Genomic DNA, 144,179 nt, shown 5'->3' with positions numbered 1-144,179 from the left:
GTTTGTTTGCTCATTTAGGTTTTTGAGCCATACCTGGCAGCGCTCAAGTGTTACTCCTGGCTCTGCTCAGAAATTGCTCCTGGCAGGCTTGGGGAATCATATGGGGTGCCAGGAATTGAATCCAGATCTGTCCTGGGTCAGCCACATGCAAGACAAATGCCCTACCATTGTACTATCACTGTGGCCCTTGGGCCTTAGTTTTTGTTTTCATCTGTTTTGTTCTGGTCTCATACCTGCTAAAACTGGACTTCGGCATGCAAAGAATGTGATCTACCTGTCTGGGTTGCCTCCAGCCCAGGACCTCTGTTCTTTACCAGGACTCAGTCCAAGAGTAGCTGTTCAAGAATGCAGAGAAACAGTGCATTCGCTCTTCCTTGAAAGTGTTCATATGAACAACTGCTTAGGCTGGGGCTAGGCCTGGGAATTCAATTCAACCCCTGGGAATTCAATTCTCAGTCGAGCAATGCCTACCTATGCTTCTCTGCTGAATCCCTGCTGCTATCTTTAAGTGTCTTTTGTTGAGATTTCCAGGCACAATTTCATTGACGTGCAAATATCCCTTCCTACAACTTTGCTTGGAAAATTTACTAATTGGCACAAATTTTTCTAAACCTTTTTAAAGGGCAAGAGAGAGACAGACAGAGAGACAGAAAGACAGAGAGTGTGTGTGTGTGTGTGTGTGTGTGTGTGTGTGTGTGTGAGAGAGAGAGAGAGAGAGAGAGAGAGAGAGAGAGAGAGAGAGAGAGAGAGAGAGAGAGAGAGAGAGAGAGAGAGAGAGAGAATAAAAAGCTTCTGCCTAGCTGCTTAGTAGCACAAGCAAATCCATTAGGGACCTTTGAAAGGGTGGAAAGCAGGGATGAAGAGATAACACAGCGAATAGGGCATTTGCCTTGCACGTAGTCCACCAGGGTTCCATCCCTGGCATCCCATATGGTCCCCTGAGTCTCCCAGAAATGACTCCTGAACTTTGCAGGGACTCCCCAGAAAAGAAAGGGTAGAAAGCAATTGTGGCCAGGGTTTGTTTATGCACTGGGCTCTTTCTTCCTGCAAAGTTCCCGCCGAATCGTTCCAATAAATAAGCTTGGCTGTTCTGTCAAGGTGTTTGACCCAAGCAAAGTGGATGCCACGGGCTGCCGGAAAGCAAAGCAAAGGGGGGTCAGGGAGAAGGAGCGCTGGGCCCAAATCTCCTTCCCAGTGTCTGAGTTCCCAGAATTGTCAACCGGTGGCAAAAGAGGCTCTCGCCTGCCTGCCTGCTTTCCTTCCTTCCTTCCGGGGGTGCGTTCTCCAAACGCCTCTTTCCGCTCGCTCGGCACCACTTCTGGGAACCCGGCCTCCAGCCCCTATCGCCTTATCCGGGCGGAACACGCGGGAGCCTGGAGACCCCCGGGCGCCGCGTGAAGACTGACCCGCGACTGACGCAGTGACCTTGTGCGGAAGGAAAGGCGATGGCTGGGCAGGGCCGCCGCGGCCGGGACTCAGCCTGGCCTTGACTGACTCTCTCTCTCTCTCTCTCTCTCTCTCTCTCTCTCTCTCTCTCTCTCTCTCTCTCTCTCCTCTCTCTCTCTCTCTCTCTCTCTCTCTCTCCTCTCTCTCTCTCTCTCTCTCTCTCTCTCTCTCTCTCTCTCTCTCTCCCCCCCTCTTCCTCTCTCCTTTCTCTTCTTTCTTCTCTCTCTTTCTTTTCTTCTCTCTGTCTGTCTCTCTCCTCCTTTCTCTTCTTTCTTTTCTCTCCTTTCTTTTCTTCTCTCTCTCCCTCCCCCTTCCTCCCTCCCTCTTCTCTCTCTTTCTCTTTCTTCTCTCTCCTCTTTCTTCTCTGTTTCTCTCTGTCTCTATCTCTGTCTCTGTCTCTCTCTGTCTCTGTCTCTCTCTCTCTGTCTCTCTGTCTCTGTCTCTGTCTCTGTCTCTCTCTCTCTCTCCAGTCATGTCCTTTGAGCTTTATTTTGTCTCAGAGTTGGCTATTCTCTCTCTGTCTCTATCTCTCTGTGTCTCTGTCTCTGTCTCTCTCCCTCCTCCCCACTCCACCCCCTCCCCACCCTGGGGGACTATATGGACATAAGAAACCAAAAATGGCTTTTTAGATCACTCCTTTCCTTTATTATTTTTGTTTTAAGGTCACACCCTGCTGTTTACTCAGGGGCTATTCCTGGCTCCATGCTCCTTAATTCAATGAAAATTTTTAGAAAGAGACTGAATTTAATCCCCCACCTCTGGCTTTTGGGCCACACCCGGTGGCGTTCAGGGGTTACTCCTGGTTCTGTGCTCAGATATTAACTCCTAAAAGGCTCGGGGCACCATTTGGGATGCTGGGGGTTGAATTCAGGTCAGCTGCGTGCAAGGCTCTAGCCCTACTCCTGTGCTATCACTTTGGCCCATGGATTTTAATTTTTTTTCCTGAGGTATTTCCCAGCTATTTATTCCATTCCTGTTCCACACTGGGCTAGTTGTTGTTTTGGTTTGGTTTGGTTTGGTTTTTTCTTTATTTTTTTGTGGTTTTTTTGTTTGTTTGTTTGTTTGTTTTGAGTTCCTGCCTTCCAGGCAGAAGAGTCTTCCCCACCCAACTTAACCAGCCTGGCTCTGAGCTCAGCAACCCTCCTTTCCTACACACACACACACACACACACACACACACACACACACACACACACCCTCTGTGGTAGGGCAATTGCCTTGCACATGGCCAATCCAGGACAGACCCGGGTACGATCCCTAGCATCCCATGTTGTCCCCCGACCTTGTCAGGAACAATTTCTGAGCACAGAGCCAGAAGTAACCCTTGAGTGCTGCCAGGTGTGACCCTCTCCAAAAACAAATATAAACAAGTCCTCTTAAGCCATGTTTGCACAGACAAATTGTACAGACAGCCTGTTTCCACCATGGTACAGGTGGGATCAGACTGGGGAGGACAGGACTAATGGTGAGGGGGAAGCACAGTCTCCTGGACTTTAGAAGTCTCTTTGAGATGCCTCTTGCAGCCTGAACTTTGTCTTCTCAAGGGGGGTGGGGTGCGGCACACACAATGATACACTCAGGGGTTACTTCTGGCTCTACATTCAGGGATCACTCCTGGTAGTGTTCAAGAAACTATATAGGGGGACGGAGAGATAGCATGGAGGTAGGGCATTTGCCTTGCATTGAAAAGGACAGTGGTTTGAATCCCAGCATCTTATATGGTCCCCCAAGCCTGCCAGGAGTGATTTTTGAGCAATGAGCCAGGAGTAACCCCTGAGCGCTGCCAGGTGTGACCCAAAAAACCAAAACAAAAACAAAAAATCATATAGAATGCCTTAGATCAAACTCGTGTGAGTCTTATGCTAGGCAAACACTTTACCCGCTGTAATATCACTCCAGCCCTGAACTGCCATCTTAGAAAGGCCTTGCCATGCCAATGTCTGTTTTTAGAGAAAAAGAAGGTTGGGAATTCTCAGGGGCAGCCTGTGACGCTGGACAGAGACAAAATAACTGTCCAAAGTAGGGATAGCTTCTCATTTCCCACTTTCTCACTTCTCAGAACAAGTGAACTGGGGCTATTCCTGGCTCTGTGTTGAAGGTTGCTCCTTGGCAGAGATTGGAGGACCCTGTCATGCTCATGATCTAACCAGTTCTGGCCAGATGCAAGACAAGAGAGTTAATTGTCTCTCCAGGAGTCTGCATAAGTTAGAGATGTACTGGACTGCAAATAGCAGATAAAGGCAATGATAGTGTGTTGAAAATTAGGACACTGTTTCTTTAAGAAGTATGGAGGTCAGAGTCAGGAAATGGTTTAGTGGCTAACACATCTTCATTGCAGTCTAGGAGGCCATGAACAAATAGGAGACCTTGAATCTCATCCCTGTTGTCACCCACACATGCTCAGTGCAGTTCTGTTGTGTGTTTGTGAACTATGCATATAAGCATGAGATGCTTGCAACTGGGGCTGGCGAGATAGTACAACAGATAAGGCATTTGCCCTGTATGCATTGGGCCTGGGTTCAACCCCCAGTATCTCATCTCATATGGTCCCCCAAACACTGTCAGAAGTAATTTCTGAGTGAAGATCTAGGAGTGTATTGCCAGTGAAATCCCAAAACAAACAATAAAGGAAATATGTGGCCTTTGTGCGGAGCATTACAATTCCCCCAAATGGTGGGAGGGTCCAAGATAGTACAGGAGTTACAACCCTGGTTCAAATCCTCAGCATGATATATACTCTCCCAGAACCCCTCCTGAGCACTCCTGAGCACAGAGTCAGGAGTAAACCCCGAGCATTACTAGGCTGCCCCCCCCAAAAAAAAAACTGAAAAAAAAAAAAGAAGTTAAGCTGCTGGAGCAGTAGAACTGGGGGTAAAGCATTTGCCAAACCAGGCTTAATTTTCAGCTTCCTACGTGGTCTCCTAAGTTCTGCCAGCAGTAATTCCTGAGCATCGCTGGGTGTGCCCAAAACAAACAAAAGACAGGAGGTAAGAGGTAAGGCAATCTTGCAAGAAACCACACTGGCACACTTCAGTTTTCCCCCAGCACCACACATGGTCTTCCAGCACTGGCAGGACTCACTTGTGAGCACTGAGCCCAGAATAGCCTCAGAGCATCTGCTCAGTGTGACCTTACTCTCCAACCAAAAATGAAATGATATGTTTCAAAAATGAAACAAGGACTCTACTTCCTGGGAGCCGGGAGTCTAGCAGGAGGGGGTTTGGCAGGCCACCGCCATGCCGGAGGCCTTCCTAACCAGGCCTAGTGGAGGTGCGGGACTTGGGTAACCCCAGCACCCCTCTACCACCTTGCTCCAGATCTCCAGGGCTTCCCCGAGCCACGTGCCTGGGCAAGCGGTGAGTTGGGTCCCTTGGTGGAGCTCGAAGGTACCCTAGGCTTTCCCCCATTATCCATTCAGCTCCTTAGGGAGGGTCTGGGTGGGGCCCTGAACTTCTGGCCTCCCGGCTTCTTGAAGTCACTGGTAATCTCTGTCCAGTCTATATTTTCAAAATCACGCGGGGCAATAGCACAAGAAACATTAATAGTACTCACTATCATTGAATTATGTTTTTATATATGCAGAATGTCCATTTTGTACACTGCCGTTTTGAATACCCCTTCATAAGATCATATTTCTCTTTAACTTCCTTAACTCCTATCATCATTACTCCTCATTTACCCTTTCTAACGTAAGTACTGTAGAGTAAGTACTGTAGAGTCCTAAGTCACAGATCAAAGTGGTGCCCTGGAGTTAACACCCACCCAACTATTTTAAAAGGCATAAAAAGGACACATGTCTCTTCAACATTTTATGGGTGTTTTCTTTGACGGCTATAACTTTTGCTGAATATTTTCTTATACAGTGATGATCCCCCCCCATGTTTTTTATCTTCTCTTTGTGAACTGCTCAATATGAAATTTGGTGTGAAAGAATCCCTCAGTTTAATGCTTATGTTTGAACCAAGTTATGGGTATTGTTGGAAATGTTCTTACGCCCCCATATATCTGATAGCACCACGTGGCTTTATTTCTTGTTTGCTTAGGCACACTAAAATGGGAAAATACTATACATACCAATAAGTTCTTATCTAATAGAGATGGGAACACACAAATCTTGTAGTGCAATGAGACCTTACATCCTGAACATTGACATAAAGACCTGGTACAGGCCTCAGAAGAATGGGCATTCTCCATTCACCCCTGATCTAGAGAAGACATCTACAAAACATCCAAGGTTGTATATAACATCACCTGGAGGCATTCCTCTACCAGGGAAGACCCTATAGCTGCTCTGACATCGATCAACTCAAAAAAGACTTCCCTTAACACTAAGAAGACTTAACAAAAACAATGACCTGCTTACTGGACAGGGCTTGCTGTATTGCCCCTTAATTGTGAGGTTTGTCTATAACATCACCTGGAAGCAATCCTCTACCACGGAAGACCCTACCACTGCTCAGACATCGTCCTGCTGAAAAGAGACTTCCCTTAACAATGAGAAGACTTAACAACGACCTGCTTACAGGACAGGGCTTCCTGCATTGCCCTTTCATGGTGAGGTGAAACGAGAAGACACTCCACATCATGACTTCAATTTAGGATAAGCAGATTCCAGAATCTTTAATACAGAAACATGATACCAACAACAGAGACTATGTGAAAAGTGTGTTGGTACTACAGACAATGTCTTGGATTGGACGATAACTTGCCTGAAGCCTAGAGTTGGTCTTATGCCAGGAAACTTCAGGGGTAGGATCTCTTTGTATTTAGGCCAAGGTTATTCCTTTCCATGCCTCTCATATTTTGGTGGGCCTATGCAAACAACAATTGCCACTCTAACATCGTTTTTACTGTGCTCCTTTGACTCTAATCCTTAAAATGCACCCACTTAAAATTTGAGGTTAAATGCACCCACTTAAAATTTGAGGTTAACTTAAGCTAATATGCATGTACATGGAAATGTAAAAAATACTATGCCTCTAATGTTTAAGGAGTTACATAAGTTTTATGGCTTTAGATTGCCTTGTGTGCTGTTAAGAAATATTATAATGTGCTACAATCTGGGGACTTGAGGGACAAAGTAATTGTACATGGATTCTGTTTTATTTATCTTAAAGTTCTTTGGCTGAAAGTTCAAAGTTAAGATATCAGCAAGGGGACTTCTTCTGAGAATTATGTTATGGCTGATTGTCCTTCCACTGTAACTTTACCTTGTCCTCTTTCTTTGCATCTTTTGTTCTCATAATTCAAAATGAAAAAATTAAAATAAAAAAATTAAAAAATTAAAAAATAAATGAAACAAGGAGTGTGAACTCTACAACCACAACATGCAGGAGCACCAGCACTAAACTCCTGTCCCCAGCATGTGTGCAAGAGCCACAACTGAAGTATGTGTCCAGAGAACCCCTGGCTGAGGGTGCCAGCACTGCAGTCAACATATGAGCCCCAGCAAGATTGCAGGCCAGCCTTGTGGGAGCTTGGATTCCACCATAGCAACAAAGGGAAGAAAAAGGGGAAAACTAATTGTTTTTGGTATTTGGTTTTTGGGCCACACCAGGTGATGCTCAGGGGTTACTCCTGACTATGCGCTCACAAATTGCTCCTGGCTTGGGGGACCCTATGGGACACCAGAGGCTCAAACCATGGTCCGTCCTCGATTAGCACATGCAAGGCAAACACCCTACCGCTTGTGCCACCGCTACGGCCCCATAAAACATAACTTTTGGCTAAAAAAGAAAAAAGGTGTGGGGTAGTGCAGTGGGTAGCAAGTTTACCTTGCATGTGGCCAACCAGAGTTCAACCCCCAGTACCACATATGGTGCCCTGAGCCCCTCCAGAAGTGATCCTTGAGCACAGAGCCAGGAGTAAGATTTGAGCACAGCTGGATGTGATCCCCAAAACCAAAATAAATAAAGATATAGAGTGGGTAGATCACGGGAATTATGTTGATAGTGAGATGAGGTAAACACACAAATTTAACTTTTTTGTTTGTTTGTTTGTTTGGGTCACACCCGGCAGCGCTCAGGGGTTACTTCTGGCTCTACACTCAGAAATAGCTCCTGGTAGGCTTGGGGGACCATATGGGATGCTGGATTCGAACTACCATCCTTTTGCATGCAAGGCAAACACACTACCCCCATGCTATCTCTCCGGCCTTCAAATGTAACTTTAATACATAAAAAAAAATATTCTCATTAGCCTTCATCCAGGAAGAAATAAAGACAATAAAGCATGTCTTCAGAATACTATGGTGGTTAAATAGGCATAGGATTATAGAAGAGAATTTGTTTAAATTTTGCTTTAATTACAAAAAAAAAACTGTTATCCATTTAAAAAAATGGAAGCTGGTGCTGGAGTAATAGCACAGTGGTAGGGCATTTGCCTTGCATGTGGCCTACCCAGGATGGATCTGGGTTTGATCCCCAGAATCCCATGTGGTCCACTGAGCCTGCCACAGGCAATTTCTGAGAGCAGAGCCAGGAGTAACCCCCAAGTGCTGCTGCTGGGTGTTCCCTAAAACCCAAAACCAAAAAAAAAAAAAAAAAAAAAAAAAAAAAAGGAAGCAAAGGTGTAACACCAGAAAGACAGTAGAGAAGAAAGTAGGGTGCTTGCTTTCTGGGTTCATTCCCCACTATGTGGTCTCCTCAGCACTGTCAGAATTAAGACCTGAACATAGTTGGGTGTGGAGGAAGGAAGAAGGAAGGGAGGGAGGGAGGAAGGAAGGAAGGAAGGAAGGAAGGAAGGAAGGAAGGAAGGAAGGAAGGAAGGAAGGAAGGAAGGAAGGAAGGAAGGAAGGAAGGAAGGAAGGAAGGAAGGAAAGGAAAGAGGGAGGGAGGGAAGGAGAGAGAGAGAGGGAAGTGGAAGGAAGGAGTGAGGGAAGATGGGAGGGAGAGAGGGAGGGAGGGTTTTTAATGTGACTATCACAAAAGACCTGAACTCTTCCATCCTTGGCCTCTGAAAGCCAGCAGGTTCCAGCATCTTTCTTAACTGTATTGCCTCAGGGTTCCACACAGGCTGCTTTCATTCCAGGCATCACATCCTCACATCTTTATGTCCTAAAATATGGGAAAAGAACTTATTTTGAGGTGCTTTTGTTTGTTTTTGGTTTTTGGCCCACACCCAGTGGCACTCTGGGGTTACTCCTGGCTCTGTAGTCAGAAATCACTCCTGGCAGACTAGTCTGACCATATGGAATGCCAGGGATCGAACCTAGGTTGACCATGTGTAAGGCAATTAACCTACCCACTGTGCTATTGCTCTAGCCCCCAAGATCTTATTTTTGTTCATAAAGAAAATTTGGTTGTTTTTTGCTTTTGTTTGGCAAAAAAATATCTGGCGATGCTCAGGAATCACTCCTGGCTCTGTACTCAGGAATCACTCCTGGTAGTGCTCAGGGAACCATTTTGAATGCTAGAAATTGAACCTGAATTGGCTGTGTGCAAAGCAAGTGCCCTACCGGCTGTACTACTGCTCCTTCCGAATAAAGAAAAATTGGGCTGGAGAATTAGTTCAAGTTAAGGCACTTGTCTTGTATGTGACTGCCATTGATTGAATCACAAGCACTACAGATAATTCCCCTTAATACTGTCAGGAGTCACCTAGCAGGGGTAAGCCCTAGCACCTCTGGGTTTTGTTCAGGGACTTCCCTGAAGATGTCTTCTTAGATTATCTCAACTGGAATTGTGTCAAATATATGCTGCACCTGCGAGGGTGGTGAGAAAGTGGCGCCCTGAGGCAGAGGAATGGGGGATTCCATGATGAATTGGATCAACTATGACTCACAGATTGGCAGAATAGCAGCCTCTCTGGGATCAAGGAATTTCTTCCCTGTACCTGAAAAACAGCTTGTAGGTAGGGACAAGGCCAAGGAATGTGAGTATAAAAACAGCCAAGCTGGCCTCACCTTCCTGAGCCTTCCTGTTCCATTTAAGCCAATTTAACTGTCTGTGCTACTTATAATTAAGAGGATCCTGACTCAGCACCTATTAAACTAGAGTCCCTTATCCCAATGTTTGGATTTACCTAATCACACTCACCTCTTGTAACATCCGCTGCTCCTTCCAGGAGGTGAGTGTCATACCCAGATGGCATGTTTCTCCACTAAGGGGGGCAGGGCACTTGCTTTGAACACAGCTGACTGGTTTGGTCCCTCAAATCTTCTATGGTTACCCAAATCTGGTCGGGTGTGATTTTCAAGTACAGAGCCAGGAGTAAGCTGTGAGCACAGCGAGGTGTGGCTCCAAAAACAGGAACAACGATAATAAATCTCAGAGATAGAATCTTTCCAGCCAGAGGACAGGAGTACATTTGAAATATATTCCTAGCTATGTCATGGCACCTGGACTCAGTTATCACTTGGTAGCCTGTTTGAAATATGGAACAAGTTCTATTTTCTTCTCCAAGAGTCATTACTGAGGAGCCAGAGTGGTGGCGCAAGTGGTAGGGCGTTTGCCTTGCACGCGGCTAACCTAGGACGAATCGTGGTTCTATCCCCTGGCATCCCATATGGTCCCTCAAGTCAGCAGCGATTTTTGAGTGCATAGCCAGGAGTAACCCCCGAGTGTCACCAGGTGTGGCAAAAGAAAAAAAAAAGGAGTCATCACTGTGGGTCCAGAGCAACAGCACAGTCGAGTGGGGATTTGCCTTGCATGTAGTTGATCCGAGTTAGATTCCCCACATCCCATATGGTTTCCCATGCCTGCTAAGAGTAATCTATCTTGGGGCTGGCGAGGTGGCGCTAGAGGTAAGGTGTCTGCCTTGCAAGCGCTAGGTTCGATCCCCCGTGTCCTATATGGTCTCCCCAAGCCAGGGACAATTTCTGAGCGCTTAGCCAGGAGTAACCCCTGAGCATCAAACGGGTGTGGCCCGAAAAAAAAAGAGTAATCTTTCTTTCTCTCTCTCTCTCTCTTTCTTCCTTCCTTCTTTTTTTTTTTTTTTGGTTTTTGGGCCACACCCAGTAACGCTCAGGGGTTACTCCTGGCTATGTGCTCAGAAGTTGCTCCTGGCTTGGGGGACCATATGGGACACCGGGGGATCGAACCGTGGTCCGTCCAAGGTTAGCGCAGGCAAGGCAGGCACCTTACCTTTAGCGCCACCGCCCGGCCCCCTTTCTTTCTTTCTTTCTTTCTTTCTTTCTTTCTTTCTTTCTTCTTTCTTTCTTTCTTCTTTCTTTCTTTCTTTCTTTCTTTCTTTCTTTCTTTCTTTCTTTCTTTCTTTCTTTCTTTTCTTTCTTTTTTCTTTCTTTTTTCTTTTTTCTTTCTTTCTTTCTTTCTTTCTTTCTTTCTTTCTTTCTTTCTTTCTTTCTTTCTTTCTCTTTCTTTCTTTCTTTCTTTCTTTCTTTCTTTCTTTCTTTCTTTCTTTCTTTCTTTCTTTCTTTCTTTCTTTCTTTCTTTCTCTCTCTTTTTTCTTTCTTTCTTTTTCTTTCTCTCTCTTACTTTCTTTATCTCTCTTTCTCTCTCTTTCTCTCTCTTTCCCTCCCTCCCTCCCTCTGTCACACACTGCAGTGCTCAGGGGTTACTCCTGGTAATGTGCTCAGAAATCGCTCCTGGTAGGCATGAAGGACCATATGGGATGCTGGAATTTGAACCACCGTCTGTCCTGGATCAGCTGCTTTCAAGGCAAACGCCCCATTGCTGTGCTATCTCTCCAGCCCCTGCTATGAGTAATTTCTGAGTGCAGAGCCAGGAGTAACCTCCCCCCCCCAAAAAAAAAAGAGTGATCAATAAGCACAGAGCCAGGAGTACTTCATAGTTATCTGAGCACCACCACGAGTGACCCCCAAGCATAGTGCTGGAAATAGACCCCACTTTTGCTGAGAGTGGCCTTATAACCCAATTCATCAATCAAAATGACATAAATATTCAAAATTGCTATTGCCTATAAATCTTTGTCTAATTAATGTTTTCTTAGGAAAATATTTTTATTTTCCTTATATAATTATTTAATGGCATAGTGTGTGTGTGTGTGTGTGTGTGTGTGTTTATCAGGCCATGATTGGAGATTCACTTCTGATGGTGTTCTGGGGACCATATGTAATGCCAAGGATTCAAGCAGGGTTGTCTGCATGCCTTATCCCTTTATTTTTATTTATTTATTTATTTATTTATTTATTTATTTATTTATTTATTTATTTATTTTGGTTTTTGGGTCACACCCGGTAGTGCTCAGGGGTTACTCCTGGCTGTCTGCTCAGAAATCGCTCCTGGCAGGCACGGGGGACCATATGGGACACCTGGATTCGAACCAACCACCTTTGGTCCTGGATCGGCTGCTTGCAAGGCAAACGCCGCTGTGCTATCTCTCTGGGCCCACCTTATCCCTTTATACGATCTCTCTGCTCCTGAGAAAAGATATTTATTCATTACTTTGAAATGTTGCTTTTATGAAGATAGTAAGATATCAGTGACTTTGATTTTCATTTTTGCTTTATTTGTTTTATTTTATACTTGTAGAGCTCAAGGCTTACTCCTGGTTCTGCACTCAGGAATTACTCCTGGTGAGCTTGGGGGAGCATATGAAATGCTGGGGATTGAATATAGGTTTGCTGTATGCAAGATAAAGGGCCCATCCACTGTATCATCACTCTAGTCCAAATATCAGTCACTTTAATCAGTCAAATAAGCTTAAAATATAGGTAAATTTTAGAGGTAAATGGGTATATTTTATGGGTAAGTTTTTTTGAGAGGGAGGGAAGTCTAAAACCAATATATATTATATATATATATATAATATAATAATATATGATATGGGCCCGGAGAGATAGCACAGCAGTGTTTGCCTTGCAAGCAGCCAATCCAGGACCAAAGGTGGTTGGTTCGAATCCAGGTGTCCCATATGGTCCCCCGTGCCTGCCAGGAGCGATTTCTGAGCAGACAGCCAGGAGTAACCCCTGAGCAATGCCGGGTGTGGCCCAAAAACAAAAATAATAATAATAATAATAATAATATAATATATATTTGATTTTGGGGCCACACCCGATGACAGCTCAGGGGTTACTTCAGGCTATGGACTCAGAAATCGCTCGTGGCTTAGGGGACCATATGGAATGCTGGGAATCAAACCATGGTCCATCCTGGTTCAACCACATGGAACGCAAACTCCCTACCACTGTGTCATCGTTCCGGCCCCCAATATTTCTTTTTTTAAAGAATGGGGTGGGTTTTCTGGGGACTAACCAAGTAGTGCTTGGGGATTATGCCTGGGCATGCTTAAGAGACCATCTGATGTTGCTGGGAATTGCATGTGAAGCCTTCATCCCTGCACTATCTTTCTGAACCCTCAATATTTATTTTTAATTTTTATTTATTTATGTTTAGTCCTTGCCTTCACTTTATTTTCTGGTAATCACCCTCTCTTCCACTTGGGAAGTCTTTGTTCTCTATTCTCAGAGTTTGTGGGTTCAGAGCAGGGTAGAGCTAAGCACAGCTCAATGTTCACAAAGGTATGTGTCCCAGGCTGGGACCAGGGGAACCTCATCCAGACTCTTCTACTAGATCTGGAAAATAGACATTCATCACTAATGTTTAAGAGCTTGTGAAGGGCATGTGGAGAGCTAGGCACCATCTTTACCATCATGTGGTAACAACTTGGAATGAATTGAACTCAGAAAATGGTGAAGCCAGTTATGGAGATAGATTTCTTTTTAGTTTAGTTTTGTTTTTTTGGGTGGCCACACCTGATGATGCTCAGGGGTTACTCCTGGCTATGTGCTCAAAAAATGCTCCTGGCTTGGGGGCCATATAAGATGCTGGGGGATCAAACTGCTGTCTGTCCTAGGTTCATACATGCAAGGCAAATGCCCAATGGGTGGTAGGGAGTTTGCCTTCCACGCGATTGAACCAGGATGGACCATGGTTCGATTCCCAGCCATGAGTGATTTCTGAGTCCATAGCCCGAATAATCTGAATCAGGCTGACAGTCTTCTATTTCGTATGGAGAGCAAGCTTCCTGTCAAAACTGCCATTTTATTGAGTACAGAGACTACCCCTGAATGGGGCAATAAGGGCAGATAGCTCAGGTTATCCTGAGCCTGTCCCACCCAGATTTAAAGTAAGGCAATCTCTAGCCCAGTGTGGAACAGGAATGGAATAAATAGCTGGGAAATCCCTCAGAAAAGAAAATTAAAATCCATGGGCCAAAGTGATAGCACAGGAGTAGGGCTAGAGTATGTGCCTTGCACGCAGCTGACCTGAATTCAACCCCCATAATCCCAAATGGTGGCCCGAGCTTTTTAGGAGTTGGGGCAAATTCAATTTGTAAACAAGCATACAAAGGAACCAGAGATTTTTTTTTTGTTTTAGGTAAAATGAGGTGTATCCTAACACTCAGGGATTACTTCTTGGCTTTGTGTTAGATTATACCTTTTTTTTTTTTTTTTTTTTTTTTTTACCCAAAACAAAGATCACCTTTGGATTCTTTGAATCTGTTTGTTTACAACTTGGTTTGATCCCCCCCAAAAAGATGGTCTTATATGTAAACCTGGGCAGGACAGGCTCAGGAGAGCCTGAGCTATCTGCCTTTACTCTGTCCTTACTCCCCCCCACCTGGGGGTGGTCTATGTACTCAATAAAAATAACAGTTCTGACAGGCAGTTTGCTCTTCATACGAGGCAGAAGACTGTCAGAATACCTGTGTTTTGCCCTCAGCTTGGTCTGGATTATTTCATGCAGTGACTCTGCTTTAGACTCTTTCACCTGGAATTAGAGATCCAATGCGTGGGGTGATTTTACTGCTCTGTTCTTAGGAATCACTCATGGCAGTGCTCAGGAAACCATATAGGATACTGGGGCTCAAAACTGAGTTTGGCAGCATGCAAAGCATCCTACCTGCTGTACTGTCTTTCTGCCTACCCCCAACCCACTCTACCCTGTCTTTTTGGTTATGAGCCAAAACATCCTACTATGCTCAATTCAATGTAAATTTAGTTTCAAAATTCGAAACTCAGACTCATGACCCATATTAATATCAAGTTCATATTCGTTATCTGCTCTGTCCTTTCTTCTTGTTCCTCCTTCCTGGAGCAGGAAGCAAAGGCCACTTCCTGAAGCAGGGTCGTAGGTGGTTGCAACAGTCAGCCAAGTAAGTACCCACAGGAAGTACAAGGTGGCATTGTGGGGTGTGGCAGCCGAGTCAGAACCTCTGAGGTGCTTCTAAGGGGCACAGGTCTCACATGGAAACACAGGGTCTGGTCACCTATTCTTGGACTGCGCCTCTGTTTCAGTCAGAGCTCCTATTGCAAATGCCTGGTTGGACACAGACTATAATCCCTCTGCGTGATAATCAGCAGACACAGTGAAGCAATCAGAAACCTTTTGTACCCTTAAAGTTTTACCTTACATCCAGTTGCTCCTTTCCAGAGAGCCAGAAATTTGGAAAGAATTTTGTTCCTTGTAATTGACTAAGAGTAGGGGCCAGAGAGATAGCACAGTGGTAGGGCGTTTGCCTTGCATATGGCCAACCCAGTGTTTGAGTGTTCGGTTCCCTGAATCGAACCCCAAACCAGGAGTGATTTGAGTGCAGAGCCAGGAGTAACCCCTGAGTGCCACCGGGTGTAGCCCAAAAATAAAAATTAAAAGAAGAGAGTAATAGAAAGGGAGCTAGCCAACCCTATTTTTTGGAGGTGGGGGGTGGGATTTGGGCCACATCCTCTGGACTCAGGAGTCCCTTCTGGTGGTGGGAAGTGTTCAGGGCTTACTCCATGCCTTGCAACCAGTTTGCTTTGCAATCTTGCTCAACCCCTGTTGAGCTGGGTGGACTATATGGGGTGTCAAGCTTGAATTTATGTTGTCTGTATGTAAGACAACTGCCCTATCCACTGTGTAGCAGTTTATCTGAGAAATAAGGAAGTTGGGGGCCGGGCGGTGGCGCTAAAGGTAAGGTGCCTGCCTTGCCTGCGCTAACCTTGGACGGACCGCGGTTCGATCCCCCGGTGTCCCATATGGTCCCCCAAGCCAGGAGCAACTTCTGAGCACATAGCCAGGAGTAACCCCTGAGCGTTACTGGGTGTGGCCCAAAAACCAAAAAAAAAAAAAAAGAAATAAGGAAGTTGCAGATTGCTGAGAGTTAAACTTCAGAAGTGGGGTGGTGTTAGCAGGAAAGTCTATAGTTTTAGAATTTTCTTTCCTTCCTCCCTCCCTCCCTCCCTCCCTTCCTTTCTTTTCTCCCCCCCTCCGTTTTTTGGGGGGGGTCACCCCCGGCAGCACTGAGGGGTTACTCCTGGCTCTATGCTCAAAAATCGCCCCTAGCAGGCATGAGGGACCATATGGGATGCCGGGATTTGAACCACCGCCCTTTTGCATGGAAGGCAAACACCTTACCTCCATGCTATCCCGCTGGCTCCCTCCGTTTGTTTGTTTGTTTGTTTGGGTTACACCCAGCAGTGCTCAGGGTTTACTTCTGGCTCTACACCCAGAAATCTCTCCTGGCAGGCTCAAGGGATCATATAGGTAGGATACTGGGATTTGAACCACCATCCTTCTGCATGCAAGACAAATGCCCTACCTCCATGCTTTCTCTCCAGCCCCCTTTTCTTTTCTTTTCTTTCCCTTTCCTTTCCTTTCCTTTCTTTTCTTTTTCTTTTTTTTTTTTTTTTTTGGTTTTGGGTTTTGGGCCACACCCGGCGGTGCTCAGGGATTACTCCTGGCTGTCTGCTCAGAAATAGCTCCTGGCAGGCTCGGGGGACCATATGGGACACCGGGGTTCGAACCAACCACCTTTGGTCCTGGATCGGCTGCTTGCAAGGCAAAAGCTGCTGTGCTATCTCTCCGGGCCCTCCTTTCTTTTCTTTTTTTCATCTGATGATGCTCTTCTCCTGGCTTAGTGCTTAATATGGGGATGGGCGTGTCATTCCTAGTGGCACTCAGGGAACTTTGTAGTACCAGAATTCAACCCAGGCCTCCTGCATACAGAAGTGTGCTCCAGAAGGCTGAACTATCTATCCCTTTGGCCCCAAGTGTGTCATTTTCTTTTGCAGGTTAGGCTCCCTTGACCCCACTTCTATACTCTCAGATTATGCTGTCTTCACGTAGAATAATTTTCTTTTTCTTTTTTTGGATTTTGGGTCACACCTGGCGGCACTCAGGGGTTACTCCTGGCTCTGTGCTCAGAAGTCACTCCTGGCAGGCTCAGGGGACCATATGGGATGCCAGGATTTGAACCACCATCTGTTCGAATCAGCTGTGTGCAAGGCAAAAGCCTTAGCGCTACGCTATCTCTCTGGCCCCGAAGAATTTTAATTTAGAGTCAGGGAGATAGATCAAAGAGCTAGTTATCTCCCTGGTCCCAAATAGGCTTGAGTTTATTTATATATTTATTTGGACATGTTCAAGGCTGCTCCTGGCTCTGTGCTTGAGGATTCCTTCTGGGCATCTCTGCTGGGTATCTTCTGTGGTATCCAGGATAAAGTTTAGGTTGGCCAGGTACAAAGCAAGTGCCTAGGGCTGGAGTGATAGCACAGCAGATAGGATTTTTTTGCCTTTCAAACTCTGACCTGTGTTTAAGCATCCACATCCCATATGGTCGCCCTGAGCCTGCCTGAAGTAATTTCTGAGCACAAAGTCAGGAGTAACCCCCTTAGCGCCACTGGGTGTATCCCCTCAAAAAACAAAACTAGTCAAGTGCTTACCTGCTGTTCTGTCACATCAGCCCTGAGACTTAATACCCAGTGCTCCTTACTACCCAGAGTAGCCCTGAGTGGTGCTGTGCAGTAGATAACTCTTTGGACTGGGCCAAGTTTTTATTCATTTATTTATCAAATTTTTATTCACTTGCTAGATGACGGGAACTGTGTGAAGTTCTGAAAATCCAGAGATCATTTAGACAGCTTTCTGAACTCAGGGCTTGCTCTCTATTCTCTAATTGGGAATATAAATATATCTGCTCAATCATTCATTATTTAGTAAAAATTAATCTGTTAACTAATGATTGTCTAATTATCAGTGTTTATTAATTTTTGTGTCTGCTCCGATACTAAACATTGTTCATATTTAAATCTTCTCATGTTTTGTGGATGTACATGGAATCTATTATGCTGAGTGAAATAAGTCAGAGGGAGAGAGACACAGAATAATTTCACTCACCTATGGGTTTTAAGAAAAATAAAAGACATTATTGAAAGTATTTCCAGAGATGAGGGCCAGAAGGTCCGACTCATGATATGAAGCTCACCATAAAGAGTGGTGAGTGCAGTTAGAGAAATAACTACACTGAGAACTATCATAACACTGTCAATCAGTGAAGTAGAAAGCCTGTCCCAAATACAGGGGCAGGGAGGAGGAAGATGGGGAGCACTGGTGATGGGAATGTGGCACTGGTGAAGGGGGGTGTTCTGTTTATGTCAAACCCAACTGTCATGTTTGTAATCACGATGTTTAAATGAAGATATTATTTAAAAAATAAAATCCTTTCATGTTTTAAATATTTTATTTTTCATTCGAAGCACCATATTTACAATATTATTTATTTTATTATTTTTGTTTTTTTTTTTAGTTTTTATTTTGGCCATACCCAGTGATGCTCAGGGATTACTTCCTGGCTATGTGCTCAAAAATCACTCCTGGCTTGGGGTCCATATGGGACACCGGAGGATTGAACCATGGTTCATCCTAGGCCTGTGCGGGCAAGGCAGATGCCTTACCCCTTGTGCCACTGCTCCGGCCCCCTTATTTTATTTTATTTTTTGGTTTTCGGGCTACACCCAGCAGCATTCAGGAGTTACTCCCGGATCTTTGTTTACAAGTTGCCCCTGGCAGGCTCAGGGGACCATATAGGATGTCGGGAATTGAACCCAGGTTCTTCCCAGGTCATCCGCATGCAAGACAAATGCCCTACCGCTGTGCTATCACTCCGGCCCCTATTTACAAAACTACTAATGATTGGCTTTAATTTCTTTTCAGTCACTCTCAACAGTACTTGGGGGGCTGCTTCCAGCTCATAGGAAGAGGGTCCTGGCAGTGCCCTGGGACCATGTACTTCCAAGGATGGAACCCGCTCTTCCTGCATGCAAAGTGTGTGATCTGCCCTTTCAGCCTCTGTCTCTTTTCAGTCTCTGTTCTTTTTACACAAAGGAGTTGAATCACTGGAGAAATTAGGGATAGTCCTGGTCACAGGTTTCTAAGTGCCAGCAATGGGTCTCCAATCTTATCGAAGTAGAGAGTTCTTGTTTGTACCCACTGTGTAACCTCCCTCTCATTGTGAATTATCCCGAAGTGATGTGGCATCTAATACAGGTGTGTATAAGTTCCTGGAGAACAGGACTAATTTCGTGGTGAGGTTGGAATGCAATACAGGTTTTCTAGCAGAAGTACATCATTAAGCAATCTTTCTTGTTGTTGCCTTTTTTTTTTGGACCGCACCCAGTGGAGCTCAGGGATTACTCCTGGCTCTGCTCAGAAATCGTTCCTGGCAGGCTTGGGGACCCATATGGGATGTTGGGGATTGAGCCTGGGTCAGTCCTGGGTCAGTCACATGCAAGGCAAATGTCCTACCCACTGTAAGATCACTTAGTTTGAGCAATCTTAAAAAATGAAAATTCTGTCTCTGGCACCTAGTGTAGATCTTTGTATATGAACTCAGTCGAAGAATGAGGTGGTAGGGGTTGGATAGATAGCACAGCGGTAAGCTGTTTGCCTTGCATGTAGCTGACCCAGGAAGGATGGTGGTTCGAGTCCCGGCATCCATATGGTCTCCTGAGCCTGCCAGGAGCAATTTCTGAGTGCAGAGCCAGGATAAACCTGAGCACTGCCGGGTGTGACCCCAAAACAATAGCAAAACAAAAGCCAAAACAAAGAATGAGGTGGTAACGCACAGTATAAAATATTTACCAGTATGCACCTATAAGGAGGCTTTTCCCTCTTTACACTGGGGTGTCTTTCCTGCCATCAGAGGCTTCTCTTCTGTGATTTAGCAATTTAGCAAACCTTGATCCTGCAAGATCAGAATCATCTGTGCATTATAATATCAATGGTGACAAAGGTCTCTGAGGCAAGTAGTATAGGCATTAACTTCTAAAGACAAGTGAGGAAACCTAGGCTGATGTTGCATAACTCAGTCAAACTACACCTGGTGAATAAGCGGCAGAGCAAGACAAGGACACGGTGACCTGCCCATGGAAGGCAGGGACTGGATAACAGGGTTGCTGTCATACAGACGGGCTCCAAAGCAAGGCCTTGTTCTTTCTACTTTCTGTACCTTGTGTACCTCACCCCTCCTTTTCATTTCTAGTTCTTCAAATTCTGCTCATTTCTCAAGATCAAATCTGTTCATTATCTTTCTTCCTTTCTCCCTCTCTCCCTCCCAACCTCCTTCCCTTCCTCCCTCCCAACTTCCTTCCTTCCTTCCTTCCTTCCTTCCTTCCTTCCTTCCTTCCTTCCTTCCTTCCTTCCTTCCTTCCTTCCTTCCTTCCTTCCTTCCTTCCTTCTTCCTTCCTTCCTTCCTTCCTTCCTTCCTTCCTTCCTTCCTTCCTTCCTTCCTTCCTTCCTTCCTTCCTTCCTTCCTTCCTTCCTTCTTTCCTTCCTCCCTCCTTTTTCTTTCTTCAAACTTACATGTTTTCCTAAATGAATCATCTTATTTATGTCACTCAGTTCTTATCAGAACTATTGTTACCTAATCTCTCCTACCTTCATTTTGACTTTTATTGTTGTTTACTAAATGTCTTTCCATCTTTAGAAGGTAGGTTACATGAGGTGTAAACCATACACTTTTTTAGTGTGTGTTTTGTTGTTTTGGGCCACCCAGCAGTTTTTTAAGGCTGACTTTCGGTACCATGTGGGATGTTGGAATTGAACCTAGGTCAACTGTGTGCAAGGCAAGTGCCTTACCCACTGTACTATCTCTCCAGCTAACCCATATGTTATTTTAAAAAAAGCACTAACACATTTATCACAAATGTTTTTTCTTAGTCTTTATTTAACTCAGAATATCCGTGCTGGGGCCAGAGAGATAGCATAAAGGTAGGGCATTTGCCTTGCATGCAGAAGGACAGTGGTTTGAATCCCAGCCTCTCATATGGTCCCCCAAGCCTGCCAGGGGGAGGCTGAGCATGGAACCAGAAGTAACCCCTGAGCACTACCGGGTGTGACCCAAAAACCAAAAACAAAAATAAAGAATATCCTTGCGCTCACCTGCTATTAGATTGAGCAATTTCTAAATAATGCAAAGTAACTACTTTATCAACTTTTTTCCTAAAGTATTCTGAATACCAGGTTGTGTAGGCACAAGCAGTAATTAATAATAAACACTTAATAAGTGACACTAATGGCCAGGTTCTGAAAAAATGTACTACATGTATTAATTCATTAAAACCTGTAGACATCTATTATTATTCCTAATTAACAAATATGTAGAATTTTTAGCTAGTAAATGGCACAGTTGATTGAAACCCAACTGACTTCAGAGATACTCTAAACTATGACACTTAACTTTTCTCCACCTTGGTTTTTGGACCAAATCCTAATATGGTGCATGGGGGATAGAGTGCTGGTAATGCTACATGTGTATTGGGCAGTAGCAGCCATGCCCCTAAATGAAACCTGTGTCCTTTAGTTTTTCTGAGGGGTTTTGGGGCTACACCCAGTGGAGTTCAAGGGTTACTCCTGGCTCTGCACTAAGAAATCAATCCTGGCAGGTTTGGATATCATACGAGATGCTGGGAATTGAACCCTGGTCGGTTGCATCCAAGGCAAAGGCTCCGGTCCCTGCCCTCCAGTTCTTTAAGCTAATCTCCTAGCTCTAAACACGTAATCTTTAATGGCTATGACTCTGTACATTGCTATATGTAGATTCATTTTCCTTATAGTCTTTGTGGAAGCATCATTCAAAAATGGAAAATAATATGTACTCAGCTCCTCTGATTGTGATTGGGATTGTGACAGGCCTCTTCCTCCTGTTTTGCCATGAGATTGTTTTATAAATTTTAGGGTTTTTTTTTTTTTTTCCTTTCACAACCAGTGTTACTTACGGCTTATTCCTGGCTCTCAGATATCACTCTTTGGTTAACTTGGGGACTCTGGGACTCCGGGAACCATATCGAGTGCTGGGAATCAGACCTGGGTCAGCCTTGTGCAAGACAAATGCTCTGGGCTGTCACTGTGGCCTCTGCAGTGAGTCTTGATATAGGAAGCAACAAGTTAATTTTATTGAATTATTTTGAAAAATCTCTTTATTTAAACACTGTGGCTTACAAAGTTGCTTCTAATACAGTTGTTTCTAGCATTCAATGTTTCAACACCAATCCCACCACCAGTGTGACATTCCCTCCACCTTTGTCTCAAGTTCCCACCCTGCCCCAAGACTGCCCCTTGACAGGAATGAATAATTTACTCTTGGGGCCGGAGAGATAGCATGAAGGTAAGGCATTTGCTTTTCATGCAGAAGGTCATTGGTTTGAATCTTGGCATTCCATATGGTCCCCCGAGCCTGCCAGGAGCAATTTCTGAGCCTGGAGCCAGGAGTAACCCCTGAGCGCTGCCGGGTGTGACCCAAAAACCAAATAAAATAAAAAAAAAATTTGCTCTTTATTGCTTGTTCCAACTAAACGATAATGGAATTATCAAAAGAATTCATTAGGCCGGGCGGTGGCGCAAGAGGTAAGGTGCCTGCCTTGCCTGCGCTGGCCTTGGACGGACCGCGGTTCCATCCCCCGGCGTCCCATATGGTCCCCCAAGCCAGGAGCAACTTCTGAGCGCATAGCCAGGAGTAACCCCTGAGCGTTACCGGGTGTGGCCCAAAAACCAAAAAAAAAAAAAAAAAAAAGAATTCATTAAAAGAAAATTTGTGAAAATTGTCATATCTTGTAATGGGGTCATTATGTAATTTTTCGGGTTTACTAAGCTGTTCGTTGCTAATTGAGCATTCTGTTGTTAGTTTTGTTTGTTGAATTTAGGTGACTTCTATTATAATTTCACATCCACTTTGGTGCATTCCTAGTGGGATGTCAGTATTGAAAAATATGGACTCTGGGCTACAGTGATAACACAGAGGGTAAGGTGTTTGCTTTGCACAAGTCAAACCAGGTTCGATCCCCGGCATCTCAGATGGTCCCCTGAGCCCACCAGGAATAGTTCCTGAGTTCAGAGCCAATACTGAGCCCTAATCACTGCTGGGTGTGGTCTCTCCAAAAGAAAAATATGTATGTGGGCACTTCCTGGAATACTGGGAAGCTGAAGGGGTGGTGACAGTCTACCTTGACTCCAAAAAGCCCCAGAAATCTTAGCCCCAAAATGGCATATTTGGAGTTTTCAGAGAGTAGTGGAAAAGCAGTGAAGTTGGGCTATTTGTTATGGGCTCTATGTGCAGTGAAATCTCGAGTCCATTATAAAGATTTAGGCTCCACAACTGAGGAGATGGCAGAAATGACTAAGCATCTGATTTGCATGTAGGGTGGTTTAGTTCAGTCTCCAGAAATCTTTTTTTTTTTTTTTGGTTTGTTTTTGGGCCACACCCAGCGGTGCTCAGGGGTTACTCCTGGCCTGTGCTCAGAAATTGCTCCTGGCAGGCTCAGGGTACCATATGGAATGCCGGGGCTTGAACCCAGGTCCGCCCAGTGTCTGCCATATGCAAGGCAAATGCCCTACCGCTGTGCTATCACTCAGTCCCAATTTCAACAGTCTTAAGCTACGACAAGACAGCGCAGGAAACAACCCCAGTCCTGTGCTGAGACTAGCCTCTGAGCACTGTAGGGTGTGCATCACACACACACACATATGCAATGATACGTTCTTTGGGTATTGGGTTGAAGTTTGGTTATTCCACAGTTCCCAGAAGGGAAAAGAATATTCCATAATACCTCCTATCCAGGAGGACAGGAGAAGCTGGTTTGGTAAAAATTCTCTGCAATAAGTAATCCACACAGATATGGAGGATAGAGCAGGCAAGAAAATTCAAACTGCAAGCTGTTCACCCCAAACCTAGTCACTCCAACACAGGGGACCACAAGCCTAGACGACAGCCCCAGTTAAGCTCTCCTGCCTTCCATTATTGAAATCCAATTCAAACCCCTCCCGTAGGGGAGGGGAAACAAACCAGATGAACGGCAATGGAAAAACAAGACCAACAGACAATAATTAAGATACAAATGAGAAATATTTGATGCAAATGGGAACTATTTCAAAGGCCCCAATTTACCTCACATACGCTCCTGGCAAACTTATCAACCACAAATTAGGTTCCCAAAGTCAATACATAGTAAAGGTTTTGATTCCAGTAGTGTTGGATGAGTCTAGGTTTCCTGACTTTCAAGGAACTGTTCTTTAAGGGTCATTGTATTAAAACACTGAGTTTCAAACATATGCAGTTTTTCTTGGGCTAACCCAGATGTGCTCTGGACTTTCTCCTGGCTCTATGCGTAGGGATCTCCTGATGGGGCTTAGGGGGCTTATATATATATGTATATATATATATATGTATATGTATTTTTTTTTTGGTTTTGGGTCACACCCAGCAGTGCTCAGGGATTACTCCTGGCAGGCTCGATGGACCATATGGATGCCGGGATCTGAACCACTGACCTTCTGCATGCAAAGCAAACGCCTTACCTCCATGCTATCTCTCCGGCCCTATATATATATATATATATATATATATATATATATATATATATATATATATATATAATACATACAGAGCTGGGAATGCAACTGGGATCAGCTGCAAGCTGTAGTACTATTTCCCTGTTCCCACCCTTTAATTTTTGGCAGGAGGCCACACCCACCTGTGCTCAAGGATCACTTGAATTCAAGGACGGCAGGTTCAACACATCATATGGATACTGAGGATTAAACCTGGGTCTGCCAGGTGCAAAGCAAGTGCACCGTATTGCGGACCAGCCCCACGTGCCTTTTTTTGGGTGTATGTGGGGGGCTCATCCGGGGATGCTCAGAGCTTTCTCCTAGCTTTGTTTCTAGCAACGCAGCGACTATAATAGAGATTGGTCTTGTGCAAAGCAAGGACCTAGGACTGGGGGAGTTCCATACTTTAGAACTTTCCGGAGTCAAGGGCAGAGAGAGAGAGACTGGGTGCCGCCACCAGTCTCAAGAAGTGAGGCAAAGGAAAAGAAAAAAAAAGAAAAAAAAAAAAACAAACCAACCCGTTCCGTTTTTTTTCTCTCCCTCTCACCGCGATTGGCCATTCCTTCCTGGAGACTCCGCCTTTTTGTCGACGCACACCAATCAGCGGCCGAGCTCGGGGCGTCCAATCGGTAGCCGGGTCTCAGAGCCCCTCCCCGTCGATCTTTCCTCTTTTGTGATTGGTCAGAAAGAGAGAGAGAGCCTAAACCCGCCTCCTCTCCTCCCCGATTGGCCAGCGCGCTTGAAGCCGGCGTTGGCGGGTCGGAGCGGGCCCCGCCCCCGCGTGACGGCCGGGCCCATTTCCGGTTTCGAGAGGTGGGTGGGGCGGGTGGGGTTGCGCCCGCGGGGCTCGCGAGTCGCCGTCGCCGCCTCGGCCCGCCCTCTGCCCGACACACACGCTCGGAAGCCGGCTGGGCGCCTGCTCGCTCCCTCGCTCCCTCGCTCGCTCTTCGCTAGCTCGCTCCGGGGACACGATGCGCTCGGGGCCCGGAGGCTGCTGCTGCAGCCCTCGCCGCCGCCCGCTGCGGCCGAACGGCTGCCTGGCCAACGGAGAGGTGCGGAACGGCTACGTCAGGAGCGGCGGCGCCGTCGCCTCGGACGCCCCCGGCCAGGTGCGCGGAGGTCGGGTGCGGGGGGGACCGATCGGGCCGGGCGGGACCCGGGGCAGCGAGGCCGGCTGTCAGTCTGGTCTCCGCGGGGCCGGCGCCAGGTGCGCCCGAGGCGCTGTCCGCTCTGCCCGGCCCGGCTGGCCCCGAGGCCCGGAGATTCCTGGGCGGCGCCGCCGGAGGCTCCCCGGGTGCCCCCGCGTCCTGCGCCCCGAAATGCCGCCCGGGATTCTCCCCCGGAGCTTCCTCCTCTGCTTCCTCCGCTGGCTGGGAGCGACCCTCGCTGACCCAGGACTTCCTCCTCCTCCTCCTCCTCCTTCGTGCCCTTCCAGGAGTGGCTGCTGCAGTTTTGGGGATCCCCCCTGAAGCCACTCTTGGGGTTCTTTTTTATGCCCCTCCAGGAATGGCTGCTGCAGTTTTGGGGATCCCAAGGACTCCCCCTCCCATGAAGCCACTCTTGGGGCTCTTTTCTATGCCCCTCAAGGAGCGGCTGCTGCAGTTTTGGGGATTCCAGAGACTCCCCCCGCCCATAAAGCCACTCTTAGGGGCTCTTTATTTATTTATTTATTTATTTATTTATTTATTTATTTATTTATTTTTTTTGGGTCACACTCGACGGTGCTATGGGGTTGGTTACTCCTGGCTCTGCGCTTAGAAATTGCTCCTTTCAGGAGTGGCTGCTGCTGTTTTGGGGATCCCAGGGACTCCCCCCGCCCCCCCAATAAGCCACTCTTGGAGCTCTTTTTTATTTTGGCTTTTGGGGGTCACACCCGACGTTGCTCAACGGTTAACTCCTGGCTCTTCTATGCTCATAAATCGTTCCTGGCAGGCTCATTCTGGGGGGGACCCTATGGGATGCCGGGATTCGAACCCCCGTTTTTCTGCATGCAGGGCAAATCCTCAATCTTCATGTTATCTCTCTGGCCCCAAGCTTCTTGGAGGCTCTTTAGGGGAGGAATAAAGAAAAGAAAGTTGGGGATGGTACCAGGCAGGAGGAAACATTTTTGGCTCTTCTCCTCCCCTCTCACTCCCATCGTTCCCCTCTTTGCACGCTGCCCCTCTCCCCTGTAGCGAACTTGAACCCGGGTTGGTGTCCCCCCCCCCACCCCCCCGTTCTCACCCCCCCCCCCCCCGCCTAGCTTGGTTCTCTTGACTCCAACCTTGGGGATACCCAGTTGCGGGTGTCTGGTCTGGTTTGGGGTGGTTTTTTGGGGCCCCTTTTTGAACCCAGGGCGCTGCTCTCCTCCTCGTCCTCCTCGTCATCTTCTTCATCATCATCACACTCTAGGGGCTTGTTGAACCTGGTTGTGTGTATGTGTGTGTGACTTGCGCATGAGTCTCTGGGAGCAATGAGCCGAAGGCTGAATCATGAATCACCACCCAAGGCCAGGCAGTTTCTGAAGTCACTTGGAAAAGTTTTGATGGGCGTGTTTCGCAGTCATCCCCGACGAAGCAAAAGTGGGAAAAAAAAGAAAAAGAAATGAAAGAAGCGCTAAAAAACCCCAAAAAACCCCAAAGCTGCTTGATCAGCGCTGTTGGACAGGTGTTCTTTGTATTTGACTCTATTAGTACTTTATATCTCTCCTTTAGATATTCAGGAAAAATTTTCCGTTCCAAGTAGGCTTTTTTTATTCCTAGCTCGGCTGTTGTGATTTAACCAACATCAGACATCTTCTAGCAGGAGATAGGATAGGGCTGTCACTGTGGATTGAAATAGAAACCAGTTTACTCTCTGGATTGACGTAGAAAGGCTATGGAGATGGTGCCCTCTGAGGTTGTAAGGTTTGTTAAGCACAGTATAATAAAGGGTTTTGCCTTTATCTGATTCTTTTTTGCTTTCAGCTTTAAAGATATAATTGGGAGAGGATGGGTCACAGTGAACTCATTGAAAGTGGTGGTAGTTGTTTTCCTAGTAATGTTAATGGTTAGTGATGTTAAGTGAAATTGTGGCTTAGGATAGCTAGGTAAGAGTCAAATGGCGTTACAGAGGGATGAATAGGTTAAGACTTTTACATATATATTTAAGAATAAAGTAAGTAGGTTATGATTTTTAAAGGGTTAAAGTGTCAGGAGAAAGGAATTTTGTTTAAATGCTTCTCTCCACCCCTCACATAACAGTAATTATGTTCTGATTTCGCAGTAAATCAAATTCCTCTACCCTGTGATCCCTACAACTTAGCATTTGTAGACATTTTTATTTCTTCATAGACTGCTGACTAATGTCAAGTTGCTAAAGTGAAATTTAAAGATTGTATGACTCTTAATACCTGGTTGAGGTTTTTTTTTCTCTTCAAATATGTTTTGGTGAACCTTACATGCCAGTCCCTATGGCGACATTTGCAAGCATGGACTCTTATAAGAGTACTAGAGACACTATATATCTTGCTAGAAAGCTATTTTCTACAAATTCCTTTAAAACATTTATATCTTTATATCTTGCTAGAAAGCTATTTTCTACAAGTTCCTTTAAAACATTTCTTTCAGCTCTCCCTTTATCATAGGGAGTCTTTTTTTTTTTTTGTTTTTGTTTTTGGGCCACACCTGGCAGTGCTCAGGGGTTACTCCTGGCTGTCTGCTCAGAAATAGCTCCTGGCAGACACGGGGGACCATATGGGACACTGGGATTCGAACCAACCACCTTAGGTCCTGGATCGGCTGCTTGCAAGGCAAACGCCGCTGTGCTATCTCTCTGGGCCGGGAGTCTTTTTCTGTCCTCTCCCTCTCTTTTAGGAAAGCTTTTCTAAAATGCTTTCCCACTTTCACTTTCTCTTCCCTTTTCCCCCTTTCCTCCTTTCTCGTGAGTGTTTGTGGGTGTGGGTGGGGGGCATTTGGTTGTCAGGTTCTTACTATTCGAAGAAAGTACTGAGCCTCAGCCCCTTAAAGTTTTTTTCCCCCTTGTTTCATGCTTTCCTTCCTTCCTTTCTTCCTTCCTTCCTTCCTTCCTTCCTTCCTTCCTTCCTTCCTTCCTTCCTTCCTTCCTTCCTTCCTTCCTTCCTTCCTTCCTTCCTTCCTTCCTTTCCTCCCTCCCTCCCTCCCTCCCTCTCTCTCTCTCTCTCTCTCTCTCTCTCTCTCTTTCTTTCTTTTTTTCTTTCTTTTTTGAGGGGAGGGAGGAAGGAGGTTGAAGGTTACACCTGTCAGTGCTTGAGGCTTACGTCTGGCTCTGTGCTCAGGGATCACTCCTGGTAATGCCACATCTGGTGTAGGGTATTCAAACCAAGACCAACAACATGTTGGGCAAGGACATTATTTCTCTTTGGCCCTTTGGACAAAATACACGTTTATTTTCTCACATTTTGTTTCGTTTTGTTTTGCTTTGGGTCACATCCCGTGGCGCTCAGGGGTCACTCCTGGTTTTTCGCTCAGAAATCACTCCTGAAAGGCTCAGGGACCATAACCGGGTTTTATTTGGAGATTCTGAGGAAGAGGGAGGAAGAGGATAAGAAAGAGGAGGGAGGACACAGGCATCTCCAAAGGCGGAGGAGTGCACCCTGGTACACATCCCAGGGTGAAAGTTAGAAGAACGAAAGCTCACATCTCAAGAGGGCAGATGCGGGTGACGTGTGCTGGGCACCAGGTACCCAGACAACACGTGTGCTTCACATTTGTATTTTGGAGAAGTTAGAAACTTCTGAGATCCCTTTTTCTTTTCTTGGTAAGTTCAGGGCTGGACTCCAGGGTTCTAGCAAGCAGAGCTTGTGCTCTTGCCCTTGAGCCAACACCCTGTCAGAATCTTTACACTTTGAAGAGTCTGAAGAGGTGAATATGTGTGTGCATGCCTCTTTATTGGATTAGGGTTCAGAGTTCAAGGAACTGCCCTTCCTGTAGTAGGAATAGCCTATAAAACAATAAGGTATTACTTTGTCTTTGTTTTCTGTTTTTCCCTCTTGGAAATCAAGGTATAAATGACATCACATTTTTTTTTCCCATTGGTAAGTGTGTGTAGAGCAGTGATATTAAGTATATTCATAAAATTCTGCAGCCAACACCACCATTTATTTCACTAACTTGATTTGGGTGGGGGGAAGCCATATCTGGTGGTTCTGGGGGCTGCTCTCTGCTCAGTGCTCAGGGAATCATGAAGTGCTGGGGATTGAACTTGGGCCACCTGCATGAAAGCATGTGCTCAGCCATTAACTAACTTTTCAGATTTTGAGGGGGGGCACCTGGCGGCCTGCAGAGGTTACATCTGACTTTGCGCTCAGAAATTGCTCCTCGCTGGCTCAAGGTTGCTGGGGGTTGAACCTGAGTTGGCCACATGCTAGGCAAACGGCCTATCCTCTGTGATATTGCTCCAGCCTTAACTTTGCAGTTAAAAACCTGAAACACTGGGGCTGGAGCCATAGCATAGCGGTAGGGCTTTTGCCTTGCATGTGGCTGACCCAGAACAGGCTTGCATTCCTATCTCCAGCAAGCCTGCCAGGAGTGATTTCTGAGCGCAGAACCAAGAGTAACCCCTGAGCACCGCTTCATGTGGCCCCCAAACAAACCTGAAACTCTGTATTGATTAAATAATAACTTCTCGGCACCCTAGAATTACATTTTGTTTCCTGTCTCCATGGATTTTTTTTTTATGCTTCTAAGTAGTTATACAGAATATTTGTGTGTATGATGGATTATTTAACATAATACCTTTGGGGCCTTACTGTAGTAGTGTGTTAGACTTTCCTTCCCTGCTAATAATACCCCATTGTATGTAAGGTCATGACTCGATCAGTTATGTTTTATTGACTATTTATACATCAGTAGTCTCACTAAGCTCTATCATCTAGCCTAGATGTCTATTGGATATGTGTCATGTAGACTTCTATGGTTGTACCGTGACCTCTGTATAATCATGACATTACCTAATATCTCCTTTCTGAGTGTGCCTTTGTGAAGTGACATGAATGACTGAACACACTACGTTTTGCTTAGGCAGTTTGGTCAGTAGCTTCTCAGGTGGCCTCCGTATGTTAACTGTTGTGATTAATGTTGTGAACAAGAATCTCCTAGAAGTGGAATTACTGGATCTTACGGTAACTCTTTTGAAATTTTTTTGTTGTTTTTGGGCCACACTTGTCAGTTCTCAGGGTTACTCCCAGCTCTGTGCTCAGAAATTTTTCCTGGCAGGTTTGGAGGACCATATGGGATGCTGGGGATCAAACCCAAGTGTGCAGTGTGCAAAGCAGGCCCCTGTTTTGAATGTTTTTTTTTTTTTTTTTTTTTTTTTTTTTTTTTGGGCCACACCCGGCGGTGCTCAGGGGTTACTCCTGGCTGTTTGCTCAGAAATAGCTCCTGGCAGGCACGGGGGACCATATGGGACACCGGGATTCGAACCAACCACCTTTGGTCCTGGATGGGCTGCTTGCAAGGCAAACACCGCTGTGCTATCTCTCCGGGCCCTGTTTTGAATGTTTTTGATGATTCTCCTTACTGTTTTCCCAGCAGCTGGCCTGTTTTACATTCCCATCAAATAGTGCTAGAATTGAGTTGAATTATAGGACACCCAAATGGCATGGTAGAATTGCAGGGTGGTGGGGCTAGAAAGATAGGACTGGGGTTAAGGCAATTGCCTTGTGTGCACTGACCCAGATTTGTTCTTTAGCACCACACAGTACCCCAAGCACTGCTAGGACCAACCCCAAGCACATCTGGAAGTAGTCCCTGAGCACTGTTGGGGGTTGTCCACTCCTTATCCCCACAATTGTTGGGTGATGTGGAAATAAACCTCTGTATCTGGTTTCTAAAGTGTTTGAGTGTGGCAGTCGTGACAGAGTCCAGGACCGGCACTGGAGGGAGTGGTGTCCTCATACTATAGACATTCCTGGGATTGTTTCTTGCACCACACCTGTGGTCCTGGGGCCCATTCCTGGCTTAGTGCTCAGTTTTCCTCCCCTACTGGTGAGGAACCTTGTGACCCTGGGATGTAAATTCTTCTCCAGCCATGCACTCGAAAACATGCACTTCAGACCTTTGAGCTATCTTCACAGCCCTGTTTCTTTTCTTTGGGGGATGGGGTGGGGGCTGTGCCACAGGAGCTTTTTCTAGCTCTGTGCTCATGCATCACTCCTAGGGGTACTGGGAGTTGACCACATGTAAGGCCACATGAATTGTCTCACAGTACTCTCTCTCTGGCCCCATTTTCTTTTTCTTTTTAAATTTATTTTAAATGATGAATAGTACACACAGGATTTTCCCAGAGAAAAGTAGCAGTAAAGTAATATCTTTCCTTCCTGCCATTTGAAGGACCTTCAATTTGCAGGAAACAAAGGGTGGCAGTTAGGGTCAGGGAAACTTGGAAATAGAATTGAAAGCAGGCGTGACATTAGAGCTGGTAGGAACCGTTAAGGACTTACGCAATTCACTTTGCTTATCTCTTTGTAGGACTTCATTAAAATAAATCTTGATAGATGTTTTCTATTCCATTTTTAAAAACTTCTAAAGAATCTGGGGACTTTTCTCAGTATGTCCAGTAATCAGTTATTTTAATTACCCAGAATTTCTTACTGTGGATTTAACATTTGATTAAATAAATGTCGTATTTTTATTGCATCTGAAATCTCTTTGTTTCATTTTATTTCTTAGTTTTTGGGTCACTACAAACATGAAGACCATGTAGAGCAGACCCAGGCTTTTTGCACATAACCAAGTACTGCAGCTTGAGTTATTTCCCCTGGTCTCATTAAAAAATTAAAGCTCTTTTTTTTTTTTTTTTTTTTTTGGTTTTTGGGTCACACTTGGCAGCGCTCAGGGGTTACTCCTGGCTCTATGCTCCTGGTAGGCTCGGGGAACCATATGGGATGCCTGGATTCGAACCACCATCCTTCTGCATGCAAGGCAAATGCCTTACCTCCGGGCTATCTTTCCTGCCCAGCTCTCTCTCTCTTTTTTTTTTATATGATCTTTTGGTTTGTTTTGGGCCACATTCAGTGGTGCTCAGGGCTTACTTGTGGTTCTGTGCTCAGGGATTACACCTGGCTCTGTTCTCAGGGATCATTCCTGGTGGGCTAAGGGTGCTGGGATTGAATCAGCCACGTGCAAGGTAAACCTCCTATCTGTTGTACTATTTCTCCAGCCCCTCTTTATAGAATTGAGATCTTTTTTTTTTTTTTTTTTTTGGTTTTGGGGCCACACCCAGCAGTGCTCAGGGGTTACTCCTGGCTGTCTGCTCAGAAATAGCTCCTGGCAGGCACAGGGGACCATATGGGACACTGGGATTCAAATTAACCACCTTTGGTCCTGGATCAGCTGTTTGCAAGGCAAACGCCGCTGTGATATCTCTTTGGCCCCAGAATTGAGATCTTTAGGGCCAGAACAATAGCACAACGGTAGGGCTTTTGCCTTGCATGTGGCCAACCCTGCACTGACCTGGGTCCGATCCCCCGCATCCCATAGGGTCCCCCAAACCTGCCAGTATCAATTTCTGAGCGCAGAGCCAGGAGTAATCCCTGAGCACTGATGGGTGTGGCCCCCCCCCAAAAAAATTTTTGAGATCTATATACCAGTTCTCTTTTATTTGTGTATGTGTGTGTGTGTGGGGGGGGGTCCACATCTGGTAGTGCTCAGGGATTACTCCTGATGGGACTCAAGGGACCATATGGCATGTTAGCTGCAGGTTAAGTGTTTTACCTGCTGTGTTCTCTCTGGTCTTAGAGTTTCTCTTATTTTATTTTATTTATTTTTTGGTTTTTGGGCCACACCCGGCATTGCTCAGGGGTTACTCCTAGATGTCTGCTCAGAAATAGCTCCTGGCAAGCACGGGGGACCATATGGGATACCGGGATTCGAACCAACCACCTTTGGTCCTGAATCGGCTGCTTGCAAGGCAAACGCCGCTATGCTATCTCTCTGGGCCTGAATTTCTCTTAATTAATGAATATGGGAGGTGAACAACTTGCCTTTGAGAAGGTTTAGAGTCTTTCTTCCCTTTAGGAGTTGTCCCATCCCCACTTTTATTTTGGGGCCTATACCCACTAGTATTTAGAGACTACTCTATGTTCTGTGCTCAGGGGTCACTCCTAGTGGTGTTGAGGGAGAGAGGGAAGGGGAGACCCTGGGTGTATAACAAATGGAGCCGAAGTGAACAGAGTTGGCTGAGAACAGGTGTCTTAATACCTGTGTTGTAGTTCTAGCTGCTAGAATAAGAGTCTATCTTTTTTTTTTTTTTTTTGGGCCACACCCGGCGGCACTCAGGGGTTACTCCTGGCTGTCTGCTCAGAAATAGCTCCTGGCAGGCACGGGGGACCATATGGAACACCGGGATTCGAATCAACCACCTTAGGTCCTGGATCGGCTGCTTGCAAGGCAGACACCGTTGTGCTATCTCTCTGGGCCCGTATATTAAGGATGAATTGGGACATAAGTTATGTTCTCATTAAAATAACAAGGTCCTGTTGCTTAGATATGTCTATATAATATGCTTATATATTATACAATATATAACATATATGATATAGTATAAATTATATACATATAGTTTTTGGTTTTAGGGCTACACCTGGTGGTGCTTAGGGGTTACTCCTCGCTCTGCACTCAGAAGTGACTCCTGGCAGGCTCTGGGGACCATATGGCATGCTGAGGGATAGAATCCAGGTTGGCCAAGTAGCGGCAAATGCCCTACTTCCTGTGCTGTTGCTCCAGGCCCTGCTTAGGTTTTGAAGGAGACAAAAGCAGGGCAGTTTATAGAAGCATGGAGAGGAACCTGTAGTCGAGAGCTTCTTTCTGAGCAAACAGGAGAAGGATCGAGAAAAGCCAGTTGACCTGCTCAAGTGTCATGGGCCTGGTGAGATAATTGAAGACATCAAGGCTTTTCAAAAATAATACTTGGCCGTAAGGTGAAGTTATGCACTTCGCTGGATCTGGAGGTTGTCATGCTGGAGTGAAGTTGGTCAAAGGTAGAGGGACTGACACTGATCTCTTTCGTTTGTGGGAATAACAGTTGCCTTCAAGAAGGGGCCAGGATGATAGTACGGCAGGTAGAATGCTTGCCATGCAAGAGACTGACTTGGGTTTAATACTGATATCCTATATAAGCTCCAAACAATGCCCGGAGTGACCCCTGAGCACAAAGCCAGGAGTAATTCCTAAGGACCGCCAGGTGTGGTTCCAAATCAAAACAAAAGCTCAAAAAAAAAAAAAAAAGTCCAAAGACATGGAAATAACACATATGAAAACTGGTCTTCACTAAGAAGCTTGCTACTAGGGGTGGAGAACTAGAGGGAGGTCAGGGTAGGGAATGCAAAGAATGGTGGAGGGAAAAAGTAGCTGCAATAGACGCAGGCTGGGAGCATAACTGGGGACAATGGTGGAGGGAAAAAGTAGCTGCAATAGACGCAGGCTGGTAGCATAACTGGGGACAATGATGGAGGGAAGTGGACACTGGTAGAAGAACTGGTGTTGGAACAATGTATACCTGAAACTTAATCATGAATAAATCTGTAACTCACAGTGGAAAAAACATTTCCCTGAAAAAGCAGAAAAGAAAATAATGTGGTTGATGGTAATTTGTAATTTATGAAACTAGAGTTTTGTTTCAAATGCTATTTATTCCTAGGAATAAATACTAACTGGAGATGGAAGATTTCTGTTGAGTTACTCAGAATTCTCTTTAATAAAAGTTCTTATGACATAAGACCAAAACTTTTTTTTTGTTTTGTTTTGTTTTGTTTTGTTTTTGGGCCACACCCGGCATTGCTCAGGGGTTACTCCTGGCTGTCTGCTCAGAAATAGCTCCTGGCAGGCACGGGGGACCATATGGGACACCGGGATTCGAACCAACCACCTTTGGTCCTGGATCGGCTGCTTGCAAGGCAAATGCCGCTGTGCTATCTCTCCGGGCCCAGACCAAAACTTTTAAGATATAAACCATTGTGTTCTTTTTTTATCCCCCCAACCAAATTTCTCCTCTATTTCCCTTCCCAGATACCAACTTTTCCTCCCTTTTAACACAACTCAAGATTTCTGTCTTAAAAAAAAAAGATTTCTGTCTTCATATAAAAGATATATCATTGTGGGGCCAGAGCAATTGAATAATGTGGAGGGCACTTGCCTTGCACTCAGTTGACCTGGGTTCCATCCCCAGCATCCCATATGGACCCCCGAGCACTGCCAGGAGTGATTTCCAAATGCAGAGCCATGGGTGATCTCTGTGCATCATTGGGTGAGGCCAAAAACCAAAACAAAAGAGATAGATCATTATATTCATTTATTTGGGGTTGGGGCACCACACCTAGCTGTACTCAAGGCTGTACTCCTGGATATTTGCTCAGGATTCACTACTCAGGTACTCAGGGAACCATATGTGATACTGAGGATTGTACCTGAATTGACTGCATGCAAGGCCAAATGCTGTACCTTCTGTACCATTGCTTTAGACTCCATTTTTGTTTTATTCTTATTATTTTATTTTTTTATTTCGTTTTTTTGGCTCACACCTGGCAGCGCTCAGGGGTTACTCCTGGCTCTATGCTCAGAAATCGCTCCTGGCAGGCTCAGGGGACCATAGGGGAAGCCAGGATTCGAACCACCGACCTTCTGCATGAAAGGCAATGCCTTATTTCCATGCTATCTCTCTGGCCCCTATTATTATTATTATTATTATTATTATTATTATTATTATTATTATTATTATTTTTGCCATGCTCAGGTGCTCAGAGGTTACTCCTGGCTCTGCACTTAGGGATCAATCCTGGCAGGCTTGGGAGACCATATGGGGGTGATTGGGGTCAAACCTGGGCCTGTCAAGTGCAAGGCAAGTACCCTGACTGATGTACTGTTCCTTTTTTTTTTTTTTTTTTAAATATGGAACACTTCACGAATTTGCGTATCATCCTTGCGCAGAGGCCATGCTAATCTTCTCTATATCGTTCCAATTTTAGTATATGTGCTGCCAAAGCGAGCACTGACGTACTATTTCTCTGGCCAACAAATACATGACTTTCAGGAGATTTTTCTTTTCTTTCTCCTTCATTCACATCTTTTTTGGGGAGGAGGTTGTTTTTGTTTTTGGGTCATATTGGTGGTGCTTGGGGCCTATTTTTAGCTCTGCATTTAAGAATTAATTCCTGGCCGTGCTCAGGGAGCCATCTGGTCACTAGGGATCAAACTCAGGTTAACCACATGTAAGGCAAGCTCTCTAGCCACTATTTTATTATTCTGGCTCCTTCACTCACTTCTTTAAGTTAGTTTAGATGCCTTAGAAAATTTGTAGTTCTCTGAGGAAGATAGTTGCTTGAGATCCACTTAGGTTTCATTTCATAAAGAAGCAGTGTTTATTGGCAGAATTGACATGAAAGGGAAGGGCTGAGGCTGTGTTTGCAGTCTGGGTGGGTGTGCCATACTTGATCAAATACATAGTTTGTGGCTTCACAAGTCAGTTGCCTTCTGAATAGCTTCTAAGAAGACTTCAATAATATCATTTGCAATTTATATCATAGAAGATTTTGGTTTTTGGTCCCACCCGTTGGTGGCACACAGGGGTTAATCCTGGCTCTGCACTCAGAAATTGCTCCTGACAGGCTCTGGGGACCATATGGGATTCCGGGAATAGATCTGCGCTCCGTCCAGGGTTGGCTGCACGCAAGACAAACACCCTGCTGCTGTGCTGTCGCCCCAGCCCCTATCATAGAAGATTAAACAAGAAAGTTAGCATCTTTACGCTTGACCCAGTCAATTTCAAATTTTATTTTAGGTCTACATTTGGTCTACATTCAAGTGCCATTGTTAAGGTTAAGGTAGCAGTTTATCCTAAAGTAATTTTTATGGGCTGGGGAAATGGTTCAAAGAACTGGAGCACAAGCTTTGCATATAGGAACCCCTGATTCAATCTCTGGCACTACAGGTTCCTCTGAGCATCACTGGGATTGGTCTTGTTCCTCCCAGCACTTAGCTGAAAGTAGACCTGGTTCTGGCCCAAAAAACCCAAACCAAAACAAATCAAAACACTGCTTCTAACTAGACATTATTCACGTTTGGGATAATCCTTGCAACCTTTTTTTTTTTTTTTTTACTCATTTGTGGGTCATAACTGTCAATGCTCAGGATTCTTTTCTGGCTCTGCATTCAGGCATTACTCCTGGTGGTGCTGGGGGCTACCAAATGGGATGTCACAGATCGAACCTAGGTCAACTGCAGGCAAAGCAAGAGAACTACCTGCTATGCTATTTTTCTTTAGCCACCAGAATAATTTTTAAACGTGGTCTGTTGTAAATTAACCTATTGCTTTTTGACAGTTTAAAAGAGGTAATATGCCAGTGTTTGAGAATTTGGATGACATTTATTAACTTATTTTTAATATTTTTGTGTTACAAATGTCTCACAAAGGCAAGGTAATTGCTTAATCTTTGAACCATGCCAGATAACTTCCTGATCTATGAAAGGTTGGGAAAGTATGTTATTTATTTATTTATTTTTAATTTGGGAAAGTTTAGAAACTGCTATGTAAAGTACTAACCTCTCAGATGTGATTAGTTTTGCATGAGTTTAAATGTGCTTCTGGTTGCTTGCTCAGATTGTAAACTTAATTGTAAAATCTCAAATTTGAAAATCTTAGCACATATCTAATACTTTTTTTTTTTTGCCTTTTGCTTGATGTATAATAGGAATTTAGATAAATCTTGTTTGAAGGTATGAATGAGTAATAATTAGTACCATGAGAATTGGTAAAATAGAAGAGGGTATTAGGCAAGAAAAGGGGCCACTAGTGGCACAGTAATGGGAAATCATCATATTCCTGGGAAAAGACACACACACACACACACACACACACACACACACAAAGCACACACAGAGCACAAACACACCGCTGAAATAATGACATTAGGATGTGGAGGTTCTCTCATAGGAAGAGATAAACTAGGTCTTGGTTGCAAGAAGCCAAAGACACTGGTGGTAATGAGCAAGTAACATTTGCTTGAGACGAGAACCTCCAACAGCTTACTTTCCCCCTCCCCCCCATCTTAGAAAAATTTTGACTACACCCACCAATGCTTAAGAGCTCTTTCTAGCTTAGTAATGTTTTCTGATAATGTTTCCTGGGGATCATGCAGAGCTGAGGATTGATACTCTAGCCCTTTGAACCATTTCCTTGGCTCTCTGTTTCCTGGCTGAACTAATCTTCACAAGAGCTTGCTTAGAGATAGGGGCCCCCTTATCCTTTCAAATAAGATGGGGCTGGAGCAATAGTACAACGGGTAGGGCATTTGACTTGCATGTGACCAACCTCCAACCAAGATTCGAACCCTGGTAACTCAGATGGTCCCCTGAACCTGACGGGAATGATTCCTGAGTATAGAGCTAGGAGCACTATCGGGTATGGAATGATTCCTGAGTATAGAGCTAGGAGCACTATCGGGTATGGTCTAAAAACAAAAAATAAAAAAACAAAACAAAGAAAAGAAGACTGACTTCTAGACCATTGTTAGTTGTCCTTGTCAGAGCCTGGGCTATAGGTATATAATTTGTCTATTATGTCAGATTGCTTGAATATAACTTTGGCAGTTCACTGTTTCTTTGCTCAGGGTTGGGGGTAGGTTTGGTCACCTGCTGTGCTCCCGGGCTACTCCAGACTGTGTTGGGGGAACATGTGGTGCCAAGGATTGAACTGGGATTGGCCATATGAAAGGTAAATACTGTAACCCCTGTACTATCCCTCTGACCATCAAAACTTGGGAGGAGTGCACATTAGATACTACGGGGAATAGAAATGTAGCCTCGTGTGTGTGAGGCCATTAGGTGTATGTGTGTGTATGTATATATATTTATAGCAAATTTTACCTCATGAGAGTTAATGATAGAGGCTGCTTTTTCCTTGGAATTTTACTGAAATGTAAAGTCTTTCCCTACCGCATACCACACATACCAGAAATAACAGTTTCTAGCTTTGTGCCTGCCACAAGCTATTCCACACTCTAAATGTGTATTTACACAAAGGTCCTCTTTTTCAGCAGGTTTGGGAAGTAGGGAGACCTGTGTTTCCTTACAATCAGGATAATTCCCAACTTTTGTCTACTTTAAGTAGTTGATTCATTTGGAAGAGAATGACAAGAACCTCTAGAGCTGGCTGTGGAACAAGTTCTTTGTTTGTTTAGGGCTGGGGGCCACCCCCAGAGGTGCTCAGGGCTCATCCTGGTGGCACTTGGGGGCCCCTAACAAGCTCTTCTCTGACCCATGAAGAACTCAAGAAGGGGCTCTCCCAGCATGTGTACACACAACACTTGAGGCCAGCGACAGCTGTGCTGTCTGTGCCGGGGACATTGGGCTGTCCAACATGGGGGTGTCTGTGCTCCCCCAGGAGCCTGTCAGACAGCAGATGGTCAGTCAGGAGATTGGAACACAGAAGGCAGAGGATCTTCACCTCCTAGACTCCTACCCCCACTTCTCTACCCCTCAGCCATGTTCTAGGTCCGAGTATTGTCCTTTCCACTCTGTTGGCGGGGTGAACACCAAACAGTGCTGCAGCCTGGTTCTCATCACTTCCAGTACTGCAGGCTGTTCCCTGGTGATCAATCATCTGTGCTGAATGGCTGTTTCCTGGGTCTCAGCCTACTGGCACCGGGTTAGACAGCTACACCAAGATGAGCCCAGCAGAACAAGTGTGAAGGATCCAAAGGTTGGCATATGCCCCATCAGCATATGCCGTGAGTTTGATCCCCAGCATTGCATGGCCCCCAAGCACCACCAACAATAGCCCTGACAGTCCTTAGCTCTGCCAGGCCTGAGCAGCATCTGATCACAGGGCCCTGAATCCTCAGGCTCACATAGCTGAGCTGAGAGTCTCCTGGGAGGCTCCCATATAGAAAAATGAATCCAACAAGCCTTTTTTTTTTTTAAATATAGTTTCGTGTTTTTTATTTGTTGTTTTGTTTTTGGCTCATACCTGGCAGCACTCAAGTGTTACTCCTGGCTCTGTGCTCAGAATTCGCTCCTGGCAGGTTTGGGGGACCATATGGGTTGCCGGGAATTGAACCGGGTCCATCCTGAATTGGCTGTGTGCAAGGCAAACACTCTACCACTGTGCTGTTGCTGTGCCCCAGTTTCATGTTTTTAGGGAGAAATCTGTAGGCAAACAGTACTTCCAACATTTGGAGAGGTCCAAACTGTTCTTGTTTTTTGGGGGCTGGGGAAGGGTGTAGAAGGCCCTGGGTCCATACTTGGTATTTAATCCTAACTTCTGGCTCTGAGATCAGGGATCACTAAGGTGCTCTGGGCACGTACAAGACTGTTAGGCTGTCTTACTTCCTTTGATCTCTGGGCCTGACCTTTCTACTTTTTATTTTATTCTATCTATTTAATTTTGCCCAACTCAATGACGCTCAGGGGTTACTCCTGGCTATGCACTCAGAAATCGCTCCTGGCTTGGGGGACCATATAGGATGCTGGGGATCAAACCGAGGTCTGTCTCGGTCAGCCAGCCGTGTGCAAGGCGAATGCCCTACTGCTTGTGTCACTGCTCCGGCCCCACTTTTCTATGTTTTTTTTTAAGACTTAATTTACCAACAATTCCTCTCCAACACTTTCTTTTCTCTTCTTTGGGGAGTCAGCGGGAACCATACCTGGAGGTACTCAAGCTTATTTCTGGCTCTGCATTCAGGGATCACTCCTGGCAGGGTGGGGGCACTAAGTGGTGCCAGGGATCGAACTCAGGTAGGCTGCTTGCAAGATAATTGCCTTACCTGCTGCACTATCTCTCTGGCCCTTCCTTTACTTGTCCTTGAAATAAATCTTCTGTTTAGTTTAGCTGGTCTATTTCTATTGCTCCCAACAGGAAGAACTTAACAAATCAGATTTTTATCTTAAAATATCTTAAATATCTTTTTTACTTTTACTAGAAATTTATACTAGTTATGCTTGCATGCTTCAGAGTTCTGATAAATTTTTATGGCTCCCAGCTTGATCAAATCTATGTACTTCGAATGCACTTGGAAATCTAGGATAAGTCAGTAAATAATCATAATTTTCTATATTGAGAAATATCAGAAGTATAACAATAATTTTCAAACATTCAAGTTTTCAGAATCTAGAGACCCATTCTACCAATGAAGTTGGATGATTGTTAAAAATGATCTCTTTTTTTTCATTCATTCTTATATTTTGTTTCTATCTAAATGTCAAGAGATGTACTCTGGAACAGTAGATATAGTACAAAGGTTAAGACATTTGCCTTACATGTAGCTGTGGCAGCAAACAGTGGTTCAGATTTTGGCAGTATGTCCCCCCCAGTATTGTTTGGTACACAAAGCCAGTTATAGTCACTGACTATAAAGCCAGAACCAGGTATGACCCCTGAGCATCACCAAGTGTAGCAAAAAGAAAAAGAAAGCAAAGAAGAAGGAAAAAGAAAATGATGTGCATTGGGTTCGGGTAAATAGCTCATATTTTCTCCAGCACTGCATGGTCTTCAAGTACCTAACTGGGAGTAGCCCTGCAAGCTCTGCCAAGGTTACAGGATTCCCCACCTTGGAAAAATGGTGCTTTAGATCTTAGTTTTTCCACTAAATAAAAGCTGGGTAGTTCAAAGTGCTATAACCAGGGGAAAAATCATGGAACAAGTTGCAGAGACCTGACTGGCTGGAAGAATCTCAGCAGAGGTAAAGGGGAGAGGCTGGAATGGGGAAAAGAATCAAGGGGAAAGTTTTTCCAGGCTGAAGTTCACTAAGGGCAAAGCCCTGAGGCAAGGTGTGGCCATTGGTTCAGAGAAGTAAAAGAGCACAAAGGCCAGTCTGATGAGTGCAATGGCCAGGTTGGATTGGAAGTCAGAAGTGTGAGAAAACCAAATAAGGAAATCCTTGGCCATCAACAGAAACTTTGTCTTTAGTTACTATGATCATTGAACTGAGATGCTATTGGGAGAATGCAAGTTTCTGAAGAATGCTTAAGAAATCTTCAGGGGCTGAGGAGATAGTTCAGGGTCCGGAGCACAAGCCTTGCAGTTGCAAGGTCCCAGTTGGATGCCTCACACTCCACACTCAGCCTTCCAGGCTGAGGGCTCCCAAGCACAGCCCACCCCCCAGTCGGAGCACTGGACTTCCATCAGGTCCAGGTGACCGCTGAGCTTTCAAGCATAGCTTGGAAGTATCTCTAGCCCACCCCCAAGCACCACTCTGAGAAGTTAAGGGAGTGGGAGGGAACCTAGTGGTGGGAAGGTGATATTGTTGGCGGGAACTCTGTACATTTGAAACCCAGCTAAAAACAGTTATGTCAATCATGGTGCTCTGAGATCTAAATATTTTTTTAAGTGAATAAAGCTGGTGAGATAGTAGCAGGTAAGGTGCTTGCATCACATGACCTGGGTTCGATTTCTGGCATCTCATATGGTCCTCTAAACAGCACCAAAGTAATTCTAGGGCCGAGCCAGAAGTAACCCTTGAACACTGTTGGGTATGGCCCATAAACAAAAAGTAAAAAAAAAAATGAAGAAACCTCCTAATCATTTTAAGAAGTCTGCCCCCAGGGAATTGCTAGATTCACTCCCCAGTATGCACCCACCTCAGTAGTTTCAGAACAGCTACCCTCAATTTGGCTAATACTTTGCTATATAAATACCCTCAACCAATATTGTCCTATTTTAATCTTAATCTATTTAAGCTCTTTCTCTCTCTGCAACTTTTGTTTTACAGTGTTTCTTAAATTTATCGCCCTGCTGGTGATGTAAATGCCTGTTTATTCACTGCTCTACATAATTCATTGCATAATAATTCCATATTCCACAGTGTAGCAGGTGGGGAACTTGCCTTGAATATAGCATAGAGCTGGGAGTAAGCCCTGAGCAGTGCCAGGTGTGGCCCTAGACAGGCAAATAAAAAAACAAAACCCAAAGCCATATTGCTTTTTTGGCCATTTTATTAGTAGACAGCTAAGGGTTTTGGGGTTTATGTTTTGCTTTTTAAAACTTTTAAGTTTTGGGATCATATTGAGCTGTGCTTAGGACTTACTCCTTGCTCTATGCTCAGGGATCACTCTTGACAGGGTTTAAGATCATATGGGATACCAGGGATAGAACCCAGGTTGGCTGCATGCAAAGCCAAGTACCCTACTTACTGTACTATCACTCCAGCTCCTCATATTCTATTTTTATAATATTCTTAAACTCATTTCACTCTGTCCATGAACAGAACTTCTAGGGAAAACAATTCTAGGGAATTTCAGAATTTTAGGAAAATGAACTCAAAAAATGTCTGAACTGAATTGAATTTTTACCCCCTGCCAATAATATAAAGTGTTAAAAACCTAATACTCAATACCTCACATTTTTTATCAGATATTTTAAAATTAAACTTTAAAATTAAAATTTTTTTTTTTTTTTTTTTGGTTTTTGGGCCACACCCAGTAACGCTCAGGGGTTACTCCTGGCTATGTGCTCAGAAGTTGCTCCTGGCTTGGGGGACCATATGGGACACCGGGGGATCGAACCGCGGTTCGTCCAAAGTTAGCGCAGGCAAGGCAGGCACCTTACCTTTAGCGCCACCGCCCGGTCCTAAAATTAAAAATTTTAAACTATTTAAAATTTATAGTTTAAAATTAAACTATAAAGGGATTTTGTGGCTGACATCTCCAGGACAAAGTTTGGAACCAGGGAAGGCCTCTTCCCCTTAACATACCCCCACTCCAAGCAGGGCTGCCTCCCCCACCCATATCTTTATACACCATGATCCAGAGCCTTCACCCATGTCAGTGCAAATGGCCAATGCCATAGACTCATCTAACTTTGAAAAGAGAGGCACCACTAGTAATAAAAACTCATGAATATATATACCAGCTTCACTAGGGTACTTTGGAGGGATGCAGGGCAAATCTTTCTCCCTGCTGAAGTCCTGGGAGCTGTATACACAGGTACATCCTATAACTGCCACAGGCCAATGGCCCCACTTCATTGCTTTCCTCTAATCTCTGCAGAACTCCTAGTTGCAAGAAAGCACACCAGGTATGCAGTTTGTGGCTGATATCTCCAGGGATGGTTTGGAGCCAAGGTGGGCCGCCACACCCACACCCACGACCATATGAGCGCATCAGACCACCTCCACAGGTTATGGACTATGTGGGCTGCTTACAGGGCAGCATGACACCCTTAATTATTTTAACAGCAGCAACACTCAACTAACAACATACTGCTTAGTTTACTTTCAATGACATAATGACCCCATTGCAAGACAATGAAGCTTCTTTTCCATATTCACATTACCATTTAGTGGCTACCAAGCAATTTAAATAATTATTTATACATACCAAGGGACAGGATTTGGGGAGGTTGGAAAATTGGTGACAAAATTAGAGGGAATGTTATACTGGTGCTAGGATTGGTGAGCATTGAATGTCAGAAATAACTGTACTATGAAAAACTCTATAAAACATGGTCTCTAATATAGAGAAATTTAATTTTTTTTAAATTAAGCTAAAAAGGTTACTGGGTAGGCCTATCTAGTCCATTATGGCTGGTGTTCTTATAGGAAAGAAATGGACACAGACAGAAATGAGAAGATACTAACAATGGTACCATCTTGATCTTAGGTGCCTCCAGACTATGAGAAAATACTTTCTGAGCTACTATGTGGCAACCCAAGCAATAAAGGCATTCAAAGTGTGTTTTACAACCATCAGAGGGTCTCAATACCTTAGTAGGTTTGTGACAAGCATTTTTCATGTGAAAATAGTCCAGTATAAAAAGAATCATACTGTGTGTTGTCTGTTTCAAGGATAAGCTTTGATTCAGCTGAGGAGACCATTCAGAGGGCCCCACTGCATGCCAAGCGTCCACTGCTCCCTGTTGTCTTTCACATACCTCTAGGCACAACATGGGAACTTCCCAGACCCTCCTCCAAAAAGGAGTCAGATGACTCAGTAGCTACAGTACATGTGTTGCATGCAGGTTACAATCCTCAGTAAAGCATGGCCCACTGAGCACTATCAGGAACTGATTAAACTCTGAGTACCATATGGTATGTGACTCCAAAACAGCAACAACAAATCCCACAAAACTTTTATAACTAAGGCCCACACTAATTCAAGAGGTTTGTTTGTTGTATTCTGCATATGAGCATGTAAAATATGTAAAGCACATAAAGTTGTACACATTCAGTATGAATTTGGTAATAATGACAAAAAACAATACCTATTTCTGGGGCCAAAGAGATTGCACAGTAGGTAGAGCATTTGCCTTGCACAGGGCTGACCTGGGTTTGATTCTCCCCCAAAAAATGCCCCCCCCAAAAGTCCATTTATTTATGGAATTCAACAGGATAGTGTTACTTTGTTAGTTTTGGGGCCACACCCAGTGTTGCTCAGGGTTACTCCTGACTGCACTCAGAAATTACTTCTGGCAGGCTCGGGACCATAGGGGTTCTGGGGGTCGAACTCAGGTCTGCCACATGCAAGGCAAATGCCTTATCCATTGTGCTATCGCTCTGGCATAATAAAAATTTCCAGAAACCTCAATGGTTTTCCACTCCATCATACTCTCATACTTTGGAGGAAAAGCCACCTTTAAAATGGACAAGTCAGGGGGCCAGAGTGGTCGCACAGCAGTAGGACATTTGCCTTGCACACAGCTCACCTAGGACAGGTCGTGGTTTGATTCCCTGGCATCCCATATGGTCCCCCAAGCCAGGAGCAAACCCTGAGTGTCACTGGGTGTGGCCCAAAAACCAAAACCAAATCCAAATAAAAAAAAAAATCCAGACAAGTCAGGATGGAAAAGCCACTTCTAATTGACATGCATAATTCCTATCAGTAAACCACACAGTGAAGGGGGAAGTGTCTGTATTGAGGCAGGTGGGGAATGCATGCTAAGCATCCTCAAGCAGGAGGGAAACTGGGGACATTGGTGGAAGGAAGTGGACATTGTAAGCTTGACAGTCATCAGTAACTTTGTAACTCTAATTTATGATGATTCAGTAATATTTGTTTGTTTGTATTTGGGCCACACCCAACGATGCTCAAGGCTTAATTCCTGGCAGTGCTCAAAGACCATATGGGATGCCAGGGATAGAACCAGGTTAGCTGCATACAAGGCACTCTACATACTATCAAGTTTTAAATAAAGATGGAACTCTGGGGGCCAGACTAGCCTAGAATTAACTGCGGTTCGATCCCCTGGCTTCTCATATGGTCCCCCAAGCTAGGAGCCATTTCTTTTTTGTTGTTGTTGTTGTTTTTTTTGTTTTTGTTTTTGTTTTTTTGGGGTCGCACCCAGCGGTGTTCAGGGGTTACTCCTGGCTGTCTGCTCAGAAATAGCTCCTGGTGGGCCCGGAGAGATAGCACAAGGCAAACACCGATCCAGGACCAAAGGTGGTTGGTTCGAATCCCAGTGTCCCATATGGTCCCCCGTGCTTGCCAGGAGCTATTTCTGAGCAGACAGCCAGGAGTAACCCCTGAGCACCTCCGGGTGTGGCCCACAAACCAAAAAAAAAAAAAAAGGAAAAGAAAAAAAGAAATAGCTCCTGGCAGGCACGGGGGACCATATGGGACACCGGGATTCGAACCAACCACCTTTGGTCCTGGATGGGCTGCTTGCAAGGCAAACGCAGCTGTGCTATCTCTAGGAGCCATTTCTGAATGCATATCCAGGAGTAACCTCTGAGTGTCACCGGGTGTGGCCAAAAAACCAAAAAAAAAAAAAAAAAAAATTAAAGATGGAACCAAGGCCTTTTCTAATACCATGCACAAAAGTCAGATTAAAATGGATTAGAGACCTGGATATCACACCTGAAGCCATAAAGTAACCATAAGGAAAACACAGGAAGAATTCTCCATACATTGAATCTAAGGTATCTTCAAGAATAAAACATCAAGGGGCCAGAACAATAGCACATGGACAGGGCACTTGCCTTGCATGCGATGAACCTGGGTTCAATCCCTCAGCATCCCATACAGTTCCTGAGTATTGCTGGGATTAATTCCTAAATGCAGAGCCAGAGTAACTTGTGAGTACTGCCAGGTGTGTTCTCAAAACAAAATAAAACAAAATAGAACACCACTGACCTAGGAAGTGGAAGCAAAGATAAATAAGCAAATGGGACTACACTAAATCAAGAAGCTTCTTCTTACACCTCAGGAAACAATGACCAGGATACAAAGACCGCCCATACAGGAAATGTACACTGGTAAAGGATGTTTCATTGTCTGAATGAATTTATTTTATTAAAAAAACAAAGACCACCACAGAATGGGTGGGATTATTTATCCAATACTCTTCTAAGGAATTAATATTCAATACATACATATATCTATGTTTGTGTATATATATATGTATATATATACACACACTGATCTATATAGCACACTGATAGAGCTTAACAAAAATAAAAAATCAACTTCATCAAAAAATGGAGAAAAGAGATGAACAGAAACTTCCCCAAAGAAGAAATACAGATGTTCAAAAGGCACATGAAAAATTGCTTCACGTCCTTAATCATCAGAGAGATGCAAATCAAAGCAACGAGATATTATTTTATACCACAGAGACTGGCACACATCACAGAGAACAAGAACAATCAGTGTTGGGTCTGAAAAGATGGCGCTAGAGGTAAGGCATCTGCCTTGCAAGTTCTAGCCTAGGACGGACCGCGGTTCGATGCCCTGGTGTCACATATGGTTCCCCCCCAAGCCAGGTGCGATTTCTGAGCCCATAACTGGGAGTAACCCCTAAGCATCAAATGGGTGTGACCCCCCCAAAAAAAAAACGAAAAAAAAAATTCTGTGCTGGCATGAATTCAGGGAGAAGGAAACTTTTATTTACTGCTGCTAGGAATGAAGACTGATCCAATCTTTAAGGAAAACAATATGGGCATTCCCCCAAAAGCTAGAATTTGAGAGTCCGTTGGACTCAGCAGTATTGTTCTCTGAAATCGTTGGTTGTGTGTTTCAATCCCTAGAGAGGGAGAGAGATTCCCATGCCCCCCTATCCAGGTAGGACAAGAGACAAAGGTTCAGCAGCAGTTTTGATGCAGGAAATAATCCACACTCGGTTGGGAAAGAATAGCAGGCCAGAAACTTACACTGCAAGCTGTTTACCCGCAAGCAGTCACTCCATCACAGAGAACCACGAGCCAAGATGGCAGTTTATCCTCTAAAAATGGTCAGGTTCAAGAGGCAGAATGTTCTTCAATTCTGGTACATAAAGAAACTAAGGATATAACAATGTCCAAAGGCAACAGAAACTGAGAACTGGTTTCTAGTAGGAAGAATATCACTACAGGGTCTGGAGAGGGAATATCCAGAAACTGGTGGAGTTGACACTTTGGCAGGGGATATGGTGTTGGGATGTTCTATGCATTGAGTCTTGCCATTATCAATATTATAAATCTTGGTGCCTAAAATGAAATAAGCAAAAACTGTCAAATTGGATTACATAGGAATCATACCAATTTATGTAAGCTCCAATCTATATATTTAAATACTGTCAATATTTAGAGTTGTAGCTTTGTTTGCTAGGGGGAAGCCACACCCCAAGGTACTTGTGGGGCTATGGCTCCATGTCTCTTGGTATGATCCCAGAAGGTGCTGGGGATTCAAACAGGGCCTGCAGGGCCTACCTCTGATCCAGTTTTTTTTTACTGTAATGCATGTTGTTGTTTTTTTTTATTACTGATTTGTAGGATTTCCCATTGTATATTCACTCACCTTTAACCAATGATAACTCTAAATATGTCCTCCCAATCCATTCCTTGCTGTATTCACTTTTGTGAATGTGAATGTTGTGGGTTTTTTTTTTTTTTTTTGATTCACACACGGCATCATTCAAGAGTTACTCCTAGCTCTGTGCTCAGAAATCACTCCACTCCCAGCAGGCTCAGGGAACCATATGGGATGCCAGGATTCAAACCTCCGTCCTTCTGCATGCAAGGCAAATGTCCTATCTCCATGCTATCTCTCCGCCCCCTTGTGAATGTTGTTCTGGAGTATTTCTGTTTGTTTGTTTTGGGTCACACCTGGCAGCGCTCAGGGGTCACTTCAGGCTCCACGTTCAGAAATCGCTCCTGGCAGGCTCAGGGGACCATATGGGATGCCGGGATTCAAACCACTGACGCAAGGCAAGATATCTCCATGCTATCTCTCCGGCCCTAGATTTTTTGTTTTGTTTTGTTTTGTTTCCCCTGGTGTATTTTTTTTTTTTTTTTTTTTGGTTATGGTTTTGGGCCACACCTGACAATGCTCAGGACTTACTCTTGGCTCTGTTCAGGTATTAATACTGGCAGAGTGTAGGGGACCATATGGGATGCCAGGAATCAAACCAAGGTCAGCCATGTGCAAGCCTGTACCCACTGTACTGTTGCTCAGGCCCTGGTGTTGCTTTTTCTGGAGTGTCATATTGTACAGAAGGCTTCTGCTTTTTAAATAACAGGTTAATATGATATCATTAACAACATACTATTAAATTTATCCCTTCTAAGCACACTGGTTTTTATTATAGTCAGTGTGATGTAACTACCAACCATAAGTTAATTTGAAAGCATTCTCATTATTCCTAAATGAAACTTCACACCTGTTAGATCATTCCACATACACCCCATCTCCAGCCCTGGCAATGGCCTCAGCTACTTTCTCTTGCTGTAAGCTTACCTCTGAAGGATATTTCTCACACATTCACAACATAGGTTCTTTATCAGGGTCTTAACACTGTGTTTTATCATGAAGGTGGCACTTCAAATTGGTGGGGAATAATGTAGCATTTACCTGTTCTTCCATTTTATTGTTGAAATAATGTCACTGTATGTATGTATGTATCCTATTTTGTTTATTCATCAGTTGGTGAAATTTAAGTTATTTCCACCTGGGGCTAGAGAGATGGAAATACAGGGGTAAAGGGCATGTCTTGCGTGTGTTGACCCTGATTCTTCTGGTTTGATGCCTGTCACCACTTGTGGTCCCAGGCACCACCAGGCATGACCCACTGAGCACAGAACCAGGAGTAAACTCTGAGGACCTAAAGTAAACAAAAGAAAATCAAAACAAAACAAAACAGAGTGGGCCTGCATGACAGCACTGGGAGTAGGACGTTTGCCTTGCATGCAGTCAAATCAGATGCTGCGAATGGCATCCCATATGGTCTCCTGAGCCTGCCAGGAGTGATTCCTGAGCACAGAGCCTGGGGTAACCCGAGCGACTCTGGGTGTGGCCCAGAACCAATCAAACAAAAATCATTTGCATTTTTTGGCTTCTAGTAGCAATGTTGCATTTATAATATCAAAGTAGTAGTTTTTATTTCTACAGAAAATTTTTTGGGGGGGCACACCCATTGGCGCTATGGGGTTACTCCTGGCTCTGCATTCAGAAATCACCTTTGGCAGGCTCGGGGACCTTATGGATGCCAGGAATCAAACCGAGGTCTGTCCTGGGTCGGCCACATGCAAGGCAATCGCCCTACCACTGTGCTATTGCTTTGGCCTCTGTCTACCTAATTTTAACTACTTTAGAATAAACTTGCTGGATCACGTGGTAACTATGTCAAATCTTCTAGGATCTGTTTTTCCAAGGTGGCTGCATCATTTTATGGTTCCAACTGCTCTGCATGAGATTCCAACTTCATTACATTTTCACCAGCACCTGTTAACATGCCTTGCTGGGTGAGGTCCACACCAACATGACACCCAGAGGTACTTGAGAGGACACACATGCCACCCTGGGTCCTGCCTGGGATTTTCATCAGCATCTCTATGATGGCTGATGTGAAGTATCTTTTCATGAGTTCATTAGCCATTTGTGTCATTTTATTTCAAGCAACGTGATTTACAACGGTGTTAATACCATGTAAGGAATACATACCTGCCAGCCACATGCCAATATCCCTCCACCACTATATGCTAGCTACAAATTTTTTTTCTGTTGGGGCCAGAGAGACAAGTGGCAAACCCCAGTTCAATCCCCTAAGCATTGGATATGGATCCCCAACCACTGCCAGGAGTGTTCTCTGAGCATAGAGCAAGTGATAAGCCATTAGCACTGCTGGATATGGCCCCAAAGCAAAATAAGATAAACAGCAAATTAAATTTGTTTTAAGGGGCATGTTTTGCACAGAGACTCAGGTTCAATCCCCGAACCACACATGCTCTCCCAAGCACCCCCAGGAGTGAGTGACCTCTGAGCACCAAAACTCTCAGGACTAAGCTCTGAATACTGTCAAGTGTGTACTCAATCCAAAACAATATAAAAATAAAACTTTGGTTTTTTTTGACATTTCAGCAAAGTAATCTATCATTTTAAATACACATTTTTTATTATAAAGTGAAAAAAATAGAGGGTCATTTTATTTATAGACAAACATTTAACCATTGAAACCCTGAAAATGCTGAGGGTGGAGTGACACCTAGCAGCAGTGCTTGGGGCCATTCCCGAATCAGTGTCTGGGACCAGGCAAAGCTGGGGAATGAACCCTTCCTCTCATGAGCAGTCTGCACACCAGCCTTTTGAGCCATCTTTCCCACACTTCACTAATTAAAAATTTGGCAAGGGGAGGGGATAATTGACCATACCTGGTGATACTCCGTGGTAATTCCTGCCTCTGCACTCAGGATTATCTCTGGCAATGTTTAAAGAACCACATGGTATGTTGAGGATTAAACCCAGGCTGGATGGTGCAAGGCAAAAGCCCTATCTGTTGTATTTCTCTCCAGCTTCCCACCACTGTAATATTAAGGTTTTTTTGGTTTGTTTTGGAACCACACTCAGTGGTGGTTATAGCTGACTCCTGCCTCTATATACAGAGGTCTTCCTACAAGCTCAGGAGACAATATGGAATGCCAGGGATCAAACCCAGGTCAGCTATGTGCAGACCAAATGCCCTACCCACTCTACTATCATCACTTCAGGCCTATCATCTGTAATTTTAAAGTCTCTCAAGAAGTATTGTGGTGTTGGGCTCATGTTGGCATAGGTGCCTAGCCCTGTGCCAGTGAGTTGAGACCCAGGAAACACGGTCATTTAGCACAGAGCGATTGATCAGTCTGCTGTGTCCCCAGCACAGCTGTCGCTGGCCTCAAGTGTTGTGTGTACACATGCTGGGAGAGCCCCTTCTTGAGTTCTTCATGGGTTAGAGAAGAGCTTGTTAGGGGCCCCCAAGTGCCACCAGGATGAGCCCTGAGCACCTCTGGGGGGTGGCCCCCAGCCCTAAACAAACAAAGAACTTGTTCCATAGCCAGCTCTAGAGGTTCTTCTCATTTTCTTCCAAATGAATCAACTACTTAATGACAAAAGTTGGGAATTATCCTGATTGTAAGGAAAAACAGGTCTCCCTACTTCCCAAACCTGCTGAAAAAAGAGGACCTTTGTGGAAATATACATTTAGAGTGTGGAATAGCTTGTGGCAGGCACAAAGCTAGAAACTGTTATTTCTGGTATGTGTGGTATGTAGGGAAAGACTACATTTCTGTAAAATTCCAAGAAAAGATCATTTTAGTAACTGAAGGGACAATGGGGTATACCCTTGGAAATAAATAAGATGTATTTAATGGAAAAGGTATGTTTGTTCATAGTTCTTTGATTGCTAAATAATAGTGGGTAGTTCATATTGGACATTAATTTTTAGACAGTTTCTCAAACTAGTAAGTGGACTGGTAGGAGAGAGAGCATGTAGGGTGTTTGTAATTATGTAATATATGTATATTTTGGTTTTTTTTTTGGGGGGGCACACCTGGCAGTGCTCAGGTTTACTCCTGGTTCTGTGCTCAGAAATCGCTCCTGGCAGGCTGTGGGGGGGGGGCATATGGGATGCCAGGGATTGTACCTGAGTCTCCTGGGTCAGCAGCATGAAAGGCAAACACCCTACTGCTGTTCTATCGCTTTGGTCCCTGATTTAAGTAATATCTTTTTTTTTTGGTTTTTGGGCCACACCCAGCATTGCTCAGGGGTTATTCCTGGCTGTATGCTCAGAAATAGCTCCTGGCAGGCACGGGGGACCATATGGGACACTGGGATTCGAACCAACCACCTTTGGTCCTGGATCGGCTGCTTGCAAGGGAAATGCCGCTGTGCTATCTCTCCAGGCCCTAAGTAATATCTTTTATTAAATGGAATCCTGCCAGAATTCTGCAATGGCATGATATGGACTACACCTGGCAGTGTTGGGATGGGCATACTTAAGAACTCAGGGTTCTAACAATCTCTGCTTGAGAATGTCTGTTTTTAAGAAGTGCATATACCAATTTTTTTTTTTTTTTGGTGTTTGGGTTACATCGGACGTTTGCTCTCCTGGCTCTTCGTTCAGAAGTCACTCCTGGCAGGCTCCGGGATTCAGGGAATTGAACCGGGGGTCTGTTCTGTGTTGGCCGCATGCAAGGCAAACGCCTTATCACTGTGCTATCTCTCTGGCCCTATATACCAAATTATTAAGAGCCAGATTGCATGTGGCTGTCCTGGATTCAATCCCCGGCACTCTTTGGGCCTTGGAGCACCACTGGGAATGATCATTGAGCACAGAGTCAGGAATAAGTGCTATACTATTTCTTTGGCCCTGGTTCTTTTTCTTCATTCATTCACTCATTCATTCATTCATTTATATTTTTGTGAAAGATTGTGGCAAGTAGTTTGGCATAACTGGTAGGATAGTTGGTAAGGATTCCTCCTTCATGACTGGCCTTTATGACAGGTGATCAAACAGAAGTGAGAATGTGGTATTGATAATTAATGTAAATTATTTTGAGCCACACCAGATGGTCAGGTGCTTAGTCCTGACTTTGTGTTCAAGGATCTCTCCTTGTGGCTTCTGGGGACTCAAATGGGATCCTGCGGACTAAATCTGGGTTAGCCACATGCAAGGCAAGTGCCTTTACCTGCTGTTCTATACTCTAGCCCAGGGGTCTTCAAACTACGGCCCGCGGGCCACATGCAGCCCACAGAGGAGTCTGATCCGGCCCGCCAGCAGTGAGCGCTGTTTGGTTGCCAAGATACCTGCCAGCATATACACTCAGTGTATATCCAAATATCAGGAACCATGCACTCAAAATGGTAACCATCTTTGGTAGCACTTATGCCTGTGAACAGACTTTTTCAAGAATGAAACATCTGAAAACTCCAACCAGATCAAGATTAACTGATGCCCACTTGCATCACTTGTTACGGCTGGCAGTGACAAATATGGAACCGGACATTGACCATCTCATTAGCCAAAAGCAGGCCCACATTTCCCATTGAAATACTGGCGCGTAATCTGTTTATTTATAAATGGTTTTCATTTTATTTATATAAGATATGTGCAGTCTGAGTAGGAATTAGTAGCTCATATAGTCTGGCCCTCCAGCTCTCTAAGGGACCGTAATCCGGCCCTCCAGCTCTCTAAGGGACCGCAATCAGGCCCTCCAGCTCTCTAAGGGACCATAATCCGGCCCTCCAGCTCTCTAAGGGACCGCAATCTGGCCCTCCAGCTCTCTAAGGGACCGTAATCCGGCCCTCCAGCTCTCTAAGGGACCGCAATCTGGCCCTCCAGCTCTCTAAGGGACCGTAATCCGGCCCTCCAGCTCTCTAAGGGACCGCAATCTGGCCCTCCAGCTCTCTAAGGGACCGTAATCTGGCCCCCACTTTAAAAAGTTTGAAGACCCCTGCTTTAGCCCCTGATACCTAATTTTTTTTTAACTAAGGCATTGTATACACCCACTTAAGTGCATACAGTAAGCTAAAGGTACAGCTCCATTTGTTTTGATCATACCTGGCATTGTTTAGGGATTCTTCCTGTCTCAGTGTTCTGGAATTGTTTGTGATTCATCAGGTGCTGGGGCTCAAATTATGGGTCTTCTGCAAATTGAACTTATGCTCTAGTGCACTGATCTATCTCTGTCCCTGACTCCATGCATATTAGTGGTGCCCAGGGATTAATTCTAGCTGTGGTTACGAGTGACCTTTTGACAGTGCTCTGGGGATCATATGTGGTGCTGGGATTCTATCCAGGTGCACCTTAACCCCCTGTCCTACTTCTTATCTCTTTTTATTTTTGTTGTTGTTGTGGTTTAATTTTTTTTAGGTCATATCTGGCTGTGCATAGGGTTTCTTTATTGGTTTGTTTTCAGGGTTACTCCTAGCTCTGCACTCAGGAATTACTTTGGGTGGTGCTAAGGGGACCATATGAGGTTGAACCCAGGGTTGGCCACATGCAAGGCAAACACTCTACCTGCTGTGCTATTTCTCCAACCCCATGTGCTCAGGGTTTATTTCTGGCTCAGGGTTCACTCCTCCCTTTGCTCAGGGAACAATATGTCAGGCCAGGGATTGAATCCATGTTCACTGAGAGCAAGGCAAATGCCTAATCTGTTGTACTATTTCTTTTTTTGGTGGTGGAGGGATCACACCCAGCAGTGCTCAGGGGTTACTCCTGCCTCTAAGCTCAAAAATAGCTCCTGGTAGGCTCAAGGGACTATATGGGATGCCGGGATTTGAACCACTGTCTTTCTGCATGCAAGGCAAATGCCCTACCTCCATGCTATCCCTCCGGCCCCATGCTGTACTATTTCTTCATACATGTTATGATTTTTATCTGTCAGGTATCCCTGTCAAGAGATTTAAATTTTCTAGTTTTCTAGTGCTCCACAAGAAAATCTTGAAATATGAAAAAAAAAATCATATCTATGGCCAGATAGATAGCTCCATGGGTGGAGGGCAACCTGGCATGCAGAAAGCCTGGATTCAAACCCTAGCATTGCATGGTTCCCTGAATACTACCAGGAGTGACCCCCAAAGCACAGAGCCAAGATTAACCTTGGCTGTGGACCTTTCCAGCTACAGAAAAATAATCACAGCTGGGGCCAGGAAGATACTCAAAGGGCTTTTGCATGTAGTAGTCCTAGGTCCTGTCCCTAGTATCATAGAGTCTTCTGAGCCCCTAGCCAGGAATAATAAGATAGTGTGTGACTCTATAACTAAAAAAAGTAAACACCCAACTAGTTTGATTTTTTTGTTTGTTTGGTTTTGGGCCAACTAGTTTGAGATGGGAGTCAGAAAGTAAAGTACTAAGATAGGGCTAAAAATGACTCTGTACCTGGGAGACCTGGCTAACTGGATAGTGAAGCTGTCAACCAGATGGAAGAGGGATCAGCTTTTAATTGAGGGAGGAGATAGGATGGAGGGATAAATTCAGCTTTAGATTGCTGAGTCTGGAATAGTTCAGAGGAGCTGAAGGAGTTGGAAATGTAAATCTGTAGTTATGAGAAAATGAACAATAGAATTGAAATGTAAATTGGGTCATACTGATCACTTTGTAAGCTCTATTTGAGAACACCAAGTAGATAAAACTTCCAGAAAGTTATAGAATTCAGTAGACATGAGATGACCTGAGGTTCTAATGAAAGATACGTTGTTTACTCTTTTTCATTAACTTTCAAAATAATAAAGGCTTTGATAATTTTTAGTTTAAATACTGTAAAAATAAAATGATGTGAAAACTGTAATATGTTTTTGTTTTGTTTTGTTTTTGGGTCACATCTGGCGGCTCTCATGGGTTACTCTTGGCTCTGTGCTCAGAAATTGCTCCTGGCAGGCTTGGGGGACCATATGGGATGTTGGGAATCCATCCTGTGTTGGCCGAGTGCAAGGCAAATGCTGTACTGCTGTGCTATCTTTTTGGCCTCGTGTAATATGCATTTATTACAAAATGAAAAACCAAAGCAGTTGAGGGGATTTTAAGAGGCATGCTTGCATTCCTACTCCCTTCTCCTTAGTCCTGTTTTTGACTCATTTCTGTCTTTGATTCGACCTTTTGTTGCCTTGGTTTTTTCAGGTGCTTAGTAAATATGGCTGACTGCCTTAGCAAACCTGGCTAAGTACTTTAATCTTCACCCTTGCTCTAATTAATGTATTTTTGTGGGGAAGGAGTTTTTTCCACACCCAGAGATGCTCAGGTCCTGGCTCTTTGTTCAGGACTGACTCCAGGCAGTGCTGGGGACAATGTGTGGTGCTTGATATTCTAACTGGGTTTAGCTGCAGGCAGGGCAGGTAAGGCACCTTACCCTTTGTACTATTGCTCCAGTCCCCTGTATGTTTTTTTGTTTGTTTTTGTTTTTGGGGCCTCACCTGGCAGTATCCTGGTGTTACTCCTGGCTCTGTGCTCAAGGGTCATTCATGGTGTTGCTTCGGGGACCATATGGGATGGCGGTGATTGAACTGGGTAGGTAACATAAGGCAAACACCCTGTCTATCTGTTGTGCTATCTCTCCAGCCCCTCTAATATTTTTTAATTGCTTTGGTGATTGTATAACTCACGTGTTAGGTTGACTGAAAGGCCTCTTAAAATCCCTTTTCCCTACGCATTCAAACTTTGAATGAAATATATTGTAAGAGTTTAGCCCAGTTTAGAATAAACTTAATTTCATTGACAGTGTACTTGAAATGAGAAGACATCAAAGGCCGGAGCGATAGCAAGCAGCAGGGTGTTTGCCTTGCATGTGACCAACCCAGAATGGACCTAGGTTCAATTCCTGGCATCCCATATGGTTCCCCGAGCCTGCCAGGAGAGATTTTTGAGCGCAGAGCCAGGATTAACCCCTGAGCATCTCTGGGTGTGGCCCCCCAAAACACCCCATAAACCAAAAAAAAAAAAAATAGAGAGAAGGCATCAGATACTCATTTTAGAAATGTCCTAATAGTTTTATAATTATGTAATTTGCTTGGCGTCTGAGTACTTATTTTTGTAAGAGTAATTATTTTTGTAAGAGTAAAGAGATACTGTGTATTTTCATTCATTTTACAATTTGTTTTACATTTGTTGCCTTCCTATAAGGTGTCATTCTCTGTAATAGTAAGTCATTGCTATAATGAAAGAAAACATTACTGAGTACTTTACTGAGGATTTGACAGTGGCTCCTCTCCTGGTTGTTGTATGTGCACTGGTGGAAAAAACACACCCATTTTTTCCTTGGACGAATGTGAATATAAGATAGTAGTGTCTTTATTTGAATTGTATGAAAGATGCAATGTTAGTGTCATTATGTGAAGGCCAATTTTGTTAAGGGCTATCTCAGCAGTAGAACACCTGCCCTCTTTATATGTGTGAGGTCCTGGGTTTGGCTACTGGCACTACAAAAATAAGTAAATGTGTTGAATTTCAAGACCTTTTCATCTTTTAAGCATTTGTCTGTTAGTTGACCTGTCTATTCTGACCCTGAGTGATATGAGACCACATCTCTTAGTTAACACTAAAATCCTTAATGCACTAGTTTGAAGGGAAACAGTGATGGCGCCCCATCTTTAAAATAAAACCAAATTTCCACCTTCCTAGTGAGTCAGCTACAAAATGTCCTGCTGGTTTGGGTGTGCCTCAGACCTGGGCCTCATCTCCAAGATCCTCCCACAGTGCTGTAGATTGAACTCAGGTGTCTGTATGCAGAGCATGTGCTCTTGTTGAGCTTCTCTTGTTACCCTGATTTGATCACTTCAGTTGTAAACTCCTTTACTATTTTTCAGAATGTTTTATCTTTGTTTTTTTCTTTATTACAACATGGGAATTATATATTTTCCAACCATAACATTTCAGAACCTATTTCATGAAATCAATTAATGGTAGAAATTAGTGTTGGGCAATGTACTTTGGCAGTCCTTCTCCCTTTGTCTTTATATTTGCTATTTGTTTGCATATGTATAACTTGTACATTATTTCTCATAAGAAAAGTTCCCTGCTTAAGTATGAGTGGACTTTAAAAAAGAATTATTGCAGAATTATGAATGCATAGCTTTGCAAACACCTGAGACATAGATCTGCCTTTTTTTTTGACTTAGGATATTTTGTGTATTAAATCTGCTTTGCGGGGGGCACACCGGTGGTGCTCGGGTTACTCCTGGCTCTGTCCTCAGAAATCATTCCTGACAAACTCAGTGCTATCATTCCAGCCTAGATCTGCTTTGTTTTGTTTTGGGGCTATCTTCCAAGTTATCAGGGATTACTCTTACCATTGTTAATTGCGTTGCTTAGGACCATGTGATTTAGGGAATCAAACGAGAGCTTCCATCATGCAAGCCATGAGCATTAGTTTTTTGAGTTATTTTCCCAGCCCTATTACTATCGTTTCAGACTACACCTGGTGATAGTTGGGGACTCATACTGGCTCTGTGCTTGGTGGGGGTTTCATCCTAGAGGTGTATCAAACTTAGGCCTTCTGCTTTACACACTTAGTCTATTGGGCTGTCTCTTTATTCCCAAGTAATTTTAAATGATCGTGATTGGCATACATATTTTTAACTTTTTAGGTCCATCATGTTATGCAAAATGGAGGACTATATAAAAAACCATTTAATGAAGCATTTGAAGAGACCCCAATGCTGGTTGCTGTGCTTACTTATGTGGGATATGGTGTACTTACCCTCTTTGGATATCTTCGAGATTTCTTGAGGCATTGGAGAATTGAGAAATGTCACCATGCAACAGAAAGAGAAGAACAAAAGGTAATTGTTCCAGAGCCTTTGATTCTATAAATGGAAGCCTTTTGTAGAAATCTTGGTATTTTCACTCATTACTTTCTATAGGAATTTGAGTTTATGTTAAAATTTAAACACCTCATATGTACTGAAAGGAAAATATTCTGTGAAGAAAATGAAAACAAGATTGAAGTCATGGAGAAGTAAAAGCAGTGAACACATTTAAATTATAATGCCCTGAGAACCATTTCTTCCTTTGTGAATAAGAGAGCTACATTTCACAAGTCCCATAATGTCTCCTGAGAACAGTGATTTTTAAGATGCCAGCTCACAGACTATTTTTGGTTTACGAGTATAAAAAAAAGTTAAACAAGGGTTAAAAACCACTGGTTTAAGATAGCTGTAGTCTGAGTTTGAGGATCTATGAGGTGCCAAACAGATACTCCTGGAACCAAGAGTGATACCTCAGTGTGTAGGGCATTTGTTGTCTATGCAGCTGACCTAGACTCAATCTCTGGTTTCCCCTCATGGTTTCCCAGCACTGCATTCTTTTTTTTTTTTTGGTTTTTGGTTTTTGGGCCACACCCAGCGGTGCTCAGGGGTTATTCCTGGCTGTCTGCTCAGAAATAGCTCCTGGCAGGCATGGGGGACCATATGGGACACCGGGATTCAAACCAACCACCTTTGGTCCTGGATCGGCTGCTTGCAAGGCAAACACTGCTGTGCTATCTCTCCGGGCCCAGCACTGCATTCTTAAGTGCAGCAGAGCCAGGAGCCTGAAATTCTCTGGGGGTGGTCTCCGAACCGAAACAACAACCCCCCTCAAAAACCCCAAAGTGATATTCTTTCTACTGAAGATAACCTGGTACAGGCCTCCCAGGTTTGTCTGCAGTCTCCTGGAAAGATTCTGGTTTAAAGTGCATAGAGTAGGACTGATTGGGTAGAACTTGAGTGATAGAATAAATGTTTTGCCTGAGCAGGTCCTGCCGGGCCGGGTTTTGATCCTGACACTGCTGAGGCTGACCCTAGGTCCCACACCTATCTCATGGTATATCTACTCCTAGACACATTATACAAAAATGATTGATGCTCATTTCATTTCAGTGGTGCACTCTTTAAATCGAAATGTAGCTGAGCTACTGTTCACAACAGATTTTTTTTTGGGTGGGAGGAACGATGCTAGGAAACAAACCTTGCACAGGAAAGGCAAATGCTCTACCACTGAGCTATGTCTCCACCTGAAATACATTGTTATTCAGGAAAGGTAATCAGAGCTGATAACATTATACTCTTTGAGCTTGTGCCTCTAGTTTTTGACCACCTGTAGTATGTAATATGTAGTGTCTAGACGCAAAATAAACAGAAGTATCTGGGACATACCTGATACTTTATTTTTATTGAAGTTTTCTTTTTGCTTTTGGACCACACTGGTAAGGTTACTCCTTGTTCTATTACTCCTGGTGGTGCTCAAGGAACCATAGGGGATGCTGGAGATTAAACCCGAGTCATCTGTGTGCCTTACCCGCTGTACTATGGCTCTGCCCCTGCCTGATATACGTAAATTTAAACTTGTTCTTGGCAATTGACATGGAGACATGATCCTTTGGAGAAGGCAGTGGGGAAGGGGAGACAGACAGGACAAATGACATATGGAGACATGATCCTTTGGAGAAGGCAGTGGGGAAGGGGAGACAGACAGGACACTGGTTTTGAGGGAGGGAATGGAAGAGGGAGAGAAGGAAGAGGGTCACTGGTTTTCCGGGTTATTCCTCACTCTATACTTAGAGTTCATTTCTGGTGGTCCTGGGGAAAACAATATGCAGTGGCCAGCATCTAATGGGTCAATGTAATGCAAATCCTCTAGCTTTTATACTATTGGGAGCTTAAACTTTTATTTACATATTTAAACTAGACCATCTATGTCTTCTGGGAACCTCTCAAGGTGTCATCTTACTAAAGAGGAGATACTGAGGTTGCTGATTATGGAGAGGTGGTTTTCACCCTTTTTCTCCTGGTGACCTTCACATGCTTTGTGCAGTGGTCTGAGGACTGTGGTTAATAACTACTAGTGTAGAGAACATTCATTGCTAGGGGCATAGCACAAAGGCACAGGAATGCTTGGGAGACTCTGGAATGTGGGTATGTGACACAGTTTGGAAACTGCTGAGAACTGAGAAAGAGGGGAGAGTTGAGACCTCTTGAGTGTGGCTGTGACAGATTTGGTCTGATCGACTTTGTGAATGAATGAATACATTCTCTTTGGAACTTGCTTAATGTTTCCAGAGGGTAGATATACTCTTCTAAGTTTTGAGTACTGTGTGTACTTAATTTTGTGTAAAAGAGTACTCAGATTTTATATATTTATTTACTTATTTATTTTGTTTTTTGGGTCACACCCAGCGGTTCTCAACTGTTATTACTCCTGGCTCTGCACTCAGAAATCACTCCTGGCTGGCTCGGGGGATCATATGGGATGTTGGACTTCAAACCACCATCCGTCCTAGGTCAGCTGCGAGCAAGGCAAACGCCCCAGATTTTATTCTTAAGTATTTTCTAATTTTGTTGGAAGAAATAAACCCTCAAGTTTTATGGTCTTTGCAAAGCATGGCACAGATAAATAGTGGTTGGATTATATATAGATGTAGAATACGAAAATAAACTGTGTAAATGTGGGGTGTGAATCAGGAATAATTCTTAGAGGAAGTAATGGGAGGAAATACACGGGACAAAGGAGGGTATTTCCCTCTACACTTTAAGACTAGAATTATACTAATTTATTCCAATTATTTTAATAGGATAGTCACAGTAGACCACATTAGCCATTAAAACAGCTAAGTTCTGGTGTCAAAGCTGTAATATAGCAGGTAAATCATTGCCTCACTCATTGCCTCACTGTGTCTGACCTGGAACCCATATGATTCTCCCAGACAACTAGGGGGAACAAAACAAACAAGAACAAAAAATCCCAACTAAGTTCTTCTATTTTACAATAAGTCAGCCTCTATAGTGAAAGGAAGGTTCATTTGGTCTTATGGTAAGTCATATTTGTTTTTTTTTTGTTTTGTTTTGTTTTTGATGCTTATCCAGTAGTACTTAGTGCTCAAAGAGCTCTCCTGGTGGGGCTCTAGAGATTATGTGATGCTGGAACCATTCATTGTATTTTAGTTGTCCCTATAACATCCCAAATCTGAGTTAAAGATTTTGGGAATATTAAGTGTTAAACTGATATTTTAAATGTTTATTAAATTGAAAAATATATAGTCAGAAAGGGATTAAGATAGACATGGTGGGAATGTTGCACCAGTGAAGGGGGGTGTTCTTTACATGACTGAAATCATACAACTACAATCATATTTGTAATCACGGTGTTTAACTAAAGATTAAAAAAAAAGAGTATTTATGCATTCTTTTTTTTTGGGGGGGAGGGGGGTTGGGCCACACCCGTTTGATGCTCAGGGGTTACTCCTGGCTATGAGCTCAGAAGTCGCTCCTGGCTTGGGGGGACCACATGGGATGCCGGGGGATCGAACCACGGTCCATCCTACGCTAGCGCTCGCAAGGCAGACACCTTACCTCTAGCGCCACCTTCCCGGCCCCGTATTTATGCATTCTTTTTTTTTTTTTTTTTTTTTTTTTGGTATTTGGGCCACACCCAGCGGTGCTCAGGGGTTACTCCTGGCTGTCTGCTCAGAAATAGCTCCAGGCAGGCACAGGGGACCATATGGGACACTGGGATTTGAACCAACCACCTTTGGTCCTAGATAGGCTGCTTGCAAGGCAAACGCCGCTGTGCTATCTCTCCGGGCCCTATTTATGCATTCTTAAGACTACCCTCAATTCCTAAGTAGATCTTAGAGCCCAGTTAAAAGTCATATTGAAATTTCCTTAGGGCCTTCCTTAGGTACATTTTTTTTTTATATTTCTCATCGAAGCATTTTTTGGTTTTGTTTTGTTTTTGGTTTTGGGGCCACACCTGGCAGTGCTCAAGGGTTACTCCTGGCTGTCTGCTCAGAAATAGCTCCAGGCAGGCACAGGGGACCATATGGGACACCGGGATTTGAACTAACCACCTTTGGTCCTGGATCGGCTGCTTGCAAGGCAAACGCCACTGTGCTATCTCTCCGGGCCCTCATCGAAGCATTTTTAAAATGCCTTGAGGACTTTGGTAATCGATAACTAGTGATGTGAAAAGTGATCTGCTCTAGTCTGGCCACCCAATAGATGTACAGAATAACTGGCCATCAGTTTACTGTATATCTAGTTTTGACCATTGGGGTTTTATTATGTCAGCTTTGCATTTTGCCCTTTTCTACTTGGTTATTCCCAGCAGCTGCTCACTTGATAATTCCACATGGCTATCTCGAAGTTTCATGGCTGAAACTTTCAGTGTACTTGACAGTTTACAAGTAAACTGGGACAGCTGGGATAGCTGTGGATGGCTCTTCCTGCAGATGAGTGTTTTCCTTACTTCCTTTTGCTTGTTTGGTTTTGGTTTTGACTTTGGACCTCACCTGACAGTGCTCGGGTTACACATGGTAGCTCTTGGGGGACCATATGGGATGCTGGGGGTCGAACCTGAGTTGGTAATCTGCAGGCAAATGCCCTACCCACTGTACTATCCTACTGGCCTCCTTTTTCCTTCCTCTTTCTACCTGGATCATCCTAGTAAGAGTTTAGTATGGTGCCAGCATTTTACAATCCACATCTTTTTTTCTGTGTCTAATATTATTAATCTTTCTAAATGTTTTGTTCTACACAAATGTATTGATTATAGGCAACAAAAAGGGTAGGAAATAGTATGTTATGGAAGGATTTCCATTATATGTGCGTTACTCTGAAATTTTTACTTGGTGAGTTTGTTGAGTTCTCCTGACTCAACGTCACCTCACAAGATTTTTCTGTGGGTACCCAGTGCCTTCTGGTACCCATTTGAAGATCAGGCTGCTTCAGAATTGACCCTCACAGAAGGCTACTCATCTCCAACCTTTGATTGCTTTCTTTTCTTTTTAAATTTATTGGGGGGGGGGTTTTGGTCGTATTTAATTTATTAGTCTTATACGTACCTTAATTAAGTTCAATTTCAGAACATTAAAAGAAATTATAGTTCAAGAAAGGTGGTTATAGTAGTTAAAGTTTATGGCACCAGGGGCCGGGGAGATAGTTCAAATGGTAGATCACATGCCCAGCATGTTTAGCTCTCAGATTTTGATCCTTTACATTGCATAGACCTCCAAGCATCGCTGTCAGTGGAAATCCTAGTGGCCCAGAGCACTACCTGGGGGGACTCCTACAAAAATAAACTAAAAACACAAATGCTATTTGTTGGTTTACTATATTACTCCTGACAAGCCTTAAGAAATTGACAGTGGCTAATACAGCAAACGGGCTAATAAAATAATTCAGGGCTGGAGAGATACTAAGCTTCAATGGTTCAAAAAGTGTCTCAGGTAAGGGTCAGGCCTTGAGTTTAACCCTTGATACCCCACATGTTCTTGATTCTCTGACCACTCCTTGGTGTCCCTGGTGAGGGAGGAATGGAAGATAATGTCTAGAAATAGCTGACACATGACAAAAATGATCAAGACTGAAAAGGGAATTTCAGAATCAGAAGTAATTCTTGACCAGAGAAGCATCAAAAATGAAGTTATCCTTTGGTTAACAATTATTACCCAAGGGATAGCACAGCAGGTAGAGCACTTGCTTTGCGTGCATCTGACCCAAGTTTGATTCCTGGTATTCCATTTGGTTCCTTGAGCATGGCTACGAGTGATTCCTGAGAGCAGAGCCAATAGTAACCCCTGAGCAAAGCTAGGTGTGGCCCCCAAAACTAAAAAACAAAACAATCATTACTCAGCTTAGAGTATTTGTTTCATAAATCAGCAATGTTGCCTTGATCTCTCCTGTACAAAGAAAATTTGACACAGTAACTTAGAAAGGTTTTTAGAGATTTTTGTTTTGTTTTTCGGCCACACCTGGTGGCGCTTGGGTTACTACTGGCTCTGTGCTCAGAACTCACTTCTGGCAGGTTTGATAGACCATATGGGATGCTGGGGACAAACCCGGTCTGTCCCGGATGGCCACGTGTAAGGCAAACACCCTACTGCAGTGCTCTCGCTCCGGCCCCTGGATTTTAAAGATTAAAAAAAAAAAGTCTTAGAACTCTGGTTTACTGAGAGCTTTCCTTACTGTTCATTTAAGTCATACTGCTGTTTTTCATTTTATTTTATTTACTTATTTACTTTTTTGGCTTGTTTTTGAGCCACATCTGGAAGTGCTCAGGGTTATTTGAGATGCACTCCTGGAGGTCCTGAAGGTCTGGAGGTCTCATAGCAATGCTGGGAACCCTGTGGTGATTTTTCTAGTCCTTTAAGCGATTGCACGGTCTCCTTTTCCTGTTTTTTTTTTTTTTTATTGTAGATAGGAAGCCATTTCCCTTCTGTTTCTATACTGTCCTTGAAGCTATAAAATAAGATTTCAAGATTAAAGCACTTGTTTTTCCTAGATCTTGAGCTGAGCCCTCTCTCCACCCCCAACTTCCCATGCATGTACTCACGCAACTGGGACCTGCTGACTTCAGTTCAAAAGACTCAAATTGATCACTGTTACTGCCACTTAGAGCCATTTACGTCTTCAGCATTTCCTGTAGCAGTAAAGAAAATGATAAAAATAATCTCTTGGAAATTTCCCCTTCCTTGAGTTTCAGCTTTGTTCATTTAGAATACCCTCAAAGAAATCTTTGTTTTTGGAGGGAGGTGCACACTGAGCTAGCAACTCAAGGGCCCCGGCACTCAAATCTTTAAACCTTTTTGTTCTAATTAACCATTATGTCCATACATATAACCAATATTTGTGAAGTTTAATAAAGGTAAATGTGGATACAATGAAGCAAGCAAGCAGCCATGGAATAAACTATCACCTCCAAAGTAATTAATTTTACAGGGCTTAAGAGATTTTAGATACAACACTTGCCTTTATGTGTAGCTGACCTGGGTTTGATCCCTGGTACCACACAACATCCTCAAGTCTTCAAGAACTGCTCAGGAGAGATCCTTAAGCACAGAGCTGGTAGTAAACCCTGAGTACTGCTGGATGTAGCTCCAAAACTAAAGAGGGAGAAAAGTAGCGATTATTTTCACCTCAGAAGCCATTCCTCCCACCCCTTATTATATACCTCCTCCTATTACCCATTTTCCTCATGTCCCTGCTCCCCACCATCTGTGTGTGCATCTATAAAGATAAGTTTATGATTGGAGAGATAGGACAAGGATTGAGGTGCTTGACAGACCTGATTTGATTCACAGACTCACAAATGGTCTCTCAGGTTCTTCCAGGAGTGGTCATCGAGTAAAGAGCTGGGAATAAACCTTGAGCACAGCTGGTGTGGGCCAAAAGCAAATAGTCAGTACTGTGATTCAAACTTGTTTTGATAGTTCATGCAGATATATTTGTCTCACTTTATTCTCAACATACCATGCAGCCATGGTATATGTCTAACTCACTGCTGTATTTAATTTTAAGAGCATACCACAGTTTATCTACTCTATAATGTTTATGCTTTGTATGTATGTATGTATGTATGTATGTATGTATGTATGTATGTATGTATGTATGTATGTATGTTTTGGGGGCTACACCTGTCAGTGCTCAGGAGTTACTCCTGGCTTTGTGCTCAGAAATTACTCCTGGCAGGCTTGAGAACCATATGGGATACCAGGCTTCTAACTCTGGTCAGCTGTGTGCCCTACTTGCTCTACAGCCCCACTTTTTTTCTTTTGGGGCTATGCCTGGCAATGCTCAGAAATTACTCCTAGCTCTAGGTAAGGTGTTTGCCTTGCATGCAGAAGGAGGTGGTTCGAATCCCAGCATTCCGTATGGTCCCCCAAGCCTGCTGGGGGCAATTTCTGAGCGTAGAGCCAGGAGTGGCCCCTGAGCACTGCTGGGTGTGATTCTGTTTATTTTCCCAATCCGCTAGAATATGACTTATCTTTTCCTGGTCTCAAATCTATGACAAGTGATTATGGTAGAGGGAGTGGGATTTGCCAACATCATTTCATGCTCAATGTCTCCTTCAGACTCAATGCTCACTCCTAGTAGTGAGTGCTGGGAATCCCATCCAGGCTTCCTGCATGCAAAGTGTGTGTTCAGTCTTTTGAGTCCTCTGGCCCTTAAACTGGATTTCTCCATGAAAAAATGCCACCCTCATTCCCAAACACAAAGCTTATTTCTCATGCATCTGGCCTCTCTGATGAGATGAGAAAATGCAGAGAAGGTACAGACAGGCCTATTCTTTTTCTAATCTGATAATGCACCCACACACATCACCACCATTTCTCAGATATTCAAAGAAGGCTCCTCTTAGAACCATTGTCCTTATATGCAGACTCTGACGTTTTATCTCCAGACATTGGAAAAATTCTTGATTTGTAAGATCCTTGCTCTTGAGACCCTGTTTAACTCACTACAAATACAATGTATGTTCACTTCATTACCCTATCTCTTTTAAGTGACTAGTCCCACTTCATCCCTTTTGATGGGTAGGCAGGGCTTTTCATTTTGTTTTGGGTTTTTAAACTGGCTGAAACATTTAATGCAAGATTTTCATGATCTGGCTTTTCTTGTTGAAGGACAACTTATTGACTGGAGGATTTGTACTTATCACTGCTAGATTTTTTTTGCTGTTGAAAGCGATCATCCAAGGCCTAGAAAAATAGCACAAGGGTTTAGAATGTTCGCCTTGTGAGTGTATACAGTTATCAGTTTATCTCCCTCCTGCTCCACATGCATTGAGCACAATCCTGGCAGCTTTGCCATTTGTCATTCTTGGTGCCAAATGCAGTTTCTGCAGTCAGGTGCGTGGGGACACTCACAGACGAACTATGAGTCCTGATGTGTGCTGGCAATTCAAGTACTGTGTGAGAGCATGCAGAGAGGAAAGAACTCACAGACTTGCATGCATGTGAACACCATAGTGATCTCTGGTGAGCTCTGCAGCCAGAGCTTCTGGGCCTTAGCAGAGGTAAAATGCGAGTGTTGGACTCACATGCAAGTACTGCAACTGATGGAGTCCAGAGCTTCCTGAACAATTGGTGGCCGGGTTGGATGTGCAGTTCCTGGCAAGCTACGGTTAAACATGTATGAAATTAGTAGTCATGCATGTGCAACCCCTGGTCATCACAAGAGCATCATTAAGAAGGGACAGGTGGGGGCCGGGCGGTGGCGCTGGAGGTAAGGTGCCTGCCTTGCCTGCGCTAGCCTAGGACGGACCACGGTTCGATCCCCCGGCGTCCCATATGGTCCCCCAAGAAGCCAGGAGCAACTTCTGAGCACTTAGCCAGGAGTAACCCCTGAGCGTCACAGGGTGTGGCCCAAAAAAAGTATTAAAAAAAAAAAAAGAAGGGACAGGTGGAGAGATGATTGATTTTTTTTGGGGGGGGGGGGGAAACCATACCCAGCAGTGTTCAAGGGTTACTCCTGGCTCTGTGCTCAGAAATCATCCTGGGAAGGCTCAGGGATTATATGGGATGCCAGGGATTGAACCTGGGTTGGCTTCGTGCAAGGCAGATAGATATCCTACCTGCTGTGCTATCACTCTGGCCTCTAGTCTATTATTTTCATTTTGCTATTTTAGGCCACACCTTAGTGTTGGTACTACTTCTGGCTCAGTGCTTGGGAGTCACTTCTGGTGGTTATTTTGGGAATAAACTGATCAGTTGCATACAAGATAAACATTTTATTTTGTTTGTTTGTTTATGGGTCACATCCAGTGATGCTCAGGGGCTACTCCTGGCTTTCCTCTCAGGAATCACTTCTGGTGTTGCTCAGGAGACCAGAGGATGCTGGGGATCAAATTTGTTTTTGTCAATGCAAGGCAAAAGCCCTATCTAAAATGTGATAACTCCATCTCCAAGACAAACATCTTTTTTTTTTTTTGTTTTGTTTTTGTTTTTGTTTTTGGGTCACACGCGGCAGCGCTCAGGGATTACTCCTGGCTCTATGCTCAGAAAGAGCCCCTGGCAGGCATGGGGACCATATGGGATGCCGGGATTCGAACCACCGTCCTTCAACATGAGAGGCAAACACCTTACCTCCACGCTATCTCTCCGGCACCTTTTGTTAAATTTTTATTTGGGGAGAAAGGTGTGTGTTTTGGGGGCCACTCCCAGCAACATTAGAGTTACTTCTGGTTCTGTACTCAGGAATTACTCTTGGCAGTGCTGTGTGGAACATATGGAATGCTGGGGATCAAATTCTGTCTGGCTATATGCAAGGCAAGCACCCTCCCACTGTACTATCACTCTGGCCCCCAAATGGAGAAGGTATTTAGAGCATATCTGACACACTCAGGGCTTACTCCTGACTCTGCTCAGGGCCCATTCAGTGAACTGTCTATGGTGTTGGAGATTGAACTCTGGTTAACTACAGACATGCAAAGCAAGTGCCCTACTCATTGCATGAACTCTCTGACCTCAGGAATATAAATTTTTATTTTATTTTTGTTTTTGTTTTTGGGACACACATGGCAGCACCCAGGGGTTACTCTTGGCTCTGCACTCAGAAATCACTTATGGAAGGCTTGGGGACTATATAGGATGCTGGGGATCAAACCTGGGTCAGCAGCTTGCAAGGCAAATGTCCTACCTGTTATGCTATCACTCCAGGGAATATACATTTTAAAAGTAGTCTTCAAGTCTTCATCTTGCTTTAATGAAATTTTGGGTAGAAACAGAGCTATTATGATTCTGAATGTTGTTTATAGACTGGTATGACTGCTAGAGTTAATTTGTGTATCAGTTTTTTTTTTTCTCTCGAGGAGGCAAAGTAGATCAAGGGTGGAATTTAAAAATCTTATTGATATTGAAAAGGCACCAAAACATTTCTGGGCATTTTTCCTAAGCTTTTTATCCAAATGCCTCAACTGCTTATTTTTTAGGTAAATTTTTTTTTTGACATGTTGAGATTTGTCCCAGACTCAAAAATATGTAAATGTGATTGTTAGATTAAAACTTCTAGTTGGAACTAGTGGTAGAGTTTCTCTCTGTTATATCATTGAACCCTTATGTGACTTGGATAATCTAACTTTGTTTCTTTTAATCTACAAAACATAGTGATTTATTGAATATTTCTCAATGCTAATCCTTGAATATGCAGTTGAAACAGTCAGATTTCAGAAGAATTGAGCAAAATCTGCAAGTTTTTGTGCAGACAGGGAATCAAGGCACCTCTAACATTGTGGATGTGCTGGGGCGGGGTCCTACCCCCTCTAACTGGGGAGCAGGTCTTTTTAGGAGTAGTACAGGTGTGGCTTTCACACTGTTCTGCATCATGAGTGCTGGCGAATGGTCAGTGGGGTGTTGATTCTAGCTGGGGCTGCCATGTGTAGGTCTGTTGAAACTCTCCTATGAATCTGGGGCAGCTGGCTCCTGATCTGTGTGTGCCTTCCACTGATAGACGCTACAGCTCATCAGTAACCCTATTGGTTCGGGATCTAAGAAGTGCAGTTATGGTAGAGTAGGGTCCACTATGCCAGTGATAATTGGAACTGATCGCTCTGGTCAAGAAGTGGGTGCTGATTTGCACGGAACCCCTTAATAAAAGTGCAAACTACTTGTCACAAAGGAGAGAGACAGAGAGAGAAAGACAGAGACAGACATAGAGACAGGAGGGAGAGAAAGAAAGAGAAAGAGAGAGAAGAGAGAGAGAGAAGGGGCGTGTGAGTGGATTGGGGAAACTGGGGACATTGGTGGAGGGAAAAGTGCACTGGTGAAGGGTGGCAGAAACTCAATCATGAACAATTTTGTAACCACAGTGCTTAAAGTTTAAAAAAAAAAAGAATTACAGCTTTGGGCCTTGGGTCTTCAGGTGTGCAGGCATGTGCATGAAAACTGGCAGTGTGTGTGCAAGCTCTGGTAAAGGAGAAGAGAAGAGTGGACAGCCAGTCTCTCAGTGGTTTTAATGTGCTTTGACTGCTGGAAAGAGTATTGCATTTTATGGGCTGGTAATGAGACCCAGGATCTCATTCCTGCAAAGCTTGTGTTCTAACACGGAGCTGTCTCTGAGAGACTTACACTGTATTTAAGAGAAAACATACATAGTGCTTGACAGACTTATTAGTATTCAGTAAGTGGGAATTTTTGTTTCTATTCTTATGGTAGTCTTTTTTTTTTTTTTGGTTTTGGTTTTTGGGTCACACCCAGCAGCGCTCAGGGGTCACTCCTGGTTCTACGCTCAGAAATCACTCCTGGCAGGCTCGGGGACCATATGGGATGCTGGGATTTGAACCACCATCCTTCTGCATGCAAGGTAAATGCCTTACTTCCATGCTATCTCTCTGGCCCCCGGTTAGTCATTTTTATTTATCAAATTATATAAAAGTATTTGGACTGGACAAAGACCAAATTGACTCAGACTGATAGATCTGACTGGGGTTATGGCTTAACAGTGAAACATATGCCTTATATATTCGAGCTCTGCCTCCCCCACTCCCATGGTAAATCTTTGCTTTCCCCCTATAATCAATCTTAAGCTCTTTAGAATATGTGATGCATAGTATATATGGTTTCTAGAAGGCTTACATAATTAGCCATAAACAATAAGGGATATTTATTGATTAATTATTGAGATGATTCCAGACTACTTTTGGTAATGTCTTTCAATAATCTAAATAAAAATATTCATGAATTTGAATCTTCTCTTGGCTTATTAATAATAATAATAATAATAATTATTATTATTATTATTATTATTAGTGGTGGGTCCTGGGATTGAACCCAGAATCCAGTGTCTCACACATATAAGGCAAGTGGTATGTTGAGTTTGGCTTGGATTTTCTCTTTGAAGCAGGTGTTAGAAGTTACTTTACTGGGGCCAGTGCAGTGGCTCAGCGGTAGGACATTTGCCTTGCACATGGCTGACCTAGGATGGAGTGCTGTTTGATCCCATGCATCCCTTATGGTCCCCAAGGACCATAAGGAGTGATTTTTGAGCGCATAGCCATTAGTAATCCCAGAGCATCACCAGGTATGGCCCCCCCCCCCAAAAAAAAAACCCCAGAAATAGAAGTTACTTGTAAGTATTTCAAATCCAACAATACAGTGATAGTCTAAAGTAGTTATGATGGTTGTCAGGTTGACCTGTATTTGCGCTAGTGAATGGGTTGGTGAAAGGGCTTCAGGAAATGAAATATTTAAACTTTTTTTTGTGTGTGTGTGTGGTTTTTGGGTCACTCCCGGCAGTGCTCAGGGGTTACTCCTGGTTCCATGCTCAGAAATTGCTCCTGGTAGGCACGGGGGACCATATGGGACGTCGGGATTCGACGAACCGATGACCTGCATGAAAGGCAAATGCCTTACCTCCTTGCTATCTCTCTGGCCCCGAAATATTTAAACTTGACTTGTCACTCAGCTACCACTTTGCCCCACATTCTCTGTGAGTAAGCATCCCTTCACAGACATGTTATATTGGATTGTGACTTTATTGGTGTGCTTGGTACATTGCTGAGCGAGCCTGAGGAGTAGAAAGGTTGTGTCATTCATTTTTATCCCCACTGGTTCCCTTTTGTGCCTGAAGAGAACTGCTCAGTAAATGTTTGTTTAGTGACTGAGCAAATGAGTATGAGATCGGCTCTGAGCAAGGTCATTTCAGTGACTAATCTGAGGAGAAGGGGAGGGAGGAGGGTAAGAATAGTGCAGTGTGGGGGCCAGAAAGGTGGCGTAGAGGTAAGGTGTTTGCCTTGCAAGCGCTAGCGTAGGACCGCGGTTTGGTCCCCCAGCATCCCATATGGTCCCCCCAAGTCAGGGGCGATTTCTGAGCATAGCCAGGAGTAACCCCTGAGCGTCAAATGGGTGTGGCCCAACCCCCCCCAAAAAAATAAAGAATAGTGCAGTGTGTTCTTTAATGTATGCTCAGTAGCAGAGAATCTATCATAAGTGGAGTGTTCGGAGTGACTTCTGGGTTACCAAAGCAGTACATGCATGTTGGGATTACATTTATCTTTTCTGTAAATTGTACCAAAACGACTACTTCAATCTTTCATGTGTACCAGTCTTCCAAATTATTTGCCCCCCATCCCAATCCTCTCCATCTCCCAACAGATAGGCCATAGTGAAGCCTAGTTAACTCTAGTCTTAGGATATGAGGTGTTGTATGAAGATATTGTAGGTATTGTATGAGATAGAGGTACAGGCTATTTCTGGAAACCAATGCTCTCATTGCGCAGATCTGAAATTCTGATAAATTAACCCTTTCTAACTCCTTTCTCCTTGATAAACTGCAGGGAATTTGGTTAGCTTCTCTTCACATCTCTCTATGGAAACTTCTCTTTAAAAATTTTTTTAGAGGCCAGAGCGATGGCATTTGCCTTGTACACGACTGACCCAGGACAGACCTGAGTTCTATCCCCTGGCATCCCGTATGGTTCTCCAAGCCAGGAGCAATTTCTGAGCGTATAGCCAGGAGTAACCCCTGAGCGTCACCAGGTGTGGCCCAAAAAATAAAAATAAAAAAATTTTTTAGGGGCTGTAGTGATAGCACAGCGGGAAAGGCCTTTGCCTTGCATGCAGCTGACCTGAGTTTCATCCTGGCATCCCATGTAGTCCCCCGAGCCTGCTAGGAGTGATTCTGAATGGAGAGCCAGGAGTAACCCCAGAGCATTGCTGGATGTGCCCCCACAGCAAAAACAAAACAAAACAAAATTTTTTTAATGTTAAGAAACAGTGAAATACAAAATTAATGATAGTTGGGCTGACACCAATCTCCCTACCAGTGTCTACTTCCCTCCACTAGTGTTCTCATGTTCCCTCCTGTCCCCTTCCCAAAACCCCTATCTTGACATTATAAAGTTCTGTGGTTATAGTTTAGAGCTCATGTTTTTAATGTTGGTGAGTCTGTGCTTTGGATATAGAACTGTATATATACCCACATCACTGATATAGCCAAGATCTCTGACCCCTGTTTCCCCAGGGGGAAGTCCCTTTCTCATCTTCATCCTTTCCCCCTTGATTTCTACTCTGTTTGCCTTCCTGGGATCAAGAGTGATTTGGGCACTCCCACTCCTTTTTACTATATTACATTTTCTCAGCCAGTTATTTTATATACCATAGATAAAGTGAGATCATCCTGCTTTTGTCTTCTGGCTTACAACATGAATCTTCCAGTTCCAACAAGTTGCACATATTGTGTGATTTCATCTTTCCTTGTACCTGCCTAGTATTTTATTGTGTGTATGTACCACATCTTCATAATCCACTCATTTATTGGTAGGCATCTAGTTGATTCTATATCATAGCTATTGTACTAAGTGCAGCAGTGAATAATAGTGTACATATGTCCTTTGGAATGAATGTAGGTTTTTTTTTTTTTTTGTCCTGGAGGTTAGATGCCCAAAAGTGGAATTACTGGGTCATATGGCAGCTCAATTCTAAGTTCATTCTGTATCCCACAGAGTTAAATCAGACAGCGGTTCTCAATCAGTAGATGAGAGTTCCTTTTAAATACATCTCTGCCAACATAGATTGTTCTACAAACTAAAAAAAAAAAAAGATTGTGCCGGAAAGAGCACAAAAGTAGGGCATTTGTCTTGCACGCAGCTGATTCAGGACGGATTGTGGTTTGAATCCTGGCATCCCATATAGTCCCCCGTGCCTTCCAGGAGCAATTTCTTTTTTTTTTTTTTTTTTTGGTTTTTGGGCCACACCCTGTGACGCTCAGGGGTTACTCCTGGCTATGCGCTCAGAAGTTGCTCCTGGCTTCTTGGGGGACCATATGGGACGCCGGGGGATCGAACCGTGGTCCGTCCTAGGCTAGCGCAGGCAAGGCAGGCACCTTACCTCCAGCGCCACCGCCCGGCCCCCCAGGAGCAATTTCTGAGCACAGAGCCAGGAGTAACCCCTGAGCACCACCGGGTATGACCCAACTCTTCCCCCCCCCCCCAAAAAAAAACCCCAAAAGTTGTTCCAACAATTTTTTGATAAAATGGCCATTCTCACAAGTGTGAGATTATATCATTTTGATTTAATTTTCCTAATGATAAAAGATGCTGAGCATTTTTATATGTGTCCATTGGCCATTCACCTGTCTTCCTCTGCAAAGTGTCTTATTTATTTCTACTCGTTTTTTTATGAAGTATTTGGATTTGTTGTTGTTGATCTTTGTTGAGTATTTTATATATCATGGACATCAACCTTTTACCTGATGTTTTGAATACAAATACTTTTTCCATTCAGTTAGATATCCATTAATTTTTGCCTATGTTTCTTTCATCATAAAGAGCATAAGCTCTTTAATTTGATAAAGTCCCATTTTTTATTTTGTTGCATTTGCTAATGTTTTCTGGTCCTTAAAGATGCCTTCAAGGGCCCGAAGAGATAGCACAATGGTGTTTGCCTTGCAAGCAGCCCATCCAGGACCAAAGGTGGTTGGTTCGAATCCCGGTGTCCCATATGGTCCCCCGTGCCTGCCAGGAGCTATTTCTGAGCAGACAGCCAGGAGTAACCCCTGAGCACTGCTGGGTGTGGCCCAAAAACCAAAAAAAAAAGATGCCTTCGAGGCTCAAATCTTTGAGTGTTCTGCTCCTATTTTCCTCAGTGTACTTGTTTCCGATCAGATCTCAAGATCTTTGATCCAGTTTGAATTGATGTTTCTGTAAGGTGTGAGATACTATAGATCCATGTTTACATTGTTATCCAGTTTTCTCAACACCATGCTCTTAGTTCCTTTACCAAAAGTTAAATTGTTAAATATAAGCTTTTGTCCTTGGGGGGTATTCTGTGATAACATATCATTTTGCAAGTCTCATTAGCTAGAGCCCTATTTCTGTCTTGGGGTTTGGCAATCCTGATAAATAGGACTAGATGCTAAGATTTTTTTCTGTTGATATCTATATAGTTAAACTAGTGCTCTTTGTTGCTACAATATTAATTTGTGGAGTATTTAAACTACTTGAGCTTATCCAAACTCACAGTAGCTTTGTTGTTTTTATTTTTTTGGAGGGCACACCCAGTGGTACTTAGGTGCTCTGTGCTAGGGGTCATTCCCAGTAGTGCTGGGACCATGAACTGCCAGAGATTGAACTCTTGCCTCCTCTGTGTAAAGCATGTTCTCCAGCCTGTTGTACTTTCTCTCCTGCCCTCAAAACAATTTTTTTTTCTGATCCCTGGCAGTGCTCAGTTCATTGCTTAAGATAAATTAATAAAGGTGCCTTACATTTAGGCAGTAGGTAATTGGAAATGGATCTAGTCTTTTAGGTTTTTAGTAAGGCCCAGTTGAATTTTGGGTGGGGATCCAGATTTTGCAGAATCCTGTTGTTGCAGGTGACCTCTGCCTTGCCCGCCTTAGCCACCTGGAGGATATGCCTGGCATGGGTCAGGACTGCTCTGAGCATCTAGTTATATGCAGCTTCTGTCAGGCTACACCCAAAGCCCACTTGTATGCATGGTGTGGGAATGGGACCCCATCAACCGAATTTCTGGTAGCTGGACTCAAGCTGGAGCAAGGAATTGCTCTTTACAGGAATATCAGTGGTAACCTTGCTACAAATGGTTCAGGACTGTAGACCTCATGAAGAGGTGGTGCTGTAAAATAGTTTTTTATTGAAAGAAATTTGGAGGGGGGGGGAAGGGTGTGTGTGTGTGTGTGTGAGAGAGAGAGAGAGAGAGAGGAGAGAGAGAGAGAGAGAATACGAACACAGGCTTGGAAGATAAATGCAAGATGTTTTGTTTCTGTTTTTCTTTAGGAAATTAATGACAGTGATTAATAGCCAAAGGAAGATTCTTAATTAGAATCTGGTTATCTCTTTCCAATTTTTATTTTCCGGTTTTCTTGTTGGAAGAAGAGACTACCAAAAGGGGCTTACTATTTAATAAATTTTCAGTTGTGATAAACATTATTTATGGATTTTTTTTTCCCTTAAGGAAATAGAATTGTTAGAACCAGTTGTAAAAGAAGATGATATAAGCTACTGCAAATTCTTAAGTGTTCTCTGACTCTGATCAGCTTTTTCTAAGATTTTTCTCTACTGGGAGGCTTATTCAGTTACACTTAGAGTATGTTGTTATTTTGAAAGTTTTCTGTGAAGTCTGCTTTGGCAGTAGAAATCTTTTACAGAATAAAGTTATAATTTCGTGTGTTTTCAATTAGTTTATTTAACTTTAGATTGGCACTAAGCCCAGATCTCAGAACTATAAAAACTCAGTGGTGTGCTGATGTGGGTTTCTCTGTGTTTGGTCTACCTTTACAATAATCTCTTGTGGTCTGGTCTCAACCATTCTGAGGAGTGGTCATTTCACATGGGACATAACATTTACATAGTAGCCCTCACTTTTTTTACAGGCCCATATTCTGAGTGAAAATTCTATGGGAGGAAAGGATAACTTTAAGACAGGGATTTATTTTGAGATTTGGGGGCGAGTCACACCCAGCTGTGCTTAGCATTTACTTCTGGCTCTGTACTCAGGGGTCACTTCTGGCAGGGTGTGGAAGACCATATGGAGAGTGAGGAATCAAACCTGGGTTGGCCATATGCAAGGCAAACTCCCTAGATGCTGTACTATGGTTCTGGTTCTGCTTCTGCCCATCAGAACAATTTTTTGGAAGGAAAATCATTTAGACAAAATTATAAAACTAAATTTTTTTTTTTTTTTGGTTTTTCGGGCCACACCCGTTTGATGCTCAGAGGTTACTCCTGGCTAAGCGCTCAGAAATTGCCCCTGGCTTGGGGGAACCATATGGGACGCCAGAGGATCAAACTGCGGTCGCGATCTTTCCTTGGCTAGCTCTTGCAAGGCAGACACCTTACCTCTAGCGCCACCTCGTCGGCCCCTAAATTTTTGTTTTTGACTGTTTCTTTATTAAGTTACATTCATTTTTCTTTCCTGTGGTCAGTTATTTGCGAACATTTTATGTAGATTAGCTGTCAGAATTAAATGACCTTTATTTCTACTTTAAGATATATTGCCACAAAAAAAAAAGATATATTGCCTTTCCAAATGTTTTCCATACCATTTAATTCACAGTCATTGTCCTTTCCTTCTTCACTGATTTTGTATATGGAAAGAACAGTTGTTAACTATTTTAGAGTTATTCACTTAAGTTTACAGCATTTCACTCTTTCTTGGCAGGACTTTGTGTCATTGTATCAGGATTTTGAAAACTTCTATACAAGGAACCTGTACATGAGGATCAGAGACAATTGGAATCGGCCGATCTGCAGTGTGCCTGGAGCCACGGTGGACATCTTGGAGAGACAGTCTCACGATTACAACTGGTCATTCAAGTGAGTACTATTTTTTTTCACTTGACATGCAACATTATATTATTTCAGGTATTTAACAATTTGGTGTTTGTATACAATATGAAATGATCTCTACAACAAGTTTATTTCCTGTCATCAACTTTTTCAAGATTGCACTTTAGTACTCTTGCCTCTACACAGACCCTATGCTGCATCTTATGTCCCTATCATTTATTTATAACAGGAAATTACACCCAAATCCTGATGCATCTTCCCCCCCCCACTCCCCTACCAAGAGTTTTGGACAATGGAAAAGAATTTCTTCATTTTAGAAAGTCTTCTACCTTAAACAAAACAAGTAGCTTGTTAAAGTAGGAAAAGAGAAACTGAGAGTATAGTAAAATCTGATTATTTTTCTTTCAATACTCATCAATTTCCTTGACATTGTAAAGTGCATTTTTTCTATTACATTTGATTTTTGTAAGTTGAAAATAATATTTGATGGATTAAAACTAAAATGAAAGAAAAACTTCTTTTCACTAGACCACTTACTAGAATTAAATATCTGAAAATTTTCTGGATATTTGATTTCTCAATTCAAGGATATATTGGAAATGTTTTTACTTAAATGGATTGAATAGTTTAGAGAATGTTTTATTATCCTCTTTTATTACTTAGATTACCCATGGAGTACATAATTGCTTTGTCTTTATGATAGAGTAAGATGCAGTTTACACTGGCTATAAGGGTGGTTGAGAACACATGGTGCTGGTTATTGAACCCAGGGTGCAAAGCATGCAGTCTAGCCTATTGAACTCTCTTTCTGGCCTTTTTATCAATTAAAAAAAAAAAGGACACATGGCTGTATTTTAGGGATAGCAAGTTGAATTTTATCATCTTGTCCCCCAAATATACCCCAGACTGTAGAGTCAAAATTTTTGTACATATAGGGTCTCTAGGGCCCCTAAAACATGTTGTTCTCACTTGGAGTCCTGGACTTAGAGCTCTCATTATGTATATGTGGTAACTAGGTAGTGACACCAAGGATCCTTCATTGGTCCTGGAATTTCTAAATCAGAGAGTATCTCCTTTAGTGGATAAGCTCTGCCAAATTCCCTCCCCCTCTCAGAAGTACTGATTATTTATTTTCCGTGGGGGGAAGTTGGGGGGCGGCTTGGCTTAGGGCTACATCTGATAGTACTCTTGGGCCATCCCCAGCTCTGGGCTAGGGGATCATTTGCTGTGCCAGCAATTAAACCCTGGTTAGCCTTGTGCCAGACAAGCACTTTAACCTCTGAACCCAGTGCCTTAACCTTTACCTTTGTACTGTCTCTGCATACCTCTGATTATTCTTATCTTAATATATATGATGAAACTATCATGGTCCATGGATACAAACTCAGTTTTCTTTTTCTTTTTCTTTTCTTTCTTTCTTTTTTTTTTTTTTTTTTTCTCCTTTTTTTTGGTGTTTGGGCCACACCAAGTGACACTTGGGTCACTTTTGGCTATGTGCTCAGAAATTGCTCCTGGCTGGGGGACCAAATGAGACACCGGGGATTGAACCCAGGTCCATCCTGGGTCAGCTGCATGCAAGGCAAATGCCCTATAGCTGTGCTATCTCTCTGGCCTATTTTTCAATCTTTATCTGATAGATGAAAATTAGTGTTTTGTCTTAAGTTCCGCTTCACTACTTGATAGTGAGTTTCTAATGGGAGGAGGTCATGGAGACTATGAGGTCCCAGGATATTCTAGGAGGCCATAGGTAAAAATCCTGCCAATGGAAAGGGGATGGATGGGGCCAGAGACATAGCATGGAGGTAAGGTTTTTGCCTTGCTTGCAGGACAGTGGTTTGAATCCTGGCATCCCATATGGTCCCCGGAGCTTGCCAGGAGTGATTTCTGAGCATAGAGTCAGGAGTAACCCCTGAGCGCTGCCGGGTGTGACCCAAAAACCAATTAAAAAAAAAAGAAAAAAAAAAAAGAAAGGGGATAAATGGCCAAAGACTGGGGAGAGGGCATGTAAGGAAACAAGATTTAAAAGACCATACTCAGGAAAAGATTGAGAAAGTATATATAGATAGAGCATCCTTTCTCTTCTGTATATGGTACTTTCACATTAGTGTATTTATCATTCCATGGAAGTGTTGAATTTTTTTTCCATGAGGTTCATAGACTTTTATGCTATCACAATGCAGGTATACAGGGAATATAATTAAAGGTGTTATAAACATGGGTTCCTACAACTATCTTGGATTTGCACAAAATACTGGCCCCTGTCAAGAAGCAGCTGCCAAAGTCCTAGAGGAGTACGGAGTTGGAGTTTGTAGCACTCGGCAGGAAATTGGTAAGTATAGCGTGTGTTTGGCCTGCTGATATTTTCTTCTTAATAATTTTTTTGTTTATTTATATTAGTTTTTATTTTGGGGGCCATACCCAGCACTCAGATGTTACTCCTGGCTCTGCACTTAGATATCACTCCTAGCAGGCCTGGGGGAACATCTGGGATGCTGGGGATTGAACCCTGGTCAGTTGCGTTGCAAGGCAAATGCTATGCTATTACTGTGCTATTGTTCCAGCTTTTATTCTTAACTTATAACTCAGGAGACGTTATTACTGATAGAGAGCTAGACTAGTAAGGATGCAAATAATGTATTTTGCTATGTAGTTTCAGTTCAGCTAAAATGTTTTGCTTTCTGAACTGGTTGATGACTTTAATGCTTGCAATACTTCTTGAGACACCATATTAGATATGTAGGGTATCTTTACAAAGTCCTGTATTTATTTCATTTGTAACTTTGATGCTGATTGATTGCTTTTGGCAGATAAAGTAGTTACGAATGTCACTTAATTGTATGCCCGAGGGCAGAGAAGAGTTAATCTGCTTTTGTACTGGTAATTTGGGCTACAATTATTCCTACTTTATAGGACTGTTTCAAGAATTAAATAAGTTAGTTCACATAATGTACTTATATAAATGTTAAATCTTTATTATTATTATTATTATATGTCTATAAAGTAAAACAGATTTATGTGAGGAGATTTAAGTTATTTTAGCTCAAAGAAGGATTTTAAATTCTTCCATTTTGTTTCAGAGAACAGATAACCATAGAAGTTATAAATCAGCTTTCTGGATATTGTTATTGTGATCACACAATGTAGTAAATTAAAATAGTGATTCATTATTTAATGAGTAATAAATTCTGGGATATGGCTGAGTACTAGAGCATTTCCTTAGGTGTGCAAACCTAGGTTTGATTCCCAGCACTGCCCAAAGCAAAAAGCAAAAAAAAAAACAACCAAAAAAGCAAACAAACAAACAAAACCTAACCAAAAAAAAGAAATTCATTATCATTGATGGGACAAGATACATGCAGCTGGGTTGTTCAGAGTAGGGATTGGGGAGAGTGATTTTAAAAGTGCTTTGTGCACTGAAGACAAATAATCATCATATCATCTTTATGGCTTTATGGGCTCTTTTAACTTTATGAAGTGCTTGAATATTTTACTTCTAAACTCACAAAAAATTTACCAGTCAGATCCAAGTGAAGAGAAGGTGCTTTCCAGCCTCCCTCCTGCTGTGACTTTCCCCGAACAACTCCCTTATCCTCTCAGACACTGCTTGCTATTGTGCAGTTTGGGGAGACTGGTGTTTATCATATTTCATGTGGTGTTGGGTGGGACAAAATGACCGGGTAGAGAATTCAAGATGAGTTCATTCACCTTTCTGAACTCATTTGTGAGTGTTGGCATCTGCTGAGGCTCCCCCTTTTATAGCCCTTCAGGGCTACTATCTCTTCACATGATCTTTCTTCCCAATTGTTTTGTTTTTTTTGGGAAACACCTGGCAGTACTCAGGGTTTCCTCTTGGTTCTGCACTCGGGGTCACTCCTGGCAGTGCTTGTGAGACCATATGGGATAATAGGGATTGTATCTGAGTTGGCCATGTACAAGGCAAGCACCGTAGCCACTATACTATCTCTCCAGCCCCTCCAAATAACAGTATTTTAGGGGACCGGAGATATAGCACAGAAGTAAGGCATTTGCTTTGCATGTGGCCGACCCAGGACTGACCCAGTTCTATTCCTGGCATTCCATATGGTCTCCCGAGTTTGCCAGGAGCAATTTATGAGCACAGAGCCAGGAGTAACCCCTGAGCATCCTAGATGTGGCCCAAAACTAATCAGTTAATACATAAATAAATAGTAACATTATTTTAGTGTTATTTTACTAAAATATTTTTGGAGCCATACATGGCATTATGCATTTCTTACTCCTGACTGTTCAGGGATCATTTCTGGTATGCTCAGGGAACTTTATGCCAGAAATTGAACTTGGGTTGTTTGTGTGCAGAGCATGCACCTTAAACTCACTAATCTCTCCTGGCCCCGTATTTGTATGTCTTATGAGTCGTTACTCATATTGAGTACTTCATAAATCTTAGTCTTGAAAGATTATAACACATAGATTATGATTTTATTTTATGAAGTAGCAAGTAACTCTTAAACTTGGAATTTGATCATCTTGACCTTGTTAACTTCACAGGAAACCTCGACAAGCATGAAGAACTTGAGAAACTTGTAGCAAGATTCTTGGGTGTAGAAGCTACTATGGCATATGGCATGGGATTTGCAACAAATTCAATGAACATTCCTGCTCTTGTTGGCAAAGTAAGACTTAGTCAATCTTGAGAATGCCTTCATATGTGTGTTTTATTTTGTAAAGCATGCAAAAAAGCTACAGCTATGTAAAGTTTAGAATAAATGTTGTTTCCCCAGGTATATTTTGGGTATATCCCATTGAGATTAAGCTTTCTTGCTAACCCTAAGATCTTTCCTTCATTTAATGCAGGTGTTTTGTTTTGTTTTTCCTCATTTGTCAGTGCTCAGAATTTACTGCTGTTGCTGTACTCAGGTATTATTCCTAGCGATATAAGTGATTGGACCTGGGTCGCTTGCATGCAGTGCAAAAAGCCTTACCTGCTGTACTGTCCCTCTAGTCCCCATTTAATACAGTTTTGAAGGGATTCTGATAGATAAGATACATTCTGATAAAATTGCATAAAGGTTACACTTATTGAAGAAAGATTTTTTTGCTTTTTGGTTTTTTTTTTTTTTTTTTTTGGTTTTTGGGTCACACCCGGCAGTGCTCAGGGGTTACTCCTGGCTCTATGCTCAGAAATCACCCTTGGCAGGTACAGGGGACCATATGGAATACTGGGATTCGAACCACCTTCCTTCTGCATGAAAGGCAAACGCCTTACCTCCATGTTATTTCTCCAGCCCCGATAAGGTTGTTTTAGCAGGTAGATATTTTCTTTTTTTTTTTTTTTTTGGTTTTTGGGCCACACCCATTTGACGCTCAGGGGTTACTCCTGGCTATGTGCTCAGAAATCGCTCCTGGCTTGGGGGGACCATATGGGATGCCGGGGGATCGAACCGCGGTCCTTCCTTGGCTAGCGCTTGCAAGGCAGACACCTTACCTCCAGCGCCACCTACCCGGCCCCATCAGGTAGATATTTTCTAAGGTTAAAAATGTGAAAATTGGGCCTGGAGAGATAGCACAGCGGTGTTTGCCTTGCAAGCAGCCCATCCAGGACCAAAGGTGGTTGGTTCGAATCCCGGTGTCCCATATGGTCCCCCATGCCTGCCAGGAGCTATTTCTGAGCAGACAGCCAGGAGTAACCCCTGAGCACCGCCGAGTGTGGCCCAAAAACAAAACAAAACAAAAAAACAAGTGAAAATTGAGTTATACTGATACTTGTTCTCAGTATAATGAATGTATATCTCTTAGATATATGGACAAATTGTGTATGTATGTTTTATTACCTCCCATAAAGTTTGTGAGACAGTCAGTAGAAAAGAGATAATCAGAAATTTCCTAAATCACATTTTAGCAAATTGGCACTATCACTTAAAAATAGCCTTCAGGGTTTATTATGCTCATTTTGACCTTGATATATAGGAATGATACATTGACAAGCTAGTAGCTCATTAGGCAGAATACTTGAGATTTCTTTGTTAATTATATAATCAAACCAACTATGTAATTACTTTTATTTTTCACTTTTGTTTTTTGAGTCATTTGCCTGCTCTCAAGCATTACTCCTGAATCTGTGCTCAGAAATCACACCTGGCAGGCTCAGGAGACCTAATGGGATGCCAGGGATCGAAGCCAGGTTGGCCACTTTGAAGGCAAAGGCTCTATATGCTATGCTATCACTCTCTCCCTTCCCACCCAATTTTTTAAATTGAATCACTGAGATACAAAGTTAAAAAGTTGTTAGTGGTTGAATTTCAGTCATACAATAATATTCTAGTACCATTTCTTCATCAGTATACATTTCCTGCCACTGATTAATTTTCTGATTTTTAAGGTTTCCTTTATAAAATTTACTAACTTGAATGAAGTCAATACTAAATTTTTCCTTTAACATACACATATTTCCTCATGGATAGAATACAAATAGTGAGAGGAATTTTTAAACTCATACATAAATATGTATATGTATATAATATAATATACAATATATGTGTGAAATAATAATATAATGTATGTACATAAAGCAAGACAGATGTGCATATGTATGTATACACATATGGGTGAATGGATGCACTGTTAGTGCTCAGGGCTTACTCCTGGCTCTATCCGCAGGGATCACTTCTGGCTTAGGACCATATATGGTGCCAGAGATTGAACTTGGGTCCCCTATATGCAAGGCAAGCTCCCTAGCCATTTTTCTATCTATTCAGTCCTATATCTTACCAAATATAAATGGTTTAGCTGTTTCGATTAGAAGACAGTGATTGCCAAATGAAGTGAAGTAGGTTTGCACTTAAAGTTTAAAGATGCAGATGGGTTAAAAGTAAAGGGAGTGAAGAAGATATAGCACGCAAAGGCTTCAGAGCCTATTTTTTGTGCTGTACCCTGTGATACTCAGGGGTTACTCCTGGCTTAGGGGACCATATAGGAAGCTGGGAATCAAACTTGGGTTGACCACATGCAAGGCAAAATACCCTACCTGCTGTAGTATTGCTGTACTATTGTTACAGCTTCTAAGAGGACATTTTATTTGTTGAACTAAAAAGTTTTTTATGGGCCGGGCGGTGGCGCTGGAGGTAAGGTGCCTGCCTTGCCTGCGCTAGCCTAGGACGGACCGCGGTTCGATCCCCCGGCGTCCCATATGGTCCCCCAAGAAGCCAGGAGCAACTTCTGAGCGCATAGCCAGGAGTAACCCCTGAGCATCACAGGGTGTGGCCCAAAAACCAAAAAAAAAAAAAGTTTTTTATGCAAAACATGTGCTCAGCCCTTTGAACCATCTTTCTGGCCCTTGGAAAAGAAACTTATTAAATGTTAGGCATCAATAACAGAACTTTAAAGTACGTAAAGCAAAGTACTGAGAAATGAAAAGAAAAATAGACAAATCAGACTTATAATTAAGATCTAGACAACCAATAATTGATAGAAGAGTTAGAAAATCAGTAAGTGTATAGAATTGGGTCTAATTAACATTTATGAAAACCTTCATTTAGCAATATCAAAACAAAGGATCGGAGCAATACTACAGTGGGTAGGATTTGTCTTGTGCGTACTGCTAGCCTGGGTTTGATTCCCAGCACCCCAGATAATCCCCAGAGACTTCTAGGAGTAATCCATGAGCTCAGCATCAAGTTCTGAGCACTGCCAAGTGTAACCTTGAAACAAAACAAAACAACAAAACAAAAACCAGAAATATTTACCAACATTGACCAAGTAGAAATATTATATATTATACCACAATTAATTGTCTAAATGGTAGTAATACGTTAGGAAAAAATAAATGTTTTAGGTCAGTCATTTAAATTCTTATCCAAAGAAATTAGAAAAAAAGAACAAATTAAACCCAGTAATTTCAAATAGAGGAATCTATTGGAAATGCAGATCAGATAATGCAATAAAAGTAAATGATGAAACCAGTGAATTAGAAAATAAGCAATAGGAGAGAGCATGAAACTAAAGCTAGTTTCCAGAGAAAAATGATCAGCATTGTTATATCTCTTGATTGGGAAGCTAATATAAAGGGCTGAATGCATGTTTTGCATGCTGAAGCCTTGGGATTTATCCCTGGCATCCTATGGTCCCTCAAGCACTGCCAGGAGTGACTCCTGAGCATCACTGGATGTGACCCCCCCCAAACAAAAACAAATTAATAAAGGATTAAATTTCCAGCCAGACTGGATAGGATGAAAAGAGAGAAAAGAAACAAATGACAGTTTTTTGCATCTATTAGTCAGTTTCATTTTAGCTTTTCTTATGTTCTATGCATATGTAGTTCTTCTGATTCCTTTTTTGTGCTATTCCGAACATCTTAGTTGTTTACTCTATTTATTTATTTATTTATTTAATTTTTTTTTTTGGTTTTTGGGCCACACCCATTTGACGCTCAGGGGTTACTCCTGGCTAAGTGCTCAAAAATCGCCCCTGGCTTGGGGGGACCATATGGGACGCCGGGGGATCGAACCGTGGTCCTTCCTTGGCTAGCACTTATAAGACAGACACCTTACCTCAAGCGCCACCTCGCCGGCCCCAGTTGTTTACTCTATTTAAAAAAATAAAAAATCTTGGTAGAAATGGGCTTATAGATATGGAGCTATAGTAAAATGGGTAGGGCATTTGCATTACATCTCAGGTCAGCTCATCTGAACTGACCTGGTTCAATCTCTTGTTTTTTTTTTTTTTTTTTTTTTTTTGGTTTTTGGTTTTTGGGCCACACCCGGTGGTGCTCAGGGGTTACTCCTGGCACTATGCTCAGAAATTGCTCCTGGCAGGCTCAGGGGACCATATGGGATGTGGGCATCAAACCCAGATTCGCCCTGGGTCGGCTGTGTGCAAGGCAAATGTCCTACCACTGTGTTATCTCTCCAGGCCCCCTCCAAATTGGTTCTTGAGTTCACCAGAATTAATTCTTGAATTAATTGATGTCCAGGAATAACCCCTGGACATCACTGGGTGTGACCCAAAACCAAAACAAACCAAAACAAAATGTATTTGTTTGTATGTGCTATATATATATATATATATATAAAAAGCAAACACCCCCTCAAAAAATACCATCACCAATAGCAAGAATGAGAAGTGCATACCATTGTAGTCTACAGATGTAAACGGAGAATTAAAGAATTGTAAGAACAGCTTGGTAAGAACAGACTTTTTGATGCCTGGTTTTTGCTGGTAGCAACCTGAGATTCTTATTGGAATTTCTTAAAATTTCTTTCTTTTTTTTTTTTTTTTTGTTTTTTGTTTTTTGTTTTTGGGTCACACCCGGCAGTGCTCAGGGGTTACTCCTGGTTCCATGCTCAGAAATTGCTCCTGGCAGGCACAGGGGACCATATGGGACACCAGGATTCGAACTGATGATGATCTTCCTTTTTTTTTTTTTTTTTTTTTTTTTTGGGTCACACCTGGCGGTGCTCAGGCATTACTCCTGGCTGTCTGCTCAGAAATAGCTCCTGGCAGGCACGGGGGACCATATGGGACACCGGGATTCGAACCAACCACCTTTGGTCCTGGATGGGCTGCTTGCAAGGCAAATGCCGCTGTGCTATCTCTCCGGGCCCTGGGGACCATATTGTATGCTGAGGATTGAAACCCAGGTTGACTGTGTACAAGACAAGCAACCTCCCTACCACTGTAATATTGTTCTGGCCCCATTTGAATGTTGTTTTCTTTTTTTTTTTTAAATCTGATAATTATTACTCAATTTAAAGGCTTTAGGAGATGATTAAGATCTTATGTTCTGGGGCCCTGGCTTTCTGCAGGTAAAACTGGCTCCAACTCCTTGAGCTTTCTCCAGCTCTGAAACTCTCGTTCCTGCTCTTTTTGTTTTTGTATCATACCCACTGGTGCATGGGGGTGACTCCTGGTAATGCTCAGAGGATGTGCAAAGTATGCCCTCCAACCCTGTGAATCCGCTTTCTCTGCTGACATTTAATTTTTATTTCTGTTTTGAACCAAGGATTTCATTGAGACTCATAGTAGATTTGAAGGGGAAAGAGATAGCTAAATAAAAATGATGAATAATGATAACAGAGAAAGGAAGAAGAGGGGGGAAATAATTATATTAATGCTAGAGGGGAAAAAAGCTGGAAGGAGAAGCAAATTGTATATAGAAGGAAAGGAAGGGTAAGCTTCCTTTTGAGGTGTAGTGGAATGCCACGAGTGCTAGTAAAGTACTTGAAGCCTTTCAGAAGAGAAAATTGACATCTCTTTTTCAAGTTTCTCTTCAGTTTTGACAACTTTTTGTCATTATTGCTGTTATTGCTGTAGTGCTGGGGACTCATCTGGACAGTTCTGAGGGTTGAAGTCAGGACCTCATATGTGCAAGGCATCTGCTCTGCGGCTTGAGTCATGTCACCAATTCCAGCATGTTGGTGAAGATAAATTTAGATGTTCTGAGTGTTGCAAAAGAGTGCAAAGTTCCCGTATACCCTTTCACTAAGCTTCCCTTTATGCTAACTTAAGTAACAGTGGAACATTTTTCAAATTTAGAAGAGAATTTTGATAGAATGCTAAGTATGTGACTTATTTTAGTTTCACTGGTGTTTCCACCGATGTCTTCCCTCCACTGTTCTAGGATCTAGTAGAACATCTGCATTACTCTTAGTTGTGTTTCATTAGCTTCCTCCATTCTGAATTTGTCTTTCATGGACTTGACTGTAATTTTGTTTGTTTGTTTTGTTTTGGGGTCACACCTGGCAGCGCTCAGGGGTTACTCCTGGCTCTACGCTCAGAAATTGCTCCTGGCAGGCTCGAGGGACCATATGGGATACCGGGATTCGAACCACCATCCTTTTGCATGCAAGGCAAACACCCTGCCTTCATGCTATTTCTCCAGCCCAAACTTGACTGTTGAATTGAGCACTGCTCATTTATTTTATAGAATGTCTCAATTTGGGCTTCTTTGCTGTTTTGTCATGATTCAGTGAAGCCCATTTTTGTCTGGGGATAATTCAGAGGTCCCACACCCTTTTTCAGTGTTATCTGGGAGTCCTTGGCCTTTGTTAGTGGTTTAATCTTGATCATTTTATAAACCTTAAATTATAGGGAAGTTGGAGCAGTAATGTTTTAGGTAATATGTTCAATATTTTATGAAATTATATTAAATTATTTATTATAAATGCAAAAAAAATCTTGATCATTTGACTAAATGATCACTTGACTATCAGCTAAAACAGTCTAGGAACTTTGCATCAACTTGACTATTAGCTAAGATCCACATTCTAAAGTACCATTCCTTTTGTGATAATCAAATACTGGCAGACATACTTCAGGATTTCGTAAATATCTTACAGCTGATTAAAGTTCTATGCACTATTTTTAGCAACCAACGTGTGGATCTTGGTTGTGATTATTATCTTGATACTTCTGTTTGATCCTCCTGACTACTTGTATTAGTTGGAATTTTTGTTGAAGAATTGCTTCTTTCCTATGTTTTTATACCAGTATTAATTTACAAGTATCCTTTTATTTGAGTTAATATGATTGTTTCAGATTTTGTTATTTCAGTTTTGGAGATCTTGGGGGATCTTAAATGGGCCCAGAATATGTTTGATTCCTTCCTTTTCCTTTGTACTTATAAAGCACAATCTTTCTTGGCAACGTGACAAGATGCTACAACTTGGGCTGGAGCAATAGCACAGCAATAGGGCATTTGCCTTGCATGCGGCCATATGGTCTCCTGAGCCTGCCAGGTGTGATTTCTTACTGCAGAGCTAGGATTAACCCTTGAGTGCCGACAAATGTGACCCCAAAACTAAAAAACAAACAAAGATGCTACAACTCCATATGTGCTGCCCTAGTCTTTTGATCAACCAGTTCACCATAGAGCCTTACTTCTTTTATTAGGAAATGTAATTTACAAAATAAGATTTCTATGTTTATTGCTACTGGAACTATTTGTCATTTTAGCATTTTGTAATTTGTGTAATTGAGCCTCTCTCCCACTTCTCTTTTTCCTCTGCTTGTGGTTTTCCAGGGCTGTCTGATTCTGAGTGATGAGCTAAACCACGCGTCCCTGGTTCTAGGTGCCAGACTCTCAGGAGCAACCATTCGCATCTTCAAACACAACAGTGAGTTTATTGGAGAATCTAGTGCTAGTCTTGGAGTAACGTATTTTTTGGATCAGTGGCAGTGGTAATACTAGTTGCATTTATAATGAGAAGAGTAGGCTGGGAGATAGCGCAAAGGATTGGAACACATGTCTTTTTTTTTTTTTTTTTTTTTGGTTTTTGGGTCACACCTGGCAGCACTCAGGGGTTACTCCTGGCTCTATGCTCAGAAATCGCTCCTAGCCGGCTCAGGAGACCATATGGATGCCGGGATTCGAACCACAGTCCTTCTGCATGCAAGGCAAATGCCTTACCTCTATGCTATCTCTCCAGCCCCCGGAACACATGTTTTGAATGCAGGTTTTTGTACTGATCCTAAGAGCCTTTCATATTAATTATTATTTGATGTTGCCCCAAGTTTTTTTTAATCTTTTGTTTTAAACCTTATTTTTTTTTTTTTTTTTTTGGTTTTTTTTGGGTCACACCCGGCAGTGCTCAGGGGTTATTCCTGGCTCCAGGCTCAGAAATTGCTCCTGGCAGGCACGGGGGACCATATGGGACGCCGGGATTCGAACCGATGACCTCCTGCATGAAAGGCAAAATGCCTTACCTCCATGCTATCTCTCCAGCCCCTTAAACCTTATTTTTTAAATCTGTGTAGCAAGAAAGCTAAGCACAATTTTTCAGGGGTCTCAAACTCAATTTACCTGGGGGCCGCAGGAGGCAAAGTCGTGGTGATTCTTGAGTGCAAAGTCAGTAGTAAGCCTTGAACATTGGGGGGTGTGACCCAAACAACTAAACAAAACAAAACAAAAAAAGCTTCCTCTAGAGCAGGGTCACAAAATGTTGTACGAGGGCCGTTTGCGGCCCGAGGGCTGCGAGTTTAAGACACCTGGTTTAACTGTTACGTGTTGTTAGCTTATGGTGATGTGATGTGATATGATGTGATGATGTTCCACACCTGGCAATCAATGCCTAGGGACTTTTTCTGGTTCTGTGCTCAGGTGTGACCCCTGGTGGTGCTCAGGGGACTACCTGTGATGATGAGAATTTGAACCAGAACTGTTGTAGAAAGAGCTATATACAAAGCAAGTGCCTTCTCTTCTGCACTGTCTGGCCCCAGGACAAATATTCATAAAGGTATGAAGCCTTTGAGGCATCAGAAATGCTATTCAAAGCATTATTTTAATTAAGGGTGTGTGTTTTTATCTATACCCAAAACTCAGACTTACAGCCCCCATCCAGGGCTATAATTCAATACTGGATCTATTATTAAGGGAGGTCACTACTGAGGAACCATATGTGGTGCCAATGATAAAAGCTTGATCTACAGAGTGTAAGGCAAGCACCTAATCCCTTATTACTTCTCCAGTCCTTCACAATATTTAAAACATTTTTTTTTTCCTTTTGGCCACATCCTGCAGCCCTCAGGGGTTACTTCTGACTCTGCCTTCAGAAATCATTCCTGGCAGACTTGGGGGATATGTAGGATGCCAGGAATTGGACCTAGTTAGCTGCATACAAGGCAAGCACCCTACTTGCTGTGCCTACAATATTATTTTTATTAAAAAAAAAAAATTGGGGGCCCAGAGAGATAGCACAGTGGCGTTTGCCTTGCAAGCAGCCAATCCAGGACCAAAGGTGGTTGGTTCGAATCCCGGTGTCCCATATGGTCCCCCGTGCCTGCCAGGAGCTATTTCTGAGCAGACAGCCAGGAGTAACCCCTGAGCACCGCCGGGTGTTGCTCCAAAAACAAAACAAAACAAAACAATGAAAATTGGGGCATTTTGGGTGGGGGGGCACACCTTGCTGTGCCAGTTGTTACTTCTATCTCTGCACTCAGGAATCACTCTTGGCGGTGCTTGGGGGACCATATGGAATCCTGGAGATCAAACCTAGGTCAGCCCTGTAAGGGTGTTTGTACAAACACCCTATCTTCTGTACTATTGCTCCAGCCCCAACCAATATTAACAAGAAGATTGTAAGTTTAATAAGTGCTAGCCAACCAATTTGTTTCCTTGGGGTTATTTGCCATCTTTTTCACTGTTGCTACAAGAACTTGGCTGCAACAGATAGTTAACCAATCAGACTTGGAACCATATTTTTTTTTGGCTTTTGAGTCACACCGGGCAGTGCTCAGGGGTTACACCTGGCTCTGGGCTCAGAAATTGCCCCTGGCAGGCACAGGGGACCATATGGGATTCTGGGATTCGAACCACCGTTCTTCTGGATGTAAGGCAAATGCCCTACCTCCATGCTATCTCTCCAGCCCTTGGAACCATCTTAACTCATTGCCAAACTTTGCACAACACATATATTGTTGACATTCTGAAGTGGTAATTTTAACCTGCCACCAAGATAAAGATGTTTCTCCAGCACTTTTTAATTGGTGCAAGGAAATACAGGCCACATGTTTTGAAGTTATTTGAAGTCGCCCCCTCCATGTTTGCTATGTGTGCATTTGTGTATTCATAATAGTTCAATTCATAATTGCTCTCTTGCTCAGTCATCTTCATGCACGTATTTTTGAAGGAAAAATACTAGGATTAGGGATAAGGTTGATTCAGTGAATACCAAAACAGGTGAATGACATAAACACTGGACATTGCATAAGCTTGCTAATCATTGGAATCAGCTATAGTCAATTATCAGGTTTTTCTGATTTTGAATTTTTTTTTCTGGTTTTTGGGCACATCTGGTGGCAATCAGGGATTACTCCTGGCTGTGCGCTCAGAAATCACTACTGGCTTGGGGGACCATATGGGACATTAGGGGTTGAACCCAGGTCTGTCCTGGGTCAGCCACGTGCAAGGCAAATGCCCTACTGCTGTGCTATCGCTATGGCCCCTGGTTTTGAATATTTGACCACAAATGTGTTTTCCTTTTGGCAGGGGTGGGATAGGGTGGAGGAGTGAGAGAATTGGGGTTTTGAGACCCTTTGGGCAGTGCTTAGGGCTGCTCATTTGGTGATCACTTCTAGTGGTGCTCAAAGGTGCTGGGGATTGAAATTGGGCCTCCCACACGCAAAGCCTATGTTTAGCCCTTTGAGCTTTCCTTTCAACCCTGCGTATGTCATGAAATTTCAAGAAAGCAGTGCTAGAAAGATGGTTCACAAGGCTAGAACCCTACATTCAATCTTTAGCATTGCATGGACCCTGAGCACAGCTGACACTGTAAAGAGTGATATCAAAGCCCCCCCAAAGCAACAACTCTCCCATTGTGCCCTTTTTCTAATTCCTATTGATGCAATTACTGTAGTTGATGGCATCATCAATTCTAATTATGCATATTAATGCCCTTCCCTTATAATTCTTCCCGAAGAATACTTCCAAAGAATATACTTGGATTTCTGGTACAGTGTTAGTTTAGGAGGAAAGAATGTACTACATACTGAAATTGCTTTTTGTTTGCTTTAGATATGCAAAGCCTAGAGAAGTTATTGAAAGATGCCATTGTTTATGGTCAACCTCGGACACGAAGACCCTGGAAGAAAATTCTCATTCTTGTGGAGGGAATCTATAGGTAATTCTGTTTTATTATTCTTTCAACTTTTTTTTTTTTTTTTTTTTTTACCTACCTGGGATGGAGGACAGGGGCTACACCCAGTGGTGCTCAGGTCTTTCTCTTGGCTCCATGCTCAGGGATTATTTCTTTTTTTTTTTTTTTTTTTTTGGTTTTTGGGCCACACCCTGTGACGCTCAGGGGTTACTCCTGGCTATGCGCTCAGAAGTTGCTCCTGGCTTCTTGGGGGACCATATGGGACGCCGGGGGATCGAACCGCGGTCCGTCCTAGGCTAGCACAGGCAAGGCAGGCACCTTACCTCCAGCGCCACCGCCCGGCCCCGAGGAATTATTTCTGATAGTGCTTGAGGGACCATACATGATCCTGGGGATTGTTCCGGCATCAGCCATGTGTAAGACAAGTACCTTAACCTCTGTACTGTCTGGTCTACTCTTATATTATTTTAATCTTTGTGATTGGCCTCAATATTTTTCCCCCCCTTTTTTTTAGTTGTAGAAAATTTAATCTAAAGATATACTAATCTCTAGACTTAGGAGGCAGTGTTTACTGTACGTTAAAATAGCTGGGAGCAGAGTTAGCACTAAAAGTCTTTATTATTTTTGATGGTTATTCTTTATTTCCATGAAGCTACTTGGTCTCCAAATTTCCCTTTTATTTAGGTGCTTTTTATACTGTTTGTAGAGAAACTTATATATCGAGACAAGAATTTCAGTGTTTTCTAATGAGACAAAAATAATTATACAGTATTTAATTGTAAAACTTCTTATGTGCAACCTGTTTGCCTATTCTTTTTTTTTTTTTTTTTTTTTGGGTTTTTGGGTCACACCCAGCACCGCTCAGGGGTTACTCTTGGCTCTATGCTCAGAAATCGCCCCTGGCAGGCACAGGGGACCATATGGGATGCCGGGATTTGAACCACTGTCCTTCTGCATGAAAGGCAAATGCCTTACCTCCATGCTATCCGGCCCCCTGTTTGCCTATTCTTACCTCCCATTTAAACAAATTATTTTGTGTAATGTAATACAGAATTCTAGACAGGCTATGGCAGAACCTGTTGTGATCATTAACCTTTTCAACAGAATTCAGATTCATTTTATTCTGGTGTTATTTTAAAATATTCAATCTTCTGGGGCCAGGGAGATAGAATGGTGGGTAGGGCGCTTGCCCAGCATGCATCTGACCTTGGTACTATCACCAGCATTTCATATGCTGACCCACTGAGCATAAAGCCAGGAATAAAACTTGAGCACTATCAGTTGTGAACCTCCCTCCTAAATCCAAACCAAAAAAAGATCCAATCTCCTTTTCTCCAGACATCTGCCCACCCAGGGCCTCATCTAGCTTTGCCACTTTAAAACCACAGTTTTCAGATCATTCAGTACTCTGGGCCAGGGAGATAGCTCAAAGGGGTAGTTGTTTGTTTGTTTTTTTTCCCCCAGATTCCATCCTGGTAATGGTACCACATGGTTCCCTGAGCACTGCTGGGATGTAGCTCTCAGGCACTGTTTGATATTTCCTAGACCAAACTAAAATAAATATAAAACAATATACTTTGAAAACTAATAGCCGTAAAGTGACCAATTTTTAATTTTAACCTGTTTTGCCAGCATGGAAGGATCAATTGTTCGCCTTCCTGAAGTGATTGCCCTTAAGAAGAAATACAAGGCATACTTATATTTAGACGAAGCTCATAGCATTGGGGCGTTGGGCCCAACAGGCCGAGGTGTGGTAGAATATTTTGGCCTGAATCCTGAGGACGTGGACGTGATGATGGGCACATTCACCAAGAGCTTTGGTGCATCTGGAGGATACATTGGAGGCAAGAAGGTAAATTAACCCTGAGAACTGAAAGGTTATGGTCAGAGGTGCTGGCTGCAGGTTTGTAACTCAATCTTAGCAGGTAGATCCTGGAATTGGTGTGTGGCATTCCTGCCTGTCTTTGTGGTGGCAGCTTAGGACGTCCGCAGACTTCACATTTCAGCTGTTTGGCGAATAACTGAGGATCTAAAGGCCAGTTCTATTCATTGTTTGTTGTTTTCTTATTCATTTCCAATGACACACTGGTCTGAGACACAGAATACCCTCTTGTGTGAAAGCACTCACAGTGGTGATGCCTGTTTGCTACAGTTTTCTATTGGCTTTGCATTGTGCTCACAATTTTAAGAGGAATGGTGGGCTATAGCTGTGCTACTGGGAATAGAAGACCAGTTTGTCCTGGTGGACTTCAGTGCATTTTGGGTGAACATAGAGACAGGAAGAAAGATTATTTTGCTCGCTCTGTTTTACTTCAGGCATCATGTTTTTGAGTTTATAAAATGGAACATAGGGTGTTTGAGAATCAGCTTGTTATGGAAATGGTTCAATCCCAAACAATCTTCAGTTTGAGTATTTGCTTATTCTGAGACCTCCAGTAAAGCACTTAACCTTTCCGTTTCCTGACCTGTAGAATAGAGAGGGTGCCTAGTTTATAAGATTGTTGTAGAGCTTAAAAAAGATCATGTGTGCATGCTGCAGCCTTCAAAACGTTATTAAGTTAAAGAAGTGGCTCTCAGGCCAGATCGATAACACAGTGGGTAAGGTGTTTGCTTTGCTTTCAGTGGACCCAGGTTCGATCCCTTATGATCCCCAAACCTACCAGGAGTAATATCTGAGTGCAGAACCAGGGGTAACCCCTGAGTAACTGCTGAGTGTGGCCCAAAAGCAAACAAACAAAATAAAACAAAGCAAAAAGAACTGGCTATTTCAGGCTGGGGAAATGGTTTAGAAGACTGGACTGCATATGTAGGAATGTTGAGATTGAATGAACTCTGGCACTGCATGGTTTCTGAGCAGTGCTCGTGCCTTAAGCCCTCAAACAAAAAAACCAAAACACCCACAAACTAAGCCTACCTCCTAGGAACAACAAAAGAACTTGGTGACTTTTTAACTGTGGAAAATAGAAAGTGACTGCTAATGGTGTGAGATTTCTTTTTGGAAATGAATGCTCTGAAATCACAGCTCTGTGTATATTCTGAAAATAAAAAACAACCTTTCAGGCATGTGAATATTCTGTCTCAATAAACTATTGAAAAGAACTCCGCAACACCAGGAGGGAAATGGCTATGTCAAATATTTTCTTTATGTGGTGCACAGTAGGTGCTTGCAAATGTCCTTTATTTCCTAGATTTTCGTTAATGGGATCTGGCTTCCATAGTTGATGGTTTTTGTTAAGATTTGTTGCTAAATCAAAAGATAGAAGAAAGCTAATATTCTGGAAGATAATTTGCATATAGCACTTGCATGCTTTTTTAAATACAGTTTTCAGAATATTCGAAGAAACACATGTTCTGTGGCCACTTTCTTTTGTATTTTCTATTTTTTAAATTTTGGGCAACACCCAGAAGTGATCAGGGGTTACTCCTGGTTGGTTCTGCACTCAGGAATTTTTCCTGGTAGTGCTTAGAGGACCATAATGGAGCCCTGGGGATTAATGTGGGTTGGCCATGGCTCTGTACTATTTTCTCTGGCCCTCTATAGCCACATGTGTTTCTTATTTGGCTCTAATCCCTACATAGCTGCTGCTGCTTTTCTTTTTTTTAAGTATAGCAATAGTTTTTATTGAACAAAATTTACTTACATGAGTGGGGAGAAATAGAGGTATATGTTTAAGAGAAAACATAGAGGGAAAGAGTGGAAAAAGCAGAGAGCCATGTGTGTTCAAGGAAGAACTGGTCTTGAAAGAGCAATTCCATAATTTCTTCTTGTACTTCAATTTTTTCCCCTTTTCAGTTTTGTTTTGATTTTGGTTTTGGGTCATACCCAGTCGTGCTCAACGCTCACTCCTGGTTCTGTGCTAGGGATGGAATCCAAAGTGGGCCACATGCAAGACCCTACCTACTGTACTATTGCTCTGGCACTCTGCTTAGGTGTTTTTTTTTTTTTTTCTTTTGACGTCAGGAAGTTATAATTTATTAGAGACGAGGGATGCACAGCTGGTTATGTTGAAATCCTTGTAATTGATAAGGTTTTTCTCTGTTTTGTGAGATACCTTATGCCCATTGAATTTCTTTTTTGGGGGGGGCACACCGGTGGGCTCAGGGGTTAACCCTGGCTCTCTGCTCAGAAATCGCTCTTGGCAGGCACGGGGAACCATATGGATGCCAGGATTTGAACCTCTATTGGTCCTGGGTCAACCGCTTGCAAGGCAATTGCCCTACCTACCACTATGCTATCTCTCTGGCCCCAACCCAGTGAATTTCTATTTACTTTTTGTATATGTACATTATTTCGTAAATCTGGGTATCTGGAGAATATGTGATATATTTAATTTGGTGTTGAGAAATGGGGTGTGTGTGTATGTGTGTGTGTGCAGGAATGTATGGGTGGATTTTTGCAGACATAGTGCAGGATAACCCTGTATATATACTTGATTTCATAAATCTGGATATCTGGAGAATATGTGATGTCTTTAATTTGGTGTTGAGAAATGGTTTGCGTGCGTGTGTGTGTGTGTGTGTGTGCGCGCGCGTGCGCGTGTGCGTGCGTGCAGGAATGTATGGGTGGGCTTTTGCAGACATAGTGGTTTGTGTGTGTGTGTGTGTGTGCATGCAGGAATGTATGCGTGCAGGAATGTATGGGTGGGCTTTTGCAGACATAGTGCAGGATACCCTGTCATATTCTGTGTTAACTCAGAAGTAAATTGCATCTAAGAAAACAATTCCATTTGGTAATTCAGCACTGTAGGTCTGTTATGTTCTCTTAAATTAGAGGGCTTCTTCCACTTTGGGACATAATCCAAAGCTAGACAAAACAAAGCCTAAGCATGCTGCCACATTAATGCAGACTCCAGGACTGGGCTGTGTTGGTTGACTGTGCGTCTCCGATGCGTTAGTGTCCCCGTTCAAGTGCAGGAGAAGAGAGGGCGAGCCTGCTTTCACCTGGAAGGACAGGCAGCAGTGGAGTGGCCCGTGTCCAGTGCACTCAAGCTCTGCCTCTACTCTTTTGCTCCCTTCAACTACCTAGGAGCTGATAGACTACCTGCGGACTCATTCTCATAGTGCAGTGTATGCCACGTCCCTGTCACCGCCTGTTGTGGAACAGATTATCACCTCTATGAAGTGTGTCATGGGGGAGGATGGCACCACACTTGGTAAGTGTTTGTTTCCTTGGCCAATTTCCTCGACCCACTAAGTGCTTAGCATGCTCTTTTCTCGAGCTTTCTGTTTGTTGCTGTGTTTTACATACGGAGTGAGCTGGCAAGTGTCTTGAGGCTTCTGTGGACACTTGTAGGTGTATTTGATATGCATGTTGGGAGAACTAACTGGGCTTGCTTACTGGTGATTTTTCTCTTCCTATCCTTTGTCCTAGGAAATAGGCTTCTGCATCTTCGTTAAATTGTATTTTTGGAGGGGAGGGAGAATGTATGTGAAATTTTTTTTTTTTTTTGGTTTTGGGCCACACCCGTTTGATGCTCAGGGGTTACTCCTGGCTATGCGCTTAGAAATCGCCCCTGGCTTGGGGGGACCATATGGGATGCCGGGGGATCGGTCCTACGCTAGCGCTTGCAAGGCAGACACCTTACCTCTAGCGCCACCTTCCCGGCCCCGAATGTATGTGAAATTAAAGTGAGGTTTTGTTTTCATCACATTAAAAGCTGATTTCCAAGATTTAGTGTTCATGATTTACTGCCTTTTAAGAGTTTCTTCTTGTACATACAAGGGGTTGGAGGGATAGGGTGTTTGTCATACGTGTTCCCCCTTGATTCCCGATATCATATATAGTCCCCAAGCCTGCCACGAGTGATTTCTGGGTGCAGAGCCCAGGAGAAACTCCCTAATGCCAACGGGCGTGGCCTGAAAACCCAAAACGAGGTGGGTGTGTGAGAGAAGTTATCTTGAGTCTTATTCTAAAATGAACTTTAAAGTGTGAATTTCACTTTCGGATGCTTTTTATTGTCTGTCACCAGGGGGCAGTGTAGACTGCAGAAAGTTAGAATGGAAACGCTGTGGTTGAGTTTATTGTGACTTTGGGACTAAAATTTTCTCTTTTCACTTAAAAAGAATTTACTTTATGAGTCTCATCCTGAAAAGGTGTTGACAGAGAAATGCAGTCATGCTGGCTCTCTTCTTGCTCTGTCTAGTGTCAGAGTTTAATTCTTGAGTAGTTTCAGCAAGTTTATAAATTTTGGCAGGTTGTGCACTTTTCAGAGGGTCAGAATTTTTTCTTTTCAATTTTATGAAGTACAAAAAAATAATGTGCCCACGAGTCCATATTCTATTAATGTTGATAGTTTACCCTTTTAAAACTTCTTTAAGAGAACTGGCTTGGAGAGATAGCTCAGAGGCTGGAGTGCAGTTTCTTGCTCTCTTTTCCTTCCCATTTAGAGAAGCCCTGCTCCAAACAAAAACCGAACGGGATGTCTTCAACTCTTTTGATGTTCTGTAATGATTCCATTTTTTTTCTTGCTCTTACCTAGTAAACCATTGTTCTGAAAGTGCTTTTTACTGAATTAGTATCCATAGTGTGCAGTGTATTTACCACAATTTCAAGTCTGTGCTGTAATATTGTTTTATAAAAATACTTGGGTCTTAACTGTTCAAATCAAAACCCTCATGTGCATACCTCCAAACGGGGAAGTCTGCAGAGTTCACTTCAGCCTTATTTCAGCTCTTTTTCCTGATATGGCTGGCCATGTCTCTATTCCACATAAATTTGATATGTTGGGCTTTCTCTTCCCAGCATTCCTAATGAAAATGTCCTGTAATGGGGCCTGCGAGGTGGCGCTAGAGGTAAGGTGTCTGCCTTGAAAGCGCTAGCCAAGTAAGGACCACGGTTCGATCCCCCGGCATCCCTTATGGTCCCCCCAAGCCAGGGGCAATTTCTGAGCGCTTAGCCAGGAGTAACCCCTGAGCATCAAACGGGTGTGGCCCGAAAAACCAAAAAAAAAAAAAAAAAAAAAGAAAAGAAAAAGAAAAGAAAATGTCCTGTGACATGCAGGAAAATCTGTGAAGAGAATAAATAGTACATTCTGTACTTTGAAGAAATTCTTGGTAGATTATTGTATATAAATACTATGTAATATGTAATAAATATAATATAATGTGATATATAATATATGTAAATAAAAATAAATGCATATAAGGGCATTAGTGTCTGGAATAGAGAGAGGGAATTGGTGTTTTAGGTGAGTAAGGAATGGATTATTTTATCTATACATCTATGTAGAATAATAAAATATTAATTTATATTAATAAAATATAAGTATAATATTACATAATTTTATGTATCATTTAATTGGGGGGTGTCACACCTGGCGGCTCTCAGGAGTTACTCCTGGCTCTGTGCTCAGTAATCACTCCTGGCTGGCTCAGGACCATATGGGATGACAGGATTTGAACCACCATCAGTCCTGGTTTGGCTGCATGCAAGGGAAATGCCCTACCGCTGTGCTATCTCTCTGGCCACAATATTTTTTTTTTCGGTTTTTGGGCCACAGCCATTTGACACTCAGGGGTTACTCCTGGCTATGCACTCAGAAATCGCTCCTGGTTTGGGGGGACCATATGGGATGCCGGGGGATCGAACCGGGTTCTGTCCTATGCTAACGCTTGCAAGGCAGACACCTTACTTCTAGCGCCACCTCTCCCCCCCTTTTTTTTTTGGTTTTTGGGCCACACCCAGCGGTGCTCAGGGGTTACTCCTGGCTGTCTGCTCAGAAATAGCTCCTGGCAGGCACGGGGGACCATATGGGACACCGGGATTTGAACCAACCACCTTAGGTCCTGAATTGGCGCCCCAATATTTTTTGTTAATTCAATACCAACACTCTCCAAGAAATTCTTTTTTTTTTTTTTTTTTTTTTTTTTTGTGGTTTTTGGGTCACACCCGGCAGTGCTCAGGGGTTATTCCTGGCTCCAGGCTCAGAAATTGCTCCTGGCAGGCACGGGGGACCATATGGGACGCCGGGATTCAAACTGATGACCTCCTGCATGAAAGGCAAACGCCTTACCTCCATGCTATCTCTCCGGCCCCTCCAAGAAATTCTTATTTTCTTCTACTTTGCCCTATTTTATATTAATTTCAGGGTGTCTTTTTTTTTTTTTTTGTATTGTTATTCACATTTATGTGTGTTCAGCATACTTTGGGTGCATTTAAACATACTCTCAAGAATCAAGCAAAAGACTAGAGGCTTTAAGTAAACTGCAGATAGTATGAAGCTTTTATTTTATTTATATACAACTGTGTATGTGTTTCAGTCACAATTTTTCACATATCACCTCAAGATTTGGGATCATGAATTTACATCTGCTCTAAAATTACTCCATTGGAGTTTTAGCATTTTATAGGTGGCTACCAGTTTGAAGGTTTTATTTATAATTTCACTTGTGAGATGGTGTAAACGCTTTAGGAGTGCCTATATTACCTCTGCTAAAAGTTTCTTCTTACCAATTAGTTCAGGTTTCTTAGATAGCCATCTTAGAAGCCATCTTTACATTTTTGTTTGTTTTGTTTTGTTTTGTTGGCCACACCCGGTGACTCTCAGGGTTTATACTCCTGGCTATGCACTCAGAAATTTAGCTCCTGGCTTGGGGGATCATATGGGACGCCAGGGGATCAAACTCAGGTCTGTCCTGGGTCAGCCATGTGCAAGGCAAATGCCCTACCACTTTGCCACCGCTCTGGCTCCTACCTTTTGTTTTTAAATCTACGTGTTTCATTTTTGATGCATGCTATAACTTATGAAGAAAACGAAAAATAGAGAGGAAAATTTGGGCATTTCTGACTTTTCTGAGTGTTCTTGTTTGTACTAGTTTTACCAACTAAGATCAGAGATAGAAAACTAAAAATTATGGGGAAAATCACAATAATTTAAAGTGTTTGTCACTTAATCCCTCTTTAGAGGAGCAAAGGGGTTTCTTACATAAGAATCATTTTGTCAGAACCTCAGTATAATTGCCTGCAGCTAGAAATGGACTTAATGTATTATTTATATTTAACTAACAAACTGTGATACCCATTTTTTCAGTTATTAGTCCTAACACAGCATTACTCTTTTCTCTAGTCCCATTCTGGCTATGCCATTGCTATGGTTCAGAACCTAGTGGCAATTGTTGGCCACCTATCTCGATTCTTTCTCCATCATGGTTCTGCTGTTGTTGAGCCTCGGAAGGATTGGAGACCAATTAGTTTTTGGAGTTTTCTTGTTTTAGTTCACCAGTCTTTTCTTATAATTAAGATTCAGATAAGAGGAACCAGAGAGATAAGATACCTACAGAGAGTTGGGTGCTTGCCTTGTTCATAGTGACCCATATTAAATCCCTGAGCACCACCGGATGTGGCCCAAAAACAAACAAACAAAAAATCCCTGATACCTTTTATGGTCTCTGAAGCCCTGCCAGGAGTGATCTCTGAGCACAGAGCCAGGAGTAAGCCTTGAAGCCATCACCAAGTATGGCCCCAAAACAACATCAAAAGATATGATCGGATACATGAATATCACAGAAGGAATATTATATTTTCTTCTTTGCATTCTATATCTTTACCATGTGATAGTGCAGCTGTCTTCAACTTACTTCAACATTTTCTGCTCCACTCTCCTCTACACATAACCATTTGTTGCTTTTTTTTTGTTTGTTTGGATTTTGGTTTTTGGGCCACACCTGTTTGACGCTCAGGCCCCACTTTTTTTTTTAAACAACTATTCTTGTCTGCCTACATGTACAGAAATGGGAAATAGCAATTTTAAATAGCTCCCAATTGCTTAAGAATAAAGTCCTGGGGCCGGCGAGGTGGCGCTAGAGGTAAGGTTTCTGCCTTGCAAGTGCTAGCCAAGGAAGGACCGCTGTTCAATACCCCCGGCGTCCCATATGGTCCCCCCCAAGCCAGGGGCAATTTCTGAGCCTTTAGTCAGGAGTAACCCCTGAGCACCAAATGGGTGTGGCCTGAAAAACCAAAAAAAAAAAAAAAAAAAAAGAATAAAGTCCTAATTTTTTTTTGATGGCCAAGATACTCTGTATTAGGGCTGAAGAGATAGCATGGAAGTATGGCATTTGCTTTGCATGCAGAAGGATGGTGGTTTGAATCCTGGCATCCCATATGGTCCGGAGTCTGCCAGGAGCCATTTCTGAGTGTAGAGCCATAGTAACCCTGAGAGCTTCGATTGGGTGTCACCCCCAAAAACAAACGAACAAACAAAAAAAGATTTTCTGTATTAATTCTTGCTTAGCCCACCTTTATTTTTTTCTCCCTTTTGCCCTTATGAGATGAATATGAATGTACCCTCTGAGTCTGGTCCTTCAGACAAATGAATGTTCATTCTCCCTCTTCTCAAATTCCCTTCATTCTTTATAGGCAACTGAAATTATGTGTTGTTTATGACACCTTTATGTTAATATGTTTTCTTCCCAAAAGTCATATATACAAATCTATAATTTTAGTTTAATTAGAAATTTTGTAAATTTAATATTTAGCTTTAAACATTTTCCCAAATATCCAATTTAATCAATGGCTATTGCAATTGGTATGCAGTTCTAAAGTATTAACTAATAAAATCTTGAGTTAAGCCTTCACTTTCTAATTTTATTTATAGCTTTTTTTTTTCACTTGTGAAAAGTATTTTGTTACTTAATTTGATTTTGTTTCTTTATAACTAATCAGGTAACTACAATATAATTTTTTTGTTTTGCTTTTTTTTGGCCACACCCGTTTGATGCTCAGGGGTTACTCCTGGCTAAGCTCTCAGAAATTGCCCCTGGCTTGGGGGAACCATAAGGGATGCTGGGGGATCGAACCGCGGTCCTGATCCTTGGCTAGCGCTTGTAAGGCAGACACCTTACCTCTAGCGCCACCTCACCAGCCTCAACTACAATGTAATTTTAGTGAATTTATAATTCTTTTGTTTTTCTTTTTGAATCACACCCGGCAGCACTCAGGGGTTACTCCTGGCTCTATGCTCAGAAATCCCTCCTGGCAGGCTCAGGGGACCTGATGGGATGCTGGAATTCAAACCACAGTCCTGCATGCAAGGCAAATGCCCTACCTCCATGCTATCTCTTCGGCCCCAGTGAATTTATAATTTATCATATTCAGCATGTCTAATATTTTTGTCATGAATGAATCTTTAGTCTCATAGTATCTTATATATGTTACATTTTATTTTATTTTAGTTTTGTTTGTTTGTTTTGGGATCACACCCAGCAGCACTCAGGAGTTACTCCTGGATCAGAAATAACTCCTGTGGTGCTCTGGAGACCATAGGGATGCCAGAGATAGAATCCATTCAGCTACATGCAAGGCAAATGCCTTACCTGCTGTGCCTCACATTTTATTTTTTTCTCGAGCAAATATTTTTGGTGATAAGGGTGAAGTGTAATAAATTATTAAAATGGTGTTCCGAAGATATGGAGACTAGCAAAAAAATGAAGTTTCAGTTAATAAGTTAGCAAGTTAGCAGTATTATTAAGCAACAATGCAAAGCTTGTTGGTCAGGTGATATAGATTGATGGCTTAGGGATTTTTTTTTTCTTTCCACAGAACCTAGGCCTCCTGCATGCAAGGTATACATTTTATTGCCCTGGCCCATGCCTGGCCTTTGGCATAGGAATGTCATTATGTAATGTCTGAAAGTATCAGTTGTACTGAAAGTTGACTAGGCCCTTACTATATATATGGCATCTTCTTTGCAGGTCCTTCCCATGAAAGTAACTTTTAACCAAACACACATTTTGGGGTTTTAGATTTTTTCCATTCATTTCCTTTAGAATGTTTAAGACATTCCACAACTCTAAAAATTGGTCTGAAAATTATTTCATATAAACAAGTCTCTTGGTCTTGAATATCCTTCAGTTTAACTAAAGAGTTGTGCTTAATTTTTTGAGGGGGATATTGGCCCACCTACTAGATACCCCACATTGTGTTTGGGATTTACTTTCTTTTTTTTTTCTTTTTGGTTTTTGGGCCACACCCGGTAATGCTCAGGGGTTACTCCTGGCTATGTGCTCAGAAGTTGCTCCTGGCTTGGGGAACCATATGGGACACCGGGGGATTGAACCACGGTCCGTCCAAGGCTAGCGCAGGCAAGGCAGACACCTTACCTTTAGTGCCACCGCCCGGCCCCGGGAATTACTTTCAATGATGCTTGGGGGGAAACTATCCAGTATTTGTCAAGTTCTCTCATATCCATCGTGCATTGTTTTAGGAAAGGTTGTCTTGTTTGTTTGTTTGTTTGTTTAAACACACCCCTTATTGTCACAGTGACCTAGTGGTTGTGTACGTACTTGATTGCAGGGTCACATTTTATATATAGCCAAATGAGATGATGCTGAGGGGGAGTTATGTGACTCTCTTGCCATTTCTTGAGTTGGAATTGAGTAGGTCAGACTGGTGGGAAGGAAAAATGAGACTCAGGACATTCTGACAGAATTCATTAGATATGTGAAATTCTAGCCTTTTTATATTTACTAGTCTATTATTACACATTTATTAATCTATATTCAGTGATGAAAAGTTAACTGGAAGATTTATTTTGAGAATCAAGACAAAATGTGTGGACAAATTTTTTTTTTTGCTTTTTCATCTTCATGAGCTGTATCTTCTTTTTCTGACTTAGATATGTGATTAGCTAGTGTCTGCCATCTGGTTGTTTTTCATTAAATGCTGAATGAATGAGTACACACATAATTGAGAACTATTAGAAATGTGTTAGTAAAGTACAAATGCTTGTAAAGTTGAATGTGAAGCTGGCATGGCTAAATCATGAAAAGAGTCATACGGTTTACTAGGTTAAATTTTTTTAAATTATTTTTAAAGGTTTTGGGCTAGTCGGTGGTGCTCAGGGTTTACTCCTGGCTCTACACTAGGGATCACTCCTAGTAGGCTCGGAAAACCATATGGGGTGCCAGGGATAGAATCTGGTTGAATACATCTTAGGGAAGCATAGGATCAATTGTTCTCTCTGTTTCCAACAGGTAAAAATTTAAAGATGAAAGATTTTCTTTATAGAAAACTAAATGAAACTTCATTTTGAGATGAATTGGGCCTATTCATGCAACTCTTGGTGTAGGAGGAAGAAAGAATACCAATTTGGAGGTTTAATTAAAATTAAATGGCTCATTTAAAATAATTCCAGTAATAGACTTGTTAATGAGGTTGTAAATGATCACCTTGAGAATCCGTGACTGTCAAAAATGAATCTGGAAGAGTGAGTAACTTATATTTTATTCTATTTTGGTTTTTGTTTGTTTGGGGGCCACATCCAGTTAATGGTCAGAGGTTACTTCCAGCTCTGCACTCAGGAATAACTCCTGGTGGTATGTGGGGGGAACATATGAGCTGCTTGGGATGAACCCAGATGCACTCAAGCAAGGAATTAACCACAAAAGCTTTCTGCTCCTAAGATAGAGTGCAGCTCAGTGGAAGAAGACCCAAGAATGAATCCCCAGTTTTCTATTTTTGAAACCGCATTAATACTATTAGCATTCTAGTTAATGTAGACTATTTTATAATCTTCAAAAGGTCTCTTGAAGCCAGAATGATAGCACAATGGGTAGGGCATTTGCCTTGCACACAGCCGACCTGGATTCGATCCCCCACATCCCATATGGTCCCCTGAGCCTGTCAGGAATGATATCTGAGAGCAGAGCCAGGAGTAACCCTTGAGCGCTACTGGGGGTGGCCCAAAAACAGAAACAAAGAACACACACCAAAATAAGAAATGCACACGAAGTCTCTTGACTTTTGATTCACTAGATTTCTGCGCAATGGAGCTGTTGTGGCATGGTTTGTCTATTCCAGTCTCATCCCTTTCTTTTAGACCCAAATGCTAAGTTAAGTTTCTTGCAACCAGAAGGTTCTATTTTTTCCTTTTATGTCTTGCTTTGGAGTTTGAAGCTGACTCTTAATGCCCACAGGCAGGCTGTAGATCATGCGGGTGTTCATGTAATAGAATATGTTTCATAAAAGAAAACATGAAATAGGAGTTTGAGACTTTCCCTCTGGTACAGGAAAGGATCCCTGAGCTAGATGTCCGTGTGTGTGTGTGTGTGTGTGTGTGTGTGTGTGTGTGTGTGTGCGTGCGTGCGTGTGCGCGCGCACAACCCAAAATGCTCAGGGGAAGGGGAGGTGTTACTCCTGGCTCTGCACTTTGGGCTTAGTTCTTACAGTGCTACTGGACAATATGGGCTATTGGGGATTAAGTCAAGGCAAGCCCCCTACCCTACCTGTTGTACTATTGCTTCAGCCCCAGTGTCCTTCCTATTTGGAGCTGTTGGTAAGGCAAGAGAAAATTAGACTCTAAAGTACAACACGAGGAGGTTTTTTTCTTTGTTTTCAGGAATCTGGGGGTGGGGGACGATTCATGGTAATTGTTGACTCTTTTTCTTTTGTTTGTTTTTTTGGGCCACACCCGTTTGATGCTCAGGGGTGACTCCTGGCTAAGCACTCAGAAGTTGCCCCTGGCTTGGGGGGACCGAACCGCGGTCCTTCCTTGGCTAGCGCTTGCAAGGCAGACACCTTACCTTCTAGCGCCACCTCTCCGGCCCCTGTTGACTCATTTTTAAGACTAACGTGGGTAAGCTACCTTAGTTTTACTAAATAATCAAAGTTGATTTTTAGTTTTGATTCATAATAAAATGTAAAGTAGTTCCCATTAGATTTGATTCTTTCAGTTACTATGGGCTAAGATGTATGAACGTTTCTTTAGCCAATTCACTTCATTTCTGACTTGTGAATCTATGACTTAGTGTCTGTTTTCTTGAAGAATAGTAACAGTCTAATCAGTATTCTCCTCAGAATTGTTTCATGTAGGAGTTTGATAAGGCTTTATAGCAATAAGCTTCAAGAATATTTCATGTGAATAAGTAAGTGACAAGAGAAGAATTCTCAATTGAGTAAATATTAGCAAAGTAATTTTCACTCTCTTTTGAGGGGGCCCCACGCCTAGCAGTGCTCAGGACTCATTCCTGGCTCTGTGCTCAGGTGGGGCTGGGCGATCAATCGATCATAAAGGTTCTGGGATACCTGAATTGAGCATGTGCAAGGCAAGCATCCTATCAGTTGTACTATCACTATCTCCAGTCCTTCAATTAATTCTCAATTAAGAAACAGTTGCTTAACTTGGAAACTTGTTGAAGGGGAATTAGAATTTTTTTATATTATAGCCTAGCATTTTTTTTCCCTATATTGTGTGCTCTCTTTGTGTCTCTGTCTCATTATGGTAACTCACAGCATTCTACATTCTTTCCAGATTGTGTTTGATATGGGCAGAGGGGGTCTGTGATCTTCTATGTCAGTATTGCAATCCTTCATTAGCAGAAATATTACAACTGACTACCAGTCTACAGTGTTCCCAAAGGGGTGACATAACCCAGTGGGGCACTGGAAAGATCCGGGCTGGGGAGTGGGTGCATAGTAGCCTTGGATGAAGTTGGAAGGGTGCTTTCTATTCGCTTAAAGAAGATAGTTTTCAAGTGGGGTGCTGTGTATTGTTTTTCAAGAGCAAGGGAACCTTTGATGATAATATTTTTAGCAATCAGTTATATTTTAACTGAGTCCTATAAATTTTTTTACAGACAAAATTTTGAATCAGCAGATTCAACAGACTTCGTATTATTTATATATAACTTTTATACATCGAGGAACCACAGAATTTGTGCTGCTCACTTTGCCTAATTGCTTAATTTACTTTATTACTGTGGTCTGGAGCCCAACCTACAATCTCTTAGAGGTGTGCCTGTGTATGATTGTCTCTCATCATCTACCCTGGTGGTACTTGAGATTCAGAGACCTTAGGTGAACTCTGAAACTCCTATTTGTCAACGGATCATTTGCTTCAGAGAGACCTGTATGGTGGTCCCTATTCTTGTTAGCTCACAGGTTTAAGAACGATTGAAGAGCTGGGTATTAGTGGCTTAATTGTAGAGCATATCCTTCTTTATTGGAGGCCCTGGATTTGATCCCCAGTACCACAAGGCCCTACTGCTCTTTACCAAATGTGAATACTAGTGGCAACAACTGAAGTGTGTGTGTGTGTGTGTGTGAGAGAGAGAGAGAGAGAGAGAGAGAGAGAGAGAGAGAGAGAGAGAGAGAGAGAGAGAGAGAGAGAGAGAGAGAATATATATATACATACTTATACATATAAGTATGTATAACTTGGGGGTTCTGGGGGGGGCCACCTGGTGCTTCTTAGCCAACTGGTAGCAGTCAGTGCTAAGGCCTGAATATGTGGTGCTGCTCCAGCCCTATTGTCTCATATTTGGGGGTTCTCAGAAAATGGAACTCATCTATGCTCTTCATGCTCACTGGTGTTATTAGGGCCTTCCTTTTCTGCTGACTTGTCTCCTGGGGTGTTCTGCTTTAAGATTAGGGCTTACTCAGGTCTGAAGCCTCAGGCAAAAGGAAGGATCTGATAACTTTTCTTCTCGGTCATATCTGACTTCCTGAAATGCATTTACAAGGTGCTCTACCTGTTGTCTTAAGTCGCCTACACTATGCACAGCCTGGCTGTGGGGCCCAAGGCACCTGCACTACAGCCCATTGAGCTCACTTCCCTCTCTTCCCACACCAAGATCTTTTTTTTAATGTTGTGCACTAGTCAGTTTTGAAACTCGTATTGCTTTACCTTAGGGCTGTAAGTATTCGTTTGGGTCCAGATTTGCTCTTCATCAATGACTGCCTGATTGACTAACTTCGTCATCTGAAAGTGAATGTTTGTCTATAAAACAGATATTTCTTTATAGCTTGCTTGTGATATATTCCTTTCCCAATGGGAATGATAGGACAGAGTCCCTGGACCAATCAAGGCTTTCTGCCCTTTGCACTGGAACTCTTTTAAAAAGCCTCTTTCCTGTTTATTTTTTCCTGTGTTGTTTTTTTTTCATGTGCACAAATAACCATTCTTTCAACTCTTGATTATGTTCAACAGAAGTAAGCCTTGCTCCTATTGCTTGTTGCACATCCCATTGAGAGAGGAAACCTCAGTTCCCCATATCAGCTGTTGAGTGACTTCATTTTAGTTGTTGCCATCCTATATTTAAACATTACTGCAGTTTTCAGGGACCTAAGTGGTGATGGGCCAGAGAAGTACCTAGGCTGTGGATCTGGAATCATGAAAAGTTGTCCTCTACCATGGAGAAAGGCATTTTAGTCAGTGTTGGTGTGGGGGTCCATCCTCTGTACTACTATGTCAGTAACAGGATGAGCAAGCCATCCTGGCAGTGCTAGTGATTGGTGGGTTTTGTTCCTACAGAGTTTGAACCTTAGAACAAAACTGTACCCAGTAATTGCTAAAAAGACCACAAATAGCCTCATTTCCTTCCCAGGAATAGTTCCTAGTGATGCTCAGGGGATCAAACCCAGGATGGCTACATGCAGAGCAAATGCCCTACCTGCTGTACTGTCTCAAGTCCTGACTTAAGCAAATGTAGATTTGAGGGAGGAAAACAAACAAACATTTGTTTGTTATATTCAGAATAATAATGGAGTGGAAAATATGCCAATAACCAATATAGATAGATTTTCAGTAGATCTTTATAATGAGAGTTAAATACAAATTTTATTTTATGTATTTACTTTTGGAGAGAAAGGTCACCCAGTGATGCTCAGGGTTTGGTCTTACCTCTGCACTCAAAAATTACTGCTAGTAGTGCTTGAGAGACCATATGGAATCAAACTATATGGACTGTATGTTTTGTTTGGGAGACCCTAAATTTAAAAACTCAAACCTGGGTCAGTCACCTGCAAGGTAGTCATCACCTTACCTGCTTATCTCTATCTCTCCAGCTCCAACAGACACAAATTTTAGAACTGAAACGCACAGTGTCTGAAAGTTAAAATTCTCCCAAAGAAGAAAGAACAAAGAAAGAATTAGTAAATTTGAAAATAAAGAGCCCCCATTTATTCTCCTTTGCATCCACTTTATAATTTTTAAGCATCTTCCAGCTGGGCTTTCCTTCCCTTAGTTATGTCTTGGAGGCTGGGGTTTGGTGCTAGTGAATTCCTAAACTGCAATTTGCATAACATTCCACTTCTTTGTAGTGATAACCTAGGGGAGTAAAGTGTTCTTGGTCAAAGGACTTTCCATTCAGCCTTTTGTATGCATGTTTCATACTACTAGCTTTCTTCCATCCTGTAGAGTTTCTGTGGAAAAATGTTACTGTTTTACATTGGCTCCCTTATACAAATCTTTGCCTTTTTCTTGCTGCTTTTAGGATGCTCTCAAATCAAAATTCATTGATTTTTACCATTTTAATTATAATATCTCTAGTCTGTCTGGGTTGGCTGGACCTCTTTGAGCTTCCTAGACTTGGATGTCAAACTCCTTTCTCAACTTGGGGACATTCTCATCTATTATTTCTTTTCTTTCTTTTGTTTTTGTTTTTGTTTTTGGTCACACCCAGCAGCACTCAGGGGTTAATCAGCTTGATGTGGGCCAAATCTTATACCTCCCTCAAGAAATAAGGTAGTATTGTTCTGGTTTTTGGGCCATGCCCAAGACGTGTTCAAGTGTTCAAGGGTTACTTCTGGCTCTGTGCTCAGAAATTACTCCTGGCAGACTTAGGAGCATAAAGGATGCAGAGGATTGAACACAGGTTGATCGCATGTAAGGCAAATGTCTACCCACTGTGCTATGCTCTGGCCCCCTGATTTTAGGGTTTTTACCTAGAAGAAACTGATGTTAGGTTCTTCTCATCAGTGATGGGCATGTCATGTGCTCTAAAGCTGAGGACACTTTGCTAGTCCCCTATACTTATAGTTACCATTTGACTTGTATAATGTTTATATTTTTGAAACATGAATTTTCTGTTCTAATATTGAGAAGATGACTACAGCCTTGGTTGTTCTCATGTTTAAGAATATCACGAAAATAGTTCTTTGTGAGCGGTTTTGATTAAACATACGGCTCCGTCTTTATAATAGAACAATTATTTGGACTTTTATTCACCTAACCCACCACACTGTCAAAATCTAGCCAAATATGTCACCAGTGGTCAACTAGAAAAATATGTGTTTTAACTCATTTAATTTTTTGAAAAATGATCAAAGTGAGATAAAAATAATGGTCTTATTTTATGGATTTGTTTTACTTTGGTCTTTTTTTTGGGGGGGAGTGCCACACCCAGCAGTGCTGATGCTCAGGGGTTATCTTGGCTTTGTACTCAAAAATTAGGAATTACTCCTGTTGATGCTCTGGGAACCATATGGGCTGCTGGAGGTTGAACCTGGGTTGGCTGCATATAAGTAAGGCAACTGCCCTACTCACTATAGGATGACTCTCGCCCCTGGATGCCATTCAGGAGGAGTTCTTGAGAAATGGTCATTTAAGTCACACTTTTTTTTTGTTTGTTTGTTTTGTTTTTGTTTTTGGCCACACCCGGCAGTGCTCAGGGGTTATTCCTGGCTGTCTGCTCAGAAATAGCTCCTGGCAGGCACGGGGGACCATATGGGACACCGGGATTCGAACCAACCACCTTTGGTCCTGGATCGCCTGCTTGCAAGGCAAACACCGCTGTGCTATCTCTCCGGGCCCACACTTGTTTTTTTTTTAACCTGGATTTTTTTTTTAAACAAAGATGTTATGATTGAATGGAGTCATACAATGTCCAACACCCAGCCCTTTACCAGTACATATTTTCCACTACTGATGTCTCCAGTTTCCCTCTGCCCCCTGACCATCCCTCCCTGACTACCTCATTATTCTCTCTCTCTCTCTCTCTCTCTCTCTCTCTCTCTCTCTCTCTCTCTCTCTCTCGCTTGTTACTGAGGGGATAGCATGCATATCATAAAATCAAAAGCTATGGGTTCTAAATATTTCTGTCTTAGTCTTTTTCTTGTGGAATTGTTTTTGCGTGTTTGGAATAATATTTAACTTGAAGAAAAATAAGTTTTAATCCCTGCCCTGTCACTACTACCAGCTGGCATTGTTGGGTCTCTGATAAAATGATCAGAGATTCTACCCATAGTCTAGTATTAAATGAGGTAAGCTTGTATGCTGACATGCCATGGAAAAATACTAGTTCAACTGTAGTTTGTATTATTGTAAATTTGTTGTAATACCCAGTTTATTAGAATATGATGCAAAGAGCAGCTATTTTTATTTTATTTTTTATTTTTTGTATCATAGAATGTTTATTTCTTTTAAAGGTAGTCATACTGTCAAATCAGGTATTTATAAATAAGCATTGTACATGACAAATTTTTATATAAGGTCACATTATTTGTTTATATACTGGAATATTTTGTTTATTTTTAGGCCATACCTGGCAGTGCTTAGGACTTACTCTTGGCTTCTGTGCCCAGAGATCACCCCTGAAGGGGCTCCAGTGACCGCATATGTGCCAGGGATTGAACCAAGGACAGCCACATGCAAGGCAATATTGCATCAGCCGAAGTGGCACTTAGTTTATATTTTGTAGTATTCACTAGGCAAAAATAGAAATATTGCTAGGGAAGAAACTAAATAGAGCAGATGAGCTAGAGGATATTGCCATTGATTTTCACTTAGTACTATTTTATTTTCCTCAAAATCTTCCAGGCATACAGTGTGTGCAGCAGTTAGCTGAGAACACCAGGTATTTCCGGAGGCGTCTGAAACAGATGGGCTTCATCATCTATGGAAATGAAGATTCTCCCGTGGTGCCTTTGATGCTGTACATGCCAGCAAAAATTGGGTAAATTTTCTCACATGTTCATATTGGTATCTATCTCTTTCTCATAAAAATAATTGTTTTGGGACTGCACCTGGCACTGTTCAAGACTTTTTCCTGGTAGGGCAAGGGAAATGATATGGGATACTGGGGATGGAACCTAGGTTGGCCACATGCAAGGCAGAGTGCCCTGCCAGCTCTGCTATTTCTCTTGTCCCAATATTTCTATATTTTGTTAGGGAAAATTCTCTTGGTCTCATGATCCTAATTAGGTATCATTTATTAGATGTATCATAGATACAATAATAGGCTGTAGTTTGTAAAATATCTGAATATTTTCCATGTTAAAAAAATTGAATGTTCCCTTACATGGGATTGATATGTAGGTCAAGTGAGCAAAGATACAAAGTGAGCCTCCCTTTTTCCTTCCCATTCTATTGATTTGAGTTCTCTCTCTCTTTCTCTCATCTTGTGTAACTGCTATTTAATGGAGTGGGTAGGGGAGCTAGAGTCATATAGATATAAGAAGTAAAATCTGTCATGTATTAGAAGGTATTAAGTGCTATGAGGAAAAAATAGAGCGGGATACGAAGGCCAGAGAGTGCACGTGGGCAGGCAGAGTGGGTAGGTGAGCTGCATTGCGTAGGGGAGATCACATTTGAGCAGATGAAGAAGTGAAGGAGTGGAGAGAGCAATTTGGAGGAAGAAGCTTCTGTACAAAGGACGCTGGGCACTTAGAGCCTCGGGTAAGGTGGGCAGGCTGAGGTACAGTGCCCCAGGAAGTGCTGTCAAGGCAGATGAGCCAAATGTATACATTTCACCAGCTTTATTGGCCTGTGCAAAACCTAGATAATGAAAAACCTTGTCCAGGAATGGCTCTCAGTGTAGCAGAAAACTTCACCTATATAGTGAGTCAAAGGAGAAGACTTTCTACCTCCTCATTAAATGCAGTTATCTTAGGAGAATCACTCACCTAGAACCCTTTGAGAGCCTGTATCTGGGTGAAATGGGCAAAGTTCATATTTATAACTTCATTTATGATAATAGAATTAAGTCCTATATAAAGAGACTGATCCTCAGCTAGAAAAATCCCTGGGCAGTGTGGGTGTGTGTAGAACTGGAGAGGTGCTCTGTCTACTGCTAGATGGCATGGGAGAGGCTGAGGCTGATGTAACTACTACTGACTGGAACTGAATATTTTATTCTCAAACAAATGCTGTACACAGTGAAGGGGAAAGTCAAGTAGAAAAAAGATGACCACGCATGTGACTTATGGGGTTCAGCCCATACCAGTAGTGTGACTCTGACATTGATTTCCAGCACACATATGGAAGGAAAGGAGGGAAAGTGAGGGTAGGGCATTTGCTTTGCATGCTGCCCACCTAGGTTTGATCTCTATTACCACATATGGTTCCCTGAGCCCACTAGGAATGATCCCTGAGCGCAGAGCCAAGCGTAAGCCTTGACCACAGTTGGCATAGCCAAAATAATAATAATAAGGGAGGGGGACATAGGTCAACAAGAGGAAAAGACAAAGAATGGCGTAATTCAGTAAAAAAAAAAAAATCCATGTAGAACCCAAGCACCACAGGAAACTTGGTTCCCAAATCCATCAGAAATGCCTGGTCTTGAAGGCTAAGACTAGTCAGTGGGAAAAAAATGTCCATTTGGCAGCAGATTCTCTGAACCCTCATCTTAAGGCTATTGACTGAGGGGCAGAGAGATGGCTTCAAGTACTGGAGCACTTGCTTTGGATAAGGAGTACTGTAGTACTGCACCCTCTCCCCAACACACCACCAGGCATGCCACTCTTGATTTTTTCTTTTTTACTGACAAATTTCAAGGATCATGCTTTAAAGTCAAGTAGACTTTGAAGCCTCTGAACTTCTGTGTTAGCAGCTTTGAAACCATGGTTGCACATTAGTTTAGCCAAGCCCAGTTTAACCAGACCTTAAAATGCTCTGTGGACCAGTTTATTTTCCCTTTTATGAAAGAAACCAGTAACTTCCATTAGGAAGTTCCTAATGGAAATGTCCACTGCTTCTCTTACCCGGGTCTTGAGATCAAGGATGACACCTGTTAGTGTGTGAGGGCTTAATTATGTCCTGAGTTCTTTCTTCTCTTTTCCCTTTGCAGCGCTTTTGGACGGGAGTTGCTGAAGCGCAACATTGGTGTAGTGGTGGTGGGATTTCCTGCCACACCCATCATTGAGTCCAGAGCCAGGTTTTGCCTGTCGGCATCTCATACCAAAGAAATGCTTGACACTGTAAGTAAACACTCTGACCTTATTAGAAATATACTTCCACTAAGACGGTCTGTGTAGCAGAGGAAGTGATCCATGGGTCATCTGCTTTCCTTGTGCTCCTGAGACACTTAGGGGTGACTGAGAGAAGAGAGTACATAGTGTTCAGATTCTGGCATGTTTGTTCTATCCCATGGTTTTCTCTGAGAGGTATTAGTTTTCTGTTCTTCCATTTATTTTATTGCTTTTGCAGAATCTCTGAAGATATAACTCTCTCAGTTGTGATTTTCTGGTTTTGCTCAGTGTTTTTTGGAAAAGTTATGTCTGAACTCTGACTTTTGTTCTTTTCTATATATATGTAACACATTGGCCAAGTAGTACTGTAGATGTACTTGGATGAGTTTCCGCAGATAGGACTAGACCTAAACTCACAGCCCACAAGACTTTATGTGACCAGAATGTAGTACAGCAAGGAGGGTACTTGCCTTGCACACGTCTGACCCAGGTTCAATTCCCCGGGATCCTTAGTCTTGCCAGGAGTGATCCCTGGGTGTGATCCAACACCTCCATCGCCTCCTCCCCCCCCTTTTAAATGAGAGACTATTGTGTACATTTGGTTTTTGTTTGGTTTTATTTTGTTTTGGGGCCACATCCCACATTGCTTCGGGGTTGTTATTCCTGGCTCTGCGAGGCAAATGTCTTATCTGCTGTACAATTGCTTTGGCTTTGTTCTTTTGATTTCTCAAAACCAGAAAATTATTTTCTTTGGAAAAGAAAAAAGTAAGTTTTCTAGAAAACAAAGTTATATTGAGGGTTGAGAGATCATTCAATGGACTACAACATGCAGGAGGCTGGAGTTCAGTCTTCAACACCATATAGCTCCCCAAGCATCACCTGGTATGACCTCTGACAGGCATCAAGTTGGGAGCATCATGGATATGGCCCCTAAAAAAAAAACAGAACAGAAAAATGTTACATGGGGTGGGGGAATCCCCGAGGATGGCTCAATGACTAAGAGCTACTACCTTATAAGAACAAGGCCAGAGTTCAGTTCCCAGAGCTGCTCACCTGTGGTGAGCATGGTCCCAGTTTTGTTGCTTGGGACCCCAGTGCATAGCCAGTATGCAGAAGCACCACAGCTGAGATACGCGGCCAGGGCTGAGCCACTCACATCACCGGCAAAGGAAGAGATGGACAGTGTTCTAATGAGCTATGTAGAGTTTTGGGAGGATGACAGGATAATTTTTCAGCTGTGATTTTTTTTTAATGTTTTTGGTTCAGATCCACATTCAAATCCAAAATCTTCCCTTTTCTAGTTCCTTCCCCAAAGGGAACAGTCCTGTTCCCAAGTCTCACCTGCTCTCTGGTAGAGGGTGATAGAAGGAGCAAGGGCTGAGTCGTGAAGGAGACTTGAGTGACGGTTGCCAGCAAGTCACAGTTGTGGGTGACTTTCTCTCCCGACCTCTCACACTCAGGCAGAGGAGCCCCTATCCTGCATGCCCACTGTTCACACGCATTGCTCTCAGCATCTTAGCAGGAAGCTCTGGCCTTAACCGTTCCTTGGTTTGATCCAGGTCTGTGAGGGCCGTGCTCGCCACATCTGTGTTACTGTGCATCACCTCGCTCTGCTTCTGCATTTCAGGCATTAAAAGAGATTGATGAAGTCGGGGACCTGTTGCAGATCAAGTATTCCCGTCACCGGTTGGTTCCTCTCCTGGACAGACCCTTTGATGAGACGACATATGAAGAGACAGAAGACTGAGCCTTTTTGGTGCTCCTAAGAGAACTCTCCCTCACGCCGGGCAGCGCGTGGCCTTCTGAGCCAGTGCCAGGAGCCACATTTCTGCGGCCACCTCATCTGACAGACATTTCCTCAACTCCTTGATGGTGGCCACAGCCCCTCGCAATGGCATTTTGTAAATAGTAAAAGTCACTTCACTTCCTTCCTTTGCTACATTTCACCTTTAAAAGAAGAGGTGACTCACTTGGCATTTTCGTCATTAAAAAAAACGTTTTCTTTTATAACCATTCTACATGTGAAATCACATTAGCCGTGGACCATCTCTGGCTCACCACCAGGCCTTTTCCTCCCTTGGCCACCTGTGGACTTGGCCTCTGAACAGCTTCTGCTGGCCCCGGCACAGCTGCCTCCCTCAGGAGCAAGTGCCTTCTGCCGGCCACCACCCTGGGTCTCAGAGGCAGCGGCCATGGGACCGTTACTGAGCCGGTCAAATTATCATGGGAAATGTTCTCCCTCAGTCTTCAGTTTTGCCTTTTCAGAGCAGCAGTCCACTGTTGCTCTTCCTGGCTAGGCGCCTCCGAGCCGGGGCCTGGTCCCCTCTGATCCCCCTCCAGATGGTCTCTTCCTTCCATCACATTCCTTCTTATGGAGGTCACCATCTGTGAGGACGTCCTGCTACTGGCTTCTTCTCAACTCACCAACCACTCCCACCCCTAGTGGAAATGCTCTGTCCAGCAGCCCTCAGCCTGGGCCAGCCTTCCCTTCCCATTTCTTTCGAATCTGCTCAGGAGAGTGACAGGTGCTTGCCAGATGAGAGGACAGGGACGGTTTGATGAGAAGTGAAACTGCAGTGTCCATCACTCTCTTTTTCTCCAGTGCATACAGTCTCTGCCTGGGTCTGTTTCCATGTTAGGATAGAACTGGAAAGGTTGGTAGCTGCTTTGCTCAGAAGTCCTTTGTCATGTGTCTGTTGAAGGACTTAACCCTTTCAAAGTATGGCCCATTTAAACCCCACTCTTTGGAATACTAGATCTCTTTGTTGGTGTCCTGAGAGGATTCTAACATGGTTCTAGAGCTTAGGTCTTCCTATCCGTCCATTTTGGTATTTTTCCTGACAAGTTCTGTACACGTAACTTTGCTAAGCTGGGGTCCTCCATTTGCAGTCTTACTTTGATACTAGAAAAGGGGATTTCTGTCAGAGAGCTTTATTAACTGCCTGACCAAAGAACAAATGTGAACAGAATCATGTGGAAGTTCTTACTTCACTGTGATGACCAAAGCTTACGTGAGCAGAGCTTGTTTTTAACTTATATGTGCCATCAGTTTATCTTTCTGTAGCTGTCAGGAATGCAGGGATGGCTTGGGAACAGCATGGGGGAAAGATGTGCAATAGTTTCGCATGGCTTCTTTTATTGGTGAAGATTCGCAGTCCAAATTCTTCCAGGCATCTGATCCCTAGCTGGTATGTGTGTGCAGAGGATTGTACTAGAAGATAGAAGCCATATCACCATGTGTGTCTTCTTTAAAAATGTCTCAAGAATAAGTTATCTTTGGTCACTTGAGAGCTTTAAGCCCTTGAGATTTTCCAAAATTGTATCTTATTTTTTTAAGGACTAGATTATAGTGAATAGAAGAACAAAACAAATAAATATGCAGAGTTTATTTTTAGCATATACAAGATAAAAGTAAAAAACAGATTGTGGTAAGCAAGGAGCTACTTAAAAATATACCAAGAAATTGCTAACCTTTCCTGCACCTCTAGCCTCTCACCACAGAAATATGTTAGGTTTTGCTCTGCAGTTACTGTTGTGGTGGGTTTGCCAAAGTCACAAACTTTGCTGGTGCAAAGTTACTTCAGGATAAATGTTTTTGAGTTGCACGTTTATTTTGAAGAACCAAAACTTGTGATATGTTTAAGACCTCTACTTTCTAAGGGGCAAAACATGATGCACACTGGCTGTCTCTTCTTGAAACTGTTAAGAAACAAGGGTCCCATCATATTCCAAGAATTTTCATTTAACCGAGTAGTTGGTGAAAAACAAGTTTGTATTCATTCAGTCATTGGGAGTAGGTAGGTAGAAGGCCTGGACGTAGAAGAAACTGGTGCAGTTTCCTATGAACCTTTTCCCAGAATCCGCCTGTTGAGTTTCAGCAGATGTCAGCTGCCCTTTCCGCTGCAAGTCGACAGTGGGGCTCACTCAGCAGATCTTGGATGATCCTTACCCACCTTCATCCCTTCATGTCCCATTCATGCAGATTGCTTCAGAAACAAATTTATAGCCAGGTACAGTGAGTGGCTCAAGGAAAGGGACAGTTTGAGTGCAACTTTATTAGTTAATTAAAAAGCAGTAAGGGCCTTGACCAGGGTGGCACAAGGTTATTATTAAAACTAATTTCAATTAGGTTAAATTAAAATAAAAAACATTCCATATGGGGAAGTTCTTGCTCTGCCCCCGTTGCTCCAGTGGGCTGGCGGGCTCATGCACTAGGCTGTGGATGAGTTTGGGGCTGGGACCAAGGCTGGTTCTCGGGCCACGTCTGGGGCTGGGGCCAAGGTTAGGGCTTGGGCCAAGTCTGGGGCTGGGGCCAAGGCGCCCCCTCCGCGGCCTCTCCCTAGCCCTCTTCCCCTGCCGTGACAACCACTTTGGGCCCTCTGCGGGGCCTTGGGCCGCAAAGGCGAAGGGGCTCTTGGCGCTCCCGCCGCCGACAGCCCTCTCCCTTGCGACCCTTGACGCCATCGCCACCGCTGCAGCTAAGGCCAGTGTTTCATTAGCCACCATCTCCACATTTTCGGGGACCGCAGCCACCCGCTCCACGAAAAACCACTCCACTTCACGGGCCGCAGTCACCATCAACCGCCGGCAGTTCTCCTCCTGGTGGCGCCTGTCACCTCCTTTCTCACGGGGGTAGGTGCCTCGAGCATGGGCCGTGGCCTTTTCGTTCTCAGCCTTCAGCGGGCAGGGACTGGGGTAAGCTGCGAACCCGTTGCCACCACCGCGGTCACCGCCTCCACCTGTTTTTCTTCATCCTCCTTCATCTGTCTACCCTTGCTCGTCCTTGTGGTGCTGGCAGAAGTCGAGGCGCTCAGGCATGACGGTGAGACCCACCGCCTAGACCTGCAGGACGCCTTCTCGAAAGAGACAGTTTCTCCTCACGCCTGTTTGAAATTATTTCATGTAGAACATGGCATCTGTTCTAAGATAGGTAACTGTTGAGGTAAACTAGGAATGTTTAGCAGTTGGATCTTAGAGACATTTGATTTAGTTTTGTTTGTGTTGTTTCACTTTTTTTTTTCTCTAAAAGAGATTGTTGTCTCCCAAATCCAAGTCCAGCTTGCTTGTTTGAAGAAGAGCATCTTAGAACAGAGGCCCTTAAGCCTCTCCTTTGAATACCCATGACCAGGGAAGGATTTCAGGTAGGGAAAGCAAGTTCATTGCTCATATGGCCTCATCTGGTGAATGGAAATATCCCTCATTATTACCAAGGTCTTGTGTTGTAGAAGTCAGGGAGCTTATTTGACTTTTCCAAAGTCTTCTTTCTGAATCCCCACCCTCCTTTTTCTTTCAGCTCTTGAGGTTTAGAATCCCAGGTCTTGCATGATCTGAGATGGGGCTGTTTAGAAGAGTGTGTGCTTTCTTCACTTAGCCTCATGTGTCAGGAACAAGGGAGGCAACGTTTCTCATGCTTGTTTGAGGAAACCTAAATCTAACTTTCTTAAGATGAGTTTGGGCTCGCCGAACTTTATCCTCTTCCTATTCGTGAAAACCAAGAGGAGGGGAGGAAAGGAAGAACCATCATCACTGCCTCCTATCACTTGCCACCCCCATTCCAGTATGACAGGGATCTCTAGCCCCAGGGTAGCCCAGAGGCAGCGAAGAGAATTCTATTTTACATTAGTTTACTAGCTGCAAAACCTCCTAGAGAAGGTCAAGTGCATTGACTGTCCTTACTCTTGTATGAAGAGTTGCTGTGATGACCCTCAAGGTGTCTAACTCCCTTCTGGTGTTCTGGGTAAGCCAGAATGGATTCAAAACCAGGGAGAGGGCTCCAGGGGCTGAGCTGTACTCTACAGATGGGAATGTCCCCTGAGAAAACCTGTATTAGTCTGCTAGCTTTGACCCATATGGCTAGAGAGAGAGAGAAGGAAAGAGCAATGATTTTCTTCCTGTCGACCTTCTTGAGCATTTATTTTATGCAAGGCAGAATGAGCGCAGTTCAAAGGGGGTGGTGAAGGGGAAGGTAGGAAAACGGAGAAGATTCTGTATGGCTTTTCACAGCACTTTGCTTCCATGCAATAGGAGCCTCTAGCTCTACTGCTGTCTAGAACAGAGAGCATAGCCCAGCAGGAATTTTTCTTTTTCTTTTTTTTTTTTTTGGTTTTTGGGTCACACCCGGCGGTGCTCAGGGGTTACTGCTGGCTGTCTGCTCAGAAATAGCTTCTGGCAGGCACGGGGGACCATATGGGACACCGGGATTCGAACCAACCACCTTAGGTCCTGGATTGGCTGCTTGCAAGGCAAACGCCGCTGTGCTATCTCTCCGGGCCCCAGCAGGAATTTTTATCACTAGGTCCATATACCAAAACACACTCATAAGAAGAAATGCACCTCCCTTTTCTCAAGGTTTGATGTTTCCACGTGCTGGTAGCTAGGTTCCAGGACTGGCTTCCTTCCACAGAAGTTCTAGAATTAGTCACTAATCACCCCCCTCTTTTTTTAATTTGAAGTACCAGGGATGGATCCCAGGACCTGACATAAGCATGTCCAGTGCTCCAGCACTGAGCTATATAACCCAACCCCTGTTTTTAGTTGTATAGGAAAACATCGAGGCCCTGTTTTTTATTTCTAGTAACCATGTGTTACCCTTCTCTCAACTGCCTAGCTCACCTCCTCTCCAGATGAGATAGGCAGGAAGTTGGGGGAAGAGTAACAACTATTGTTCTTCAAGTACCTTTTCCCTCGTTAGTGGAGTATTTTTAGGGAGGAAACAGAAGGTGCTGGCTTGATTCCTAGTTGAGTGTTGATTGCAGTCCTTTCTGCAGAGCAGAGGGCTCAGGAGGAGCTGTAAGCTACTGAGTAAATGGCCTTGACTGATTTTGTGTGTGTGTGTGGAATGATGAGTTACTGTAAACTGGCCCTTAGAACTTCTGTGATTCGGCCTGCAGTTGCTGTGTTTCGAGTGAAGGGATGCCGAAAGCTTTGTTCTTTTGGAGCAGAGAGGGGTGGTGAGCAGTGGGGTGGGAACAATCACGAGTCCAGCTTTGCAATAAGCATCTTCCTTTGTTGCCATCTATCGGATAATAGAATCTGGCTTGCATGGTTAGCCTTGCACCAACTCGGCCTGCCCTCCCTCCTTTCAGTTCCCAGCAATCTTGTGAGAAGCGTGGATACCTCCTGACAGGATGTGGAGCTCACCACCCACTCTGTGCCAGGTTGTCCTCATCCTTCACATCAGGTCTTGATACTTTGAGATTGAGGCCCATCATTGAATGATAAAAGCCATTCTTGAGGGTTCGTTACAGTCTCCAGCGAGATCGCCCTATTCCCATACAGTCTTGATGATCCCTCTCTGTGAAAAGTAGCCAATACTAAAAGAAGGGGGAAGAGACGAGCCAAAATTGTGCCACTGTGTGTGGGAAGCTGAGCTCTTTGTTGATCTATAATTTTCTATTGACCAATTTACCTGTAAACTAGAATTTGCAAGAGGTGCTGTGCTAATAACCCCTCTCTATTGCTGTAATGCTCATATAATCCAAGACAGTGAGAGGGACATGTAAATAAAATTGTAAAATTGTAGTTATGTGTTAAAATGTCACCTTTCTCCTTACCTCATGTGTCCTTATCTGTTGTCATTATTATTATTATTGTTATTATTTTTGATTTTGCCAGACAATGACTTGTCACTCTTCCTCTGTTGGATGACTGAAGCTGTGAGTAGTGGGTTGCGATAGGTGCATCTGTTTTGAGAGTACCTGTTAACAAATGAAGGCGAACTTGATGTCTTAAGAATTCCCCATGCAAATAAATTGTTCCCTCCCAATAAAATATTGAGAATGCTATTTCTCCCTTTGTTTATTCCATCAATAATTGCTCAATGCCATTCCCACATCCCCCACACTACATGAAACATGGCCAGTAGCAGCAGCAAGCAAATCAGTATGGCATGGTTCCAGCTTGCTAGTAAAGAGCTTATGAATAGCACGGACGAGCATATCACTTATTTGACAAACTGCTGAATGCTGAAGTGCATACAAAAAAGTAATCGATTCTGGATTAGTGGTGGCTATAAAATCAGTGTGATAGGGCTGGGGATGTAGCTTAGTAGTAAAGTATGTGATGCTCTGGGTCACATAAAGAAATCCCTCTAGCTGGGAACATATCTCAGGTGGTTGAACAGATACCTAGCATATTCAGGGCCCTAAATATCGGTCCTGGGCACTAGAAAGCCTCCTGAGCACCATTGTGTATCACATGTGGTGCTTAGGGACTATTCCTGGCTCAGTGCTCAGCAGCGACTCCTCCAGGTGGTGCTGGGGGGTTGAATCAGGATTGGTGAGACACAAGGCAAGCACCGTAACTATTTCTATGGCCATTGCGTGTGACTTCTTTGAGAAGAAAATCAAGGCTGGAAAGATAGTACACCAGGTAGGATGCTTGCCTTGCAAATGGCTCTTGGGTTCAATCCCCAGCATCTCACTGGTCCTCTGAGTATTGCCAGGAGTGATTCCTGAGAGCAGAGCTGGGAGTAACCCCTAAGCATTTCTGGGTGTTACCCTTCCCCCAAAAAAATTGAGGCCAGGGAGATGATGCAATGTTAGAACACATACTTTGTATACAGGAGCACTGGGTTTTATTCCTTGTACCTGTGGCTTTCTTTAAGCAGCACAAGGAGCGAGTGACTAAAAAACTCTTAGAATAAGGAGTGAGTATGGTCGATGTTTTGTGAGCAAAAGGAAGGGAAAATAGCAATAGGTGGCGGTAGCATGAGATGGTAGAGGGGCTGTAGCAGCCTCAAACCCTAACCCTAACCTGTTTTGACTAGTTTATCTTAAGCACTGGTAGAAACTTGTGAACTCATTTACTAAACAACAGCTTACTAAACCAGAATACACTCAGAGTCAGAGTGTGGGCCTATTCCAGAGAGAAAGGAGCCATTTATGCATAACTGTCTATGTAGGCATAAGAATAGGGCAAATTAAATATTTATGATTTTTCAGGAAGAAGGAGGACTCAGGTGGAGATTTCCTGCAGTCAAGGTGCAATCCAGATTGTGACCATACTTGCTCACTTCTAGGGGTTCCTCTGGCAAATATAAGCTGTCATGGAGCAAGTGGGTTTGATTTTTATTAATCAAATGTATAATAAGCTGGAATTCATTCTTCTATCACTTCATCTTTCATTCTGAATTCATTTGGCTTCAACCTGTATACCACAAGTCTTAAACTTCATTGTTATCACTTCTTGGGTAATTTAACATCAATAATATATTTGACAAAAACATCATGGCATGTGGTTTTTACTTAGAACATATGTCATTTCATACAAATGGCCAAAAGGCACATGAAAAAATGCTCCACATCACTAATTCTCAGGAGATACAAATCAAAACAACAATGCGGTATCATCTCACCACAGAGACTGGCACACATCACAAAGAACAAGAACAATCGTGCTGGCAGGGATGTGGAGAGAAAGGAACTCTCATTCACTGCTGGTGGGAATGTCATCTAGTCCAGCCCTTGTGGAAAACAATATGGAGATTACTCAAAAAACTGGAAATTGACCCCATGCCGAAGGCCCTCTCCCTAGCTTAGGAGTTGCTGAGAGGCTCCCAGCCATTTCCCCCTTTCCTCCCGGACTCCAGGGGCATGCCTGGGTACTGGCCCAGGCAGCCAGAAAGGTGGGTGCAGGGAAGGACTCTGAAGGGGACCCAGGCCTACTCCTGCCCCCACTCAGCACATGTGGGGAAGAGATTAGGGAAGGGGTGGGCAGATTTCTAGCTTCTGGTTCTACACCGAATCCTTTTCTGTTCTGGAGTCTAGCTCTCGCCAGCATGGGATGTGGGGAGACTCCAGGCAGAAGGCCCTTTCCCTGGGAGGCCAGGGAGGCTCCCAACCATCTCCCCTCTGAACTCCAGGGGCATGCCTGGGTGCTGGCCCAGGCAGCCAGAAAGGTGGGTGTCGGGGAGGATTTAAGAAGGGTTGGGCTGGGGCAGTCACCTGCAACTATTTTTCTCACTGGTCTCCATTTTCAAAACTGCGGGGACTAGCGTCCCCAAGCATATTATATATATCAACAGGATTTCCTCTGATTAATGTATGTTTTGCAGATGAAAAATTTCCATATAATATTCTGCCCTTTTTACCGCCCTACAAGCTCGTGTCTAGTCCTCACTCCCTCACCCCCAACCATCATTACCCCACATTTAACCCTTTTTACCTTCAGTTCTTGGCTCCTCAAGAAGCAGATAATTATCCCCACACAAATCCAGCTGCCAAACCGTACCCTAAGTGATATGATAGACTTTCAGCCTAAGAAGATTCCAATACTCTTTTCCTATTGATATACTCTCAGAGGCCTCCTTCCTTCGTTGTGGGCCTTTGTTTGCTAAGCCTTCCCTCCTCCTTTCTTCATTGTGGGCCTTTGTTTGCTAAGAGACTCAGTTTCTGAGAAGTCATGGCTCAAGTATTTTTCCTGATATAGGTCCATCACCAGCTGGTTATCAGACTACATAAGCCAAATCACAGACCAAAGTGATGCACCGCATTTAACACCCTCCCCCCCACTATTTCAGAGACATAAAAGGGGCACGTATATATCTTTTGAATATCTTGTATGTATTCCCTAAACAGTTATAACCCTTATTGAATATTCTCTTATACAGTGACGATTTTCCTCACTGTTTTGTCTGTTCTTCTCTTTGTGATCTGTTAATAAGGAATTCTGATAGAAGATTCCCTAGATTTAGAGCTTATGTTAGAACCAAATTAAGGGGATTGTTGGACTTATTCCAGCGGTCCCATATGCACCAATAACGCCATGAGGCATTGTTTCAACTTTTACATAGGCACATTAAAATGGGAAAATACTATAACATACAGGCAAGTTCTTGTCTAATAGAGATGGGAATATACAAATCTTGTAATGCAGTGGAACCTTACACCCTAAACATTGTCATAATGACCTAGCTCAGGCCTCAGAAGAACAGGCATTGTCCACCCCTGAACCAGGATATCATCTACGAAACAACCACGGTTGTCTATAACATCACCTGGGAGCAATCCTCTACCACAGAAGACCCTACTGCTGGCCCGGCATCGACCTGCTCCAAATAGAGATCCCTTAACACTGAGAAGACATAACAATAACAACCACCTGCTTTCAGGGCAGGGCTGCATTGCCCTCTAATTGTGAGGTGAAACTAGAGGACACTCCACATCATCCTTACTTCGATGTAGTATATGCAGAAACTTGACACCAACAACAGTGACTGTGGGGGTGCGGGGAGAGGGAGGAGGTTATTAACACTACAGACAATGGCTTGGGTTGGACAACTTATTATCCCTGGAGCCTAGAAATGGTCTTATGCCAGAAAACTTCAGGGGTAAGGTCTCCTTGTATTTAGGCCAAGGCCTTTCCTTTCCATGTCCCCTATATTTTGCTGTGCCTACACAAACAACAATTGCCACTCTAATACTGTTTTCGCTGTACTTCTTTAACTCTTATCCTTAAAAAAAAAAAAGAAAATCTTACTAAACCTTCTGCTAGGCCTTTAATGAGTGATTCAATGATTTTCAAAAAAAATACTTGCTACTGAAAAAAAAAATAATAAGCCAGCAAGGAAGATGTAAAGGTTTTCCATTTTCTAGGCCAATCATGATTGGTGAGGGCAAACTTTACTGAAGAGAGACTTTCTGGACTAGATTGTATATAGAGAATTCTTAAAGCCATCATAATTTTCAAGTCTAGAAACCTAAATGATATGGTAATAAGCCCTGGAAAAAGAGTCTACTCCATGAAGTATTGTCTAGAGGGTCTTGAGCATCCAGGTTTCTTTCCTAAAGCAATCTGAAATCATGAGCATTATGGTATAATGGTAAACTACCTAAAATTAAAAATAAATCACAATAACATATCCAAAAAAACTGGAAATTGAGCTCCCATTCAATCCAACTATTCCACTCCTAGGGATATACCCTAGGAACACAAAAATCCAATACAAAAATCCTTTTCTTACACTTATATTCATTGCAGCACTATTTACCATAGCAAGACTCTGGAAACAACTAAGATGCCCTTCAACAGATGAATGGCTAAAGAAACTGTGGTACATATTCACAATGGAATATTATGCAGCTGTCAGGTAAAATGAAGTCATGAAATTTTCCTATACATGATGTACATGGAATCTATTACGCTGAGTGAAATTAGTCAGAAGGAGAGAGATACAGAATAGTCTCATCTGTGAGTTTTAAGGAAACTTAAAGACATTGAAGTAATTCCCAGAGTTGGGGCCGAAAGGACTTGCTCAAGATATGAAGCTCACCACAAAAGTGGTGAGTGCAGTTAGAGAAATAACTATGCCAAGAACTATCATAACAATGTCAGTGAGTGAGGAATGTAGAAAGCCTGACTCAAATACAGGCAGGGAGTGAGGAAGGGAGGAGATGGGGGCATTGGTGATGGGAAGGTTGCACGGGTAAAGGGGGTGTTTTTGTTATGATTGAAACCCAATGACAATTATGTTTGTAATCACGGTGTTTAATTTAGTTAAAAATTTTAAATAAAAATGTCATTTCAAAGAAGTAAGTGGTAAAAAAAAAAGTAAGTGGTGATTTCTGCCACAGAACAATTGATTTTTGGATCACAACTGGCTGTGCTCAGGGATCACTCCTGGTGGGGCTCAGAGGACCATATATGGTGATAGGTATTGAATTCAGGTTAGCTGCATGCAAGGCAAGTGCTTGCCCAGTGTCCTCTCACTCTGAAGCAGAACATGCTATTACCAAGTGTTTATAAGACCTTTTCATATCTTAGCCTAGTTATTTTTCTACTTCAGGTTTACACATTGCAATTAAGATTCGGGTGACCTCAGAATGGGGAAATGCACCTCTTGCTTTTGCAGAGTTGTATCTAAGTTTTGTTTTGTTTTGTTTTGTTTTTCCCCCAAATGGACCATCTTGTGACTTTCTATGTGGGAAAGTCTTATTGCTAAGATGTAATCTAGGGGAAAGACTGAACTATTGGAGATCTTTTAAATTCTTATTTTAGGGCCTTTTGTTTGTGCTAATGTTTCTCCTGTGCTGAAGGGGATCCAGTCTTCTCTGGTTCCAGTTAGAGTCCTAATGGATCCAAGTCAGCCTTCATGCTTTGGGGTTGGTGATCTTTCAGTCACATTGTAGTTTTACTACTTCCCAAGAAATTCATTGCCAGGGCCCCCATCTACCTGCCATTTTCTGTTTAAATTTAAACCCACATCCACAGTGCTCACTTCCCTGAGCACCCAAATTCCCACATCAACCCAAGCACCTGACATCTCCCAATATCTCACATTCCCACAATATTATACTGAGAATTAAACTGAATTAAGCCAAGGTTCTTGGCTTAGAAAAAAAGGCCTATGGTAGCCAAAACACTGGTTTCTGCAGAGGCGCAAATTGTCTCCACTGCACACTGTACTGGTTACCTGGATATGACTTTGGTGAAACTTAGATACAAACATTTGTTCAAGTGCATTGAATGGTCCAATCAAAAAACATTTATTGGGGGGAGCAGCAGATACTCAATGACGAAACTGCTTGCCTTCAAAATGTAAAGTAGTGAGTCCAACACCTTGGCAGGTCTGCTTTCTGTGATCACTGAGACCCCAGGCTGTTTCCAGTCATTTCCAGAGGGAAGGAAGAGGAAGGATATGTTTATTCATGTCACTTACACTACCATGAAATTGACTGGAAAATGAAAAGTCCTCCAGTGGTAAGAGGGAGGAGAGAGAATTGACCAGTGTTTTTCAACCTTTTTTGGTGCAAAGGCACACTTTTTCATGAAAAAAAAAAAAAATCACCACCATTAGAAAATGTTAAAAAAAATTTAAGTCTGTGCCTATATTGACTATATATAAAGTAATTCTTTCAAATAGGAATCAAATAAACACAAATGATTTTATAATTTATTATGAAATAAAAAAGTATTTTATAATTGTTCATATTTCTGTTCACTTAGTACAAAACCTGGGCCTGTTTGACTGAACTCAAAGTTGATATTCTGGCAGGAATAGAAGAAAGGCACACATGTAGCTCTTCGTCAACAGCTCTCAGTCCCTCTCAGTCTTTAGTTTTTATAGCAATCAGGCTGGAAAAGCTCATCTCACACAGATATGTAGTGGAAATGGGAGCAATGTCAAAATAGCATTGTTTGCCCGAATGGGGAACTCCTTGGCAGTATCCAATCAAAAACTGTCCAAAGGTACATCAGCAAATCTTAACTTGAAACCACGATTTTGTCTCAGTTCAGTTAGTTCCTCATGCTTCTGTAAAGTCTTGTCCTTTCCACCAACTGATGCTGAGCGATAAGGGTCCCTAACCCAATCAAGGAATTCAGTGGAGACTAAAGAGAACTAAAATGCCAACTTCTCTTCGAGAGTTTTCAGAGCGAAATATCTGGGTCGGAGATATAGCATGGAGGTAAGTCATTTGCCTTGCATGCAGAAAGATGGTGGTTCAACTTCCAGCATCCCACATTTTCCCCGAGCCTGCCAAGGGCGATTTCTGAGCATAGAACCAGGACTAAACCCTGGGTGCTACCGGGTGTAACCCAAAAAGAAAAACAAAAACAAAAAAAAAGGAAAAGAAAAGAAAGAACTAATATGCCCTTCAACAGATATATACAATGGAATATTATGCAGCCTTCAGGAGAGATGAAGTCCTATTTTCCTATACATGGATGTACAAGGAATCCATTGTGCTGAGTGAAATAAGTCAGAGGGAAAGAGATAGATGCAGAATAGTCTCCCTCATCTATGGGTTTTAAGAAAAATAAGAGGACCCAGAGAGATAGCACAGCGGCGTTTGCCTTGCAAGCAGCCGATCCAGGACCAAAGGTGGTTGGTTCGAATCCCGGTGTCCCATATGGTCCCCCGTGCCTGCCAGGAGCTATTTCTGAGCAGACAGCCAGGAGTAACCCCTGAGCACCGCCGGGTGTGGCCCAAAACCAAAAAAAAAAAGAAAAAAAAAGAAAAAAAAAAGACATTTTTGCAATAATCCTCAGAGACAGAGAGTAGGGCTGGAAGTTCCAGTTCACAACATGAAGCTCACCACAAAGAGTGGTGAGTGCAGTTAGAGAAATAACTATATTGAGAATTATCATAACAATGTAATGAGGGGCTGGAGAGATAGCATGGAGGTAAGGCGTTTGCTTTGCATGCAGAAGGACAGTGGTTCGAATCCAGAAATCCCATATGGTCCCCCATGTCTGCCAGAAGCAATTTCTAAGAGCTAGGAGTAATGCCTGAACACTGCTGGGTGTGACCCATAAACCAAAACAAAAAAATTTAAAAAACAAAACAAAAAAACAAAAAACAAAAGCAAGAGAGATAGCATGGAGGTAAGGCGTTTGCCTTTCATGCAGAATGTCATTGGTTTGAATCCCAGCAACCCATTATGGTCCTCTGAGCCTGACAGGAGTGATTTCTGAGTGTGGAGTAACCTCTGTGCCCTGTCGGGTGTGACCTAAAAAACAAAACAAAACAAAACAAAAACAATGTGAATGAATGAGGGAAGTAAAAAGCCTGCCTAGAGTACAGATGGGAGTGAGGTGCGGAGGAGGGAGATTAGGGAAATCAGTGATGGCAATATTGCACTGGTGAAGGGGGTGTTCTTTACATGACTGAAACCCAACTACATTATATTTGTAATCAAGGTGTTTAAATCGAGATATTAATTAAAAAAAAAAAAAAAAGAAAAGAGGGCCCGGAGAAATAGCACAACAGCATTTGCCTTGCAAGCAGCCGATCCAGGACCTAAGGTGGTTGGTTTGAATCTCAGTGTCCCATATGGTCCCCCATGCCTGCCAGGAGCTATTTCTGAGCAGACAGCCAGGAGTAACCCCTGAGCACCGCCGGGTGTGGCCCAAAAACCAAAAAAAAAAAAAAAGAAAAGAAAAGAAAAGAAAAGAAATATCCGACTCCAGGCAAGCTCCACAACCACATGTGCAACAACAATAAAGAAGGGGAGGGGTAAGTTGATGAGCAAGACGTAGGTTCTTTTATCCACCATCAAATAGAACAAACACAAAAGCTATGATGACCTTTTAACTAGTCAAACCAAAGCCATTAGGAGTAATATGCTTATTGTACTACATTACTGTATAACCCCTGCAGCATTCTAGCACAAGCCACGAAAGGGGTCCACCCCTTTAGGAAAAACTTTAATTAACTGTCATTGTCTAGCTGGAGCTATAACACTCACCCATCCCCAGTGAGGTTGAGTGGAGTTCTTGGTGGTGTTGGAAGAGGCAGTTGGAGCAGTGAATTGTTTCTACTCAAGACTATAGCTTTTCTCCCTGATTTTGATAGATCTTTGACTGTATGTTTTTGGATTGCTCATCCTTTATTTTTATACACCTGATCCTTTTACCTGGGCCTCAATTTGACCTTACCCTGGTTCCAAAACCAGCTTTCTCTTTTTTGTTCTCCCTCTCCTGGCCTAGGGGCTTGTCATAAGGCGCCTGGCCTCTATTTAAAAAAAGGCTTGAAGTATCTTGTCAGAGACATTTCTGCTTGGCCTCCAGCAGATTCTGGCAGTGTTCAATCCCTGGGCTTTAGATGAATATTTGAGGGTATTTTAGGGATCAGACACCTTAAGAGATTGAATCAGGTAAATATGCCCAGAATTGACACCATTACCACTTATTTGGGAAAGGGGAAGTTGCTGGAATCTGTAGTGTTGCAAGCCTGGAACTTTGAAAGATTGATGTTCCATATGAAGACATCTAAGGAATAAACAAGTTCGGGGCTAGAGTGGTGGCACGGAGCAGTAAGGCATCTATCTTCCTTGCCGGCGCTAGCCTAGGACGGACCATGGTTCAATCCCCTGGCATCCATTATTGTCCCCCAAGCCAGGAGCGATTTCTGAGAGCATAGCCAGAAGTAACCCCCCCCCCAGTGTACCAGGTGTGGTCCCATAAAACAAACAAAAAGTAATAAACAAGTTGAAGTTGAGAGATGATAGTCCCTGAGAGTAGCAGGTAAAGATCTGAGGGCTCTTAATGTAAATTATCGGAACACTGGTGAACACTGGTAGCCTGCAGGCAACATCCTACAGGCCAGAGTCCTGGATATTGTCTTTTATCTGTCACCCCTCCCAGAGGAAGACAACCTTCAGAGATTTTACTGTAGCTTCCTCTTTCCTCACATCCCCTTATGAAATATAAAAAACCCATAGGCTTAGTTAGCATTAGTAAGGGATTTGTCCTCCCTATGATTATTTATTTATTTATTCCTGAACAATAAATGTCCTAAGTGGAGGAATGTTGAGACTGTCCATGAGGTGAGCCCTTTGTCCCCATGCTTTTCTCTCTTATGTCTGTCTTGTTTTCTTTTTTTAAAATTAATTTATTTAAACAAAATGCATTACATAGTTGACATAACTGATAATAATACATTTTTAGGAAGACCAAAAGCTACCTGTTTTTTTTTTAAAAAAATAATAGAAAATTGAAAGAAAAATTGAAGAGATGGAAGAGAAACGAAAGAATATTTTTGAAAATTATTGACTCACAATGAATTCATTGAAGTACAGCAGAAAGTTTAGTAAGCTATTTTTTTAAAGGATAAGAGTTAAAAATATATAGTAATAATGGTGTGAGAGTGGCAATTGTTGTTTACATAGGCTCAGCAAAATATGGGTAAAATGAAAAAAAACAAACAAACAAACAACCTTGGCCTCAATACAAAGAGACCTTATCCCTGAGGTTTTCTGGAATAAGACTGACTCTGGTTTCCAGGCATACTAGGTTGTCCAACCCTGAGTCATTCTCTGTGGTCAAGGTGAAATTTTTTCGCACATTAGCTGTTGTTGGTGCCTTTTTTGTTTGTTTATTTTAGAGTCATAGCTGGTGGCGCTTAGAGGTTACTCCTGACTCTGCTCATAAATCACTCCTGTCAGACTCGGGAGACCATATGGGGTGCTGGGAATCGAAATGGGATCTGCCCTGGGTTGGCTGCATGCAAGGCAAATGCCCTACTGCTGTGCTATGGCTCCAGCCCTTATTTATTTATTTATTTATTTATTTATTTATTTATTTTGGTCCATATCTAGTTGCACTCAGGGGTTATTCCTGGCTCTGTTCTCAGAAATTGCTCCTAGCAGGCTCAGGAAATCATGTGTGATGCTGGGGATCAAACCTGGGTCCATCCTGGGTCTGCTGCATGCAAGACAAATGTCCTTCCTCTGTGCTATCACTTGAGCTTCTGTATTGCTTTCTTAATTCTTGTGATACCTCTGCTTCAGACCCATTCACCAGGGGCTGAACTCTGACAAATGGCACCTGAGCTGGATCCTGGATCAGTAGGAAATGCCTGACATTGACAGAAATTGGTGAGGCTGAAAAAACACAAGGACCCAGAACTGAAGAATGAGATGCCCAACAAGTGAGCAAATCTTAAAGGTTGAGTGTTCTGGAAGTTTGTTAGTCAGGGTAACAATGGGACAAAATACTTTCAAAGAAGAGGAATACATTCAACTCCTAAAATTGCTAATACTCAATTCAGGAGTAAAAAGTTTAAAGAAAGCTTTTCAACAATAATTCCAGGCTATTAGACAGCATTGTTGTTCATTGTCCTTGCAAGAAACTTTTAAATTTAAAGCAATGGAAGAAAGTTATCTTAGAATTAAGAAAGCTCTCAGACAAGGGGCATCTAGATCAATTACTGTGTAGTCCCTTTGCAAACTTAATCTACTTATTTTAAATATATCATGGTCAGGAGAAAGAGAACCTCAAAAAAAGGTGGGGGAAGCAGAAATGAAGAGGGGGAGAGTAAGTCCCTTTTCTTAATTGCTATAATCATTAGTATTCTCACAGAGATCAGAGATATGAGTAAATCAAGAAGACTTGTCCTAAGTTGGTAATTAAAGAAAAAACATTAAGGGATCTCATAGACGCCAGGACCAATGTCTCCATGACCTCAGAATAACACTGTCCTCAGACTTGGTCAACTTAAACCATCTCAGCAGTTCCATCTGGCCTAGGAATAATGTACAAAATAAGGCTGAGCCTGAGAATTCTTAAATGTGAAAATCTAGAGTTAAAAATTGGCACCTTATAACTCTATATGGCTGAAAAAAGCCCTTCATTTATGGATGCAAGATATGTTATATCTTTTTTGTTTGTTTGTTTTTGGCTTACACTGGGTGATGCTCAGGTGTTACTCCTGGCTATGAGCTCAGAAATTGCTCCTGGCTTGAGGGACCACACGGGATGCTGGAGATTGAACCCAGGTCCGTCCTGGATCGGCATCATGCAAGGCAGACACCCTACCATTGTGTTATCATTCCAGCCCCTGTTACAACATCTTTAAACATCCCAGGCACATCTGAGTCTAAGCCTGCTGAAGAAAATAAATACCCCTTAAGGCAAGATCCTAACTTCTAAAATCTTTAACTGGGAGCTACTGTTGCTACGTGTCGTAAACCTATACACTTAGTATGGAAATCCACTCTTACTATCCTGGTGGGACAATGACCCTTGAATTAGAAAAATACTGGGTTAGTAAAAATAGCTTATAGAAGAGCTTGTTAAGATAAGAAACTGTTTCACAATTTAGAACTCCTTAATTCTGGTGATGTGTAAATAGACAGGGATAGGGAAAGAGTTGGCTGGTTTGAGAATAGTGAATGTAGCAATATAACCTTTGCCAAGCCAAGCCAAGCCAAGCCTCACTGGTAGTGAGACCTAGGAATTGAAATTACAGTAAATGATGTACAGTTCCTTACTATTTGGCAGAGGCCACTAAGGCAGCTTCTCCCTGTGTCTAATTCTAATTTCCCCCCACTTTTATTAGCCAGTTTCCAATATGCCCAGTACCCCCAGCACCTCCAATAGGAGTAGAGTCACTCAGTCTCTAAGGCCTCCTCGGGGCAGCTGGACTTCTCCTTCAAGGTTTTTGAGCCTCCTGCTCAGCCTTCTCTTCATGGTGGTCTTGACAACCTTGGGGGAGGGCTTCAATTCCAAGTCCTCTTCCAAGGGCAAGTCATAAAGCAGTGTCACTTTTTGGATGTAGAGAAAGTTGAAGAGCTGGCAGCAGTCCTGCTTGCAGCTTGAGGAGGTGATATTGTGGGAAATCTTCTCAGAGATCTTGCAGGAACATTTTGAAAGGTTGCTGATCCAGGTACTTGTCCCAGAACAGAGGGTCCACTGCCTCTAGGATGATGTCCATTTTGTCCCTGAGTGTTGTGTATGTAAACATTTTATGGGATTATTATGTTACTGACCCTACCCTGATCGGTGATTGTGCTCTACCCTAGGGTGTGACCTGGCATTCTGCTCCCACCCTTAGGGTGGTACCTGATTCTGCTTCCTCCATTGGGTGGTATCTGACCCCACCATTGGGTGGTACCTGATACTGGGGCATAAAAACAAGGGTCTGTGGAAGGCGAGGGGCTTTTGGCTGGAACTGATGCTGAGGCTTTGGACTTCAGTTTTGTCACCGAATAAAGCTAATATTTCCACAAGCCTGACTGTCTGCAAGCTGTTTACCCACTGCTTCACCTCAGAACCGCTGGCTGAACAGGGTGGCAAACACGTGCTCCGAGCTGGAGGGGAAAGACCTCATCCTCCATCCCTCCATCAGTCAACCTCTTTAGGGGCTGACTTGCAACATAATGGCACCTGAACAGGCTGAACCTGGACCCTCAATAACTGTAAAGTGAAATACTTCATTGGAAATTTACTCTGCTGACCATTAAATGGTTTCTGTGGTTAGTCATGTGGATTCTGCCACCTTTTTGCTTATGCATTGGTTCTCTATTATACAAGTGGATTATTCCATTTTGTTTAAAACTAATTGGTTTTGATCTAAGGACAATCACTGCAGTTGGATGGTTGTGGTCTATATTTCAAATGAAAATTGCATTGTCTCCAGCCGTCATAGTTTGTGGAATTTCTGTGTTGGCTCACGTTGTTACTGTGAGCATAGTTATTGACTGGTATTTAGGAAATAGAAAGTGTAGACATGGTGAGGCTAAAACCAGTATGGATAATAAGGAAATCTTTCCAACGAAAATTCAGACCAAGGTGCAGGCTGATGAATCCAGCCCGACCATCAACAATATAGGAATTTTTGCTGGAAGAAAAACAACTTGGAAAGTTAAGCCTGATTCTAGCGAATCGCATGACACTAGTGACTCAGACAATAATCAACCTCCGGTGCTAACTCCACAAGTGAGGCCTGATTCTATTCACAAAATTGAATAGCACAACAGTGCAGATTCAGATGATGAACCACATGCATGGCCTCAGGACTCTATTCAGAGTAATTTTGCTAATCCGGCCTCATCCCCTTTACATGGGGGTAAATGTTTCTAACTATGTATTCTATCAGATGGAAGAATTAGATCGATTTAAAAAAGTATGTAAAGAGTATGGTCCAAAATCACCATACAGTGTGGAGTTACTAAGACTTTGGAGTCATAACTCATCTTGAACTTTGTATGATTTTAAAAGAATCGCTGAAATATGCCTGTCATCTAAACAGCGAACTGAATGGAAAATGTACTATTCAGAAGGCATAAAAGCCAAATTATATAGCCCGAATGGTACGAAAAAACAAGTGGCAGGTGTTACTCTATCATATGAATTATTGATGGCAGAAAATCAATTTGCAAATATTCAGACACAAACAGCTTTACTTAAAGAAATCTGAAATTTAATTAGGGATATTGCATTGTCATTATGGGAAAAAAATTGATTCTAATAGCATTGGTAGAGGAAACTTTTTAAAAATTACCCAAGGCCCTTATGAGTCATATGCAGAGTTTGTAGGTAAGATTAAAGATGCTCTGAAGTTACAAGTTGAAGATGAGGAGATGAGAAACTTCCTAGTAAAATCTTTGGCTTATCATAATGCAAATTCGGCCTGTAGATTAGTATTGAATACATTAAATGAAAAGGCAGGTGTGAATAATTACCTTTATGCCTGTCGGAATGTCTATGGGGAACCCTAACCCCCACCCCACTTAGACTTGGTACAAACCTTCACAGTTACCAAGGGAATGATGCCTTACTCCCCTCGGGGACAGGGCACTTTCCATAAACCAGGTCTTTGCCCAAAATGCAAAAAGGGTCTCCACTGGGCGAAAGATTGCAGATCAGGAAACCTCATTGATAATAACCTAAGTAGAAGTTTCAACACAATCCCCAGGAGGCAAATCGCCTGCTACCATTGTGGAAAACAGGGGCATATCAAACGAAATTGCTGTCTTCTTATAAATTCAGCTCCTCAAGGGCACACATACAAGATGCAGGGAAACACCCACAGGACCTCCCCCCAGGCCCTTCCAAATCAGGAGCAAAGTTCAGAGACAATAATCCAAGACCAGCCCAAGAAAATTCATCACGATAAGGGAATTAATTTACTCCACATCAGGGAATGCCGGATTAGACATAATATGCCCAGAGGACATTACAATTTACCCAGGAGCATGCCCTTACATGTTAGAAACTGGCATTGTGGGCCTGCCACCCCCAGATACTATGGGTTTGATTCTTGGCAGAAGTTCCCTCAACATAAAGAGTATATCAGTAACCACTGGTGTCATTGACTCAGATTCTATGAGAGAAATCATTGTAGTTATTACTGTACCAGTTACATGGACCTTTAAAAAAGGAGAAGTGATTGCCCAGATAGTAATAGTGCCTTATGCCAAATTTGGGACTTCAGATAAGACTAGAATTGGAGGTTTTGGAAGCACAGATCCGGGTGCTGCTCAAAACCCAATCGTGGCTCTGGTTACTAAATATTTTTTGTTTTTGTTTTTGTTTTTGTTTTTGGGCCACACCCATTTGACACTCAGGGGTTACTCCTGGCTATGCGCTCAGAAATCGCCCCTGGCTTGGGGCGACCATATGGGACGCCGGGGGATCGAACCGCGGTCCGTCCTACGTTAGCGCTTGCAAGGCAGACACCTTTACCTCTAGCGCCACCTTCCCGGCCCCCTCTGGTTACTAAATTTAAAAATGAACACCCAATGATCAAACTTCACTTGGAAGGGCATGATAGATACGGGTGCTTAGGTTACCATAATTTCTGGTAAAGAATGGCCAGAAAATTGGCCTCTTCAGGAAATCCTGTATTCACTAGAAGGAGTAGGAGGCCTGAGCTCCTGTCTGTTGATTACGATGACTATGATATTTTACGGCCCAGAAAATCAAAAAGCGATAATCAGACCTCACATGGGCCCATTTTCATCATCCCTGTGGGGCCATGACCTACACAAACAGTGGAAGGCAGAATTCCACATCCCATTAGCTCCAGAAGAGCCCGAACCTTCTTTTGATTTAAAAACCCAAAATTTTTAGTAGGGGCCACTACCATAAAAACACCAGCACCAATAAAAATAAAATGAAAATCTGATGAACCAATTTGGACAGGTCAGTGGCCCCTTAAAACTGATAAATTAAAGGTGCTGATAGAATTAGTGAAGGAACAGCTAAGTTTAGGACATACTGAGCTAACTTTTTCTCAATGGAATTCACCTATATTCACTATAAAAAAGAAATCTGGTAAATGGAGACTTTTGATGGATCTTAGAGCTGTAAATTTATCCATGATACCTATGGGCAAATTTCAGACTGGTTTACCATCATTTGTAGTTATTCCAAAGGAATGGCCACTAATTATAATTGATCTGAAAGACTGCTTCTACCATATTCCTATCCACCCGGATGATAAAAAACGTTTTGCATTCTCAGTTCCTTCTCTCAATAACACCCATCCCTGCAGACATTTCCAATCGACTGTTCTCCCCTAAGGCATGCTGAATTCCCCAACAATGTGCCAGTTTTTTGTAGATAAGGTTTTGAGCCCTGCTCGTAAAATATTTCCTCAAGCCATGATACTTCATTATACAGATGATATCTTGCTCACATGAACAATGAAACAAATTTACAGGACTTATACTCTTATGTTATTGACTGTTTACAAAAATCAGGACTGAAAATAGCTTTAGAAAAAATACAGACAATATCACCATATCAATATTTGGGTTTTATTTTGGACCGGACGTCAATATGTCCACAAAAAAATTCTATCAAAAAAGAAAACCTCAGTATGCTTAATGATTTTCAGAGACTTTTAGGTGATGTAAATTGGCTCCGCTCTGCACTAGGAATCCCGAATGCAGAGTTGTCTAATCTGTTTAAAACTTTGGAGGGTGACCCTGCTTTAGATAGCTCGAGAAACTTAACAACAGCTGCCAAAAATAAATTGGATATCTTCTTGAGCAGATTACAAAAATCGTTTCTCTTAAGATTCATCCCAGGAGAAAAGGTATTTCTGTGAATCTTCCCTACTATAGAAACCCCCCCCCCCGGGGGGGCCTTGATACAACAGTCAGGACCTTTGGAATGGGTGTATTTACATAACAAACAGCCTCGCTCAGTAGTCCCCTTACTTGCAACTGATTTCAGAGATTATTTTTGTTTTGTTTTGTTTTTTGTTTTTCGGGCCAAACCCGTTTTATGCTCAGGGGTTACCCCTGGCTAAGCACTCAGAAATTGCCCCTGGCTGGGGGGTGACCATATGGGATGCCGGGGGATCGAACTGCGGTCCTTCCTTGGCTAGCGCTTGCAAGGCAGACACCTTACCTCTAGCGCCACCTTGCCAGCCCCACATTTCAGAGATTATTGTCAAGGCAAGACTCAGATCTATATCTTTACTAGGTTTTGACCTAGATATAATAGTTTTGCCAATACCAAAAAAGAAAATTGAGTCAATATTGCCTCTTAATGAATCTCTACAAAGGGCCCTCTCAGATTTCACAGGAGAAATATCCTCCCATTATCCAGCAGGAAAAACTTGGGACTTTTTAAAGAAAACTGTTTGTTATTTCTTCAATTGTTCGGGATTCCCCTATTTCCAATGCCAAGGTTTTTACATTGATGGATCCCAAAATGGAAAAGGAGGAATAACCGCAGACAACATTAATATGACCATAGATACCAAATATAAATCTGCACAGAAAGTTGAATTAGCAACGTTAATTTACCTATTAGAAAATGTATCTGAAGCTATGACTATAGTTTCTGATTCTTTGTATGTGGTAAATTTATGTCATGTGATAGCCACTCCTTCCCTTAATGCTAATAACCTGATCATACGGAACTTACTTAAACAATTACAGTAGCTTCTTCAAAAATGAACTGAGCCCATCTTCATTACACATATTAGAGCCCACTCAGGTCTTCCAGGACTGATGGCTCAAGGAAATAAAACTGCTGACTTGCTAGCAATGCCTATATTTAAATCACCTGTAGCGGAATATTCAGCCCTACACACAAATGCTTCTCATTTACATGTGAATTACCAAATTCCATAGAGGCAAGCTAGAGAAATTGTAGAAAACTGCAACATATGTGCACCGTTAACAAAAAAGACTCACATAGCAGGCCAACCCAAGAGGCTTACAGTCTAATGAACTTTGGCAAATGGATATAACTCAAACAAATTTATTTCCAAGAAAACCTTATCTTCATGTTGTGGTGGACACTTATTCTCGGTTTATATGGGCAATTCCTATGTCTTCTCAAAAATCTAAGGCTGTTTGTAGTTTTCTTTTACAATGTTTTTCTGTGATGGGTATTTCATATTCTATAAAAACTGATAATGGGCCAGTCTATGTTAGCAAAACTTTTGAATTTTTTTGTAAAGAATGGCAGATAAGACATCTCAAAGGAATTCCTTACAATTGTAGGGGACAGGCCATTGTAGAAAGGATTCACAGAACCTTAAAAACTCAATTACAAAAACATAGAAAAAGAGGTTTACCACCAATAGATTTGCTATCTTTGACTCTTATCACACTAAGTTACTTAAACTTACCCCAAGGGGAAAGTTACACTGCAGTGGAAAGACATTTTAAAGAAGATATTCAGAGACAAGAAACAACCCATAAACCTATTGAAATCAAGGAGGATGAAAAATGGATAGCTGGATATCTTCTCCTGAGAGGAAGGGGTTATGTCTATGTTTCTACAAATGACAACCCTCCCAAGAAATTTTGGGTTCCATTACACCTTGTTAGGAATCGGGCTAGCACAAATGATCAGGTTCAGACTATAAACTCCCCTTTAGAGCAAAAACAGAATACTCCAGACACTAACAGCAGTAATATTGCTGAGGTCTCTGGGGCAGGGAACAAGGATTTAGCTGCCACACACCATACACTGAGTGAGACTGATAGTAGTGATAAACTTTTACACTCCGAGATGCAAAAGAAAAGACAGAAACCTGTCTTAACTGGGCTCCAAAATATAGGAAACTATTGCTACATGAACTCAATATTGCAATGCTTGTATAATATTTTAGACTTGACTCAGTATTTTCATTAAGATCATTATAAAAAGGATATTAACAAGAAAAATCTGATGGGGCATGAAGGTAAATTAGCCAAAGAATTTGGTCAGCTCATCAAAACCATGGGAAATGGATTTCATAGATATATTAACCCTGAAAGCTTCAAAGAAACCATTGGTTTACTTAATAACCAGTTTGCTGGACACAATCAGCAGGATCCACATGAACTACTTATGTTCCTAATAGAGGGAATACACCAGGACTTGCTTACTGTAAATCTAATGACAGACAAAACTACACATCTTTTTTTTATTATTTTATTGGTTTTTGGGTCACACCCGGCGTTGCTCAGGGGTTTTACTCCTCCTGGCTGTCAGCTCAGAAATAGCTCCTGGCAGGCACAGGGGACCATATGGGACACCGGGATTCAAACCAACCACCTTTGGTCCTGGATCGGCTGCTTGCAAGGCAAACGCTGCTGTGCTATCTCTCCGGGCCCAAAAACTACACATCTTATGGAAAATGAAAATTATGAACAATTTAGTCCAGAACACCAAAAGGCTCACAAATCTATTATTTATGATCTCTTTCAAGGACAATTCAAATCTATACTACAGTGTCTCACATGCCACCGAAAGCCTGAGGTTTATGAGACATTTGTTCATTTGTTTCTGGCTGTTACATCCACAGATAAATGTACATTACAGGAATGCCTCTCTGAATTTTTTAAAGAAGAAGAGTTAAGTGATGACAACAAAGTCTGTGCAACAGCT

The 144,179-nt window shown here is 42.8% G+C and overlaps 1 protein-coding gene and 1 non-coding gene across 2 annotated transcripts; one reads left to right on the top strand and one right to left on the bottom strand.

The window, feature by feature from the left end:
• Positions 1-24,928: 24,928 nt before the first annotated feature.
• Positions 24,929-120,307, top strand: SPTLC2 (serine palmitoyltransferase long chain base subunit 2). Its single transcript, XM_049770385.1, has 12 exons — positions 24,929-25,117; positions 59,243-59,437; positions 78,523-78,677; positions 80,831-80,979; positions 83,178-83,302; positions 90,646-90,739; positions 94,135-94,240; positions 95,849-96,068; positions 99,243-99,369; positions 114,748-114,883; positions 116,996-117,125; positions 118,744-120,307. The coding sequence occupies exons 1-12, from the start codon at positions 24,980-24,982 to the stop codon at positions 118,861-118,863; spliced, it is 1,695 nt and encodes a 564-aa protein (XP_049626342.1). The 5' UTR covers positions 24,929-24,979; the 3' UTR covers positions 118,864-120,307.
• On the bottom strand, positions 35,885-35,991 carry LOC126005729 (U6 spliceosomal RNA). The gene has a single exon (XR_007494767.1). It is a non-coding gene; the product is annotated as a U6 spliceosomal RNA (small nuclear RNA).
• Positions 120,308-144,179: the final 23,872 nt, after the last annotated feature.

The sequence above is a fragment of the Suncus etruscus genome, chromosome 3, assembly GCF_024139225.1.
Source record: "Suncus etruscus isolate mSunEtr1 chromosome 3, mSunEtr1.pri.cur, whole genome shotgun sequence".
In the NCBI taxonomy this organism is placed as follows: domain Eukaryota; kingdom Metazoa; phylum Chordata; class Mammalia; order Eulipotyphla; family Soricidae; genus Suncus; species Suncus etruscus.
Note: the sequence above shows the minus strand (reverse complement) of the source record. Positions and strands in the feature narration are given on the sequence as shown.

What these genes read in the sequence shown, in the direction of transcription:
- SPTLC2 (XM_049770385.1), top strand. Translation starts at nt 24,980, where the DNA reads ATGCGCTCGGGGCCCGGAGGCTGCTGCTGCAGCCCTCGCCGCCGCCCG. An exon ending in GGAGGATGGCACCACACTTG is followed by an intron (nt 99,370 to 114,747) that starts GTAAGTGTTTGT and finishes AAAATCTTCCAG; the next exon opens with GCATACAGTGTGTGCAGCAG. An exon ending in TACATGCCAGCAAAAATTGG is followed by an intron (nt 114,884 to 116,995) that starts GTAAATTTTCTC and finishes TTCCCTTTGCAG; the next exon opens with CGCTTTTGGACGGGAGTTGC.